The following is a 144,179-nucleotide window of genomic DNA, read 5'->3' on the forward strand; positions in this document are numbered from 1 at the left end:
AGTATAGTTCCTGATTGGCTGGGTGCGTGGCCTAAAAGTGCGAGATTTTGATATGTGTTGGCGGCTGATTTGAAAATTAGGCGCTGTCAGCTGTCATTTTCAAATTTACCGCGCTGTAGGGAAGGACAGTCGGTTAAAATAACGTGGGGACAGACTGAGGTTAAGCCTGAACTCTTAGCCAGCGTTTTAAGGTTATGCGCACCCTTCGTGACTGTCAACAAGAAAGATCTTAACTGAAGCGTTCTTAGATTCGAAACTCATGATTAGAGAAGTCTTGCTCGTGAAAAGATGAAATGTTCTTTTGAAGACGCGGACCAAGGTTCTCTGCGAAACGTAAAGAATTTTGCATTGTCTTCTGATATGACAAAAGCCGAAATGCTTGTTATTATGTCCAAAACATCATATTGTGTCCGAAAAGTGTACCTGCGAGAAACTCATACAATACCATGAGCTCGTGTTTTTTGTCTGTTTGTGGTGACGGTGCCTTTAACGTAAGCGAGACACACCCACAGAGTTTCACATCTAAAAAGGAACGTTCTACTGATATTTATATTGGATATATACTGTTATATCTGTTATTGTATTTGTAATCGTACTTAAATAATAAGAAATAGTTCTCACTGTTAAACTTTCTTCTGTTTCAGGTGAGTACTCCACGTTGTTTAACGAAACGTACAGGTCATGGTGTAGGTAAGTCATTCAGACTGCCATATTGGTTACTTTTAATAATTGTCTGCATTTTATTCCTCGTCCCACATCTGTAGGTTCATTTACTTTTCTTAGATCTCTGCAGCTCTAGCTCAACAATGAATACACTAAGACATATGATCGCTGCTGTGCCAAAACTTTGAATGTGACAATGTCACATCTCTCAGCCACATACTATATGTAATCCATCAGAACAACTTTCATTGAGTTAATTTTCCTTAAGCGCATGAATCATACTCTAGGATTGCGTAAATGTGTCATGTAAACATAAATTCTTACAGTACGATACAGTAAGACGACGGAAAAGTTCCGATGGACTGCATATCCGTATGTGACTGGGAGGCGGGACAAGTATTAAAGGAAATAATATAAAGGAAGTGTGTTCTCATAATCAGTTTTGGCACCGCAGCAATGGTATATTCTTAGAAATGCAGTGGACAAATGAGGTACGATACGAAAGTATGGATTTAGGTAATTACAAATGCTGGGTCGTGATGACCTGCTGCTTTCCGCGAGGACGACCGGGGTTTTATTCCTCCTGGTTTAGAATTTTCACCTTTAAGTCATGTGGTGCCAGGAAGGTCATCTGGGGTTAAAACTCCATTCAGAATCCAAATGAGTCTGGGAGGCTACAGCGACTCTATAAAGAGATAGGATAATTTTTTCTAGTCACCCATAACAGAACAATGCGACCTTTTCACTTCCAATTTTCATGAAATGCGTGCATTGAGCTAAAAGTAAGACTCGTGAAGTAGTTTTTTACACACTTCATTCCATCTTCAGTTGCTTAAAGAACAACTTTGAACACCTTTATGTTAAACTGAAAGTTTCCTTTTGTGAAATTTTGGATTAAAATTACGTTAGCTTAAGCCTATCGTAGCAGGTTTCTATTTTTTATCATGAAAATCCTATCTTATTTATAATCAGTTTTATTCAATTTTCAACTAAATAATGCTTCGCTTTGCCTGGCAAATGTCTGTCTGTTAGGTCATCAGCCCAGAGGCTGGTTGGATCCTCAAATAGCACCATCAAGGGTTATGCGGTTATAAGGAAACCCCAAAAACCAATAGTAGCACCAAAATGAGGCGTACTAGGCAAGATGAGGAGTGGGGTAGTTTGCCATTGCATTCCACACTGGTTCAGAAAGTACTATTGCAGCACGACTGACCCTATGAGCAACACCTTTCATAACACTGAAACGCACTCGTCATGCTCTGAATGTCAGTACTCAACACTACCCATACCCCAGCAGCTTCCATATTGTCACAGCCATGGATGAGACTGGGACTTGGGTGGAAACTACACTTTACTCTGGTCTGTGCCAAGAAATGGATCCAAAATTACTGTATCCATCAAGAAATGACAGCAGGCAGAGCCTGGCAAATACCAGGTATTATTCCTATTGTTCCTCGCGTTCGATATTCAAATGTTCTAGTCATTAATTTTCATGACAAGGAAGCTGCAGTGTGGGAAATGCTTTCATGCAAATTGTGTGCGGGCTTCTCGCACCAAAACAAGGGGAAAAGTGTGATAAACCTACGCCCATAAATGCTTCGTGTTAGTGAAAGAAATTTTACAGGAAATAACGTTTTGAAAATTGTACTTCTAGAGTTGTATAAGAAAAGGGTTTAAATGAGTTCCTTTGAGTGCACTGAATAAAATTTAAGAAAAGTAAGAAAATGGGAGAGTTAACCTTTCAGCACTGGCGCTTAGTCTCAGACCCTGCCACAATTTGTTTGTTAACACTTGGTATGCGAATGTTGGAGGTTGCAAACGTGTTTCCCTGTGTACCTTCCTCTCCCCTTATCTGGTTTGACTTCGCATTCTCGGGTTTCGAGATCAGTTATAGAACCGTAAATACCGTAAATAACGATAATAGCCGTTTGGTATGCAGACTTGTTGCCAGTATTTGTGTTACACATCTAAGTGCATGCATATTACTCTAATATTACGTGTACGCGCATTAGGGTTTTAAGAATAATTTTTCAAATGTTGATTACTTGCTTCTTGATGGGTTTAGTGTGACCTTTAAAGTAAGTGAGTGTATGAATCTGTTACTAAAAGCTATTTAGATTCAAACACTGACGAATCAGACATGAATGAGAATGATAACATGATTCATGTACAGAAAAATATTAAGACTACTGCAAATTTTGTAAAAGGTTTTTATGTCTTAAGTAGAGCCCGGATTATATGTAATATAAAAATGAGAAGTATGTACTGATGTATTGATGAAATGCAGGTAAGGTTTAAAGCGTACACAATGAACGATTACTTAGATCTCGGAAATCTAATTCGACTGGAGTTCGATGGGAATAATAATTGCTATCTGAGGTGGGATAAGTAAATGAATCTGGCACTCAGATGGCGGTGGTGGTAATAGTTAACATTAATCGGGAAAATAACGCAGAGTTCTGATACTTCGAAGAATGAAGGTATCAACATGGTAAAGGGAAAAACGATGAAGAAGGCGTCGCAAAACCTAAAACTGCCCGGAATCTGAATAGGACAAGAGTTGACCAAGAAGGGTCGGGTAAGAAAGATGGCAGTGAGAACCACGGCACAAGTAAGTGATAGCAATGTCAATCCCAGCTAGGGACCCCATGGTCGCTAATCCGCGCTCCGAATATGAGATCCCATTGAGTCGCTCATTTTATTCGCAACATGGATGTATCACCCAGTAACGATCGAGCAAGTGGCTGTCAGTTTGCATTCGGAGGAGAGTGGATTCAAACTCCATTATTGGCAGTCCCATTTTTTAAACCAGGTAAATTCTGGGCTTGTACCGTAATGAAGGACACGGTCGCTCCCTTCCCATTTCTAGCCCGAAGTTGCTATAAAGTCCGCCTCGGTGGTTTAGTGGTTAGTGCGATTAGCTGCCACCCCCGGAGGCACGGGTTGGATTCCCGGTTCTGCCACGAAATTTAAAAAGTGGTACGAGGGCAGGAACGTGGTCCACTCAGCCTCGGGAGGTCAGCTGAGTAGAGGTGGGTTCGATTACAACCTCAGCCGTCCTGGAAGTGGTTTTCCGTGGTTTCCCAACTTCTCCTCCAGGCAAATGCCGGGATGGTACCTTACTTAAGGCGACGTCAGCTTCCTTCCCCCTTTCTTGTATATTTCTTCCATCTCCCACGCAAGGCCCCTGTTCAGCATAGCAGGTGAGGCCGCCTAGGCGAGGTACTGGTCCTCTTTTCCACTTGTATCTCCGATCCAATATCTCATAGTCTAGGAGACTGCCCTTGAGGCGGTGGGGGTGTGATCCTTCGCAGAGTCCGAGGGAAAAATCAACCCTGGAGGGCAAACAGATTAAGAAGAAGAATAAGTTGCTATAATGCCCGCTTGTGTCAGTGGGACGTAAAGCAAATCGTAATCACCAAGGTAATGTACTAGGGCTGGGCCGACAGCTGTATCGGCCTTGGTTCATTCTTAGACTTTAGTAACGGCTAGAGTTTACTTGTTAATTCATTTTAATGGTACGTTTGTTGCTTCATTGTTAACAGAAATGTTGCTGCCTAAGGCTCGTTTAACTATATTCATGGCCGGGTTAGGAGTTAAATTTGAGTGTGTTTTGAAGAAAGTTCTTGCTTTTTCAGTCCGGCCCCATGGCTAAATATTTAGCATACTGGCCTTTGGTTACAGGGGTCCCGGGTTCGATTCCCGGCAGGGTCGGGAATTTTAACCTAATTGGTGAATTTCTCTGGCGCTGGGACTGGGTGTATGTGTCGTCTTCATCAACATTTCATCCACATCAAGACGTGCAAGTCGCCTCCGGGGGTCAAAACAAAAGACCTGCACCGTGCGAGCCGAACTTGTTCTCGGATACTCCCGGCACTAAAAGCAATAAGCCATTTCAGTTCATTTCAATGTTTTATCAACCCTGATGGAACTGGTTTGATTTATATATTGTTATAAACTGAGATCTTTTTGGTCATGCTCTCTTCCTTAATTCATAGGACATAGACAGCAGTTTATTTCATTATTTCGAAACTTAAATTGTGCTGGATGTCAGTCATATCTTGCTTTTATTCGAAGGATTTCATTTTAGAAGTCGTTGGACTGCCTTACGTAAATATAATTAGTTTTTAAATACCTTTTCTCATTAGTATTAACAATGTGCTATTAGTTGTTGTCCAGGTGTAGAGGGCCAAGAATAACGGCCGAGAGGATTCGTAGTCCTGACCACACGGTACCTTGTAATCGGCAGACCTCGGGGCTGAGCAGCGGCCGCTTGGTAAGGCACGGCCCTTCGGGGATGTTGCGTCATAAGGTGAGGTATGGTATGGCAATAATTGTCGATAGTTTACTATTGAGTAACGGGTGAATATAACATTCATTTCGTCGTTTACATTTTTTGTGACGTTGAAACTTAGCCAGAAGAATTCCTACATTAAACAGAAGGGTTAATTAAACACAGTATTCTTGTTTACGAGTAATTCTAGACAATTTTATGGCTAACAATATGTTAGCCAGTTCACTTGATTTATAGCTAGTTCAAAGTCTAGACGTCAGTCTTACATAAAATATATCAGAAAGTTCCGTCTTTTATACCCGGAACAGTAAGCTGTGCGTTTCCGGACGATAAAACTGGCTGCTGTGGAGCGCGTTGATAAGGAACTGCATTACAGCTACCGACTGACGAGATGGAAAGTAGTCGCGTTTTACGACAAATGAAATCTGTCTCAGTGTTACTGAAATCCGCTTTCCAATTCAGACCATCATACATACTTGACTTGTACATTGGTGGGATAAGACTGATTTCTCGTTTTATTCTTAGTTTCAAAATGCTTTAAGAGGAGCTGGAATATCTGATCTCATCAAAGCATTGTCTCATAGAAGTCAAACTTTTCAATACACTTTGTGATTTATTAAAAATCAAACTCGAAGTTACGTGTTAAAATAACGAGACATGCTTCGTTTATAATATATCAGACATATTCAGACGTATTGGCCTCAACAATCAAATTAAAATAAAAGTGCTGGACTAGATATTAAAATGCTGTATAAAGTGGGCTGTAGCATAAAATGTGTTCTTTTAATAGTTATTTTAATGTTATAAGCCTCTTTATGTAGCATTTTAAGTCTAGCCTAATGTCTAGTCTATCAGTTTAATTTTAATGTTAAGAAAAATACGGCTGAAGATGCCTATTACAGTCGAAACATGTCCCATTATTTTAACATGTAAATTCGATTTAATTTTTAATAAATCAAAAAAATATATTGAAAAGGTGGACTTCTATGAGGCAATTCTTTCATGAGCTTATACATAGTTCAGTACGGACCCCAATATCAAATATATAACTTGCAATATCTAATCTCATCAATGTTTTCAATGTGAATTTCTTTTTTACATCTCCTGTTATCTCCACAGATAGCTTTTCAAATATCAGGACGAATTCGAGGTTGGGTGTCGGTCGGAGATTAACGCCATCAGTTTCCCGACATTTTTGTAACCATGGCAACCAGCCAGTTTTCCTCTAGGTATAGTACGTCAATGGCGTCATCTGGTGGCGTTTAATGTGTACCTTTAATCTTCACTAACGAATAATTTTGCGAGATGGAATATAGAGGGGCTCTATAAATCACTTTATTGCTATTTAAATTTCCTTGCGGTGTACAAATTTACAATTTCTGATTTGAAATTCAATTCTCACATTCAGTGAAATGAATTTCCTCTATCCGGTGACTTCTGCATCGCCGCCATACTACCAACATCTCCCATCGCTGCCTGTCATACTACTAAACGCCGCATCTTCGCTCGCCGCGTCATCGTCGCGTCACGAATACGCCACCTTCTGCCAACTTTCTCAAATATTTTCGTATGTTTCCGAAAGCTTTCATACACCCTATATATCTTTCCTCAGTCCAGTGTGTGGGCATCTTGCCGTGCTGCGTGCTGGTCGCGCCTTATTATCATCCTTCACCCGGGACATTTTTATTTGGAGACACTTGCTGAGCAAAGACATTGTGTTATTTGCTGGGACTTAGTTTCCCATTCTCGTAATTTTGTGCATTTGGTGAGAGTGCTATGCTTGATTACCGAGGCCAGTTTTGGAATTGAAGTATCACGATGTCTGACTGTTGAAACGTGAAGGGCAATCTTCTCCGTCAATGTGTTACAGAATCTTTCATTATGTAGTGATAGTTTTCAGAATATTCTGCCTTCTTTACTTTGCTCGGCGAGGTCCCGTTTCCCATCCCTGCCTGTGATCACTCCTTTCCTTCCCCAGTATAGGAGTTTTCTTCTTTAGGTGCTATATATCGTGTGATTGTATTCGGGTATCTCATTTTATCTGAAATGTGTTTATAGTAATCAAAGTTTTGTGGCTGCTTCATGTTACCCATATTTCATACTTTTCTCAAGTTTTAATTGAGATTGTTATTGCTACGCTAATTTATCGGTCCTCTTGCTTGTCGTTTGTAAATTTATTTAAAATACAATTCTTATTGTTATCGATTCTTTTCATATTCTAATTCTGTATCGTTTGAGATTCCACACATTTCCTGAAATCTGCTTATTGGTTCTCCTTATTATTATTGGTTACTTTCTCACTATTCTAAAATATGGTACCAGCTTATAATTTATGAAAAGCTAAGTTTCAAAACATAATATCTCCACTTTTATATTTTTTACAGGAGAACGGGAAACCTTATTACATTTGAACTTCTACAATGATAACTTTGATCAAAAACCCGAATTATAGTATCTGATTCATACATGTAAATACAAGGAAAACAGTAGGTTTTATTCCAATGATATTTACAGAAATCATCTGGATTTATTAACTTTTGAAATTAAAATGTGGATATATTAAGTTTTGAAATACAAGGGTAGGGAGATGTGAAGTTTCGTCACAAAATATTATGTACTCAAGGTGAAAACAATACAATTTATTTAGAAAATAATACATCCTATAACACAAATTATTTTTGTCTCGAAAACACTTTCACAATTTAAAAAACACAGTTTTGGATTTCTGACATTCTTTTATTTGCTGAATTTGCAATGTCTGATGTGGTAGCGCAAACCAAAGCACGAAGGAAGTCGCTGGTTAAATGTGCACGGCTTTTTCAAATTCAAGGCAGCTGCATAGTTCTGACTGTTCATCCTCAATATTAAGGTCCTCTTTCCCGACAGAAACATAAATTAGCTGGCACTACGAAAACAAATTGGATTATTTTCTCGTCATTCCCATAATGATCTTGAAGCAATAACACAAGTAGTTTAGGCATACAGGAGCATTGCAATGAGCAACAGTGCTAAGATAATACTTAACACTGACTTATTTGGTGTTTTTGTCTGAGACTTGCCGCTAGGAGACGTCGCTGAGGTTCACAAACGGCTAGAAATAGTGCTAGGGTTTGGTCCTGAGTTATCTTTTCAAGTACTTTGTAAAATGATGCACGGTTCTTCGCTAGGTCAGCATTTATTACACTTCTGCATCGGAATTTTAATGCCTTGGAATTGGATGTCTTTGCAATTGTGGATCAGTATATTCATATTTCTTACGTTTCTCTTCTTTCCTCCCTACTGAACCCACACATGGACGTTTCCTGTACTCCTCTTTACATTTCCAACTTCTGCTTCTATATTAAATTCTGAACAGATTATAAATCAGCACTATACACAATCAGATTCTTCGTTGACCTACATTCAACTAAGATCGTTGCTGAACTAATGGCAGTGCCCTGTTACAATAATGTGCTCTGGAGTTGCGTGGGGTCTGAAAGGTGCGGTATCGTTAGATGTTTGTTAGGATTGTAAAAATACGCTCCAAATAGTGTTGGGGAAACCTTTCAAGACTGGTAAAATACATTCATGTTTGAAATAAAAATGTTTCGATCCATCTGAGAAATAATAGATTTATTAAGTTTTGATCGCAACAGACATGCACATGAAGATATCAAGTTTTGATTAAAACATCATATTCCGGACATATGATGGAAAATGTTGAGTTTCAGTACAAAATAGTAATAAGGTTTGATGCATCTCAAGAAGCCAAGCATAATTTGACATAAAACAGAATTTTTGAAATTTGAGTTTTGACAGTCAGCTCCTCGTATCTGACTTCTGCCTATTTGAATCTTATTTTACATCACAAAGCATCACATGAAGCTAACCTGAGATACCCCACACTTATAAATGGAAGCCGAGTTTAATTGTACAGCAAATGAACTTCAGTAAGTCATATCTGAGATGTTTTAAAAAGTAACGTCTTGATATATATTTTCCAGTATGACATCAATTCAGAAAGTGTAAGTGACATTGAGGATGCTGATTTCGAAATGTAAACCATCTTATTAGAAAACTACTACTGTGCAGAATAAGACGATACACAACAATATTCTCTGGAACTCTGTACCGGGGAATGCTAGAAAATCTACAATTTTAAAGACGTTCGGATCTACTTGCCGAAATTATTTCCTGAACTATAGAACTACCGGAGTAAGTGATTAATTAGTGTGTGAGTTATTGGCTATAGTTTTAATGCTGAAAATATTTATTAGCAGACAAAGTAGGGCGCCCCATGCTATAAAGAACGAAAAATTAAGCAATTTTCTCAATTGTGGCGGAAGTTGAACCTGGAAATATTTCAGATTGTGATTTTTGGATAGTTCTACCAAACAAAAAATAAAATTTAGAAAATCGCTTCCAGCCTAAATGCAGTTCCGGGAAAACAGCCTAAGATCGCTTGTTTCATTACTCGTTTTCATTTTGATTCAAATCCCAGCCAAATTTACTTATTTAAATAATTATTTCTGTAATGTGTTCCTTGATTCAACACCTTCAGGCTACTTTTAAATATTTTGAAAAATGTCTACACCAAATATAATTAGGCTATCAGGGTTTAAGTGAAACAATCCATTGATTCACATTAGTGCCTGTACTGGTAATAAAAAGCAAACTGCTGGATAACGACCGGATAACACTAACTAAGAAAATAACTACATTTTTTAGGAATATATGAAAAATATAGGCCAATTCTGAAATGTTCCTATATTTCGTTTACCTAAAATTCGTAGCTGATGTCCTAGGATGTTTACAAAATTGAGTTACTTGCCTGAATATGTGTACAAAAATTGATTTAAACTTAATCTCTGCACATTGTGCGCAATTATAATTTATTTCTATCTTAGATTAAACGCTACCAGTCTTATACCTATTCACCTGCTACCCGACTCCTAGTTACAATATATAATAATAATAATAATAATAATAATAATAATAATAATAATAATAATAATAATAATAATAATAATAATAATAATAAAGCATAGTTCATGGTGTGGGTTACTGTGGTCACATCCTACTTCGTGAACCATGGACAACGGCTGAGTACCTTGAAAGAGGACCTGCGAGTCGGAATACCAGTTGGTATAGAATGGGAGTGGGCATCTTGGACATATTCTGAGTCGTGGCCCTCCTTGTGCTCAGGCGGCTAGGACTACACTACCCACCGTTGGTCCCTAACTCGTTAGAGGAGAGATCCTCACTTGGACTATGTGCAAGTAGGGTAGCATCGTGCTTCATGAATTTACCGAGCTCAGAACATTTTAAGCAAACCTCCGACCTTTGGGAGTAATGGAATCCTACTCCCATTTGACAGGCGAGGGACTCTCTGGAAACAACTTGGCGAACGAAATGGAATTCGATGGGGAGCTATCAATATTAATGGGGCTCATGGAAGAAAGAAACTAGAACTGGCTAAGTCAGCAAAGATGATGCATCTGCATGTGCCAGGAGTAAGTGATATTCGGATAAGGGGAGAAAACGAAGAAGAGATAGGAAATTATAAAGTGTACTTTATAGGTGTTATAAAGGGAAGGGCAGAGTACTGGGTATGGTTGTTTGTCAGGAATACTATTGCACGCAACATAGTTTCTTTTAGGTACGTCACTTAGCGAATGATTTGGGTAGATTTTGCAGTTGGAGGAATTACGACGAAAATTGAGTCAGTGTATTCACCATGTGAGGGTGCAGATGAGGATGAAGTTGATAAATTTTATGAAGCATTGAGTGACATCGTAGTCAGGGTCAACAGCAGAGATAGGATAGTGTTAATGGGCGATTTCAATCCGAGAGTTGGGAATAGAACTGAAGGAAACAAAAGGATGATTGGTAAATGTGGGGAAGATATGTAAGCTAATGGGAATGAGAAGCGTTTGCTGGACTTGTGTGCTACTATGGGTTTAGCAGATACGAATACATTAATCAAGCATAAGGATATTCACCGCTACATATGAGATGGTAGGGGTACTAGATCCATAATAAATTATATCTTAACCGACTTCGAATTCAGGAAGTCTGTTTAGGAATGTATGGGTTTTTCTTGGATTTTTCGATGATACAGATCGCTATCTGATCTGTAGTGAACTAAGTATCTCTAGACCTAGGATAGAGAAAGTGAAATCTGCCCGTAAATGAATACCGGTAGAAAATCTCCAGGATGAGGAAATTAGACAGAACTATATGGATATGATTAGTGAGAAGTATTGAACAGTGGACAGTAAGCAGGTTTATGATATAGAGAGACAATGGCTTGCATGCAGGAATGCTGTAGTAGAAACAGCAAGGGATTGCCTAGGAATAACTGTGTGTAAAGATGGAAAAAAACGAGCATCTTGGGGGAATGATGAGGTAAAAGCAGCTTGTAAACGTAAAAAGAAGGCTTATCAGAAATTACTCTAAAGAAAGGCCGATGCAGATAGGGAATTGTACTTAGATGAAAGAAACAGAGCGAAACAAATAGTTGTTGAATCCAAAAAGTAGTGGGAAGAATTTAGTAATACAATACCCTGGAAAGGCTAGGTCAAGCAGCAGGGAAACCTTTCTGGGCAGTAATAAAGAATCGTAGGAAGGGAGAGAAAAAGGAAATGAACAGTGTCTTGTGTAAATCAGGTGAACTCGTAATAGATCCCAGGGTATCACTGGACGGGTAAAGGGAATATATTGAAAATCTTCTCAACGCAAAAGGATATTTTCCCGGTGGTGTCGTGAACAACCAGGCTCATGGGGAGGAGGAAAATGATGTTGGTGAAATTATGCTTGAGGAAGTGGAAAGGATGGTAAATAAACTCCATTGTTATACAGCAGCAGGAATAGATGAAATTATATCTGAAATAGTGAAGTGTAGTGGGAAGGCAGGGATGAAATAGCTTCATAGAGTAGTAAAATTCTCATGGAGTGTTGGTAAGGTACCTTTGAAAAAAAAAGAGAAGTAATTGCACCTATCTATAAGCAAGGGAACTGGAAGGATTGCAACAACTATCGAGGTATCTCATTGACTACTATACCAGGCGAAGTATTCACAGGCATCTTCGAAAGGAGGGTGCGATCAGTGGTTGAGAGGAAGAAAACAAGTGTGTTTTCAGACCACAGAGAGGCTGTCAGGATGTGCTTTTCAGTATGCGCCAGGTAATTGAAAAATGTTACGAGAGGAATAGACAGTTGTGTTTTATGTTTCGTAGATCTGGAGAAAGCATAATGACAGGATAACGAGGGAAAAGATGTTCGCTATACCTGGGTACTATGGAATGAAGTGTAGATTATTAAAACCAATCAACGGCAATTTATGTTGACAATTAGGCTGCAGTGCGAATTGATGGTAGAATGAGAGGGATTCAGTTAGGTGGAAATGTTGTAAGAAGTCTGGCCTATCCTGACGACTTGGCAGATTGTGCTGAAAGCCTACAGTCTAATATCTTGGAACTTGAAAATAGGTTCAATGAGTATAGTGTGGTAATTAGCCTTTCAAAATCTAAATTGATGTCAGTAAGTAAGAAATTCACCAGAATTGAATACCAGATTGGTGGTACAAAGCTGGAACAGGTAGATAATTTTAAGTATTTAGATTGTGTGTTCTCCCAGGATGGTAATATAAAAAGTGAGATTGAATCAAGGTGCAGTAAAGCTAATGCACTGAGCTCTAAGTTGCGATGAACAGTGTTCTGTAAGAACGAAGTCAGCTCCCGGACGAAACTATCTTTACATCGGTCTCCTTTCAGACCAACATTGTTTTACGGGAGCGAAAGCTGGGTAGACTCAGGATAACTTATTCATAAGTTAGAAGTAACAGACATTAAAATAGCTAGAATGACTGCTGGTACAAACAGATGGGAACAATTGCAGGAGGGTATTTGGAATGAAGAGATAAAGGGTATTTTAGGAATGAACACTCTGGATGAAGCTGTATGCATAAACTGGCTTCGGTGGTGGGGTTATGTGAGGTGAATGGAGGAAGAGAAGTAGAGGTAGACGAATACGACGATGGTTAGAATCAGTTTCTAACGATTTAAAGATAGGAGGTATGGAAATAAATGAGGCCGCAGCACTAGTTGCAAATAGAGGATTGTGACGACGTTCAGTAAATTCACAGAGGCTTGCAGACTGAACGCTGAAAGTCATAACAGTCTATAATGATAATGTACGCAATAATAATAATAACAGTAATCAGAGATCATACTGAGTGAGACTTTTATGATACTGACTGTGATATTCCCTAACGCAGAGTAATGGATACCTAACTTCATGGTACTCCATTGTGTACTTTCTGTCACTGCCTCTGCAACGGAATAAAAAATCTATTACAGAAAATTTGTCTGGACGGATGTTGTAGTGTTTACTGAGTTTCGGGATGCACGGCTCGTAGATGTTCTTCAATTCAGAGTCGACCTCATTGGCTTGTTTAACATCCATCTCTAAGCTGACAGTCTGCTCTTCTTACAGATCCAGTAGAAGATAGACAGTGAACTTCTTCATGGACTTGGCAAACAGATTCCCGCATTGCAGAGGCGAAAGTTGTTCTCACTTTGTGGTGGCAAGAGTTCCTTTGGAAATCTCTTACAACAGAATCCAAGCATATGTCCTGCAGATTTGACCTCACCACAGTCTGGATGACGGCAGTGGGTGATCTGTCGGATACTGCTTGAACCGCGAAAGTGTTGGAGGACATTTTCATGGCATTTGTGCATTTAGAGTTTAACAATCCCGTACGTTTGTTCATCCAGAAATTCGCTTTGGGATGTGCTTTGAAATGGCGTATGGCTTTTAGTGCCGGGAGTGTCCGAGGACATGTTCGGCTTGCCAGGTGCATGTCTTTTGGCTTGACATCCGTAGGCGTCCTACGCGTCGTGATGAAAATGAAATGATAATGAAGACGACACATACACCCAGCCCCCCGTGCCAGAGAAATTAACCAATGATTGTTAAAATTCCCGATCCTGCCGCGAATCCAACCCAGGACCCCTGTGGCCAAAGGCCAGCATGCTAACCATTTAGCCATGGAGCCCGACGGGATGTACTTTATAAATACACCATTGAATCCTTTAATCATCCTATTTTCTTAAATAAATTGCATATTTGATATGAACTCGTTATCCCGTCTTCTAAGCCACAAAACATATCCATTATTGTATGATCTTCCTTGTATAGGAGAAAAGGATTTCTCTGTACATACTATCCATAGTAAATTCAATTGTTGTAAAGAAACATGACCTTTTTGACTTCGATACAGCCATCTATGGACTACGGATACACAGACTACCTGCCTCTCCTTCCTAGGCTTACACATTTTTGTTCACATCATAACCAAAGGTTTTTCAACCCCACGCTCCTTTTCAGCAGTTCTTCCGCCGAAATATTCTGCGGTTTAGCAGCTTCTTTCTCTGGATCATTCCTCAACAACGCAATTTTCTTCCTGAAGATGGTCCTCTCCATTATTTTCTCTGATCTTCTGTTACCCGCATGTCTTTTGTGCACCTCCTTCAGCCAGCGGTGGGTGAGATTTCCATTTTTCCTGTAAAATGAGCAATTTGTGCGCCAATCTCTGCGGGTTCATTCTCTTCAGGTGACAATAAAAAGGTTAACCTTCGTTTCTTCATAACTGCGGTGTTCTCTCCGACTCTTGCATACAGTTCTTTGTTTGACCTCAGGTGGAAGACAAAACCGTCGGATTTTTTTTTAAATATTTGGTTTACGTCGCACCGACACAGAAAGCTCTTATGGCGACGATGGGATAGGAAAGGTATAACAATGGGAAGGAAGCGTCCGTGGCCTTAATTAAGGTACAGCGCCACCGTTTGTCTGGTGTGAAAACAGGAAACCACGGAAAACCATCTTCAGGGGTTCAAACCCACTATCTGCCGAATTCAAGCTCACAGCTGCGTGACCGTAAGCGCATGGTCAAATCACTCGGTCATCCCATCTTCTTACACGTTACTGACCTTCTCTTGGATGCTCTAATTTCCATTCCTCTTCATTTTTATATATTTTTCTACATAGTACTACCCTGCTTTAGAAATTACACCATTAAACGTCTGCAGTGCCAATAATTTTTAGATCCAACAACAATAATTTTAATGGCCTCCTTCAGCAGTTTTCCCTAATGATGCAAGGGCAAGTCTGAAGTACTGTATATTTTTATTACTCATACCATTAAGTTGCTTCATTGTGAAAGAAATCCAAGTTATAAAAGCAACGTTAATGTTTTGCTCCATTCTCTTATCTCTTAAACTATGAATCACGACCTAAAGTTAGTCAGTTGCTGCACTTGTTCATTTCCAATATCTAGCAGCTGTGCTTTTAAATGAACAGTATTGGATATTCATTTAGCTTTTATAGTAATTATAAAACTGCGGTAATGAATTCATCTTTTTAATGGAGAAATTATATGTGTGTTTGTGCTTCGATAGTGGTGTTTTAATTGGACCACCAGATGGCGAGGGTGTGAGTTTAAGAGCAATGAATGTAGAAGGTACGGCTTCTAATGATGTAGGACTTGCTTTTCTCATTCCTGTGATGGTACGCGGATCTAGTGTGATGGAGTAAATAGAAACGGTGACAAAAGTTATTTCATGCAACCTACGCGAAGAAATTGCCAGCTATAAATTGAAAATTAACTACCAAAAGCCAGTGTTTTTAGTTTTTGAGTACCTCTTCACAATATGAAGATAAAGTTGGAATTCAAGAGGACAAACTGGGGAAAATATTCATTTATAGGAAGGGGAGTTAGGGATTGGAATAACTTACCAAGGGAGATGTTCAATAAATTTCCAATTTCTTTGAAATCATTTCGGAAAAGGCTAGGAAAGCAACAGATAGGGAATCTGCCACCTGGGCGACTGCCCTAAATGCAGTTCAGTATTGATTGATTGATTGATTGATTGATTGATTGATTGATTGATTGATTGATTGATTGATTGATTGATTGATTGAGCAGTGGCAAACTATGTCTGCTGTAGCTAGAGGGGGTATGGGCGAGGCAAGGTCGGCGAGGATAAGTTGTTGCGTAATCAAGGCAGGGGACGTGGGAGGGAAATGATGAGCTCATAATAGAAGAATCTATTTGTCGATATTAATATTATATCCAAATTCATGAAAAACGATGGTTCATCAGCAGCACTGGGAGTAAAATTAAACAAGTCTTTCTTTCTTTCTTTCTTTCTTTCTTTCTTTCTTTCTTAATCTGTTCACCCTCCAGGGTTGGTTTTTCCCTCGCATTCAGTGAAGGTTCCCAACTCTACCGCCTAAAGGGCAGTGTCCTGGAGTGTGAGACTATCGCTCAGGGGATAACACTGGGGAAGAGGACCAGTACGTCGCCCAGGCGGCCTCATCTGTTATGCTGAACAGGAGCTTTGTTGGGGGGGGGATGGGAAGATTTGAAGGCATAGAAAAGGACGAGCGAAGGAAGTGGCCGTGGCCTTAAGTTAGTTGCCATCCCGGAATTTGCCTGGAGGAGAACTGGGAAACCACGGGAAACCACTTACAGGTTGGCTGAGGTGAGAATCGAACTCTCCTCTACTCAGATAACCTCTCGAAGATGAATGGATCCCGTTCCAGGTCTCGTATTAATTTTCAAGTTTCGTGACTGAGACGGGAATCGAAGCCAGCCCTCTGGCGGTTGGCAGCTAATCACGATAAACACTACACCACAAAAGCGGACAATTGAACAAGTCAGTGAAGTGAAATACCTTGGTTCTGGACGACGGTTGCAGAGTAGGCTTCGCCCTACAGTTAGCCACGGCTCTGCACTTCGACTGACCTATCAAGCAGAGGGCCGGTGGCCACGGCTCTACCTCTATACTCAGAAGACTACCTATCACCCTCAGCTGCGACGTATGTTCTCACTCCATATGAATACTGCGGAGAGGTTCGAAATTGAATCAAGAGTTTTGGCACGCAATCTACCCTATCGGCCAACATTGTGATGGTGAACATATATTGGACCGACGGGACTCGAACCGGCTAACTACGGTGCCAGAGCATATGGATTTGACGCAGCCGGGCTGAATGGCTCAGACTGTTGAGGCACTGGCCTTCAGAGCCCAACTTGGCAGGTTCGATCCTCGCTCAGTCCGGTGTTCATATACATCAGCCTTTTGGTGGTAGATTTACTGACTCGTAAAAGAAATCCTGCCGGAATAAATTCTGGCACCCCGGCATCTGAGAAAACCGTACAAATAGTTAGTGAGACGTAAAAATCGATAATATTATTATTGAGCTTCAAGCATTAACGATCAAGGCCACTTGAAATATCGCTCTGAAAACTGCAATATTCAAGGTAGTCATCTTTCATTAACGTATTATTCGACATTATTTTGTATCAGCCCTTGACCTCAACAGGTAACAAAATACAACATGTTAAATCGCAGCTCCAGTGAAGAAATTCGTGTATGTGCGGCGAAACAGTCCAGAGTTTAATAAATATATTTAGAGATGTTCAAAAGATTGAAGCTTCCAAGTATTTAGGAGAGTGGCCCGATAAGAGGAATAATGAAAACAGGGCGTCGAGACGAAACTAATTAAAATGAAGGCAGCCTACATGAAGACTCTTGAGACATAAGAGAGCACTATCATGGGGAGCTCTAAGACCTGACAGTTGTAAAACCAGAATATTTATATGCTTTAGAAACACTGGGCTTGAGAAATAAAACTTCCGAGCGAGAACTGGAGAAACTAGAACGAAGGATAGGGAGAAAGATCTTGTTTGTTTGAATTTGCTTTGCATCGCACCGAGACAGAGAGGATTGGATAGAAAAGGGGTAGGAGTGGGAAGGAAGTGGCCGTGGCCTTAAGTTACATCCCTAGCTGAAAGATCTTAGGATCCATTAACATGGAAGGAGTATGGAAGCTCAGAGAAAAATAAAGAAGTGCATAAGAAGGTGGGCAAAGTAACGGATGTCGTCAGGAAATGGAGCCCAACTCTCCTCAGTCATGTGTTCCGTATGTCTGACGGCAGACTGACGAAACAGATCGCAACCCAAGTTTGGAGTCTCAAACTTAAACGCAGATGGCACCAAGCAGTGGCTGATGATTTGAGGCTCAGTGGAATAACGGAACAAGATGTCCTAGACAGACACATTTTTAGACAGAAAAATCCATTATTGGACGGTACCTGAAAATGAGGTCAAATCAATGAAACGACTTTCGTGGTCAGAGGAAAGAATAAATTATCATATAGGAGAATGAAGGACATGGGGGCAGGATATGTATACATGGTCCAATGAGGCCGTAACGATTTTAAAATTATATTTAGAGAATATCCACAAACTTTACTATTTCATTAGCTTCAAACGATTATTGTCTTCTCATTGAGACACACAGAAGTGTCAACTTAATACACACAATATTTATTTGTCCAAATACAGTTTCTGAAGGTAACGGATGACTGGAAAATTTCCATAATTCACTCAACCGACAGAACAGGACTAATACATGCAATATGTGCTCTTAACATCACAAATTCATAATCACTGACAAGTTTAGATAATGTAAACAATATTGTACGTATAAGCACATAATTTAAATTGATTTCATAGAATATGAGGATAAAACATGTCATACCTTGTTGAAGATTGTATATTTTTACAGGTATGTTATAGTGGTTTTATTTTACGTTTCGAACTTGTGTGTTCGACAGACAGAAATGATTTTTGGTTTCATTAACTAAGTCAGAGCCTGTCAGAGTACATGCACCGGTGCATTGCGCGGCGCAAGGTGCAAAAGACGAGTTAGTTTCGTTGACTAGAGTGCAGACCCCCACTCCTCGATTTTAAGCAATACCGCGGTCTCTCTCTACGCCTGTCTCGCTCGTTACGCCTATCTCACCCTTCGCCACCTGTTTTGCAGCGCTCTATCATCCGATCACATTTGAGCCGCGCTTAGCCGAGCTTAGCCGAGTCGGCCCGATACAACATACTGATCCAAACAGAGCCGAGTCGGGCCGATGCACGGTGCATAGAATCTCTGAGCCTCGTTTTGCACGCGTGAGATTTTTAGCGTTTTTGAGGACCTGAAGTAAGTCGACACTGGAAAGTATGGTTAAGTTACATACATAAACTTTGTAATAACAACACCACCACCACCACCACCACCACATAGAAATGTATGTAACTTTGTCTGAATGTTGATATATTTTCTGGAAGCGTATCCTTTGCAGGGTTTGCCCACACAAATGTGTATGTCAGGAATTTGTTCCTGGCTTCATGTCACTCATTAAGAAAGTTCGAACCTGTACGACACGTTTGTATAGACTTTTCTTTTTCTCTCAGTCCGAATAATCACCACGGAGCTGCATCACCTAGGGTACTTGCAAAGTGTCCCTATCAAGGGATGCAAACGGTTTGAGATATTTACTTGAAGTAAAGAAATGTATGTAAATTTGTATACAAATTATACCATTTAACTCTATTAAAACTCGACAACTACAGTGCAAGTGAGCCTTTAACAAAATATAAACTCGTCTAGAAAGTCTCATGATATATAATAACATGAATTTGTACATCATCCTGAAATCTGAAGGAAATTTTTAAATATATTTATTTAAATTTAATTGAAACTATCACCACAATAGAGCCCTAAACTACATTTTTGCATGAGTGCGATATTCCACATTATGGCTCCAGACAAATATTTTTTGCTTCCAGATTGTGAATGGTGGCGGAAGACGGCTTCCGTCACTTTGGACACTGAATTTAGGCCATAAAGTGTTATTATAGGCTGTTAACGCACATCATACAGAACTGCTAGTTAGGCCACTATTACGTTGATAGTTCCAATTACAAGTGGGACCATAGGTCCCTTTTACTGTAAATGAGTGCCACTGTAAATTGAGTTTGTCAATTAATATACAAAATCTAAAAATAAAATTAAAACGCATAAAATAACGTAACGAACATTTTCAAACAGAAGATAAATTAAGTTTAGCAGGTGACAATACTTCTTTTAACATTTCAGAATCATAGATTAAAATAGCAAATAATAGAACACAAAATAACGTAAGGTACCTTATAATACTGAGGATGAATCAAGATTAAAACTAAACATCTAAAAAGGACTTACGCACTTTACATGATTAGTTGTTAATATGTGCGCAATTACAATTAAAAATTAACCTACTATTAGGACAAAAGGTGACAGTATAACCTACATCACACAAATATGTAGACCGTAAGTTTTGAAAGATTTCTGTTAGAGAATTTTGACGTCATTTTTTACAACTGGTTTTACCTCTCATACACACAGATAGGTCTTATGGTGACGAAGGGATAGGATGGGTCTAGGAATGGGAAGGAATAGGCCGTGGCCTTAATTAAGGTACAGCCTGGTGTGAGGGTGGGAAACCACGGGAAACCATCTTCAGGGCTGCCGACAGTGTAGTTCGAACCCACTCTCTCCCGAATGCAACCTCACAGCTGCATGCCCATAACCGCATAGCCAACTCGCTCCGTTAGAGTTTTAATATTTTATCTGTGATGTGCTGTTCTTGCCCAGCATGAAACTGTAAAAACTCATACTTTTATTCAAAATTCTCCTCTCAGATCTGAACGCATAAGATGTTCTAGTCCCGGAGAGTGTGTGGTATCTTTGGATAAAGGGTGTTTGTCTTTGGATAAGAAAGTACCAACTATTATATTGTTTCTTGTTTAGTACCTTGTTTTATTATTGTGATGCAAAACGTTGAAAGAAGAAGTGAACCCATTAAATTGCTTTCTGTGTACAATATCTAGGATAATGAAAAATAAAAATTCACAGCCGGTTTCCAGTCATTCGACCGAGTCAGGATGGAATGAATGGAGCCCCATCTAGCGGCGAGGATAGGAATTATGCCTGCTGCCGAAGCCTGCCTGGGGCAATGATTAATACTGACAAATGAAATGAAATTATATTGCAGAGTGTTGCTGGAATGAAAGATGATAGGGAGAACTGGAATACCCAGAGAAAAACCTGTCCCGCCTCCGCTGTGTCCATCATAAATGTCACATAGATTCACCGGTATTTGATCCACGGAACCCAGTGGTGAGAAGCCGGCACGATGCCGCCTGAGCCACGCAAGCTTCTCTAGATTAATACAGTACAATTCCTAAGGAATCCTATACGTTTCTGTGGGACTGAGTACATCTCATCACGTGTCTTATTCGCGAGAAACCTGATAGCAACAACTGGAGAGACACAGATGTGAATTATTAACGAAGCTATTCAGATATTTAATTTGAATTTCGACCACACCACGGATAATCCCCGTGGCCGCAGGGCGATTATGAATCAATTAGGATGAAGCTAAGTGGCATTAAATGAATAGGTCAAGGCCAGGTCGTTGGCCATATGTTACCAGCGTTCACAGACACATGACACTGAGCATTACATGAAATGATTAATGTCACCTTTAAACGTAATATGTAATTACTACAGCTCGCATTTTAGTCTGAATTACTACTTTGTTCTGCAGACAAATATCTTTACGTTTTGTACAAAATACGAACGCTAGGCAGGGATTTTATGGTCCCTCTAACGACTATTTTTCAATGTGCTCTGAGGATTTTAAAGTCTGAAGTGCCCATTTCTACTTGAGCTGTTTTGACATTAATATGTCTTATGGTTTGGGATCATCCGAAAATTTGTGCATCGCGACAAAATGTGTGACGGAAGTGACGTCACATTTGTTGTTACCGTAGACCTTGGTCGCCAAACATACTACGGCTCTGGATGTGTATAAATAGTGTGTGTTGAAATAGATAGCGTACCGTCAGTGACATCACATTAGTCGTTACTGAAGGCCTTGGTCGCCAAAGAAACTACGCCTGTGAATTTGTATTAATAAGGTGTGTTGAAATATGAAGTGAACCGTTTGTAAAGTCAGATTACTTGTTACCGTAAGCCTTGACCGCCAAAAATGCTCCAGCTCTGAATTTGTGACGGACGTGACGTCACATTTATCGTTACCGTAGACCATGGTCGCCAAAAATGCTGCGGCTCTGGATTTGTATAAATAAAGTATGTTGAAATAGAAAGTTTTGCGTTAGTGATGTCACATTAGTTATCGTAGACCTTGGTCACCAAAGATGCTCCGGCTGTGCATTTTAAAAACAGAGTGTGTTGAAATAGATAATGCACCGTCAGTGACGTCTCATTAGTTGTTACCATAGGCCTTGATCGCCAAGGCTGCTGCGATTACAAGTGAAGTTCCACTAACTTTGAGTTGCAATTCTCCTGATATAATACTGAGTTTCATTTATTGACAGATATTTTCGTGACTGTTACATTTTCGCGAAGGGGAACGTTTATTTTATTATTATTTTCCTACAGCCATGATGCCATAAGACTTGAATATCATAGCGTGGAAATGTTCCAAATGCCTTGTAATAGGAAGTTCTAGAAATTAAAACTTAGAGAACAGTAGCAAATGTACCTGTGCTTCGCTACGGTATTCTACAGTGTATACGAATATCGAAGTAAATTACTGTACATTCAGTGAATGAGAATGTCTCTTAGCGTTATCCATAAACAGCAGGGTGAGGTTCCCAAACGTTACCAATGTAAAGTGCGAATTGCGGAGTTGTGATGATAACGGCGGGCTCGCTTACCTCCTGCCATTCGCAGTCGAATACGGATGTTTTCATTATAACGGCAGGCTCCGTTGTAATCTTCTGAGCGATCACGATATATTTTTGGAGTTTTCATTACAATGGCAGGCGCCCTTTCCAACTTCGACAGATTACAGTTGAGGAGTTTTATTATAATAGTAGGCACCTTCCCTACTACCAGTTAAAATTGAGTTGTGCTGTTATCATTATAATGACAGGCCCCTCTTCTTAATGACGGTCACACAAAGTTGGCGAGTTTCCATTATGATAGCATGGCCACTATACCTGACGTCAGTCACCTTGTATATGGGTAAATCTGTTTATAATGGCGGTTACACATGCCTACTCCCAAACACAATCGGTTAGGGGAGTTCTGAACAAAATTTCATGCTCCCTTGACTTCCACACCTCAAACCGAGAAGGAAATTATTAATTACAGTGGTAGTCCCTCCTTACTAACGCTAGTTACAAAGGAGTTGGAGAAGGATCCCATTCGTACTGCCAGTGAAAGTCGATGTTGAGAGTAATGATTACAATAGTAGACGCCCTCCTACCGAGATTCACTGTCGATATAAAAAGATTATAATGGCAAACACACTCTTTCATTATTGTTAAATATCTACTTCAATAAATATGTATACATCGACAGAAGAAGTATATACATGTTTACAATATTGCAAACCTTCATTTACAGATTAGCTGCTGTTAAACATGCATCATATCGACAAACGGATTGTACCATAACGCGCCTCATTTAGCGATCTAAATGTATGGTCTTAAGACATTTTCTCCTGTCTCATCTATTTATGGGTAAAATTGAGTTAGAGGTGTTGAATAGGGAGACATTTTTTTCCCACACTGCATTACTTCTGGGTACTAATGTGACAGCTAAAAACATAGAATTTGGCTCACGTATGGATACTGGGTTGGCCAATGTTCATGTAGAATTAGATGATTATATCTTTAGTGTAAGTGATTCGAACTACGAATTATACGTGTGCAAACAGAAAAATGTAGGTATAATCGGGAAATAGAGACAAATCTAACATATAAGGAATAGATACGACGAAACGTCATAGGACCAAAGTTGTAGATCACTCCAAATTGAAATGAGATTGTGTCATCCGTTTTGTGATAGGAATTGCCGTTTAGCCACGACATACCTCGAAACGAAAGTCTGCAGCGTCATTAAAATTACCTCCATATTTCGATATTGTTCGTGGATACAAAGTGAAAAATTTAAAGAAGTCTTCCATCGGTTACAAGCAAAAACGTACATTTTTTCCTAATTTCCATTTTCTAGCTCGTCTGACAGATTGTGCCGCAATCTTGATATTGGGCGAGGGGAGGGGGGGGGGTGATTTAGGACTTTCAGGAAACTATAGCTAAAAATATGCAGATTTTCATTATTACCCATTAAACGGATAGCTGTACGAAAATTTCGCCGAAATATTCAATGCACAGGCACACGGTCGTTACGATTTTATTTATTTAGATAAATAAGGAATCTGCTCTACGTAAGACATCTTTTGGGCTATGTCGGCTGGTCTTAGCCTGTAATCCGACCGTTCATGATATCTCCCTTATTAATCTCCCCATCGAAGAAATGCACATGAGAAAAAAGTTTTAGAAACGGATTTTCATCAAGGTTGGTCGATTTCCAGTAAGTTTGGTCTTGTATATATTGTGGGAGAGTAAAATCACTATCCCTATAAACCCCCAGTCCAGTCCGGAAATTTGACATGGTGTGGTTCTAAAAACTTACCTTTGGACAGGTGGATGCAATATATTGAACCCATGACCTTTCTGCCCTTAGAATTTTAAGTATTAAAGTATTACAGGTGGGCCCATGTCAATGTTATAAGAAGCTCGAATTTTTATATATCTCAGAGGCGACACGTGGCAAGGGGGTGGCTACCTTCCTTCCCACGCTATGATACGTGACGTCATCAGCACATGTCGAAAGTGGATGGATACAGAAGAAAGTTTATGTTGAATAAATATATTTAAATAAAAGAACTAGTAATGAACGCAGTATAATGAGGGTCCTGTATTTATCTATAAGACAATTGGTCTTTAGTAAGACGGATTTGAGACTGCTAAGCCATTTCTGTGGATTATTTCAGAAGGAGCACGTGTCTATTTTATCCACGCTAAGTCGACAGAAAATAGTGCCTACCAAATGAGGTCATTTAACCAGTTAATTTGGTAAGAATGCATTTTAAATATTCATTAACACTGCCGCTAGCAAGTTATCAAGTACGTGGTTGCAGAAAAATCTCTTTTAAATACATTTCAATTAAGGGGTCTCATACACCGCGAGAGTCGGTTTGCGCATACAGATAAATATTACATTATAGCTTCACTAATATGTAACATCGAATTACAAAAACTGACACACCTATTGTAGACACATAGAGCTTCCATTTCATATATGAATAGGAACAGTATATTAAGTATTACATGAGTTATCTAAAAAACATTTTCGTGACTTTTTGACTTTATAAAGCACAAAAAACACGATTTAACAAAAAAATACTTATCTGAATTGATTGATTCTTTTTCCTGTAAAGAAGATGCTTAAGTCTCAAGGATGAAGCACTATGAATGTTATAATTTATATTGTTTAAAAAAAATAATTTAAACTGTCTCCCAAAAAATTATGTTTTTTGGTCAATTTTACGAGTATCTCTTAATTATTTTAAAGTATAAATTCATGAACGTGCTTCATCTTGTAGAGGTCATTAACAGGGATATTAATGCCAAGTTTCATGCAGTTATCTCAATTAGTTCCGGAGATAATGTGTTTTCCCTCCAAAAAACAAACTTTCGGGAAAATAGCTTGGAAATTTCAACACTTCGTATCGACATAAATTGTGCTCAAAAAGCTCCTGGAGCACATGTTTCACCTTCCAACTCAATGTTTTAGTGTGTTTTTCAAGTCTGAGTCTTCTCCGGGTTCTCCTTGCCTCCTTGGATGCCTTTCGATGCCTCTTCTCTGCAGATTTCACTGGAAGAATATCTTGCTGATTCAGAACAGTTTCTGTTATCTTCTCCGCAGTCACATCCAGTTTCTGTAACATTTTTAATTTGCTAGCATTGCCATCATTGAATGGATTCACAGCATCAAAAGCAGTAATGCTTACGATTTACCCTCTACTGTTTGTGCTTTTTGGCAAATTGTCCACACTTTATTATGGAAGGGTTCGTTGGAGTTTTGCTTAGCAGTTTCTACCAATGTAATGTTGTTAAGGCAGACTTTACAACACAGATTCTCACATCTAGCAGTATATGAACTAGGAAGATATACAATCCTATAACCAACATTATGTATACTATGTACAGTTTCTTCACTTGTCGGTGTACTTCGTTCCGGGCTAACCTTCAAATCAAGCTTCCTGGCAGATGCACTATTTTTAGAAGTTCCAGGTATCTGAAGATCACTGGCTTCATTATCCTTGTTTTTATGTCGATTTCCAAGGAAACGCCTCTTTTCGGACCTCGCCACACTACCTTTCTTTCACATTGTTATTCCGAAATAATATGTAAACACCCACAAATATAACACACCACAATGCTGCTGCTCATCACATGAAATACATAGGAACCGGAATACGTATCAAAACAAAAGAAACTTGCACCTTCCTGTTCATGATTCCTTGACTACACCTGAAGTCTCTCGAACTACAGGCAGCCATTTTAACACACAACAAATCTGCAATTGGTCCGGTGATACGAAAACATTAACCGAGAATTTATACAGAGGACACTGACAGATGATGCCACAGCCACTCCATTGACAGATGTGCACATGGTCTGACGTAATATGCTATATCTCTGCCAAAGTGCCGAATTAGGCTATCAAACTTAACAGACATACTAAGAAAGGTACGGTCTTTTATATAAATGCAAAAAAACGGAAATTTTGATATCTCGCGGTGTATGAGCCCCCTTAAGTCGGAAAAAGTATGCAAATTTCTTGGCGGCAAGAGAGATGCCTGGAGAGAGGTGATAGCTCCTATAAAATAAGAAGGGACGCCATATTGAAACCCCTGCATTTGTATCATTGAAGCGTGAGAGAGAGGGTTGAGCTGTTCAGTAAATTGTTCGTCAAAAAGTAGACTAAGTTCTACAAACCTAGAATTTGCCGATGTGGCTAGGTCTTGAATCCATGTGGAGATAGTTGTTCATAGCTGAAGTAATCTGATAAAAGACGGTCAAGATACCGAAGTAGTTTTTTGTAAAATTTATAATATTTTGTGTAAAGAGAAGTAATTCGTGTGCGGCAATAAATACAATCAGTCGAGTTCGATCAACGAAACACCAAGGGAAGGGAATTTCTTATTTAATGACTCAACCAAAATCGGAAACCCGAAGTGTAACAATGAAGAAATAAATATATAAGGGTTACTGGTGAGCAAAATATGGAAGCTGACGTAAAAGTAAGGTAGGTAAAAATACCACCTTTCCGCCTACTATATCTTGTTTTATGATGTCAAATTTACATGTATTTGTAATGGGTATTTATGACGCAGTTGGTCACCCATATGTTTTGGGTGAATGTCAGAAATATAACGAAAGGTCATTTGTTTTATTTTCTGTTTGGATAATTTTTTAAATTATTGTGAGGGCCGTGTAACATGTGGAAAGTTATTAGTGAGGTTTCAAAGTGATATCACGTCCAAAGTATATCGTCATTTCCGTGAATTTATTGACTATATTTTGTGGTGTCAAATTAAGATGTTTTATTTGAAGGAAAATGTTCTGTTTGAATTTCGAAGGAAGTGGTGAAAGAAACCCCTGGTTACCCATTTTCATACGGGTGGAGGCGCGCTATCGGGTTGAGTAATGTAGATCGGTGAATTTTGTCACGAAGTGCAATGCTATTCTATGTCCGTTTAAACCCTGACTATGTGACAAGAAATAACAGTAAAGTTCGTCAGTCATTTTTTTGAAAACCCAGTTTTAAAATATGAGATCATTTTATGCGAAGTTGTTCATTATTAAAGTATTTGTGCATAATTATGCGTCGTGGATTCTAAGTATTATTATTCCAGTTCTGTTGTCAGCGAGAGTCGTCGAGTTTGAGACAAGAGGTAGGATTTGTCGTACGAGTTGACATAAGATTTGTGAATCAGGTGATTGGAACCCGGGACTTACGTGTGAGCCCGAGGAAGATTTTGTAAATGTTTGAGATGGGAAAGAGCGAGAGAATACACGCAGATATTAATTTGCGACGTGTACAAGTATTGTAGGACATTTAAAACTAAAATCTATATGCATATCTGTTGGGTCAGGAAAATCGTATTTTAATTCTATTTGCGAAGTGAAAGGTTTCATTCTTAGAGGCCAGTTAAGCATGACGAAAGATATGTGTTTCATATCAAAGTTGACAGCCAGGAGGGTCGTTTGTTTTCAATGCCGCCAGCTGATCGAGAGGGGCAGTTAGAATAACGGAAGTGTGTTACGTGATGTAAATGAGATTGCATTTCTTGGCAACGGAGATCATTAATTGCGTGAACTAGTTGGAATTTTCATCCGGGAGTAACGTGTAGGTTATTAGATACTGTGAATTTTTAGATCGTACTGTATATTTGAAACCACGAAGTTACAGTATAATGAGCCAGGTTAGCCAATTTCAGCGTTGTCCAAAATATAGAGTGGTGGTAGTGATGACTGATTTATTTTGAGGGATGCAGAAAACTTTATGGAAATGTTATGATGAGATATGACATCGTCATCGGCTTACATTGTACGGCGAGTTACTTATGCAGATTTTTGTTTTGTGCTTAATTATTAGGGTTATCCAAGTGTTAATAATGGCTAGTATTAGATTAGATTTAAAGTGTGATGTCATGAAACAAGATGTAATACTGGAAATAAATTATGTAAATGGTTTTCCAGCTGCACGGTGACAACAGATGATAAACATCTAACGAATTAAAATTAATTACGTCAGAATTTGAGTAGGGACTTGTGAAAGAAACCATTCGTCCGCGGAGATAGTATTTGTTGTTTATTAAGATTTATTAAATTCGGTGGAAACTGTATTTGTGAAATATCTTTAAACCAAGTGAATAACTTGAAGATGCATTCTGGAAATCTTAGTTGATTTTTCTGGGAATATTCAAATGTTAACGTAATGATTAAGCGGACATATCCGAAGGTAATGGATTTTCCTGCTACAAAATATTGTGAGCGTTGTTGTTGTTGTATTATTTGTCTTTGATTGATTGATTGATTGATTGATTGATTGATTGATTGATTGATTGATTGATTGATTGATTGATTGATTGAGCATCAAATGTGCTGGGGTTAATAAGGTGGAAACTTTGGTCATCAACCGATATAACTTAATTGTGTTTAGCCTCCACTTAGAAACTTGGATGACCTTGGGGTCATCAATCTCAGTGATTTTGATCAGGGCCATATGCCACTGTAGCATCATTTTTCTTGCGGTCATCATCCACAATGACTCTAAAGTAACTTAGAAGTTTAGATGTCGGTCCATGACATAGTCGCAGGTCACCTCGATTCAATTAAGGGTCCATGCCGTACAACAACTGTGTGGCACACACCGATTAGACTGCCTTAATTATACCCAGAATCCAGAGTTCGTGTTACGAGGGCTGGACCATCAAGAATCATTATGATGGTACATGCAGTCTCACATGGAAGCCGAATTTAAGGATCTCCAGACTTTCTTTTATATATTTAATAAATGAGACAACGGTTTCTAGTAAGAATGCCCATCAGGCAGTTAAGTCAAAGGATCAACCAGTATTCTGCTCCTCTGTGTTAAATTATTATTGTGTAAAGTGGACAAGACTGTATCCAAAATATATGGATTTTAAATTATTATTTTCTTCCGTAAATTTTCCAAAATAAAATAAATATTTTGTGAATCGACCTCTCATTTGAGTAGATAGATAGATTAGGATTACTGAACCGTACCTTTCACCTCAGTAAAAGACGAAGAACCCGAAACGACCCAAGAGGCAGATCTCATGAAAATTGCTGATGGGTAAGGAAGGTAGGTATCCTTAATAGTGGCCCAAGGGTTCAATATGATTCTTGGTTGAAATATCTTTACGATTTACACGCACCCGCTTTCGAACGCTAAGTCCGGTGGGACTTGTGCCGAAATTCGTTCCGTTAATGATATCTCCCTTATTAATCCTCGTTTCGAAAGGATGCTAATAAGAAAAACGGTTTAGAAATTGATTTCCATCAAGGCAGATAGATATCCATTAAATTTGGTTGTATATGTTTCGTGAGAGTGCAAAATTTCAGTTGCGGTTCGTATAAACCCACAATCAATTCAGGGATTAAAAAAATTTTGAACCTAAAACCTACCGAAGGGTAGGTGGATTCTAAACATGAATTTTGGTAGAAATATTTCCATTGGTTTTCAATTTATAAGCAGGCAGATAAACAGACAAAACAAATAGGCAGACAGACAACAAAGCAAAAAATATGCATATGGTCATTGTTACATCTGAATCTTATAACGTATGGAAAATTTCGTCAAAATAGTCCATGCACAGACACACGGTCGTTACAATTTTTTTAATATATATTACTAGCTGATGTACCCGTGCTTCGCTACAGAATTCTACATTGTATACATAATTCTAGGTTAGGTAGTGTACACGTTGTGAGAAAGATTGTATTAAATTGCCTAGCTCTTAACGTTACCCTAGAAACGCGACGGGGATTTCACCAAACGTTTTTCCTCATTTGAAGACTGGGTTAGGGAATTTTCATTGTAATGATAGTTCCCCTTACCTACCATCGGTTACAATCAGGTTGGGGAGTCTTCATTATAATGGCAGACACTCAATCTCCATCTGCCTGTTTACATTTTCAGAAAGACTTTCCTAGTGGTTTTCCCAACTGAAATGACCATAGGTCGTTACAATCACTTCAAGACGAATGGCGTGATTAAAGTTAATGCTTTCATATTGAATACTCTACCAAAAGAAATACCACACATTTTCTCACTTTTATCGAACAGTACTACGCTGCCGATCTAACAGTTCAAAGTTCCAGAGCTGGAATGACCAAGCCGCAGACAGCCGTGATCCGCGAACACACTTCGTCTTTTTCCGGCGGTGGAAGTGTGTCGAATAGTGGATAATCCCAGGGAAAAAACTATGCCCTTTTACTAATCTGTTTTTAGGAGTATCCGATGAGTCGGAAAATCTCAATTCAGTACACTGGCGGCGGAAAAATTTATCTTTCTTGGAGGCAAATTTTTCCTCCAAGCCAGAGGAGAAACCCCTATTCGCTGCTAATATGGAATAAAATGAATGTAAAATGTAATAAAAGTGAAGAGGAAGAAAATTTTCCTTAAGAAACGACTAATTTCTGGGTTGAATTTTGAGTTATTCACCGAATTATGGTGTTGTAATTTGGAATAGGCCTAAATTGTAATTCTAGATCAGGCCATACTACTACTACTACTACTACGTGAACCTCTGCCTTAAGTGTGTACACTGCTCATTCAAAACAGCGCTTCAGAATAGTGATCGAATAGCTGGAATACTATGATGAACCAGCGTGTTACGTACCAGTAGTATCAGAAATTGTACTAACCAGGGGAATGACATTCTAAAGAAGAGAGTTTTCTAACTCCCCAGCTATTTCCCGCCATTATCCAGTCAGGCTGTTATATTCGGTACGTGGCAGTAGTCTCATCTCCCGGAGTTGAGTGGCAGCATAACAGACAAAGAACATAACCACAAACAATGGTGAATGTAATGTTATTGTTGATTAATGTTATGCGCTTTCAATACGGCAGGCCTTCACATTTAGTTTTCTTCCGACTCTGAAATACCACTCTTATCATAGTCGGTACAGTAAAACTGAATAAAACATCAATGATCGGAATTTGTATTCTCTGTAACTTTTCTCATGTAATGCTTTTCGATATGACCAATAACATAGGTATTTGAAATTCAATTTCAGGTGCCTTCCCCTGAAGTACAATTTTATCCAGGGTGAAGAAAGTTGTTTATAGTTTAGACGGTAGTTCCTTTTTCCCCGACTCTATATACCGATTTTCATTAAATTCTGTCAACCCATTGTCTCGGGGCTCGGCGCTGATGTGGACTTAGCAACAAAACTAAAAATTCATGAATATCTGTCTTATCAGAGCCGGTAGAGTAAAAATGTATAAGACATAAATGATCAGAAATTTAATTCTATTCTACTGCTCCCACACACAGGAGAACAACTCGACGTTCGTGGAACAGAGAATTAGTAATAATACTTACCTACCTACTTCCTCTTCATGGATTAGTCCAATAGCCTGTTCCAACCTCAGATTTTATTCCATCAAAGGACGACCAATATCCCTTCTTCCTGATGGATGGTATTCCAGGGCAAGTTTTGGGATTCTGTTTTAATCCATCCTCAGAAAGTGGTTTTTCCAGTTTATCCTGTTTTGGAATATTCTTTCATTCACTGAGAATATATTTATTTGTTGTCTTCTCTCATCATTTCCTATTTTATCTTTTAGGGAGTATCCTTTCACTGACGTTATGAATCTCATTTCAGATGATCGCATGTTATTCCTACACAGTCAAACCTCTCTTCTGCGGACACCGTCGGTTCCGAGGAATAATGTCCGTTACGAGAGGTGTCCGCTAAAACAAGTTTGTAAAAATCGGACATTTTAACGCAAAGAACATCCGGCTTAAATATAAGCATACATATCTTTATTTTTATTATTCTAAGTTATTTCTGTGTAATTATTTTATAGAGAGTTATTGTAAGTGATTTTACATCATTTACAAACATTACAGCTTCGTGAAGTAATTCATTGTTACTCACGTTTAACAGACAACTGAAATGCTACGCTATTTCTGTCTCACTAATTAGCGTCTGTACTGTCTTTTCCTTCTCAAGTTGACTACCTGAGCTCGACCTTATCAGCGATAATCCGAGTTATGAATAGAATGATGCAAAAAAGGGAAGAAAATCCCCAGGTAACTTGTGAGTCAACAGTCTCTGGCAGCATTTCTGGGCAATTAGAATTCTCGGAATAGGTCTTTACACCACTAGGTAGAACTGCATTCCGATATATCTCCTCTCCTCTTGCTCGCGAAATAGCACAAACATTCAAAGGTATTTCCTTATTTCTGAAGAATGGTTTTAAAAGAAAGGATGACATGTGGTCCGGCGTAATAAATTGTCCGGCAACGTGTGAAGTGTCCGCTTAAGTCAAGTGGACGGGACAAATCACGCTGTCCGCTCTCCGGAGTTCGAGGACTCCGCTAAAATGAGGCCAATTTAACACTTGTCTTATGTAAAATAAAATCGGTTCCGAGGAAAATTGTCCGTATAGGGAGGTGTCCGCTGAAAAAGGGTGTCCGTTAGGGCAGGTTCGACTGTAGTTAACAACTCAGATACATATTTTTAATTTTGAAATATACAAAGTTCACACCAAAAATTATTATTCTGTTCTACATTTCCAACGGGAATAATCTTGTAACTTCCGGCCCATTCTCTCAATGTACTTAATTGCTAGAAGCAGCTTTCCTCGTATCTGGATCCTTCCACGTTTACGTTTACGATCGTCATTACCACGATGTAACATTTCCTTCTTATTAGTATAAATGTGCTGCATAGTGACTTCCATACAACACATTATGTAATCGGGAGATAGTGGGTTCGAGCCCCACTGTCGGCAGCCCTGAAGATGTTCTTCCGTTGTTTCCCATTTTCACACCAGGCAAATGCGGGGGCTGTACCTTAATTAAGGCCACGGCCGCGTCCTTCCACTTCCTAGGCCTTTCGTATGCCATCGTCGCCATAAGACATATCTGCGTCAGTGCGACGTAAAGTACAGAAATATATATATGAAAACCAACACATCATCTTGAGTGATTTCTCCAGCACTTCGTAATATTACCATCAATTTGAGATGATTAACGTATCTCTCATCATCCCAGGATTTCTTAAACGGCCAAAATTACAGTTCCTTTGAAGACTACTACTTACAAAATACATACCATGTGTATGGATAGGATATTTGTGTTTTCACTAAGAGATGGCGCCAGCGAAGAGTACGCAGTGTATGAATTTGACACATGCATCAGTTTGTTCGTCTGACATTAACCTACCAACACACACAAGTTGAGTCCGCCAAACACTAGCGTCTGTGTTGTATCGTTCAGTGATCATGTCGACGATTGTGCCTGAAAACGAACATTTGAGGCACGCATTGTTTTTCTTATTTAATAAAAAATTAAAGGCTGTAGAAAGACGTCGCTTGCTGGTAGAAAAATATGATGAATACGCTCCATCGATTGGAACATGTGAGACAAAGTTCAGACAATTTAAATGTGGTGATGTCAATGTGAAAGACAGCGCGCTCTGGTAGGCCACAAAAGTGCGAAGTCGAGCAATTGCAATTGAAGCGTTATTGCACAACGCTATCGCCAATAAATGATTAATTTAAATCAGGTATGGGCCAGAAGACATGGCGAAGTGATTTTGTTACACAACAATGCGCCATCTCACCCAGCAAAACGAGTGAAAGACACGTTGAAATCGCTTGGATGGGACATCCTTCCGCACTCACCGTACTGCCCCGACCTGGAGCCATCTGACTACCACCTCTTCGCATCAATGGGGCACGCGCTCGCAGAGCACCACTTCGGCAATTTTGAGGAAATTCGACACTGACTCGATGAATGGTTTGCCGCAAAAGGCAAGCAGTTTCTATGGCATGATATTCATAACTTACCTGAAGGATGGGCGAAGTGTGTAGAAGCAGGTGGCCATTATTTAAAGCAAACAAAATAATCCCTTGAAAATTACATGATTTCTTTACCACAAAAGCCGGCAAAAAAGTATGCCTACACCTGGTAACCTCTGGAAACATTTCCTCCGTAACTGGTGGACTAATATCATTGACCATAGAATGGAAAATGGCTAGGACAGAGAAGGAGACGGTTGTGGCTATATGTACCTGTCATTTGTCTACTGCATCCATGGGGCAACATAAGAAACAGTATTCAGGCTGTCGATGGTGGGGTTCGAACCCGGATTACAATCACCCGGGCCGTACGGCGCAGTGGCGTAGTGGTGCCTTTAGTGCTAAATTACAAAGGAATGCAATTACAATCGTTAAGAAACTCAAAATCTCTACTTGTATGTAATTCCAAGTCAACGAGCAAGCTGTCCGTGTGGTTAGAGGTGTGGAGCTGTGAGCTTACATTCAGTTGATGGAGGATTCGAACCCCACTATCGTTAGCCCTGAAGATGATTTCTGTGGTTTAAATTTTCACACAAAGCAAATGCTGGGGCTGTACCTTAATCAAGACCGAGGTCGATTCCTTCCCACTCCTATTCCTTTCCTGTATCATCGTCGCCATCACATCCATCTATATCGGAGTGACGTAAGGCAATTTGTTGTAGACACTACCCACGAAGAAATAATTGAGCATCAACATGTGATCATAGTGTACGGTAATGGCGTGTGGCCTCCAAAGAGACCTGGTGGAGGTCTTTAGACTTGACGCCATAAAGGTGACCTCAGATAGTGCCCCCGTCCCGAGGCGATGCAGCTCTTTCTTTATGTAGTCGTGTCCATGAAGTGTATTTCTAAAATAAGACTAAAAATCACGTTACTAGTTCGAGGAAGGTTTTATTTTTTAAACTTGGTCTTTCTGAGATATATAATCTTTATATAACGACTGATTTAATACCTACATTATTTAGGCTTACATTGTGTATCATCCGAAGATGTGATTATGTTGCTATAAATAGCTTTAAGCTGGAATCCTGTAATGTAATTTAGCTCTGTAAGGTACATATTATCTCCGAACACAGCCGCTAGGTAAATTAGTCAGGTGCAGTCATCAGGGATTAGGAATTAATTGACTGATTGATCTGCTCTCCCATTATCAATTATAAGGCAGCGCTGCTTCTCAGTATTTGATCTTTGCTAGGGAAGCTCATAGCATCGTTAAAGATGTGAATGATTACTAAATCCAAGGATTTGTTGAGTTCTGAGCTACTTAAAATGTGGATTATATACGTGTTTTATATTCGTAACTTCAATTAAGTATAGTGGCAGTTCACTTACCCAATATTAGAATTTTTTGTTCCACATAGTTCTAGCAGTTATTATATGTGCTTACAGCCTAAAAATCTGCTCGAATAGATGGGGTTTGGAATTTAATGGAAAAAAGGTCAGCAAACCTGTTTGCACTAAATTTTTGAAGTAAATATATACAGGCCGAACCGAAATTTGCGCACTCGGGCGTCGCAGCGCGACTCCTCACCTAGCAGCAATAAAAAAATGTATGTCACAGAAGTTCGTCCTGCGAGTATATCCGGCAGAGGTCTGGACTACATTTACAAAACAAAAAACATACGCCTCAACCCAGGATCATCCCCTCGACCTTCTGCATGCTAAACCAAAACTCTATCCACTGCACCAACTGTACAGCACGACTAAAATGTGCCGACAGAGGTAGTTACCCTACATGTGGTTACAGTGTTGCCAGATTGACACTCTTCAACGTCTTTTTCCTGCCGGATATACTCGCAGGACGAACTTTTGTGAGATACATTTTTTTATTGCTGGCATGTGAGGAGTCGCTCTGCGACGCCCGAGTGCGCGAATTTCAGTTCACCCTTATATCTTGAGCAGGCATAGCAACTACACTAGAACATCATTTATCCGAACTAATTGGGGCTCTAGGTTGTCCGAATTAATGAATGTCCAGAGTAAGTAAAATAACTTACGAAATGAACCCAGGTACAAATTTAAACACACTGTTCAGTAAAAAGAACTAGTACAGTACAGTATTTTATGTTTAAGAAACACAAATGTTATTTAGTATTCAATATATAATGCAATACAGTATTAGGCCCTACAAAATAGACTAACTAGTGTAACTGTTCGCTCTCCTAACTTCACACTTGAGGAGACGAAAGTTAATACCTGGGGACACATGAATATGAATGTAAAATATATGTGGCTTGCCCGCAAATTGCCACACAAATATACAGTAATCAATAATCATACCATGGTTTCCCATTTCTCTACGTAATGTTTGGGCGCCAGCGTTACAGTTTTAAACAAAACTGTAGAGTAAAAATTATATTTACTAGCACAGAGACTTATACTTAAATCACAGGGGTAGGATTTTAAATAGTTAACCATTAAGTATCGCTTGAGAAAAAAAAATTACGCAATATAAAATAAAATGAATTTATTGTACAAAAATGAGATGAATCGGAAAATTTCCTTAAAGCTTGGAGGGATTTTAGAATTTAAGTTACTGAAATTAACTGTTGCTTGCTTTATCTAATTGAAACTCACCAATTACAGCTTCCGTTAAGGTCATCTATCTTTCGTGGTTACTCGTTATCCTCTTCTCGTTGTAGAATTGGCTCCCTAGACATCCTTCCTTACTTCGGTGATATGGTTTGGGCTATTTGGACTAGCACTCCCTAATTGCCTAGTTTTTAAATTAGACTTTGGCCATGTACTTCTGAAAATTGATCACCGTTGATCATAGGAGGAGGTCTTAGTCCAGAATAATTCCTGAATATATCACAAGCCGTAAGCTTGTTTCGTCTCACCCTGATCCGACAACATAACAGCAGCTACGTACTGTCTCGAAGCGACCACTCACTGTCTCAAAAATAATAATGTAGTTGTGGTTCTGGTAGTGTGCGTTAGATCTTATACCCTGGCTCTCCGCACTCTTGGTAGCAGCTCAGTACCAAATCTCATTACAACGAAGCATCTGATTCGTAGATCGCATTATCAGCTCCCTCTCTTCATTCTTCACAAGTAACCAGTAGGCGTGCTGATGATGTAGTTTTCTAGCTTGCTAGCCTCGCGCGCGGGTCGCTGTATACCACCTTTGCTTATGAGTTAAACCCGTGAGTCATCCAACTTTCCCGCTTCAAGAATAACTTTTCCGTGTACACAAGTATGAGATGAAATGACACCAATTCTGTCTCAACGTTGACCATATTTACAATACATAATGAATTCCTATCCTACATAATATAATAATTTAAATAATAAATAAAGTTCAAATATATACAATATGATTCCAAAAATATTATTTACATATGATTGAAGTTGAATTAATATGTCATTATGAATAATTGTGCCGATGGCGGAGAATCTTGATATCGAGTGATATCACGTAATATAATTGTATAATAAATTGGTATGGCTGGAGACGCTTGGGCGGTTACACTAGTGCAGTACACAATTAGAACATGGCGATCAAGGCACACCTTCATAGACCATACTTGATACTCTTACTGGTTTGATGAAACTGTTGATCTTTTGTTGTCTTCCTGTGAAATTATTTTCTTTAATAATTAATTCACGTATATGCCTCAAATGTTCGCAATATGCAGATACGTTTCCATCGTTGTTATCTTCAACGTATTTAATGCCAATGCTTATATACGGTAGTCTTTAATTTCACTAAGTTTTGGCTCAGGGTTAATAATATCATCTGCTTCATTCTGGTCATTTTCATCCGTTTCAGAGCTGTCTGCAGCGACCATACCTTGATCGATCTCCCATTGCGTAGTTTTTTAACATTGCGCTAGTAACTCAGCTTTATACTGTAATTGTACTTGTGTATTATTAAACGGATGTCCGACTTAATTACGTTCTACTGTACTACTAAAAAGTAAAGTCAGCTCCGTACAAGCTGTGAAGGACCTTGGAGTGGTGGAAGGTAGAGGCTTTCACTATCCATAACCTCTGCACTTGGTGGGGTAGAGTGGTTAGCTCTACGTCTGGCAATCCTTTGCTCCCGGAAATTAACCTTGTGCTCATTTTTGGTGTAGGATGAGTGCACCTCAGGAAGTGGAAATCTTATTTCTTAAATTTGTCGACTTTCTGATGGGGACTCGAACCCATGTTCTTCCAGGTGAACCGTGTGAGCCTTTCAGCCCCTGCTGCTGCTGCTACTACTAGCTTTCGACGTCCTCTCTCAGGCCGGGATATTTTTATTTGTGAGAAGAGTTGCGTAGAAAATGGAGGGAAGCGGGCATGACCTTTAAAAGGAACTGTCGCAGCATTTGCCTTAGTGCAGGGGAATGGAAGATCACTGAATATCATTCTCAGGACAGCTGACGGTGGAGACCAGCATCTCTACGTCTCCCGAATTAGGAGGTATAGAGCCACGGCAGAGCTGTGGGCACCCCACCTCTGCTCTGTTGATCGGTCGTGGTACAGAGCTGTCGGACCAAGAACCAGCCGCGGCCACTCCAAGGCTCAAATCTACTCTGTAACCGCCGACCGTAGCTATTAGAGTATGCAATGAATGCTTCACGATATTGCCAGAGGCTACAGGAGATGACATTGCAGGAGACCAGTGCCATTCATCCTCCACATTTTCGTATCGCAGAAATGTTAAAAAAAAAAGTGTATTAAAAAGTAAAATCTTGTGATGTATTCACTTTTGTTATTGTGTAAAGGTACATATAAATTGTAATCAGTATTTGTCTAAGTATCAGCAACCGCCAACTTTAGGGGTACGCGCATCATAACTCCTAGAATTTATGTTACTGTCGGTACAGTACGGAAGAACGGACTGGTCGACACTTCCTAATAACCAAGTTGGTTTGCATTCTAACCTATTATCGCAAAAAATTCCAGAGTCTAATTATAACGTAGTACACGTATCACAGTTATGGCTGTATGGTGCGTCGGAACTATGCCTAGACTTGTTGGGGCTCTTATCCAATAAAGGATCAAAATCTTACGTGATATAGAAATAAGTGTACTGGTCTTAGATGCATTGAAAATTACAATTGAAGTAATGATATTGAACGTCGTATTTTCCATTGGAAAGGAAGAAAAGTGAAAGTAAGGAAGAATTAAAAAAACACAACAAACGTGAAACAAACAAACAAAATTCTAATAAACATCAGATGAGATGGACTTTAAGAGCCCTCTCAAAATTACGGAAGCTGATAGAAAAATATACATTATTCAGGCAAGTTGATGCATTTACGAGCTTCAAAGATTCGTTGTCTTCTAATAAATAAATTTCCTCTGACAAGCTTGTGTGGGACCTGGACGTCACAAGCAATGGTCTCCCCAAGCTTGCTTTCTTTCCTTGTTGGCATGAGTTTGCCTTATGGCTGGGAGTTAACTGTAAATTCGCGTCAATAAAGTTACCGTCACAAAATGTCTGTGGAAGGTGTAACCCTTGAAGACGCCTGTGTTAACTTACTTTCCCTCAGTTGACTTGGAATGAAAGTTGTGAGTTAAAATGTATTCTCATTCATCACTGCTAATGGCTTTTGGACGCCTTTCCCTACACCCTATTATCAGTATGAACAGTGTCGAGCCCTGGTTTTGATATTAGTATTGAGGGAGTATCGGTGGAGTTGGGAACAGTGAGCCATAATTAGCTGACTCAATGCAACATTTGTCCTCTTGACGGTAAATCTCGTCGTTCCTGGAATGTCTGTCGGCTACCTCACCAAACCTCTTAGGAGGAATAATACAGACAATTTACTGAAGAATAGGCTTAATTATAATAGGATTGTGTGCCAGACCTGGAGCCGTCTAAGACGGCCAGGAAACAAGGGAAGAAGGGAATAACGCAACTGCAAGAAAGAAAAAAAAATCGTTACGTTTTCTTTATCGCACAATAATTTATAAACTTATATGCCACCGTAGGATGTTGTGGTTGACGAATTATGATCAATTTATACATCTCATAATATTCAAATAATCGTATCTTTTGTCTTCTACTAAAAAGACATAGAACATCGGCTGAGAACGTCTGTTCAATTAATTGTAATACTGGTGTTTGGTTGAGGTGAGTCACAGTTTCTTGAAAATGTTCAAGGTGGCAGTTTTACTTCCTGGCAACTAACCTCTCCGACACGTATAAGAGCCGGGCTGAGTGGCTCAGACGATAGAGGCGCTGGCCTTAGGATCCCAATTTCCAGGTTCAATCCCGGCTCAGACCGGTGGCCTTTGAAGGTGCTCAAATACGTGTCGGCAGATTTAGTGACACGTAAGAAAACTCCTGAGGGACTAAATTCCGGCTTCTCGGCGTCCCTGAAAACGTAAAAGTAGTTAGTGGGACGTAAAGCCAAAAAAGAAAATAGAAAAAGAAATAAAGAAAAAGGAAAGAAAGAAAGAAAGATGAAGAGGTCTGATGCTTTGAAGAATTAAGAAATGAAAGTGTCACGAATGACGAGAAAATGAATGACTAGCAAACCTAATACTGTCGTCGGGGGAGGGTGAGAGAAAAATTTGACCAAGGGAGGTCTGATATTAAAGGTGGAACTGAGAAGTCTCACAAAAGTACATGGAAGCAATGCAAAAGGGAATCCATCATCATGAAACCAGCCCCTGGATTCGCTTTTAGTCACCTTTAACGACAGGGAGGGTGTACCCGTTGTCCTCACCCACAGGGTTTAATATTATTCCGTTAAAGTGTGAAGTCGATTAATTAAGATTTATTCTCCAGTAGTTCTCCATAGTCTACTGCTGTCAAATAACACTAAGGTGTATTCTCAAGAGATCACATCCGTCCGACAGACGATTCACTATCAACGCAACGTCATATGCCCTAACCTCCTTTGAACAGTATGGAGCGGATTAGGAATTGAATCCATGCTCTTGGCAAGCGATCTCGTGATGTCAAATTGCATACCACCAACTCTCCTAACCTGGCGACCGACAACGGGAATTGGATCGGCTAACCTCGGTGTCAGACCGTATGGACTTGACGCTTTTCCACCAGGCGGGCCTTTATTTATTAATTCACTTCAAATTAAGCACATCCTCGACTCACAAGAAGACGTGACGTCTCAAGAAATGAAAGCGCCACGAAGGACGTGAAAATGAAATACTGGCAAACCTTTAGTGTCTCGGGAGGGGGGGGGGAGTAGTATAATACGTAGTGTAATATATTTCAGTTTGTTGTTTTGAGTTACTGCAGAGTCTATTCAAGTTCTGCTTAGTCCATGATTACATTTCGAGCGATACTAATTCTCTGTTTATTCTTTTTGTTGGCGATTCCCCTGTCCTTTGTTATCACTATTATTTATTCAGAAAATATTGGAGCAAGTTGACTCAGAAGATGATTTGCCTTTTCATTTCTGAAACGGTCCGCCTCTATGGTGTACTGGTTAATGTGATTAGCTGCCACCCCGGAGGTTCAGGTTCGATTCTCTGCTCTGCCACGAAATTTGAAAATTGGTACGAGCTCTGGAACTGGGTCCACTCAGGGTTGGAAGATCAGCTGAGTAGAGTGGTTTCGATTTTCAACTCATGCAACCTCGAAGTGGTTTTCCGTGGTTCCCACTCCTTTTTCAGGCAAATGTCGGGATGGTACCTTCTTTAAGGCCACGGCCACATCCTTCCCTCTTCCCTGCATGTACCCTCTAATCTTCACATCCTCCAAAAGCCCCCTGTTCACCATAGCAGGTGAGGCAGCCGTAGTGAAGTACTGGTTCTTCTTCCCATTTTTTTGCTAGGGGCTTTTCGTCGCACCGACACAGATAGGTATTATGGCGACGATGGGATAGGAACGGCCTAGGAGTTGGAAGGAAGCGGCCGTGGTCTTAATTAAGGTACAGCCCCAGCATTTGCCTGGTGTGAAAATGGGAAACCACGGAAAACCATCTTCAGGGCTGCCGATAGTGGGATTCGAACCTACTATCTCCCGGATGTTTGTGAGCCAATGCGTTTCCCATCTTCCTGAAGTTATTTTGTCAACTAACTTTCCTTGAAGAAATAGCCGAAGCATTTCTTATTTTGGATTCCTCATTATTTGGCCGAAGTTAGACTTTCTGTGTTTATGTAACTGGAATTTCTCTTTCTCTCTCTCTCTCTCTCTCTCTCTCCCCATTCTTCTCAAAATAGCATCATTTCTTACTTGATAAATCCAGGGAACTTTCAAAAGGCAATGGGATATCCACATCTTAAGTGTTTCTATTATTAGTTATTATAAAATCTTTCAGGGTCCGCGTCTCACAGCCGCGCGCCTCTACGCGCACGGCCAACTCGCCCGGTCTTCCCATTTTTATCCCCGACCAAATATCTCACACGCCACAATACTGCCCTTGAGGCGCCGACTGAGAGGGAAAATCAACTTTAGAGGATAAACGGATGAAATAAAAATTAAACACTTTCTAAAATGTCACCAGTAAATTGTCTCGAAGGTAACACAACACATGTAAATGAAATTTTAAAGTCACTCTTGAGAACTGTAATCGTGATGAATGGCAGTTGAACTCTCAAATTAGCCGTTTTTCGTGCTTCAGATATTTGTTCTGTATTCCATGATAAACATAAAATGTAAATCATTGACAGATAATGTGAAATAACGTCCGGATTTCAGTCCGGAGAGTGCAGACACGTAAATGTGTCCCCATAGGAGCTGTAAATCAGAAACAACATTTGAGCAAGCCACAAGGAGACTGTAAACGTAAAACTCTGATCACAAAATGACTTTTATTGCAAGTAGTTAAATGACATAGTCCCTTCGATATTATAGGTCGTTGTGGAGCGTCATCTATATGGAGCAGACTTATAAAAGGAAATTATGCCGTAATGACCCGAACATACGTGGTGTGATCGTACAGCATCGGAGCGAGTGACCGTAATCACTTAAGCATTAAAATAACATAGATGTCGTTCGAAGAAAAATTACACAAGTGCGCACCACAAAAGCTGTAAATTACTGGGGCATAATTACGTACTTCCATGAAAAAAGAAAATATAGGGGTACGATAGCCGATAGACTTAATCAACTCCTTCTCACCAATATCGACACAGGTAGGAATTTTTAAATACAGAGTGGCATATTTGCAGTTTGGATTTCACGTAAATATTGAGATCTTGATGTTATGACGACGATTAAGCAGTCTTCTTCTTACACCGCTTGTATCCACTATTTAATGGTGTCGCAATTTCATTCGGTCAGAGGTTTTATGGAGGAGTTTAGCAACTGTTTTCACTACTGTCTAATATAGTATGTTTGTGAGCCAATGCGTTTCCCATCTTCCTGAAGTTATTTTGTCAACTAACTTTCCTTGAAGAAATAGCCGAAGCATTTCTTATTTTGGATTCCTCATTATTTGGCCGAAGTTAGACTTTCTGTGTTTATGTAACTGGAATTTCTCTTTCTCTCTCTCTCTCTCTCTCTCTCTCTCTCCCCATTCTTCTCAAAATAGCATCATTTCTTACTTGATAAATCCAGGGAACTTTCAAAAGGCAATGGGATATCCACATCTTAAGTGTTTCTATTATTAGTTATTATAAAATCTTTCAGTGTCCGCGTCTCCATGTACAGTAGTAACCTAAGCCAGACAGCTCAGACTTAGCATCTCACGTAGCGCATCCTTAAATTTAAATTCATTTCACGGCAACTTTTAATTTTGTTTATTTGCAGAAAGATTTTTAGCTCTTTCAATTTAACATTTGATTTTCTTTAGCAGAGTCAATATCTAAATTTAATAACTCCTGTATTGACGGCAGTGGCTTTAATGTGTGCATCCGTGTGCAGATTTGTATTGATATATAAGCAGCCACCTACGGCTATAATCAACCTTTTCTTTCATAATCATAGGGATGTTACTTTCATGAGGATATTATTCATGTTTGTATTTATGTAACCTTGCTGGAAGTAAAATGGAAGTAGTTAATTCGCTAAAACAGAAAGATTAAAAATGTGTAGCATAATGAAATTACACTCCTGTTCTTTATGGACAAGACCATGTAGAATAAATATTATACTAATGTGAAAAACAGGGTTCGACGTTTCGATAAACCTACGTCAATGTTCATCAGGACAACTGACCAACGAAACAGCACTGATCGCCAAAATCTCTCTGTGCACTGGACTATTGTTGATCTCTAAGCGAAGCAAAATAATAATAATGGCGTGCAGCCTGTTAAGTGGCCTGGTGCAAGTATTACGAGTTGACGCCTTATAGGCGACCTGCGCGTCTTTGAGAATGGGGCTTTACGTGTAATGAATTCTGGTGATGACGACGCACACCCACCCAGCCGCAAGCCATTGGAATGAATCAATGAACGTTAAAATCTCCTACCGGGTCAGTAATCGAACCCGGGACCCCTGATCCTGAGATCAGAACGCTGACCATTTAGACATGGAGTCTGTCAGCGAAGCATTTTCTTGGAACTCAGGTGCATACCTAGTGAAACATGGATATGATTTCGGGCTGGGAGTATATCTGGAAGTCACCAAATGAATGAAAGAACAACGCCATTTTGGTGGACGGAAAGGCAAGTTTTTCGACGTATTAGACCTATAAAGAGGGACTGTAAACAATGCAATGGCGAATAATTTTAACGGGAAAATATAAATTAAAATTCTGAGCACTGCGAAAGGAGGAAAACGAAATACATTTGACATAAAATACTGCGTCCTAGACCAATAGACGGTCCTATATAATATTTCTTTAATTGCATACTTATGATCGTTGCAACACTATCGTGAATTCGTGATTCCGTCCACCGAAATTGCGTCGTTCTAGCATCCATTGTCTATCATTGCTTTGTTTATGATTTCTTTTTGCGCTCTTCTTGGTAATGCCAAGAATTTATAAGAAGATGATACTAAAGCGTAGTGTTAGAACTCAGTAATGATCTCCCAGCAGTGCACTATAGTAAGTCATATTATAAAAGTAGTGGCGATTAGGAGGGCGAGGGGGGGACTCGTCCCCCACTTTCTGGATAAAACGTTACATTTTTATTCCATTTTAGCCGGTTAAAACTAGGAAATATAGGAATTCTTAAAAAAAAGCAATTTGTACAATCCCTGTTTTCTTATGAGTTCATTATTTCCTTTATTTTATTTTATTTTTATGAAAATTATGAGCGGAAATACGCACAAAATACCGTTCGTCCCGACTAACCCATTTGTGTAGCGCTACAGCAGGTAGTGCGGAAGCTGTGAGAAAGGGTAACAGGGGTGTAGGTTTTTGCTAAGGTCATGGACGCTGAGGTCTGGTTCACCCGCTTGCCGTGCGCATTCTTCAGTCTGGCAGTCTCTTTAGTGTAACAGTTACTTAGTATGTAGTCAGATACTAAATGGTTTTAATTGTATAATCACACTGTACTTCTTTTTAATTGTAATAAATGTGTAATATTGTTCCTTTGGTGAAAGTTTTATGTATAGTCTTAAATCAAAATCTCAAAGAAGCTACGTGGCCTGATCAACAAAGACTGAGAGTAATTTTTTCACAGATCTTTATCACTCCATATCAATGTTTACATGATATCTTTCAAATTAGTCCCCTCCTACTCCAATGCACTTTTTATTGCGTCTTTGCCAGTCCTTGAACACATGCCGCAGACCATTCTTTGTCAGGTCCTTGAGGATCGCCTCACTTTTCTTGAGCACTGCTTCAGAGTTCGCAAATCGAATGCCCCTAAGCTTTGCCTTTAGTGATGGGAATTAAAAAATCACAGCGTGAAAGATCAGGGCTATATGATGGATGTGGTACACAGGTAATGTTAAATCGATCCAGAAACTGCTTGACTTGATTTGCGATATGAGACCATGCATTGTCATGATGAAGTCGCCACCCAGTCCAAGAAAGCTCTGGTCGTTTCTTTGGAATGTTCCTCCTCAGTGTAGCCAAAACTGACGTGTAGTAACAGTAGTGTGAGGGGGAAACTGCATGCTGGTAAATCATTCCATTACTGTCAAAAAATGTGATCACCATCACTTTCCCTGCAGATGGAACAACTTTTGCCTTTTTTGGCGATTTCCATACTGTGCTGGCTGGTTTTCCTTCAGGATCATAATGATGCTTCAGCTTTTCGTAAGTTTTAGTGGCTGTATGGTTTAAACGAGAACAGAATTTGATTGCGCTGTACTGCTCCTCTCGCGTCACCTCCATTGTCAGGTATGCAAGATGCACGTAGCGTCTACAAAATAGAACATTACTACCAACCTACCTATACGAGAGTGCTGCCACCTACGGACATTACAGTATATATAGAAACTCTCCCTTTTCAAATATTTATGTTACAGATAGGGAACTATCACGGAAGCCACAGGGAAAAATCAATCTCAGTCTTTGTTGATCAGCCCTCGTATTATTACCGCACTCAAATTTATAAAATGTCACCCTTTACCTCTCTGTCGAAATTCGCCCAGAGAGCATCAAAAAGCTTTTCTTTTTTCAGTTTTGATTTATATAAACCGCTCGTATGCTATATCCCACAAACCCGGGTACTGTTTGCTGTCTGTATAATTCATTGGCCCCACATTTGTAATTCCAAATCGCCGCTACTGTTATTATATGCTATAATATTAATATTTCTCGAAGAGCCGCATAACAATTTAGAAAAAGGAGATACTGAAGTGCAGTCCTTAGAGTTAACTAATGGTCTCATAAATAACAATCTTTCGTCATCTACGTATATGTCTGACTCGTTGGCTGAATGGTCAGCGTACTGGCCTTCCGTTCAGAGGGTCCCGGGTTCGATTCCCGGCCGGGTCGGCGATTTTAACCTTCATTGGTTAATTCCAATGGCCCGGGGGCTGGGTGTTTGTGCTGTCCCCAACATCCCTGTAACTCACACACCACACACAACACTATCCTCCACCACAATAACACGCAGTTACCTACGCATGGTAGACGCCGCCCACCCTCATCGGAGGGTCTACCTTACAAGGGCTGCACTCGGCTAGAAATAGCCACACGAAATTATTATATCTACGTATATTAATGTACGTCAGTAGCATCATCTATAGCAGAACGCAAGCTCTTATAACGTATTGTTCATCTCCTTATAATTTTTTTCTGTTTATTGAAGCTCTAGCTCTCCTGTGGAAAGAGTAGCTCCTACATGTCGTAAGGGGCTACTAGGAGGGGAAAAGCCAAATAAACTATACTCGCTCTCTCATCTTGTAAGCTGGGCTGAGTGGCTCACACGATTGAGGCGCTGGTTTTCTGACCCGAACTTGGCAGGTTCGATCCTAGCTAAGATACGTCAGCCTCGTGTCGGTAGATTTACTGGCACGCAAATGAACTCCTGCGGGACTAAATTTCATCACCTCGGTGTCCCTCAAAACCGTAGAAGTATTTAGTGGGACGTAAAGCCAGTAACATTATTATTCGTCTTCCAAGTCCAAAAGCATATCCATAATCCTATGTTTACCTACGCATCGGAGAATTGTACTACGTATGTTTTGGCATAAATATGTCTTATTGATGGGGGTTCACACGAACATTAGTGTACGTGACGTGACGGAAGTGTAACCATAGCAACCGTGCAGGCAGTATTGTACGGTATGGATGGGTGGTCAGACAATGTTACCTAGCAAGCGTGAAGGCTATGTCTTATGCCTCGTTGCCATGTGAAATTAGCAGCCGTTGATGGATGGCTATGATTGGGAGACATATTTATAATAATTTGATTTTCGCAAAAGGAAAAGTGGTTTCTTTATATTTTCGTATTTCTATCGGTTCTCTTACGAGGACCATTACTCGTATGTTTCACCTGAGGCAATACTTCGGTGTCTCAACATGACGCCGTGGTTGTGTGCTAATGCCAACTTATGTTGTTGGTTAAGTCGAATGCATCTATCATGTTTATTGATGCGTGGGGATACGGATCTTGAAGTCTGTCCAATATAAACTTCACCATAAGTGCACAGAATCTTGTAGACATAGGGATGTTGTAATTTTAATTTCCGATCTGTAGTTGGTCCAAGAAGTTGCTGTACCTTTGTGCATGTTCCTTGAAACTTACACACTTATTGAACAACCCACGTACTGTATAATAGACCTGTAACAAGAACTGTTTGAACATGTGATTCACATGAGGTAATTCCCACAGAACCAACCGAGTGTCGTATTTAATTAATTGCGGTAGCACAATATCACTGCCGTATTGATCACAGAGAACAGGGTTGTCATTTTGAAATAGAATGATATTTCTTTCTTTGTCAATTAATAGCCTTTAAAGTTGACTATTAAGTAGAAATAGGCAAAGTAACACAAATGTGATACGACGTAAATAATTTTATTCATCAGACCTCTGGGTTGAAGGCCTTTAGGAACAAACGTTTAGGCAATTAAATTGTGCTAATGTGATTACTGCCAGCTACGTGGTGTAGGGGTAAGGATGAGACACGATGTTCGATTCTCGGTCAGGTCGGTATTTTACCTGGACCTGAGGGCTGGTTTGAGATGATGGAGTTGGTGGTGATTATTGGTTCAAGAGGAAGTACAACTGAGCGAACATCAACTAAAATTCAGGGGGAGGGGGTTGGGGCAGGGGGGTCACTGGAAGCGATCCAACACTTCGAAAGATTAAGTTATTAGTCAATGACAAGAACCACGAAGGGCATGAAAATGAGATTCCCTAGGTCTCGAATGCTATAATACCGCCGCGGTCGGAAAGGAACGAGAGGTAACCAAGGCTGTTCGGATAAGAGAGATACACTTAAGAAAATGGAAATTGCAACACCATGAAGGCATTGGTCGTTCGTGTTGATTTTTATAATATGGAACAATGCCATGTACGTATGTAAACGATCAAAGTTTCAGACCCATTGGATTGTTGCTACAATTCTCCCCACGTGATTGGTCGCGGAGGAATCAACTCCAGTATACGGACTCTGGTGTAGCGTATTTGACTTGCTGTCTGTGCAGTGAAGTGTTCCCCGTCAAACATCCCTCGACGACAGAGAAGGGGACGCTATCAACAACTGTCGCCGTTTGAGAGGGCTCGGATAATTGGGCTGTGTGAGGCCGGATTATCGCTAAGGACTGTCGCTGCACGTGTTGGCCGACAGGCATCTACGGTACAACGTGTATGGCAACAGTGGTCAAATGAAGGTACCCACACTCGTAGACCTGGCACAGGCCTAGCCCGACGGACAACTGTGAGAGAGGATCGCCGCATCATTCGGATGGCCCGGATGGAACCCCATGCAACAACAGCGCAATTTCGAAGAGCTGTGGCACCCTATGTTACACAACAAACAGCTGGTAATCGCCTGCGTGCAGCTGGCCTACGAGCCCGTGTCCCTGCAGAAGGTGTTCCATTGACCCCACAACAGCGACGTGTAAGGCTGGCCTGGTGTCGAGAAAAATCGACGTGGGTCGACGAATGGCATAGGGTCGTCTTTAGTGATGAATCGCGCTTCTGTCTTGCCCGCAGTGATCGCCGAAATCGTGTGCGCCGACGTACCGGGGAGAGGGGCCGCCCAGATCTTATTGTCGAGAAGCACACAGGGCCAACACCATGCATTATGGTCTGGGGAGCTATTGGATTTAATGTGAAATCTCAATTAGTGCTTGTTGAGGGCACTATGACTGCTCGACAGTACGTTGATACGATACTCGATCCTGTGGTTGTCCCTATGATGGCGAACATTGTTAATGGGATGTTTCAGCAGGACAATGCCCGGGTGCACACTGCACGCATCTCGAGAGAAGCTCTCCACGACGTCACAACCTTAGAATGGCCCGCCAGATTCCCGGACCTCAGTCCTATTGAGCATGTGTGGGACGTGATGGGTCGATAATTGGCCAACCGTCCTCAGTCACCCACAACTCTGGACCAACTGACCCGTGCAGTGCAGCAAGCATGGGCCACAATTCCTCAGGAAGCGATCCAATGCCTTATTGACTCCATGCCTCGACGAAATCATCAATGTATTTATTGCAGCTCGTAGTGGGCACATCCTGTATTGATTGTTGTTGTCAGAGGGATCTGAAAGTGTAATCATCGCATCACAACCAAACAGTCGTCCTGCATGTTCAATTGCAGCAATGTAGCACCAATCCTTCTGCATGTTGCTATTTCCATTTTCTTCAGTGTATAATTGAAGAGCCTGACATAAATACTTGTTTTAAGAGGAAATACAAGTGGGCAACCATCCGTCATTTCTGTGTATGTATGTACGTGCATCACGAGAAAATGGCTGAAGAGAATCTAATGAAAATCTGTAAATACAGTCGGGGAATGATCCACTACAATCTAGGCTGTAAATAATCTTATTCACGCTAGTGAAATGGTAGTTTAGGAGAAAGCCTTAAATTTAATTCCCAAATATTTATGTTATTAGTGGTCAATACCCATTTGTCCCCCTATGGTCGGCTGTTACGACAGATAATGCGAATGCATTATACCACCCCATTTACAGGAGATGAAGAGAAATATAGTTATGACGGCAGGATGAGTGAGATAAGGATGTTAAATTAACAAACATTGATATGATTTATGAGGAAAAATTCTCTTTATCACTTAACTCTCGAACTTCCTAGGAGTAGTCTACATTATTTTGTGCTCCGTACTCCTGGCATAACTGGTTGTTTTTATCACCAACACATTACTATTTCCTTTGAGTTTCATGCTCCAATCTCATATTTCCACATCACCTCATGCTATTAGAACACATCAGATTACCATTGTTTCAATTGACTTTCATATCATGCTCCATCTCGGAGGCTATGTCCATACCGTGTTGAAATCCTTTGTCCGACTGGCCACTGTTGTTAATGTAGGCCATATGATTACGTGCAGTACAAATAATATGTGCCTTTAATGTGTTAACTGAGTTGCACTTTGTGCTAACTCATGAACTATTGATCAACGCCAACGTCTAATGACCTGTATTTATAGAAATGTATGATGTGTCACGTCAAACGATGTTTAGTGTATCGTCCATCAAGTGTTATCTTGAGTAACATCTTAAAGCTGGTATTACACACAGGTGTTAATTGTTTATACAATTAAGATTTATCGCCAACTTCTGTCATGGTCAGAGTGATTACCTTTTGCAATTCTTTCTCATGACACAACACACTCTGTAATAATATTGAGCACCTGGTCTGGTGGTGGTGGTGATTATTGTTTTAAGAGGAAGTACAAGTGGGCAATCATCAGTCATTTTTGTCTGTATGTACGCGAAACACGAGAAAGTCGCTGAAGAGAATCTAATGAAAATCGGTAAATGAAGTCGGGGAATGAGAAGCTACTATCTAGGATATAAATAATGTTATTCACGCTGAGTGAAATGGTACATTAGGGGAATGCCTAAAATTTAATTCTCAAATATTTATGTTATTAGTGGTCCTATCGATAAATACTGCATAAGGAAAGTTCTAGAAACTAAATTTCTGATCATATGTTTTATACGTTTTACCGCACCGGCTATGATAACAATTATTAATGAATTTGAATTTTTGTCAAGTACATTATCAACGCCGAGCCACGAAAAAATGGTGCACAGAATGTAACGAAAATCGGTATGATATGTTTGGGAATAAGGAACTACAATCTATGCTATAAATAATTTTATTCATCCTGGGTGATGTGGTAGTTTAGGGGAAGGCGCCTAAAATTTAATTTTTAACTACCTATGTTGCTGATCATTTGAAAAGTACTACGTAACAAAAGTTAAACATTTTTCGATCTTATTCAGTTTTACCGTGCCAACCATGATGGGGTGGTGGTGGTGGTGGTGGTGGTGGTGGTGGTGGTGGTGGTGGTGGTGGTGATTTTTGTTTCAAGAGGAAGTACAACTAGGCAACCATCTTCTGTACATCACCAATCAGAGAGGAAAATGGAAGGGGTCCGACACTTCGGAAAATGAAGGAATCGAATAAAGAAGGTTACGAGTTGACCAAGGGAGGTCGGATATGATAGTTGAAAGTGAGGAGCCTGGCACAAATAAGCGGAAGGAATTACACGACTCAGCTAAGGCCTCCATGGTCGCCACCCACGCTTCGCAAGTTCAGAGCCTCGGCTGGGGATCCTTTTAGTCGTCTCTTACGACAGGCTGGGGATACCGTGAGTATCCATCTTACCCACAAAGTGTACACTACTTAATCTAGAATTCTGTATACAATATAAAATCCCGCAGCGAACCACGGGTACATCAGCTAGTTAATACTGAACAGAGAGAAAAAGTGGAAGGGACCCGGCACTTCGAAAACGAAAGTATCGACCACAGAAAGATAGGGGCCACGAAGGGTGTGAAAGATTCCCTATGCCTCGAATACTCTAATACCGTCGGGGTCGGAAAAGGACAAGAGTTGTACAAGGGAGCTCGGATAGGATAGATGAAAGTGAGCAGCGTGGTACAATAAGTGGAAGCATGCCAGGACTAAGCTAAGTGTCCCGTGATCGCCAACGCACGCTCCCAAGTTAAGATCCCCTTTGGCTATTGAGTACCTCCCGCTAGAACAAATCGAGGTGATCATGATACTCCATCTGATTCTGGTAATGTTTCCAGTTCGTTGCAGCCTGCGTCCATAAAATTTAATTAAAGCCATTTTTCCTCTATGTCTTATTACTCATCTTCCACCGCTTTTCCCACACCTCGTTGGGGTCACGGGTGTGAACTCTGTCGCACTTGTGAATTTGTACCCATTTTACAGCTGGGTGCCCTTCCTAATGCCAATCCTGTTCACTATTACGTGTTTCTGTAGTGACTGGTTGTGTAATGTGTTGTGTTTATTGGGATGAACACTAATACTCAGCTCGTGAGTGAGAGGAATTAACGGAACACTATTGAAATCTTTGACATTGCAGAAAATGGATGCCGGGAGGCAAGGCTGAAGATTCAGCGAATAAGTTGTACATAAACATAATAATTCAAATTAGAATAAATAAAATAATCTTTGAAGTTTCTCAGTGATTATATTGAATTGTACGATCATTACGGGGGCATACGATCATTTTGAGATTGGTGCTATGCACGATATTAGTTTTTACGCTGATGACGGAAAATATTCGATAATTTTTAATGTGTTCTCACTGTCTGTTTTTTCTTGTAGGCATGCTTAGTGTAGTCAGGAGGTTGATGGCCCTCATGTCGTACATTCTATGAACAGAAAACTTGTGGAAGTAGGCCTATAATGCCTCCAACTTCAATGATGGTGTTAAAACCTACTGGAGCTTCCCGAAGGAGCGAGTCGAACCCGTTGATTAGCTGGCTGTAGTGTCTTGTGAGCTTTGACTTACGGAAATCCCCCTTCTAAGATAAATTCATGCAGTCACCGCCTGGACCTGGTACCTCGCAGAGTTGCACTGACTGAATTCTGAAGCGTATCTTCATGGTGCATTTTACGGTGAGAAATAAGATATATCTCTTCAAAAAGTGCCTTTCCCAAAAAGTTACGACAATGTTGATAAAATACTATAATTCTGAGAGACTCAGAACGATATTTTGGTAATCCTACCTTGAGTCTCCCTCTTAGCGCAGTAATCAACGTTTGGCTATCATACGTTTTCCTACACTACTCACAAACTCTCTGAATGTGAATCATTTCATTGGATAGTCTCGGTGGTTAAATCAGTGAGTTTCTAACCTGGTGACTGTAGGATAATTCATATTCTGCCTTAATCCAATCCGTAGTGGTCATGGCGTCTGCTGCGTGGAAGCTTTCTCACATTTCCTTCCATTTTCCCATGCAGTTCTTTTCGCAGATCTTTAAATGCATTTGTGCAAGACACAAATATTTCCGAGCAAAATTCTCCTGTCAGCATGTTACACAGTCCAGATGGAGTTAATTTAGGAAGGCATAGCAGTAATCCATGCAATATGTTTTCAAGTTTTCGATATCTTATAGATTCCGGTGGTAGAGGAGATTACTGTGCACAAACATCGTCCATTACCAATAAGGAGAGAAATGGAAAGAAAGAAGAAATGGAAAAGATCCGACCCATCGAAAAATGAAGGTTCTGTCAAAGAAAGGGAAAGGCCACGTAGGGCATGAAAATATAAGACTCTCTAGGCCTCGCAAGCCTAATACTTTCGGGGTGGAAAGGCGATCAGAGTTGACCGATGAAGGTCGGATAGGGAAGGTAAAACCAAGGAGCCTGACAAAACTATGTGGAAAAAGTCCAGAATCAGCCCTGAGTTTCAATCCACGCTTAAAAGATGAAAGCCCCTGGATCACCTTTTACAAAATGTAGGGGATACCGGCGAAATATTCTATCACCACTACTCCGAGGAGGAGAGCGCCGAGAAATTCTGTGTGCGCATGAATAGTTCAGAATTAAATTGTCACCTTCAGTCTTTTGTGATAGCCTATGGAATTCCTAACCGACCAATCCATGCAAAGCGGATTGTAGATGCTGTTATTTTTGCGGTAATATCCTTTACTGGAACTGCTTTTGGCAACGCGAGCAGCGATCAAACATTGTGACTAAATATGGACGTCCTTGAGACGGGGAGAGTAGCCCATAAAAGTCAATATTTGTCTGGCTGAATCGTTTTGAGACTGGGCTATCGGGCTGTTGGTGATACGGAATACACGATGATGCTTCTGAATGGGACTGCCTGATCCTCTTACTGCTTGGTAGGACAGCTTGTGAATTGACTCAAATAACTTTCAATGAAATTTGGCCTAGCTTTGCGAGTGCAATTGTCAAAGATCAGTTCAAAATCATTTGACAAAGTAAATATCTCGAATTAGTTTGTCGCGACTGTGTCAGTTCATCTGTTGCCTGAGCGTTGGTGATCTCTTTCAGGGCAAGGTTAGGGGATTTTATTTTATTTTCTTTATTTAGCGTATGGCCCATACAATCAAACTGAGTTTAGATATAAATTATATACATATTTACATAACAAGAAAACAATGAACAAGAAAAGGCTCCCTACAACTGAATGCCAAGATCACTGATCCACTGTATTGCTTCTGGAGTTGCCATCAGGAAATCCACTTTGCTGCCTGTGTATGCCCGCGTTTCACACTCTCTGACAATATGATGTATGGTTTGTCGTGCAGCTCCACAGTCACACGCGGGTGTCGGCAACATGTTCCATTTAAACAGCATGTCTCTGCATCTGCCATGGCCTGTTCTTATTCTGTTCAGAGCAGACCATGTTTTACTTGGTAGTTGGAATCCACTTGGAAGTTTGGCATTCGAGAACATACTGTGCAGGTGCGTCTCCGTTGCTGCTTCCCACCGTCTTTTCCACTCTGTAGTTGGGTTGTAGCTTCTAGCAACCATGTCTGAGGCGTTACGTAAAGTTGGATGGCGTGAACGTAATCTGTTTTGGTTGATAGTTCGTAGATCTTCGTGTACAGGTAGATCGGGGTTCCTTAAGATTTTATTGAATTCCTTGATAAGAGCGGTGGATCTGCGTAAATCAGATGGCATTATTCCAGATAGAAGCGGGAGCCAATGAGTTGGTGTAGATCGAATTGTGCCAGTTATTATGCGCATAGTGGAATTTAATTCAGTATCAATGAGTTTTGTGTGATGACTGTTCATCCATACTGGAGCACAGTACTCAGCACTTGAATATACCAAGCCTAAAGCTGAAGACCGTAAAACGCTTGCCGAAGAACCCCAGGTAGTTCCACAAAGCTTATGAATGATGTTGTTACGTGTTTTCAGTTTCTGTGCAGAGCTCATGAAACAGATCAGGGAACTGCAGCGATCTCGCTAACTATAAAGTGTCCAATAAACGCGACACAATTATCGAGGCGTAGCTTTGGTTTACACAAAATTATCAAAGGTTTATGGTCAGTGGAGGTAGAAAAATCTCCTCCTAACATATATTGGAAATGTTTGCGGGCAGAATACCTGGCTCGTAGTTCGCTGGTGAATGTCGAGTAGTTTTTTTTTTTTTTTTTTTTTTGTGTTTTAAAATAATGCTAGACGATTTATGATTTTGCATAGTGCAATGCCTACAGTGAAATAGTAGACGTATCTAGCTAAAAGCAATGCTGCAGATCATTTGTCCAGATTATTCTTCTTTGGTCGTTATTTTGTGCCCCGTGCATGACATCGAAAGAATTAGCTCACGTTGTTGCTGAATGAGGTATAATTCACCTGTAAAAGCTTGAACAGCCTCAGGGAGGGCGTAGACAATGATTGCTTGCACCCTATCTGACAATGGACGTATAACGGATTTACATATGAGTTATCCGAGAAAAAGCACTCCTGTATTACCTGAAATCATTTAATAATACTAAGGCTGATATTAAACTGATTGAGGCGATCAAAGAGCATATGAATATGCTTTTGTTCATCTACATTAATGAAAGCAATCAATATATCGTTAATGTAGCAATAGATACAATCAAAATCACGTAATATAGAATCGATATATCTCTGGAAGGATCGTGCTACATTTCGTATGTTAAATGAGAATCCGGTAATTCAGAGTCCGAAGGAGGTAATCACCGCTGTTTCTGGCACGTCATTGAAATGGACTGTAAGTGGTGAAATGCTCTAATAAAATAAATCTTTGATAGTACACTCTTGCCATCCCGTTGGCTATACTGCAAGCTAGATTATGCTGCTGAAGGCCCTGTTTTCACCGCATGGACGGCGAGATCTATTCTTCCTTGCTGCGGTATATGAAGAAGGAACTGTTAGAGGGTGTTAGAGGGCCAAACAAAACCTCATCTCAGTCATCTTCTGAAATTCTAGCTTGGAGTTTATGGGGTATTAACCGTCAAGGTTTTCCTGCAATTGAATGTCCACTTGTGAAAATACAGAGCGTTACAAGGGTCGGAGAAGAAAAAAAAATGTCCGAAGACTTTATGAATTTGTATTATAATGTCAGCGCATTTCTAATCGTGAGGGGTGGTATGTTGTGATTCGATCCCCGAGATTTTAATCAAAATAAATTTTGATGAGAGTTTGGTCGTGCAGTGTACGAAGCCGACCAGAAGGTTAAAGTGATGGAAAATATCAGTTCCAATTGGCGTTGCAACGTCGGTAATTAGTAAGTTCCATCATTAATATCTTCGAATGCTTAAGTCGAGTGGTGAAAGCTGCTCATCACACGTATTTTTCGCCTCCGTAGCGTAACGATTAGCACTATTAGATGCCTTCTCGGATGCCCGGGATCGATTCCTGTTACTGGCAAGAAATTTAAGAATGGCAGGAGGGCTGGTATGTGGTTAAAATAGTACACACAGATCACGTCTTTTGAGGAAACACGTGAGGGGAGCTGCACCAGCTCAAGACGTGGACGCGAGTTTAAATTACTTACTAGACATACTTAAAACTGTCGTCAGAATTTTTTGTTTCCTTGATATTCAGGTACAGGTACGAATTTACGCTTTCAGTTTTGGCTTCAAGAATCAGCCATTCAAGGTCGCCTTGGCTTTAGCAAGGATAGTTTTAACATCGGCAGATCTTTTATAACTTGCTACTATTCACAATATTTTTTCTATCTTTTCTTCTTTCTATTCCTCTTCTTCTTATTCCTATATTATTATTATTATTATTATTATTATTATTATTATTATTATTATTATTATTATTATAATTATTATTATTGTTATTATTATCATTATTCATGGTTATTTCATACTAAGAATGAAATAGTAAGGCAAAACCTATTATCGTATACGAAATTACCTCCTTTATATCTCAAGAATATCGTAGAAAAGTAAATATTTTTGGTAATACTCCTGTTCCGGACCAGCTCCATAATCATTTTGGTAATAGCTCGTCCACTCATATTAGTTGCATTTAGTTCATGGAGAATTCCGCTGAGTGAAGGACTTGATGGGAATAAAACTTCCCTCCGTCGGGATGTAATGTGCTCATAATTTACATTTCTTGAGTAAAGGAGGTCATACGGTGTATTTTCTAGTGATCCCATCCTCTGCATTCGTCACAAACTTTAATAAGAGCTGATACGCTTTGGCGAGCGACAGTCGTTCCACAAATTCCTCCTCTTGCTTCATCTACGAGTGCACAACTACATTATGTAAATCGCAATAGTCTAGGAATGTTCCATTGAATTAATTCCTGACCCAAATAGTTCTTCACGCTATCGTTGACATAATACCCTCTGAATGGGTTAGTTTTTATTGGTCTGTCAAGTATTGATCTTGGCATGATAAGGTCCGATAAGAGTTCTCCAACGCCAGCAGACTTCTTAATAACGTCGGGTTCCTGTATCTATCAACCATTATACTTTAGATAGTTCGAAAGCATATTTGTAGAGTGGTAGGTTCTGATCGAGTGCACCCATTAATGTGTGAAATATTGCACAGGGATGAGAAAAATTAATATAGGAATTAATACTCTATCATCACATATGTCACTTCGATTACATTTCAAATATTTAAAAAATTAAAAATGGAGATATGAATTTTTTAATGGTTAAGTCATGTGAAACATAACTATTTACATGAATTGGCACAGCATTCCATCTCTTGATTGCCCGTGGGATTGAGGGCGGTAGAATACACCCACGATATTCCCAGCCTATCATAAAAGGCAACTAAAAGGGGATCATTGTGTAAGGCAACTATCAACCATCACATGCTAGGCAGGACGTGGAAAGAGGTCCATTCAATGTATGCCGTGCCAAAAAATGGGACACATATTGAACTCTACTAAAAAACTTGACAATATTACCTTTCAAACCGTGTATAACACATTGTGTCTAATTTTTTATTTCATTAACATATTAAAATAGTTCTGGTGTGGATACCCTGGATTTATTTACGGGCCGGCCGCAAGGTGTGTGGTTAGCGCACTTGCCTCATACCCGAAGGCCCCAGGTTCGATTCCTAGCCAAGTCAGGGATTCCTACCTGGATCTGAGGGCTGGTTCGAGGTCCTCTCAACCTACGTCCTTGCTGTTGAGGAGGTTATCAGAAGATGAGATGGCGGTTACGGTCTATAAATCCAACAGTAAAAGCTGTGAGAATTCGTCGTGCTGACCATATGACACCTCGTAATCTGCAGGTCGTCGGGCTGAGCAGCGGCCGTTTGGTATGCCGTGTCCCTTCGGGGCTGTTGGGTCATGGGGTTTTGGTTTTGGTATTTCCCTTATTGCTTGGTGGTGGTTTGTGCTGTACTATAGAAGTGTTGCACCCTGCAACAAATTACTTTTCAACCCCTTCATCGATGTACAATACAGAAAATATAACCAGGAAACTACAAAGTGTACCTTAATAATAATTACCGCCAGCATTTATAGAATCAAATACTGCCATCCAGAATTTAACAATAATATGTGTTCATGTCTCCCCTACATATTATATTGAAATTGTAAGATTCTTAAAGCTGCGATCAAAATGTTCGGTTATGACTGGTTATACAACGAAACACTTACTGAAATTTTTTACCGAACACTGAACTCTTGGGAGCCATACTGGTAATGAAAATACAACCAACGTAAAGAATAGAGCTTTGTCTATGACTTCGCGAAACGAAACCCTTCTGTAACGGTTGGTTTGGGAAATGGAAACGCTTAAATAGAACCGCCCGAGTAAATGGAACTTTAACTGTATCTTTGGACTATAACGTAACATGGTGAGAAGTTATCCGTGAGTGATCACAATGAGGCGAGGAGTTCCGTCTGGAATGCGTCATTCAGAGCGCGCAGCTGTGAGCTTGCATCCGGGAGATAGTGGGTTCGAACCCCACCGTCGGCAGCCCTGCATATAGTTTACCGTGGACTCCCATTTCCAAACCAGGTAAATGCTGGGGCTGTACCCTAATTAAGGCCACAGCCGCTTCCTTTCCATTCCTAGGCCTTTAATATCCGATTGTCACCGTAAGACCTATCTGTATCGGTGTGACGTAAAGCAAATTGCAAAAAGTCTTCACAGGATTTAACACTTTTATACAAAAAAAGGCTAGTCAATGTAATACGAATAATAATGGCTTCAAGTTTCTTATCCAATAAGGCATATTGTTTCAGTCCATCAATGCATAACTCATTCAGTATCCATGGCTAAATCATTAGCATGCTGGCGTTCGGTCCAAAGAGTCCCGGGTTCGATTCCCGGCCGGGTCGTAGATTTTAACCTTAAATTGTTAATTCTCTTGACTCGGGGACTTGATATTTGTGCTGTCTCAATCATCACAACTCACACACAACACTATCCTCCATCAAAATAACACGCAGTTACTTACACATGGCAGATGCCTCTCACCCTCATCGTAGGGTCTGCCTTACAAGGACGGCATCCGGCCAGAAATAGTCACACGAAATTATTATTATCTACTTTCAAGAATATTTTTACAAGTGGGTCTCATTACCATTAGCTCCATATTTCATTGTTGAACGGTGGCTTCCTATCATGCAACATGTTTGACTAGTAACCTCCAATCTTCTGCTTCGTGGCTTATTTTTCCCAGCGTTCTGTCAGTTCTTCCTTCTACATGGCCTGTTCATCACGTTCGTCGTCCGACTCCTTGTCTGAATAGTTAGCCCACTCGCCTTCGGTTTTAGAGGACATTGGGTTCGAGGATTATAAATGCGTATGGCTAATTCCTTTGGCTTGGCGACTGGGTGTTTGTATTATTCTTAAAACCCCTCTGTTTATCTACACACAAACACATCTCCACAGAAACACAGGGTAATGGATACATCCCTCTACATAGGGCTGGCGTCAGGAAGGGTATACGGCCGTAAAAATGGATCAAATTAATGTCAAATGCCAACGTCATGAAATCGACAAAGGAGACCAGTAAGATGATCTATCGTATTGGGTCTCTTCCTCGATATTTTCGTCCTTCATCTTAACCTTGAACTATGGTTTTCTCCAGCCTGTCTTCTTGGTGAAGTACTATATAGAGAAATAAATGAAGGATGCACCGGTAACAGATAGACGATGGAATTTTCGCATCCATTTCACTGAGAATTGATTACTTAGTTCTTTCTTCTATCCGCGAAATCCTTAGCATCCTCGTTAGCTCTGTTTTACCTTCACGATAATCTTAACATCCTCGTATACGACCACATCTCAAAACACCAATTCTTTTCTGATCTTCTGCTACAGTTCTCCAATTTTCTACGCTATAAAGGGAAATTGGAAAACCTGTGGTCTTCAGCATTCTTATATTGGTCCATCTGTCACTTTACGATCATTTCACATGACTTACAGGTTAGATACTGCATGTCTCGTTTAAGGTAGCCTAATTTTCCGCAAAGGGAAGCAACAATTTTATTTCTCTTCAAATCAGAGGATTATTCCGTGAGGATTAAGCAGCATGAGTTTGAACTATAAATTTATTTAATTATAACTTTGAAAAATTAATTTCTAACTTTTGAAAGTATATAAAAGAGACCTACGGGGAATTTCTAATGTGAAATTGCCTTAAAAATAAATCGGTATGCAAGGATTTTTAAGTTAAAAATCTAACCCTATTTTCCTTTAGCTCAACTGACGATAGTGAATTAATATACCGGGAGAGAGGTTTCAAAAATTTCCAACTTGGACGCGGCAACTCCAGCAGTGCTTCTAGACCAATGATACGGCAACTCTAATATGCGAAACACAAAATAGGAAAAATTACTCCATGATTGTCATCAAACTGCTCTCAGGCTCCATGGCTAAATGGTTAATGTGCTGGCCTTTGGTCAGAGGTGTGTCGGGTTCGATTCCCAGCAGGGTCGGAATTTTAACCTGATTGGTCAATTTCGGTGGCATGGGGGTTGGTCTTAAATGTCGTCTTCATCATCATTTCATCCTAATCATGACGCGCGGGTCGCCTACGGGCGTCAAATCAAAAGACCTGCACCTGGTGAGTCGAACATTTCTTCGGACACTCCCGGCCCTAAAAGCCATACGCCATTTCATTTTCATCAAACTTCTCTAAGAAGATATCAACATAAGGAGAGGAAATACACTCTCGAGTTATTTAACTAGAGATTGCTGCCGTAGTGCGCAAATGGCGCTGTGCTCTGTCTAGCGAATGTAAGTGGAGAAATAGTCACGTAGGCACTGAACTTTCTAAATCCACCGTCTCGAGAGTGATTTGGGAAAATAAGTGCCACCCGGATCAACTGTCCTGGTGTACTACACGTTGATGGAAGGGGTCGCCGTCGCTTGCTAGGATCACTGCACAGTGCAGCAGGTAATTCAACGCTGGACTCGTGAGCAGCCATCTCCTCGCCATGGTTTCCACAAGCAAGCGCCCCCTGTTAGCATGGAGTCACGTCACAAGGCGTAGCGACTGAGGACACCGGCATTGGACGCTCGAGGTGTGGAAAACGTCACCTGGACAGATGAGTCGATGTATCATTTAGTACGCCCCGATGATCTTGTACGAGTGCGTTGTCAACCACATGAAGCAATGAATCCCACCTCCAGCGGGGAACAGTTAAGGACGGTAGTGGTGATATCCTCCTATGGGTACTGTTCACATGGGATAGTATGGTAGTCCAGGTGCATCCTTCAATGCCAGTCACCGGTGAACGTTAGAGGAATCATGTTCACCCATTGTTCGCCTCCAGAACCCTGCAGTTTTGGCTGACTTGTTCGATGAGAACACCACGGATGTAAAGAATCTTGCCTTTCCCCCGAGCAGCCCCGATCCCAATCCTTTCGATAACATTTGGGATACTGTCGAGAGGGGTGTGCGTACTCTGTGCACTGCTCCGACCAACCCTCCTGGATTATGGGAGACTGTGCAGCGATTATGAATAACACTGTGGTCCCCCGAATCTTCCGATGAGTTGTAGAGCACTTGCCATGTCTCGTCGCTCCCGTCATCAAGCAGAAATAGGATGCTAATTCAGTTGTCCATGAGTGTTACTTACTCTTCTTATTTTTCATGTGCCATTTCCTCGTAGAACGCTGCGATCAGTAACACGATCTGCCGTTTGTTCATTACCGTTATGAATAGAGAAAGCTTAGTCACCCGAAACCATTGGATCATGTTGCCCATCCTCAATGTTCTACTTTATCTCGGACCACGTTAACCATTAATTTTCCCTTGGAGTAATACTTGTAGGAGGTGGTAATTACTGCCCCGCATCAGATGACCGAAGTATTCTAGCTTTCTTTTCTTGATGGTAGTGAGAATTTCTTATTCTTTGTTCATAAGGTGCGCAAAACTTCTTTATTGGTCATTTTAGCAGTCCAAGTTATCTTGAGCATTCTTCGGTACGTCCACATTTCAGACGCTTGCAATCTCTTTCACATAGTCTCAGTGAGTGTTATATCCTGACGAAGGAAGTGTAACCTATATCAATGCTTCCCTTCTACGCATAGTTATATGTTACACTCTGCCTGCTAAGTTAGACAAGAAAATAACATTATGAACAATTAAACAGTGATAACTGCTTCGTCTCAATCTTCTGTCAGTCTGCATTTATTATATGCGCCGTATTACAAATTCTTAATGTTTCATTAACAGCTAGTAAACAGTTTCTTGTATAAGCTATTAATTCTGAACGAGGGAATGCTCTCTATGCATCGCTGAATCGGGAACCATTTCCATTAATTCAAAGTCTGTGTTTCAGCGAGTGGAAGAAGTTTAATGGCTCGCTCTCTCGTGCCCTATATACAGTGCTATCGCTTTCCGAAATCTTCCATTCCTAGCTCTACATTGAATTATCAATGGTGCTTCCTGCAACCCATCATCTCGTGTTTCCCCCAACCTCTCCACAATTGTGGCTTCTCCCTCTCCAGATTACCTTAATAGTTTCTACCATTGTAAATGCTGCCTTAACAACGCCAAAATCTACCGCATCCACGAACTCTATCTTCAATGCACATTTACGAGTTTAATGATGTATTTCCACAGCCAAGCTTTCTCTCTTTACACTGAACCAATCCCCATGCAAGCTTATATCAATTCTTAAAATCACACCAGTGAACTTACCTTTGTCTTATAAGTAAATTAAAAATAATAAATTTTCCTGTACATTTCAAATTATTGCTTTATTTGTATACTGTGTGTAATTTAAATAAGATAAGATATATTCTAAGCCACGTATGATAAGAAAATGTCACCTACATTTAAAATTAAAATTATCAACACATTATCAATCACTACTGATCTCTATTTAGGGCAGTCGCCCAGGTGGCAGATTCCCTCTCTGTTGTTTTGTAGCTTTCTTAAATGATCGCAAAGAAATTGGAAAATAATAGAACATTTCCCTTGGTATGTTATTCAAATCTCTAACTCCCCTTCCTATAAACGAATATTTGCCCCAATTTGTCCTTTTGAATTACAACTTTATCTTCATATTGTGATCTTTCCTACTTTTAAAGACACCGCTCAAATGTATTCGTCTAGTGTTGTCCTCCCACGCCATCTCTCCACTGACAGCTCGGAACATACCACTTAATCGAGCAGTTCGTCTACTTTCTCCCAAGTCTTCCCAGCCCAAACATTGCAACATTTTTGTAACGCTACTCTTTTGTCGGAAATCACCCAGAACAAATCGAGCTGCTTTTCTTTGGATTTTTCCAGTTCTTGAATCAAGTAATCCTGGTGAGGGTCCCATACACTGGAACCATACTCTAGTTGGGGTCTTAACAGAGACTTATATGCCCTCTCCTTTACATCCTTATTACAACACTAGAAGATCCGCGCTGCTCCGCAGCTTTCGTTATAAACAGGTCAGATAACTCGTCTTGATATGTCTATTGAACTCATATTGTTAGCCCTGCCCTTTACAGCAGTTTAATGAACATTTATTACTGGTACATAATAACTGATTCATTCGTAATGTAGTTAATAACACTTACCGAGCTCGTTAGCTGCAGTCGCTTAAGTGCGGCCAGTATCCAGTATTCAGGAGATAGTATGTTCGAACACCACTGTCGGCAGCTCTGAAGATGATTTTCCGTGGTTTCCCATTTCCTCACCAGGCAAATGCTGGGACTATACCTCATTTAAGTCCACGGCCGCTTCCTTTTCACTCCTAGCCCCTTCCTGTCCTGTCGTTGCCATAAGACCTATCTGTGTCGGTGCGACGTAAATCAATTTGTAAGAAAATTTCCATACAATATTCACTGTTCTTCAACCATTCTGGAGTATATGGATCTAAAATTTCAAACGAATACTGGTTCGGGTAAGTAGACATCCACTTTTCAAGACTTCGCCACTGCGCTTTATAAATGGTCACACAGAAGGCCAGTCGACTTGATGCCTTCCCATCTGTGCATATGCCTACTGTTTTCTCTTAGTAGCATGTGAGTTATTACGAACATTCCTCCGTTATATTTACAAGCTGGGGGAAGGTCAGAGAATCGAATAGTTTATATCAGAGGATAGTATTCTTTCATGATCAGAGGAAACTTATACTCTCTGGCTTGACAGGTAGTAGTCAAACATGGCTGCATGCAATGGCACTACTAATGGTAGTCACATATATCCGAATATTAATGCAAGTTTTAATCGCTTAGACACTCGCTAAGTACAGAATGTATTGCGGGCTAGGGTAAGCCTTCGCCTGCAATTATTGGAGTGGTGATTTAGGGATTCGATTTTAGGAGTGCTCAAAGTCAACTGAACTTAGAGACTTATCAATATTTGATGATTCACGGGCAGGTAATTCCGTAGAGAATAAAAACAAATGAGCAAATCGGTCCAGTAGAACGACCGGACGGATTGAACAAAGCTGTTTTAGTAAAGGTTTTTATTATAGAGATATTAGAAAACGTCAATGCTTTTACGTTTTCAGTAACTCTTCAGGAAGCAGTGGGAAACTAAGTCTCCTCTAGATAGAGGAGATTGGGGTGAGGCATGGTTGGTGAGGGGAAGTTGTTGCGTATTGCAAGCATGACTATTCTTGTTGGCAGATGTGAGGAAGGGTGAGAGTCTGCTGTTAAGAGAATAGCGATGCTCGGCTTATAAAATCCATACGAAAAAATATTGTTGTTTTGGTGCGACCTCACACAAAGGTTTGGAATATTTGGACCAGCAGTACCGTGTAGCATACACAGTAAGTGTGCACGTCAGCAATATATTGATTTTTTGATTTACTGATTGATTGTTATTTAAAGGACGAAAAATAACTTCGATAAAGAGCTCTGGTGTGAAAGTATGTTTGGAAATCTACGTTAATTCGTTGTCTTGCAAGCACAGTTCTGCATGGCCAGTATGCCATACGGTCCTACCGAGAAATGAAGTTATAGAAAACAAGGAGAAGGTAGAGGATGACGATAATCACATTAGTGAGAAAGAACACCACAACACAATGTAGTGTTGTGAGCGAATCTTGAATGAACATAACATTTTTGCGACGAGGGAGATAAGTATTGTCGTGAAGAACTATTAAACTCCTCTCGCAAACAAACAAATAAACAAACGAACATACAAATGAACAAGCATTTCGCAATAACATTTTCATTGAACTGAACGATCAACCTTTTTCGATTCTCCATTAACTCGAATAACCTTCTGGTCCAGTGAGGAAAGCAATGGCAAAGTACCTCACTCCTCATCTTGCCTAGTACGCCTCATTTGGGCTCTGCCATTGGTTTTTGTGGTTTTCCTATAACTGCATAGCATTTGGTGGTTGCTATCTGAGGATCCAACCAGCCTCTGGGCTGATGACCTAACAGACAGACAATAATAATTTTATTTGCTTTACGTCGCACTAACTACTCTTTCACGGTTTTCTGAGACGCCGGGGTGCAGGAATTTAGTCCCACAGGAGTTCTTTTACGTGCCAGTAAATCTACCGACACGGGGCTGACGTATTTGAGCACCTTCGAATAGCACCGAACTGAGCCAGGATCGAACCTGCCAAGTTGGGGTCAGAAGGCCAGCGCCTCAACCGTCTGGACCACTCAGCCCGGCAATCAGGCATTTAATATATAGGCCTATATATTTATTTTACATGGGGGTGATTTTTTCTTTGTGATTATGTACTCGTCAGCTGAAAGGCTAGTAGGATCCTCAACAACTAAAGTGTATGCAATAATTAGAAAACCACAAAAAATGACTTGTCGTGCACTCGTACTTTGCTCAGACCCACATCCACTTCGCACATACGATTATTACGCACAAGTATTTAACGATTACAAACAAGGGATAGAATTTCAAATACAGACGAACCCGTTTAGAACGACATCGCATTTAACGGCGTACTGGATATAACGGCGAAATGAAGCGGTCCCTCTAAATCCGATATAAACACTGTATTAAAACAATCTCTCAGGACGATGTCGCTTATTATGGCGTATCGTTAAACACAGCGCAATTTTAAATCGTATTTTCGGAGAAATATATCGACTAAAACGTCCAATATTGAATTTTTGTTTGTTACGCGTTTGAGGATTGCTCTAAACAATCTAAAGCTTATTTTCAAACTCTTGCGTATTTCAAATCAGCCTGTCAATATCACCGTGAAGATGTCCGACAAGAAATGGAAAGAAAAGTCACAAATATTATTGTGATTAAAAACTGGGGAAACAAACTTCAAGGTTGTGAAGATACTTCTGCAATTTCCACAATTTTGAAGAACACAGAGAACATATCATTTATTAGCCAAGTCCTTGTGCGACATTATTGACCAATTTACATTGTTGATACTGCTTTCCTTACTCATTTTATATTTTGCTGACATTATTTCTATACGTACAGTGTAAACATTAGAAGAAGTCCGGCTCCATGGCTATATGTTTAGCGTGTTGGCCTTTGGTCACAGGGGTCCATTGGTTAAGTTCCCTGGCAAGGGGGCTGGGTGTATGTGTTGTCTTCATCATCATTTCATCCTCATCACGACGCGCAGGTCGCCTACGGGAGTCAAAGGGACCTGCACCTGGCGAGCCCAACACTTCCTGGGATATCTCGGCCCTAAAAGCCATACGACATTTCATTTCATTAGAAGAACATTTCCTCGCAGTACTACTCGACAAATACCGTACTTATTTCACTTATAATTTTTAATTTTTTAACTTTTTTTGTTAATTAACCTTATAATATTGACATTTTATCAACAACAATAAACGTTCTTGTGCGATGATCGCCTACAACGATATTTCTTTACAATTGACTTAACGTCGCACCGACACAGATAGGTCTTATGGCGACGATCGGATAGGAAGGTCCTAGGAGTAGGAAGGAAGCGGCCGTGCCCTTAATTAAGGTGTGAACATGGGAAAACACGGAAAATCATTTTCAGGGATGCTGACAGTGGGGTTCGAACCCACCATCTCCCGGATGCAAACTCACACCTGCGCACCCCTAACCGCATGGCCATCTCTCCCGGTACAACAACCATTAACTGGAGGTACCTTCAGAGTCGTTATAACCTATTTCGATATATTTTCGCGATGATTGTTATAGTCCACCTGAATCTATTGTTTTTTTTTCTATTTTATATGTATTTAATATAATTTGTGTAACTAATTATTCACGGTTCGACGTAAAGAGGCAGTATAGTTCTCTCTCCAAAAGGCTGTCGCATGATCACCCTATGCCAATCTCATAAGAATATGACCTTATGTACATCAACATGGTGTTCATGATTTAGTATTCCGGTAGACATAAACAGGGCTGCCAACCTCACAAGAACACTCCTTGCTAGTGTCTGCAATACTATATCATGCTTGAATTACTCCAGCAGCCACCGTCCGTGCTTAGATTACGGGCTTGTCATTTACGTAGGAGGAAACAGTCCTATCTCCCAGCGTATATGCGTGAGTACACAGACAGTATGCAAATAAGTTGCACACGCCCCTTGCGCCAGAGATAACAGTGACGTTTGTATTCAATGCTGCTGCATTTAGAACAGGACAAAAAGATCGGCCTGTGGCCTTGGGGACCAACCATAAAGTGGTTGTTTTAAAAACACAATGTATTTAGATCTTGTTGTTAATCACAGCTGTTGGAACAAACGAGAACGCTGTTATCATAAGTGGAGATGAAAATTAGAACCAATGATTTGCTTACGTATATTGAAGGAAAGCCTCGTGTCTTACTTCTCATAGTCTCTTGTGCATGCTTATGCTGAGACACATTCTGATATTTATAACACCTCGTATATCGTCACTGTTCCGGCAAAAAGTCATATCTCACAATATTCTTCCTATCCATTATTTTCCTTAAGAATGATCACGCCTCCAAGCCACATATGGATATTTAGTCCATCAGAACAACATTCGTTGCGTTCATTTTCCTATGCTTACGTGTAAAGGAAAATGAACCTTATCGTACCGCACCCAAGAATGTATGTTTGCCTGACTCATTTACACACCCCTGCAGTATAATGCACTTAATGTTCATTTTTCTTTTCACGTTAGCACAGGAAAATGAACACAATGGAAACTGTTCTGATGGTCTGCATATCCATACGTGGCTGTGAGGCGTGATCAGTCTTAAAGTAAATAATGGATAAGAGCATTGTGAGATATGACCTCTTGCCCGAACTACTAGGTTATATTTCTGTTTCTACATCATTACTAAAATTAAACTGTTTATTAACTATATCACCTAATAATAATAATAATAATAATAATAATAATAATAATAATAATAATAATAATAATCATAATAATAATAAATTTGAGCGGACGACTTATAAATTAATTAGATTCGTTTACATTCCACAGTATGGTGCGCATGCAACTCTTGCCTATGAGTACTTAAAATGAAGCCCCATGTTGTAGCAGCTACGAAGCGACCGCTGCTCAGCCCGAAGGACTGCAGATTAAGAGGTGTAGTGTGGTTGCCACGACGAATCCTCTCGGCGGTTATTTTTGTATTTCTGGAGTGGGGTCACCATCTGACTGTCAGATGATTCCTTAATTGCAATCACGTAGGCTGAGTGGACCTCAAAACAGCCCTGAGATCCAAATAAATTTCCTGGTCTGTCTAGGAATCAAACCTGGGTTCGTCGGGTATGAGGCAGGAACGTTATCCCTACACAGTGGGGCCGGCTTCCTAAGCTTGGATGGTGGAAATTGGATTAGAGAAGAAATGTACGAAATGTCACGCAAAAGCACAATTATCAACCATATCCACACAGCCATATTTGCCATCCGGGCTTCATCGTTCTTCATCATATGATAAGGATAATACACTTTCTGTTCCAGTACATCGAACTGCACTGTAAAGTCATTCACTGTCCTTGACTTGAAATTTATGGAACTCTCTTCCATAGAGTGTCGGAACACCCAAACCCGTCACTATTTTCAAAAGTGCTTGCTATGGTAATTGGATGGTAATTGGATCAGTGAATGAATGAATGAATTAATTTATTAATTAACATGATGTGTGCAAGGAGTAGGTTTGAATAACTCATTCTCTCATTTCCTATCTTAATTTATTTAAACCTGTAAATGTTATTAGTTTACCAAGCAGTCACATCATAATCATCATCATCATCATCATCATCATCATCATCAACCAATATTGATATTGATGCTATCACGGCCCGTACTTGTAGACATGGTATAGGCTTTTGGGCTCACGCCGTGTCAAGAAAACGACGCGAAACTAGTTACGTTTCGCAGAGAACTTTGCTGTGCATCCTCAGAAGAAAATGTTGACTATTCTCGAGGAAGTCTCCTACAATATAAGGCGCGGAGAGTTTCACTTTGTCTATGTCTATCATCAGCTAATTCCACCGAAATGACATGGCATACTAATCTCTTGAGTCCAAGTAGTTATTTCTAAGTTCTATCCAGGTGGAATGGTTTGGGGCTGTTTTTTGCCAGTGAACTCCAGAGATCATCTGAATGTCCTTATTACACCGGCCCGGTGGTCTTCCTACTGGCCTCACATGGTCTCTCTGACTCCATCCCTCAACTTTCCTGCGAGCAACATGACCGGCCAACTGCCCCATGGAAGTAGCTGTTCACTCCAGGTCGTCATTAGCCTGTGTGACCAATCTGATGTTGTCAGCCCTCTTCCTATATATACGTGTAAAACCCGCCATTTGCCCCTCTATACATATACATAGGAGCATTATCTTTTCGCATTACTTTATACTCGATTTCGCTGAAAGGAAAAAAATGTTCGCGTTATTTTGCGAAATCGCTTTAATTTTGCATTATCAATTTCCTAAAATTATTCATAAAAGTTTAATTATTGAGATTTGTGAATTATTTATGTGAAAAATAGGTAAATGAAGAGAAACGATACTGATAATAATTCATTATTTCTTATGTAATCTTAATTAGAACTATAATATAGCCCTAAGCAAGATGACATAACAAATTATCCTTTCACCATACATAGCCGTTTGTTTCACCTTATATGGCCATACTACTAAGGGACTTTACTGAAGAGATACCTCTGTCGAAACGATAAATCCTTATTCTGTCGTCTGTTTCTATTCACGCACATGATATTGGGATAAACTTTCAAGAATGTTATTTTCCATTAATTTCGCTGCATTTTCGAACTTACTGCAAAATAAATAAATTTCGCCTTCAATTGGCTTTGCCGATTCAATTCGCTGTAATTCGCGAAAATAAAATCGCTAACTTCTTGACCAGAATCATATTACTCATTAAGATATCTCAAAATCGATTCGAAATATTTCTTGTCGCGCTTATCGATAATGCGAAAAAATCATTCTCTACATATAGGTATGCTCTGTTCCCTTCTTGTAAAGTCGTTCAGTATCCAGGTTTCTCAGCTATGTCGACACGGTCAACACAGATACAATGCACTTATTAAACGCTGTTTTCTTCAGATAACAGGCAAGTTTAATCTGAAGATTGCTGAGTACTTTTCAAATGCTTGCCAGCCTAGCTTGATGCGCTGAAAGATTTCAGGTTTTGTTTCGCCCTTTATATTGACAAGCTGGTCGAGATAGCTGTGTTCACTACCAACTAGTATAATAAGATAATACTCCCTTTAGTATTTTACTGTTCATATTAAATGTAAGGGAAAGGACAGCAATGTCCTAACTTAGCCACAAATAAAAACATATACTTCTGTTGTTGTTTGGATCATCAGTCCATACACTGGTTTGATGCAACTCTTCCTGTCATCCTATTCTGTGGTATCCATTTCATTTCCGCGTATCTGCTACTTCCTACATATACTCTAATATGTTCGTTGTATTCATGCCTTGGTCTACCCATGCCGTTCTTACCGCCTTCACTTCCCTTAACTGCACAAGTCCTGGGTGTCATAAGATATGTCCTATCATTCTCTTTCGCTGGTCAGATTTCGCCAATTCGCTCTCCTCTCACCAATTCGATTCAGTGTCTCATAATTCGTCAATCGATCTAGACATCTCATCTTCAGAATTCTTCTGTAACACAACATTTAACAGTTTCTTTTCACTTTATTTCTGAGCTGGTTATTATCCATATTTCACTTCCATACAGTCCGACTCGTTCGCTGAATGGTTAGCGTACTGGCCTTCGGTTCAGAGGGTCCCGGGTTCGATTCCCGGTCGGGTCGGGGATTTTAACCTTAATTGGTTAATTCCAATGGCCCGGGGGCTGGGTGTTTGTGCTGTCCCCAACATCCCTGCAACTCACACACCACACATAACACTATCCTCCACCACAATAACACGCATTTACTCAAATATGGCAGATGCCGCCCACCCTCATCGGAGGGTCTGCCTTACAAGGGCTGCACCCGGCTAGAAATAGCCACACGACATTAAAACTTCCATACAATGCCACGCTTCACAAGAAATTCTTCAAAAACATCTTTCTAATTCCTATATCAATATTCGAAGTTAGCATATTTCTTTTCTTAACATAGGGCTCCCTTGCTTGTGCTAGTTTGCATTTTATGTCTTCCTTACTTCTACCGTCGCTAGTTATTCTAATACGGAAGTAACCAATTTCAACTACAATCTGTTTTATGTCGCACCGACGCAGATAAGTGCTATGGAGACAATGAAATACGAACGACCTATGAGTGGGATGGAAGCGGCCATGGCCTTAATTAAAGTACAGCCCCAGCAGTGGCGTATTGTGGGATCATGACGTGGGCTCTCACTAGACTTAGGTTACACCTTTTCATTGGTTGGTGTAGTGACCTTCAAGTCCTCAGCGTTTTGTGCTGCAGTCAATAGCCATCGCAAGTAGCCTGTTGTGTTCTAAAGGCTGCTTCACAAGCTACTGCCCAGGCCCCTGATACTGCCAGTGCTCAACCCCTGATCAGTGGAGTTGGTAGCTTAAGGGTACGAACATACCGAAGATGCATCGCAGCTCGCGGTTCCGGTCGAGGTTTACGTCGCGGTCGCGATTTACGTCGCGGTCGATGGAGGCTGAACATAAAGGGGAGGTTTATTTTTCAGTGTTCTGAGATGTGTTTACAGTGAGTGGACGTTATGTTTAGATCTCCGCGTTCATGTTAAAGATAATTTATCCTCTACTGCTGAGCTTTTACAAGTATAGAGTATATATTCAAGTGACAGTGGAGATAGTGATTCATTGTGCATAAACACAAGATGGTGGCTACTTTCAAATCAGTAAACCCGCCAGTGGAATGCTCATCCTATAAATAAAAGAAGGCAGGCGCTGGGTGAATATCACAACTTATTTGAAGAAATGAAACACCACGCGGACAGATTCCATTCATACATGAGAATGTCCCTTGAGACGTTCCAATACATATACAACAATGTGGAATCAAAAATTGATACTGTGAAGTACAACTACCACACGAATACACACGCGGGCTCTGTGAACACCCGGATCAACGGCACAGTAGAACGGGGGGGGGGGTTTATATATCACGTGATCTCAATCCAGACAAGCCAATCAGGAGCAAGCTACATCGATGCCACCCGTTCTACAGCGATGAGAAGACCAACTTTCTTGTCATCGTGCTAGACCTCCTGGTAAATCGCGATGGTGAATGGAAGGGAGCATATTTGACATGAACTGTTCCACTTAAAACTGTGTGTTTGTGTTACCAGGAGGTGACATCGAGGCATCGACCGCGACGTAAACCGCGACTGCGAGCTGCGCTGCATCTTCGGTATGTTGGTATCCTAAAGTTTAGCAATTTCAAGTAGAGCTTCTTAGCTAAATGGTATGCCTTTTGGTCTGATGGTCCCAGTTCAATTTTCAGAATCAAACCCTCATACTGTTAATACCCCTGGCTTAGGGATAGAGTATTTATGACGTCTTCACCAGTCATTTTGTCTTGATTAGGTTACCTCCAAGCCTATACAGATGCCATTCACCATTATTATTATTATTATTATTATTATTATTATTATTATTATTATTATTAATAATAATAATAATAATAATAATAATAATAATAATACTAATATTATTAAATAAAATTGTTGAATTTTACAGCGGTCGTGCCCATCGTTCACTAGTTAATTAGCTTAATCGGGAGATCAGTGAGGGTGTCCGATCCATGATCACGGGTTCGATTCCAACCAACAAAACCACAAAAGAGAACACTTAACCTCAAAGATTGCATTTCTTTTTAGCAAGATCTACGAATGGATCGAAAACTACAGTACTCCTAGAACAGCAGCCCTGCACTGTCTTCCAACAGGGATGTAGAAGTAAACGGAAGTAAAACACCAGCACTCTGTTATCTATATAATTAAGTCAGAAGTATGAGGTGAGGGAGTATATACGATGAGAGTAACGCACGGGCAGTGGCGATCTTACGGACCGAAGCCTAGCACACCTATCCGCCCCGGTCCCCGCTCCTAAACCGATATACAGCAGCAAGTCGCGCGTGTCGAGGGGAGAGAGAGGCGAGTCTGGGCTGCAATATCAGTCTCCGATGCCTTGCTCTCAGAAATACGTGTGACGTTTTTTTTTCCTCAGTGCTTTCAAATATTGTAAATGGAGTAATGTGTCAGATGTTTACATTATAATGTGCTTTAGACTTCCATCATTCTCAATTGAGGTTTGGGCTACACTGATAGCCTTGGTAGCCCTCAGTATACGCCACTGAGCCCCAGCATTCGCCTGGTGTGAAAATGAGAAACTACGGTAAAGTATTTTAAGGACTGCCGACAGTGGGGTTTGAACGCACTATCTCCCGAATACAAGCTCACAGCTGCGCGCCGCTAACCGCACGGCCAACTCGTCCGGTCCCAAGTAGCAATATGCATCTATTTCCTATAAGGATTAATTTCCTGATCTATAATTTCCTGCATTACTTAACATCGATTGGCTGTATTCCATTATTAATTTGGTTTTTGATTTATTTTCTTCTTGTACTCCTCCTTCAAGATTGTCTCCATTCCATTCACCATGTTCTGAAGACCTAGATAAAATAACAATAGCATCGGTAAATCTCAGAGTTCCGATTTTCTTTCCTTTGATTGATATTGCACCGAGCTCGATAGCTGCAGTCGCTTAAGTGCGGCCAGTATCCAGTATTCGGGAGATAGTGGGTTCGAACCCCACTGTCGGCAGCCCTGAAGATGGTTTTCCGTGGTTTCCCATTTTCACACCAGGCAAATGCTGGAGCTCTACCTTTATTATGGCCACGGCCGCTTCCTTCCCACTCCTAGCCCCTTCCTGTCCCATCTTCGCCATAAGACATATCTGTGTCGGTGCGACGCAAAGCAACTAGCAAAAAAAAAAAAAAAAAAAAAAAAGATTGATATTGCCTTCCCAAATTATGCTTTGATTTCCTTTACGGTTGTTGTATACAAACATTGAAAAGGAGAGCGGAAAAACTGCACCCGTCTACACTCCTTTCTGGATTGCGGTTTCTTTTTCATAGTCCTCAGATAATATCATGACGTCAAACTGATTCTTTTATAGATTGTAGATAATTCTCCTTGCTCTGTATCTGATCCCGATCTTTTTCAGGATCTCAGATCGGTTATAATTTTGGAATTAGTAATATCCGCGCTTCGCCCGTGATCTAGTCAGCCTTAATACCAAACTTGCTGCACGGGGCGCTGTTCGCGGGTTATTGATATTTCCATGTCACCTATTCTCGCTGTTAACGAAGTTAGCTATAATAATCCAAGTTTCCTAATATTCCCATTATCACAGCAATTTCTGGAGGCTTTATTATGTAAAGGTATTGCATTGAACTGCTATCTCAGGAAGTAATTGCAATTTTGTGAGAACTGTAATCTTCGTGAGTGTTTCCGTTCTTTATTTCTTGTATGGTAAAAACTTTGAAAAAATAAAACACCGCAATTTATATTTTTCGAAGACTTTCCTATGTACGGGTTTTATACAGCTGATATTAAAGGTGACATTTTATATTTTCTGTTTTGGAACGTTTAATACGCTAATCAAATGATACACCGTGTGGTCGGAAAAACGTCAGCTGGGTATATAAGGGTTAGCGTGTTGGTCATACAGATGAATATCAAATGAAAGAAACTTCATATCGATCCGTATTGCCGCTTGCTTAAATGTTAGTGGTTATTTTTTTTAGTGTATTCAGGTTTCGTAAATTTAGTGTTATTCTTTAAGTTCACATTAAAACGTTTAGCACACATTTTTAACACCACTTGTCGATTTTGAATTGTACAGCTGAGAATGACCTCAACAGAAGGTCGAAACCGGTACCATAAACATAAAATGTTGTAATTTATAGTCATTTCATTTTCGTATTATATTGAATGGCGGGCGATTTCCTTCTTACTGTCCTAATATAGATGAACAATTTGGAAACAAATGCACAGTTCTAGCCCTTCGGGCAAGCAACGCAATGTTGAAAACTCCTAGGGAAATGCGTTATGAACTTTAGGTAAATAAAAAATAATAACGCATGAGAATATTTGCTTTCTGTATTCCTAAATATTACTGCCCTTGTCCGGTCGATTAGATTAGCAGTTTGCGTTTTTCTACCGCTAAAAGAGTCGGTGTAGAGTTTCAATTAATCCCCTATAACTACATTCAATGTGGACATTTTTCAATAAATAAATTTTAAAAAAATGGCTAGAATTGAACGAAGAAGAATGCGAGTAAAGAAAGGAGCGATTTTTGTCTGTTTTTCCGGAACTGCATTTAGTTCGGAAGTGATTTTTGATATTTGCTTTTTTAGTTTGGTAGAGCTATCCAGGACTGACAATTTAAGATCATTCGGAACCTTTAGCCCGTAATCGTTCGTTACAATTGAGGAAATTGCTTAATTTTACCTTTTCGTCTTACGGGGACTCCTTCTTTGTCTACTAAGGAATATTTTCAAAATTAAAAATCGATATCTGGCGATGTTGTCATTTTTTTCAACTCTTGAATTTAGGCAGCCGGATCACTTCGTGGGCGAATTCAAATGAGCTTCAAGAGGCGGAGTTGCTAAAGTGGCAGAAGACCGGCCTTAGAACACCAATCCAATAAAAAACTTCTCCAGGGGAGGAATTTGAACAGGATCGCTCTACGGTGACACTGGCTGAAGCCCAGGATGCGTTTGTGTTTGATGCTGATTTCTCCCCGTGGCTCTCAAGCTGGCCTGAAGTTACGTACAGAATTTGCAGCACTGCCTCGCAAAACTCATTTGAATTCGCCCGCGAAGCGATCTGATTGGCTAAATTCAACAGCTGATAAAATGACTACGGTTTACTTTTCCAAATTAATCATCAGTGTGAGCAACACTCTAACACTCAAATACCCGGTTCACTTTGTTTAGGTCCACTCTGTACATTAGAGCACAACCGGACTCTCCCTGAACTTTAGTCTCTCTCTCTCTTAGTCCAACCCTTCGTAAGGGTGTAGTGGCATCACGCGACAATCCTTTTAGTGATCTTCCTCCAGAAGTCTCTGCTTCGGGCATGGTGACTTGCTTGCTGTAAGCTCATCCTGGTTAAGTTCTTGATCTGCTCCATCCATCGTAACGGCGCACGTCCTCTAGGTCTTCGGCCTTCGACTTTTCCCTCTATGATAAGTATTTCCATTGCCTCCTGTCTTCTGGCAATATGACCAAAATATCCGAGTTGTTTTTGGTTGATAAGGGTCGACAGTCTTGTTCTAATGCCGAGCTGTTGCAGGATCGATTCATTAGTACGGTGTGCTGTCCATGGTATTCGCAGTAATCTCCTATAGCACCACATTTCTAGAGCATCAATCCTGCGGCGATCCGCCGTCTTCATGGTCCAAGTTTCTGCTGCATAGGTCGCGATAGGGAAGATCAGAGTTCGCATGAGGGTGAGCTTTGTCTTGGAAGTGATGGAGGTGTCCTTCCAGATGCGAGTAAGTTTTGCTGTTGAATTTCTGGCAATCGCAATGCGCTTGCGGATCTCAGGTTCACAGTCCCCAGTATTTGTGACAATTGAACTTAAGTAAGTTCCGAGAAATTCCGTGTAGCTCTTTCCCATGATATCGTAACAAAGCAAACAAACAAAGAAACAAATAAACAAACACACACATTTGGATAGGAAAACATTCAACTGAACATACTTTCGAAAATCTATAGCTAATTTGAGATTTTAAAAGTTATGAGACAAGATCTTGAATTATAATCAGCACATACGAGTTTATACAATATGTTCCACAATATGCCAAAAGTAATCGGGAGTTAGATAGTACACTCCTAAACAACACAAAAATGCTTCCACTTCCGAACAGGCATATGGATCTGAGGTTCACTCATCCTAAACAAAAGTGAGCTTCTGGGAGCAAACGGGGCCGCTAATCACTCTATCCCACTTAGTATCGAGGTTACGGATAGTGGAAGGCTTTACTTTCGATGTGTTTAAGATATACTGTTCGTGAAACGGTGAAAGATATTTCATAAAGTTTCATATTATTGTCAAAAGATGAATTTATTCATGATAATAGTAGTACTGTACGTCAGTAATGCTTCATATCTTCAATTCTTCTTAGGAGGAATACATCATTTATATTTTTCAAGAATTCTGTGAAAGCATAGTGTTTGTAGCTGGTAACAATTGATGATTGCTTCCTCAACGAAAAATTATGATACTCCTGCTATACGGTACCCCTCTTCAGATTCCTTCTCTCTAAGACACATGTCTTGTTTGGAAGTTCTTAAAGGAACTGTTGGAAGTCATTTCTTAATGTGTTTGTCGGGAGATCGCCAAGGATAGTCTGGCTTCTAAATGTTGACGTTCACTTCAGTACTGCTACTCGATTCCAAGTACCTAGCACGGGCACCACGAGTAGGAATCACCTTCATCCCCAATTCAAATGGAAAGAGCAAACAACTCCTACTGTTCAGCACTTTCTGGGCATGGAGAGAAAGGCCAGTGGATTTGAGTTTGCCCGAAGTACTTGGATAACTATGAACAGAGTAAGGAGACGTCATGGAATATGCGGGGCAATGTGCAATCACCGGTGGTTTAGTACAACAGACTATCCAGGACTTAGTGACCAAATGCCCTTGATGTTTGTACCGTGGAGGTACAAATAAAAATTTTGCTGCTCCATCCACAGTTCAATGGATTGAGTAATCGCCCTTCAAATTCTAATACGAGGGGTGCAAATAAATTAGTGCCAACGTAGTCCAGATACTCGCAGGAGACCAGGAATTAGGATATGGGAGTGGTCAGGTGGCGCTGTTGTCCATGTGTAGTGTGCATTTGATGGGCATGTTGTTGTGTGGCGTTGAAGTAAAGAGTGGCGATTTCACCGCTCTGAATCATGTTTTCAAAAGGTGATCAGCTATCGTGTACCAAAATCGAGGTTCCCCGTGGCAAAAATGCATCAGAATGTTGTCCAGGATCACGTGAAGCCTGTGGTAAGAATACGTTACCGTATAGGACGGTTGCACGATGGGTCAGGCGTTTCGTGCAGTTCGGATTGAGACTGTGGATTTTCACCCCACAGGTCGGGCGTCGATTGCTCGAGGCCAGATTGACATCGTGACTTGTTTTGTTTCCATGGACCATCGATGGTCTGTTCGGGAATTATTCGTTGAGGTTGGTTTCAGTCGTCAAACGGTGTGGCAGATAGTGACGAAATGTCTGAACATGAGGAAATTTCCCTCCCTATAGATTCCACATCAGCTCACTGACGTGCAGAAATGGCAGCGGAATGTACCGCTGGCATCCACCTGGACAGATATTGCAATTCTGCGCCGTATTGTCGCCATTGATGAGACATGGGTACGATCCCATGAGCCTGAATTAGTCAATCCAATGAATGGCGTCACTCAGATGCATCACGTCCGCAGAAATTTCGAAGGAACCCAGTCGGGTGAAGCTTATGCTGATGGAGGCACACGATTACGAGGGTGTTATTCTTACGCATGCTCTGTCTGAGGAACGAACCGTGAACAGTGGCTACTATTGCCAATTTCTGGATTGAAATCTGCGTCCGGTTGTTACGAAACGACCGCCCTGTCCTGTTGCATGACAACGCACGTTATTGAAGCGGTGGCGGTCTTGGAACAACCTCCACACTCACCAGGCATGAGTCCTTGTGACTCTGAACTGTTTCCGAAGTTAAAAGAACCCCTCGGAGTCCGCCGATTTCCTGACGTGACATCTGTACTCCCTGAAGTTGGTCGCTCCGTCGCTGTCATCAACAGAGTTCGCCTTGTCAACGGTCATTATAACAATATTGTCACTACTTTATTCACAGCCCTCGTAGATTCAATTTTTAATAATGTACTTTCAACATTTTATTTCATGTGCACTACCTTGCACTAAATAAAACAATTTTAAGACAAAACATCAAATAAAGAAATGTTAAATCTGCAGTGAGCTCTTTCATCCTCAATATTTGTCATCACGTTGTGCCGTAATCAAGTGCTTCTAGCGCACAATTATGTGCCAGTGGCGATAAACTCCCAGATATACCGTAATATTCAGGACGTGCTTCATCCATGCACGAAGCATGTCACATCCTTCCTTGTTACTCCATTTCACTTTCGGCTGAAGGGTACTTACCAGTCCCAACTGAGGGGAATGTCTCAGGCCGTCAATACGTCATTCCAGGCTGATGGGTTGTATTGAGCGGAGACGTAGGATAGGGTGCTTGGAGAATATTACCGAATGTCGAGCACAAATTGAACTCATACAAGCAAGAGGGCATTATTCGCCTGAGTGCATTCAGGAGAGATTGTTGAGACTTTTGATAGGGTAAATCATGGGAGATTACTGCCGAAAATGAGGGTTATTGAACAACATGAAAGAGTAGTTGAATGGATGAATACATTTCCAGAAAACAGAGCTCAGGGAATTAGTATACATGAAGCATTATATGATCTTTAAATGATTAAAGGAAGGGTCACGCAAGACAGTATTATTGGACTTTTATGTTTTATTTGTTACGTAAATGATATAAGTAAAAGACTGGTAGCAGAGATAAGACTTTTTTGAATATGATATTATACTCTATATGGTATAAATATGTTAGGGGTTTGTAAGCGACTGCAAAAATATCTCTTTAACAACAACAGCAACAACAACAACAGCAACAGCAACAGAAACAGCAACAACAACAACAACAACAACAACAGCAACAGAAACAGCAACAACAACAACAACAACAACATTGTGTGGCCTCAGGTTCCGGGTGCAGACATTTCAATTTAAACAGTCTGGCTGTCTGCTCGTGAATTTCGACGTTCCGTGTTACTCAAGGCCTACTAGATGGCAGACCGAGTAAATGGAAACTCTCTTGGGCGCCCGTGTCTGAGATTTAATGTCGGGTAAACACCAAATATGTAACCGACATCGTACGACATGGAGTGTCAATTGGACTATTTTCCGCCCTTCAAAAATCCGACTACCGGGCGAGTTGGCCGTGCGGTTAGGAGCGCGGAGCTGTGAGCTCGCATCCGGGAGATAGTGAGTTCGAACTCCACTGTCGGAATCCCTAAAGATGGTTTTCCGTGGTTTCCCCATTTTCACACCAGGCAAATGCTGGGGCTGTAACTTCCTTCCCATTCCTACGCCTTTCCTCCCCCATAGTTCCAAAAGACCTATCTGTGTCGGTGCGACGTAAAGCAACTAGCAGAAAAAGAATGTCTGACTACCTCTGCTTGTTGTTGAACCCGCTATCTTGGGACACGGAAGCTGACACTCGACCACTCTCCCAGTGATCCACAGAAACAATGCAATCTTGCAAGATGATAACAGATGAAGGTAGACAGGATGCAATGTCAGGTTGTAAGTTTTACCAAGCAGAACAGTCCTATTAGTTTTAATTTGATGGGGTGATAGTACCTCGTGGGGATCACTATAAATACCCAGGTGTTAGTATGAGGCAGGTTCCTAATTGTGGTAAATGAAATTGTCATACAGTTTTTAGTGCCGCGAGTGTCCCAGGACAAGTTCTGTTCGCCAGATGGAGGTCTTTTCATTTGACGCCCGTAGGCGACCCGCGCGTAGATGAGGATGAAATGATGAAGTCCCCGTGCCAGCGGAATTGACCAATTATGGTTCAAATTCCCGACCCTACCGGGAATCGAACCTGAGATCCCTGTGACCAAAGGGCAGCACGCTAACCATTTAGCCATGGAGCCGAACTCTTAATTGTGGTGATAACAGTAATGAAATTGTTAAGAAAGTTTAGAATTGTTTTCATATGCTTATGTGAGTATTTAGGAACGCGCGTAAAACTCTGCTAAGACCCCAATTAGAGTACGGTTCTGGTGAATAGTACCTACATCAGGATTACTTTATACGAGAAGTGGAAAAGATACAAATGAAAGTAATACGATTTTTCCTGCGTGATTAGTGTTAAGAAAATGCATCAAACTTTGGGCCTGGAAGACTTAGCAGTAAATAGAGGAGCTGCTCGATTAAGTGGTATGTTACGAGCTGTCAGTGGAGAGATGGCGTGAAATGACAGTAGCAAATGAATATGTTTTAATGGAGTTTAAAAAGTAGGAAATATAATATGAAGATAAATGCGGACAAATATTCGTTTATAGGAAGGGGAATTAAAGATTGGAATAATTTATGCAGGGAAAAGTTAGATAGATACATAATTATTAAAAATACGAAAAACATGACACTGATATACTATTACAGGTGTCCTGTTCATCTCACTTGTCAGGCCTGTAACCACAGGATGTTAGAACTCCGTCTATCGTAGGCTGGTTTTGGTAAACTATAAGTGATACTTTCCATATTTTGCTAATAATAGGTAACTCATAACCTTACCTAAATGCAAAAAATTCAAGCAGAAACTATGTAGATTGATGCTTTCACGTTCTGTATTGATAGTCATTATAATCTTCTGAAATGTTGTCGTGTCAAAGAAAAGAAAGGAAGAGGTGGAGACTTTGCTTCTTATCTTCTCTCGACACTTTTGGTATGAAATGAACTAGCACCTTAAGTGTTACTGGGTTAATTCTTACTTTTCTAAATCTCGTCTGTTCAAGTTCATTGCATTATGTACTTTCCAACTAACCCCGTCCCTCCTACTCGCACACTTTTTTCTTTACTCACTTTTATTTTCGTGTTCATCTTTGTTCTTTGGTCCTTGGCTCTCTCTTAATGTTAGGGGCTGCCTGGCCGAGGCGGTAGAGGCATGCTTGGTTCGCTCGGAAAGATGTGGGTTCTAATCCCCGTCATGAAGTAGTAAAATTTAAGGAACGAGATTTCCACTTCCGGAGGTGCATATGGCCCTGAGGTTCACTCAGCCTACACAAAAATTGACTACCAGGTTAATTCCTGGGGGAAAGGCGGCCGGGCGTTCAGCTAACCACTCTACCCCATCACGTGCCGCGGTTAACAATGGTGGAAGCCTTTAACTTCCACTCCTCCAAGGGCCTCCATGGAATTTATTGTATTTATTTCTTTTATCATATCCCCTCCTCCCTTGCCGTCTCTTTCGCAACACAGAGACCTATTGGGGGCCGATGACCTCCGAGGTTAGGCCCCTTTAAACAACAATCAAGCAGAGACATATTGAACAGGATGGCATCCTCACTATCCACTCGGAAGGCTAGCGCCATCTAGTGTTGAACGAGAGTACTACTTACAATAAACGAACGGTCAAATATTCAAGTCGAGTCAAGTTTAGACCGTTATTGTGAGAGAAGTCTCCCTCCTGGACAGACGTGTTTTCCCTTTTTCCTCTTTGACACGGCAAAATCCCAAAAGTGTCTCGAATCAAATAAACAAACTCATGGCACGACAGCCTTGGTGAGTCTTGGCCCACAAAGCGACCGCTGTCATGCCTGACGGCCTACAGGCAGATCACGAGGTGTCAGTGGATCGAATCGTTCCGGCCTTCATTTTTTACTTTCTAGACCGAAACCGCTACCTCCCCGTCAGTAATCTCCTCAGTTGTAATCACATAGGCTGAGTGGACGTCGAACCAGGGGTCACATACAGGTAAAAGTCTCTGACCTGTCCTCGAATCGATCCCTGGGCCTCCGGGCAGGAGGAAGGCACGCTACCCTTAGACCGCGGAAACAATGAACTATTTGCAACAACGATATATATATATAGCGTTATGAATAATGTTGCAATCCAGCGCGGCACTCCAGGCGGAGTTGACAAGAAACTGCCCTGCAACATTCTCAGGTGTTCATTGGATACCGCAGGGCTCTCACTGGCGGCTTGAGTCTACTGAAGCTGTCATTGGCGCGGCATAAGCCAACAAACATCAAATTGTCATATACCCAAAGATACATGATACCATGAAAGAAATATTAATCCGACCGACGGGGCCATAGAATAGCCTACAGTAATAGGCGAGTGAAAGGGGCCACGGGATCTCTGAACTTGCCAGTATGGGTTGGTGACCATGGGGCTCTTCTCTGTGTTCTGGCGTTGCTTCCATTGCTCCTCACTTTCAGCCATCCTATTAGACATCCCTTGTTCTTTTCTGACCCCGACGGTATTAGAGCATTCGAGGTCTAGTGAGCCTTTTTCTTATTTCAACCCCCTTCACAGCCCTTGTCTTTGTATGTCCGATACCTTCATTTTTCGAAGTGTCAGATTCCATATATTTTTTTCTCTCTGACTAATGTTAATAGAAAATGGTCGCCTAGCTGTACTTCCTCTTAAATCAATAATCACCATCACCACCACATCCGCCGGTCTTTGAATAACATGAGAAATTATATGGGAAATTTATGTACCGGCAAGTAGAGAGTATACTTACAGTATAATACTTTACCCAGCTCTGTAATTATACTTTCGTTTCGCCATTTACGAATGTTGAAAATCAGAAATCACGGAATATCATATTCAAGAGTACCGAAGGTGGGTTCGAGCTTATCACCTATTGAATGAAATATTTGATCTGTATATGTATGTATGTATGTATGTATGTATGTATGTATGTATGTATGTATGTATGTTCAGTTCTCAGCCCGAAGGCTGGTTGGATCCTCAACAGCTCCATCATTAGCTGTCACAGATGGTTTAGGCGTACTACCACGGATCCACAGAGGCAGCTAATAGGGAAGTGAGAAGCGTGATAGTTTGCCGTTGCTTTCCTCATCGAGCCAGAAGTTGCTATTGCACACCAGTCTGCCAATCCCACTGAAATGTATACACCGACCGGCCCTATGAGCAACATTTTCACACCGTTCACAGCAGGGGATAACTGCATAAGTGACTGCATTACTAGCATTGCTTATACCTCAGTCACTTTCATATTGTCAAAGACAATGATAAGACTGAGACATCATAAAAAGTAACAAAATAACTATAGCCCTTACCAAAATACGTAGTGCAAGGTGCCGCCAGCAAAGGGACATACGTGATCTATATAACCAGGACCAAGCAACGAGGTTTCGTGGTAGAAATTAATAGACAAATATAGGAATATATGTCACAATTACTAACGTGATGATTTGTGTGTGCAGTCTATTTGTGTACAAGTAATTTTTTAGAAGTCATTCTGTTGGTGAGAATCTTACTCCATCGGGAGTGCGAGTGCTGGCTACCTTTCATATGCAAATAGGATGTAATGAGGCCAGCAAGAGCGGTGCTTCATCTCGGTTTGAACAGCATTCATCAAAAAGGCCTTGTTCAAAGTGTTTCTTGTCTTTCATATGCTAATTCATTGCCAACTTTCTCTGCTCCAAACAGGGCAAACTATTACTTTCCCACCGAATAACATCTATAGACGTCCCACCACTAACTCTGTCTATACCATGAAAATTGGCCCTCCCTCTGTGGGTGGGCAGGTAGCATATATCCAAGGTATCCTCCGCCAGAAGAAGGAATTAGGGCTTCTTGAGGTGTTGACCCCGTAACCCCTAACTGAGTCTGGCATTGCATCCACTCACTTGTGCGAGATTCCTGACTGACTTCCCATAGTTATTTCTTGTTATCTTCTGGCACCGACGGTAGCAGGTCTAGGATGTCTTTCACTTTCGCGCCCTCTTGTGGATATTTCCTTTGTTTTACACATACATTCCTTCTTCGAAGTGTCGGACCTCTTTCATTTTCTCACTGATTACTGTTAATAGACAATGTTTGCTCAGTTGCACTTCCTCTTATACAAACGTCACCACGACCACAAACACCAAAAAAATAATTAGATGCAATAAAAACTTTCCAGTCTGTCAAACACACAGCAATTACAATATAAATTATAACACTATAAACATACCTGTAAAATACACACTAATATACAAAGAATGACATGTTTCGTTCTACAAGAACATCCTCAGATTGTATCCAATCACTTAAAACATGCTTATATATGTACAGTATTCTTTACGTTGTGTAGTCAATGATAGAGAGTTTAGTGATAACATGAACCATTAATGACAAAAATAAAATAAATATTCAAGTATTAATATAATGAAAAACGTACGTACTTATCCAGACTGCCGATGCTAAGTCCGTTGTCACCAAACACTATTTCAATTTTAACAAAAAAAAAATGAAAACAGCCGTAGGTCACCGAAGGGAGATCCAGTTTACTCTTTACTCTGGTACGGTGAAATGGAACATCGATATTGATGAGCAGGTAACTTAGATGACGACAAATTAGGAAAAGAGTACCTGCACATGGTAGCTCGGCCTATACAGTTATCGTTTTTATTTATTTATTTATTTATTTATTTATTTATTTATTTATTTATTTAATTATTTATTTATTTATTTATTTATTTATTTGTTCGCTGCGGCCGTCGATAATAATAATAATAATAATAATAATAATAATAATAATAATAATAATAATAATAATAGCATAATGCAATGGATGTAATTCTTCTTCTTCTTCTTCTTCTTCTTCTTATTATTATTATTATTAAGTCTCGTTATATTTGACAGTGAACATTGCTGTTTTTTAATCCAGAACTCCTTCATTCCTTCTGAATTAGCCTGCCTGCATTCCTATGTCCAAGAGGCACCCTGTTTTCTTTTAGGTTCTTCGTCTCCATTTAGCCCGTTAGTCACTATCGTTTTTCGGAAGAAATCTGTATCAAAGGCGTCTTGGGCTTGGTTTGTAGCATTTTTAAGTCCTCTTTGGCGCTTCTAAACGAAGGAATACTAGTTTGGATTTTAAATTAAAAAACAGTGAAGATATTTTTGGTCAACCTCTTTCCGTCCATTTTTTTGACGTGTCCATAAAATCGTACCAGTATTTCATAGATTTTGTCTGTAATTTTCTCTATTTTTTATCGAGTTCCTTGCTGGATCTTTTATGGTGGATGCGATACTGTAAATTGATCCCATGGGTCCTCTAACGATTCTGCGCTCTTTAATCTCTAATTCTTCGAGGAGTCATTTTTATGGTATTTAGAGATAGGCTTTCAGCTACATACATATCTACTGGCTTCAGAACCTTGTCATAATGACACATAATAATAATAATAATAATAATAATAATAATAATAATAATAATAATAATAATAATAATAATAATAATAATAATAATAATAATAATAGCACAATGCAATGGATGTAAATAATAATAATAATTATTATTATTATTATTATTCAGAACGTTAGTCTAAATGTTAGGTCACATAAAACAATCATTGTCGTCATTACTAAATTCTACGTTCATAAACTACCTCCGATCTCCCCTCGAATAGAATAGCACTAACTATTCTACATCATCCCTCGAGGACTCCCTGTCGTCGATTCTCCGTCTTGAGAACTTCTGAGATGCAATGAGTGATAACTCAATGTTGAATACCTCCAACGATAAAATTGGAATATTTTTTCATTACACTAGGTCAGGAAAGGTTCTAATATCGATCATCCATGGGAATAGTTTCTCAAATAAAGTAATAGTTTTTCCTGAGTGGGCTTACTAAGTTATAATAATATTACTGTTCATACGTCCCAGTAGCCAAACTTTGACGGGTCTCGGAAACGCCGAGGTACCGGAATTTTTGTCCCACACGAGTTCTTTTATGTGCCAGTAAATCTACGGATACGAAGGCTGGCGTATTTGAGTACCTTCAAAGGACTAAGCCAAGATCGAGCCTGCCAAGTTGAGGTTAGCATGTTAGAAGGCCAGCACCTCAACCGTCCGAGATAGTCAGGCCGGTGAACTTCCAACAGCACAATGCAATGGATGTAAGAGTCTGTACATTTATTTTATTAGGCGTGTACCATCGCGGAAAAAAATAAAAAAATACCCCTCCGAAATATAGCCTAAGTGTTATTAGTCGTTTAACATGGACTTTCCATCTTCTCTCTCGTTTCTCAACCTCTTTGGCAGTACGGACGAGTAAAGGCCGCAGTATTAGCTAAGCGTGAGCTCTAAATCTACTGCTTTGTCTTAAAGTTACATGTTTCAAAAAGTTCGTAATAGCGAGACAAATACTTCGGCAGTGATCACCGTCATTTGCTGATCAAAAAGGAATATGATATTTATTTTCTACTTTTAAACAAAACTCCATATGCGAGAAAACTCTATGCTACTCGTTACGTAAGGCTATAGACTACAATAAAAGACAAATATCGCCACCCCATTCTCTTTGTTTAATGGCTCATCACTGTTGCCAACTTGTCTGGATACATATTGAAATCACGAGATATAACCATATAAAAACTAACCTCAATATAAGTATCAGTAATGGAGGTTCCCGTACCCAAATAAATGCTAATAAAGGACCAATAAATATAATCATAATTAAGTCTGTTTTCATGGTTAATGAGGAATTAAGGAAGTGCACACACACACACACACACACACACACACACACACACACAAAATTTAATGTTATATATTTCTGCTTTATTTTGCTATACGTATTACTATAAGCGTATTCTTTGGCGTTTGATTTTTATAAATGATTCAGCTCTCTTCTTGAAATTTACTATTAATCGTCGGACTGAAGACAAAGTACGCTGTGATAATATACACAAAAATATATTACGTGTAAGTCAATAAGAATACACAAAGGCGAATTCTGCAAACCGTATCAAAGCCGTGAGAAGACAATTATTATTATTATTCTAAGCCGTGAGAAGACAAGGTTAGGTTAAGTTAGACTGATAACGAAATTTCCATTCATTTCAACTGAACTGATCTTTATAGAAGAGACAATGTTGTTTTCCTTTTCGGAAGAGTTCTTACAAATTTTTCTTGCTTCTTAGACATTCTAATCGAATTCTTAATAAGTATCGGACGAAATAAGACCATAATTAATCAAATGCTTCGTTCGTCATTTCACACCAACTACTCCATTAAATAGCTGCCTCTGTGAATCAGTTGTAGAGTGTCGGCCTCCGAATCCCAAGATAGCGGGTTCAAACCCGGAAGACGTAGTCGGATTTTTGAAGGGCGGATAAAAGTCCATTCGACACTCCATGTCGTACGATGTCGGCATGTAAAAGATCTCTGGTGACACATTTGTGTTTACCCGACAAAATTCATTAAATCTCAGCCTTAGACGCCCATGAGAGTTTCGGTTTACTCGGTCTGCCATCTAGCGGGCCTAGAGTAAAACGGAACGTCGAAATTGACGAGAAGACAGCCAGATGGCGTCAAATTGAAATGTCTGCACACGGTAGCTGAGGCCATACGATTATTATTATTATTATTATTATTATTATTATTACTCCATTAAATTATATTCTCCAACATGCCACAAGTCTGCTTACCTGCTGTTACCTAAAGATATTTAAAATCCTTCAGAAGAAGAAAATATGCTTTAATTATACCTGCAAATGTAACACTAGTAATTTTAACATTACGGTAGTGGCAATACGTTCTCGCAAATCACGAAATAAAGCAAGACTTTATGTTACCAACGTGCCAGATTAACAGTAACTATACGAGGTTATATCGGCAAATAGGGACCCTATACTGTATATTTTTTTTTTGTTATTTGCTTTACGTCGCGCCGACACAGATAGTTCTTCTGGCGACGATGAGGCAGGAAGGGGCTGGGGGTGGCAAGGAAGCGGCCGTAGCCTTAATTAAAGTATAGCCCTAGCATTTGCCTGGTGTGAAAATGGGAAACCACGGAAAACCACCTTCAGGCTGCCGACAGTGGGGTTCGAACCCGCGATCCCCCGAATACTGGATACTGGTCGCACTTAAGCGACTACAGCTATCGAGCTAGGTCTAATCTGTATGGTTAGCGACACTGAATATAACCCAACAGTTAGAAAATAACTAAAAAACACTACCTTTAGTGTCAACAGGAAAGAAAGAGTAAGGTTATAACATTAGTGTATAGGCTTACGCGCCAGGGAGTATTTATTGCATGCATGCATACATCTTTATTACAGACCGTTATGCCTTTCAAGCATTCAGTCTGCAAGCTTCTGCTAATTTACTAACCGCCACTTCGATCATCCATTTGTAACTAGCTCTGACGCCTCGTTTAACCTCTTATCTTTAAATCATCAGAAACTAGAAACTAGCAAGTAAAACTATCGTCTCTTTCTACTTCTTTTACCTTTCATGACCGAGTTAATTATTCTCCTAGGTAACCTATCCTCGTGCATAAACCTCTCATGACCCCAACACCGAAGTTGGTTAATGCGTACAGATTTATCATAGAGTATATTAGTTTTTAACTTAGCCTTTATATCCTAATTCCGAGTACCCTCCCGCCATTCTTCCCACCCGTTTGTACTAGCGACCAGTCTCGCTACTTTCATGTCTGTTACTTCTAACGTACGAATAATATATCCTGAACCCACTCAACTTTCACACCCGTAAAGCAAAGTTTCGTCCAGGAGCTGCCCTCCTCCTTACAGAATACTGTTGATAGCTCTCCGTTAACTTTGCTGCACCTTAATTCAATCTCACATACTACACTACCATCCTGGGAGAACACACATCTTAAATAATTGAAATTATCTACCTGTTCCATTAATATTTTCCGAACTTGACATTCCATTCTCTTAAGTTTCTCATCTACAGTACTTATCTTTGGAAAGGCCAATTCTGATGTCATACTTATTCCACCTATTTTCAAGGTCTAACATATTAGACTTCAGTTTTCCAGCACAATCTGTCATTAATAAACATTGGTGTCTATTTTGTTTCTTACTAATACACAGTAAGAAATACTGGGGAGTTCACATTCAAGTGAATGCAGTACGTTTAAGACAGCAAACCGCCCACAACCATTTGCCCCTCTGTAGATTACGTAAGAACTATTATGGAGCTGTTAGCATAGGTAATAACCTGTACTTCGACATGTCAATATCCAAATTTATAAAGTTCCTTATAGATTCACTGCCAAAACACTGAAAATGAACATTACACTGAAGGCTGCCAAGAGGTTACTGCAGGTACTGTATAATTAATTAAGTTGTTAATAAATTAACTTTTAGTTGTTAAGTTCTAAGACTTGTATCAATGTAATTTAATAATTACTTAAATACAGTATATTTAGATTTACTGTAATTGGAGTTTACTACCCTGTTATAAACCGAAAATTAAATTAAATATTGTAAACAGTAGCTACCAATCCCCATGTCCCATTTTTGCTGTTCATATGTAGCAGGGTGAGTGTCTAAAAGAACAGAAGATCTTCTGGAGTTTATGTCTGCCACACTCAAAATTACACGTTGGGAAAATACCACGCTACTATCACCCTCCTGGAGTGCAACGGAATTATGTGGACCCAGTGCAGCCAGGAAACTCCTGCTCGACTATCAGACTACCACATCGGCCGGAAGGGGCCAGCTGACTGCTAAGAGCGGTCAAGTACCGTTCGATACTGCACGAGCCTGTGTACATGACAGTTGGTTCATCATGTCAGCTGCATCAGGTGCTGATGACAAGCCAGATCATCGATCACTGATTGTATACCTGACAGCAACACGACATTAAAACTGTCACTAAATACAATTTGACTGCTCTTTGTGCACGCTAGTTTTTGCATGTGCTTAAAGGGTTAATTCGGTTGAACCTCTCTCCAAGAGAAAATTGGCTTAATTTTATACTAAATTGAGCAAATTCTATGCGGTAGATCCCATCACACGTATATCTGCAGATTAAAATAATCCCTCTATACGATTTGCCGGACCATGTCTGAAGCGAACTCCCATGAACTTTGTGAATATACCAGCACGGTATAATACTCTCTCAGTACTAATATTTTATAGAACAGCTCCATGACTCTTGTTATTGTGCGACCAGATTTTATTAAACAAAATTATTTTAAGAATAATTTGATTACATTTAGTAGATTTACACTTTCGGCTAAGCCAATTGTAAGAGTACTTTATTACAGAGTACACGAATGTACAGGATAAAATACTGCAGTGATAGTCCGATAAATTTGCTTGAATTATATTAACATAACCTCGTCCCTCTCCAAAAGTTAGCGTTCCAATATTGATTGAATACCCACTGAACGACGACTCCCAACTAATAACTTGGGTCCTTAAGCCAGGAATTCCTGCATCTTCCCACATATCCTCCTCTATACAACATCCCCTCAATGATATTTAGGAAATTTCCTTCTCTTGAAGCTCATTTATGTCATTCATCCTCCTGTGGACTTCCTTGGTAATAACTGATTGTCAGAGGCCAAAATTATAATAAACTAATAAATGTCGATAAATTACCTGAAAATATTCAAAAATGACCAAGAAAATACCTTTAACTAATAATGGTACTGAATGTAATTAATATGTATCATCAGCGAGGTCAGTGCAAGTACCTAGGTGTAAACATAGGTAATTATCTTCATTAGGTTAGTCATATTAATTAGGTTGTTAAGAAAGATTATAGATCTCTTTACACGGATATGAGTGTATTAAGGGTTGTGTTGAGGATGCAATGCAAAGGGCGTATACGTCTCTGGTAGGACGCAAGTTAGGGTATGGTTCCAGTGTATGGAACTCACACCAGGACTACTTGATACGAGAAATAAAGAATGAAAGGAAAGCAGCAATATTTAGTCTGCGTGAATTCCGACAAAGGAATAGTGTTACTAAAATGTTGCGAACATTGGGCTGGGGAGACTTAGGAGTAAGGAGAAGAGATGCTCGACCGTGGTACATTCCGAGCTGTCTGTGGAGAGGTAGCGTGGAACATCTTTGCTAGACAAATAAGCTTGAGTGGAGCTTCTACAAATAGGATAGAAGATTCAAGAGGACAAATTTATAGAACGAGGAGTACGTTATCGGAAAATTTATCAAGGGAAATGTTCATAAAATTCGAAGATTTCCGGAAACTTTTAAATTAAGGCTAGGTAAACTATTGATATGCACTAGGGCGGAGAGTTTGCACTATAGGATAGTTCCGTGCCAGTTCTTCCCTAGTCCTAGCAAGAGACAGTTGCGTGCATTCAGTGTAAACAGAACTACGGTCTTTGTTGTGAAGGGTAGTTGAGTGTAAGCTGCGGAACTTGAGAATGTCGTAGTCTGAGCAAAGGGAAAATTTCCAATTCTGCCAAAAATTAGGCAAATCTACTAGATAAACGTTAGGGGTGTTCATCGAAATCGCCCGGATCACCACGATGGGAAGCGGTTGCAAAAATACAGGTCAAAAGATTATGTGATCCTTGAACTGTTAGCGCCAGTTCATGAACATATTATTGACTGTAGTAAGTACATAGGTATACACTGTGTTGCCTACACTCTGTAGAGGTAGACCACGGCTAGGGTATATAAAACAAATCTTTCACGACAAGGGTTGTGATAATTACCTGGACTTGAAGAGACTAGCCACAGATCGGAGTTCATGGAAAGCCGCTATAAAACAATCTTCGGATTGAACACCACAGAAAAAGAAGCCTACATTGTTGGCGCCAGTCCAGGAACTGATTGTGGTATATAAGTGCACACTGTGTTGCCTACACTGTAGGCGCCAGTCCACGAAGTTATGACTGAAGTATGCGAGTGTAGGACAATGACTGAAGTATATGAGTGTAGGCCACGTTGCATACACTGTAGGCGCTAGCCCACTAACTTACTGACTGTAGTAGGTAGTTAAGTTAGAAATGTGTGTGATGCACTAGTTAAAAGATGACATTGGCCTATCTTAAAATACTGGCTCTCGTAATTACTAACTGTTAACATTGTCTTCCAAATTTAAGAAACTGAAGAATATATGAATATATTGTTACTAGCAAAAGAAAATAAGAAACTGATCACCATGAGAGTTTCAAGTCACTTTTAGCAATATGATTCGCTGAAATGGTAATTCCCGTTTTTGACTGAAACTGCGTTTGGAGGTGTCCGATTATGAAATAAACCAAATATTTAAAAGTAAATGAAAATACCCACTTCTGGAAGAAACAGGACACTGGTTCATACCGAGCATTAAAAATACTCCAAGGATCGATCCTTAGCTCAATTTAGGTACAGGTGGAGCATGACCGTCATACATGACCTCACTCTTTCCCTCTTACCAAAGGTGAAGGCTAATATTCCAACTGCTAAATAAATTCTTCATTATGAAGAATGCTTGTTGAGCACTGGATAATATTTCTTCCTTACATTGTTCGTTCACAAGAAATCTTGGGAATCTCAATTTCAATTATCCCAAATATATGTTAACAACTAGAATTATATTTGTTTAATACAAAGGGTGATAGTTATAAGCCTTTAAATTGTTAATCATTTATAATTTTATAGAGGAAGCTAAAGTAAATTTGAAACTGAATTTAATAATCTGTGGTTCTGGAAGAACGTCGTACGTTTGCGAAAACATCGTTGGCATAGATGAGGTGACTTTATTGGCACCCCTACTATCCATTATTCACTACTTTGGACGTTGTTGGCTATGAATGAAAACCAAACTACCGGATGGGGAATTTTGAAGAGAATTCGGTGTTCGTAATTTCTAAACAAGACCAACATTTTTTTCTATAAAAGTAAGCTGGAGACAACTGACTCGCTCCTCAGCAAGAATGGAATACAGAGAGTTGGTATGAGTCAAGATTGCATTGATGTTCGGTGTCGTTTATTGAACTCAGAAAATAAATATTTGTTCCGATTGAGCCGGGATATATACCGAGCAAGTAGCCTCGTGGTCTGGGTCACAAAGGTATGACCTTGCATTCGGGAGACAGTGGGTTCAAATCCCACTCCTGTCTTTTTCCTACCCCATCGTCGCCACTATACCTATCTGTGTCGGTGAGACGTGAATCAAGTTGAAAAAAATAAGAGAAAGGGTACAGGCTCCACACATGGCACCAGTCAGAGAGGTGCGAAGAAATTGGACGTAACTGAGCATGAAGAGTGAGTGCAGTGCAGGAACTGAATTGAAAAAAACAGACGCAGAGACAATAATTGCTCTAAGTAATCTCCCACAGTTACTCGATAACGCAGAGTAGATTGCACGCGTTTGCTATTATTGGTCCAAACGTTACAGTAGTCATTAAAATGGTAAACGTTTGTATGGATCGAGCTATATAATCTGTAAATCCATTAATATATTCGAATATATTATGAATGAAAAATGATATTATTAGTAAAACAAATAAACATTTTTTTCAGTCTGATTGTATCTGTGACCAATTATTCTTTTAACATGAAACCATAATTTTGATACAACAGTAATAACATTCGCATGCATTTGAACAGTATACAGTATTTGACAAGTTGTGCTGTTAAATAATAATTTTATGATATAAATATCTAGGAAATTATGTCATGATTTATTCACTTTACAAGCAATCCATTCAACATTTTGGAGAGTTGTGTTTATTCCCGATAAGGGAACATGCAATGGGAGTTGATTAAACATTATCAATGATATAAATGATTGATGTCCGACTCGTTGGCTGAACGGTCAGCGTACTGGCCTTCGGTTCAGAGTGTCCCGGGTTCGATTCCCGGCCGGGTCGGGGATTTTAATCGTCTCTGATTGGATACAAGCTCTACATTCAAAAGAAAAGAGGGTTCGAACCCCACCTTTGGGTATCCTGAGAATGGTTTTCTGTGGTTTCTGGTGTTCATTTCCAGGCAAATACCCTACGATTTGAAAGTTGGACCTCTCTATGACTAATACATTCCATTTCCAGATACATTTAAAGAATAACTATTCAACTACTTATCGAGCAGAGCGAGTTAATGAACCCTTCATTCGAACGTAGGAAGTCAATCACGTTGTGGCACTGTTTGCGTTACATCTGATGATGCGGTTCTTACTGCAGTTCGCTATTACACTTACGAGAAACCTGTAAGTTAGCACTTCGAGGTCTGAAAATCATGTTGCTGTTGATAACCCCACACACCAGGTTTCATAACATAATATTGACTCCTTATGAAGAAACTTCCACACAGGAGAACAATGAGAATTTTATATTTTTTGCAGTGTGAAGAAAACCAATGTATCCACTCTTGAATGCCGGGTGTTTATCCGTCTCGAAATCCAAATACAATTTTCCTGAATCATTTACGACACCGAGGGATTTCAACTTGGAAGTAGGATTTTGTATGGAACTGAGATATTTGGAAGAAAAGTATTTCTAGCAGTTTCATGACGGAAACGAAAGAAACTGAATTAAATTGCCTCCAGCGACCACTTATTTCTGAATAGCCAGAATTCCCTATAGGTGATGCCTGGCCAAGGTGGTAAAGTCGTGCTGTACTAGTCCGGAAGGACGTGGGTTCGATTCCCCGTCAGGAAGTCGAAACATAAAGAAACGGGATTTCAACATTCAGAGGTCCACATGGCCATGAGGTTCACTCAGCCTACACCATAAATGAGTACCAGGTTAATTCCTTGGGGCAAAGACGGCCGGGCGTAGAGCTAACCTCTCTACCCCATCAAGTGCCGAGGTTACGGACAGTGGAAATTTTACCTTCCACCATTCCAAGGATCTTCATGGCCTGTGCGGAATTAACTTTGCTTTTTCACAATTCCGTATGAAATACTTGTTGGCCATTGATAGTGATTAAACATTTTAGGTGTTACCTGTCCGTAATAATGTTTATTAAAATGAAACCAATCCTATAGGATCGAGTTATCAAATTACCTTTTATAACCCGTAAATTAAGTGATATTTTCGGATTAAAATTAAATGTCTTCACCTTCCGAGCAATATGAGTTACAGCACACAAGAGTCTCTAAAAACACACGGAAAACTCGTAAGTCCAGTAACAAGCACGCACGCCGAGGTAGTTGGCAGTGCGATTAGTATCGCGTAGCTGTAGACTTGCATTCAGAAGATGGTGGGTTTGAATCTCACCGCCGGCTGCCCTGAAGATGTGGCTTCCCATTTACGTATCAGGCCAATGCTGGGGTTGCATCGCTGAAAACGTTAGATATGTTAATATTACATTAAACTACTAGTAAAACAATATTAAATTTTGCTAGGTAGCAATAAATGCATGTTTCTAAGGTAATTTGCCACGGCATTATTAATAAACATGTTCACAGATATTTCATAATGTTATTACAAAAAACATATTTTTGTTCCTCCAGTAAAAATTCGTGAAATCGAACATATCAGATTTTCATTCTTATTTAATTTTTTGTTTGAGATAGAGGTAACGTCTGTGATTAGAACAATTATTTGTTGTTCATCGGCTGTCATATTGGAAGATAACCAGCTTGCTTATATCATTTCGTCTACGCTGACGGTGACCACTTTGTGAGAACTATGTCCCGTCTCTTAGAGCTCATTTGCTTCCACAATCCATATCCTCGGCACTTGATGGAATAGAGCGATTACCTCTACGTCCGGCCACCTTTGGCCCCACTAATTAACCTGGTATTGTGATTGCACGTGCATCTTCGGAATTGGAAATCTCTTTTCTTAAATTTATCGATTTTCTGGCGGGGATCGAACCGATGTCCTTTCAAGTAAACCAATCACATTTTTACTTTCTCGGCCAGGAAGCCCCTTGTTGAATGAACACGTAGTAGTGATAACTTTGAAAATAAATCTTTCACTCATATGATGATGTGTTAAAAGATTGAAATTTTAGACAATGTAATAACAATATCCTCTCATTTCAAGCTAATGCTGCGTTTCTCGCTTCGCATATACGCTGGCCCTGGAAGGGAAAGGAAGGAAAGGTGGGAGAGAGAGTCGATGTTAAAGAAAACACCAATCCCTACACAGGGGAGAAGTGAGCAAGTTATGTCGGCGGTGGTAGTAGCGAACATAAGTTGATGACACAAAAATATCAACAATTTTTCCCCACCTCGAAGTAGGATGTGTTCCCAGTTAGTCCATTGGTATATCCTATATCATGCTTCTAATCGTGATAGTACCGGGCGAGTTGGCCGTGCGCGTAGAGGCGTGCGGCTGTGAGCTTGCATCCGGGAGATAGTAGGTTCGAATCGGCAGCCCTGAAAATGGTTTTCCGTGGTTTCCCATTTTCACACCAGGCAAATGCTGGGGCTGTACCTTAATTAAGGCCACGGCTGCTTCATTCCAACTCCTAGGACTCTCCTCTCCCATCGTCGCCATAAGACCTATCTGTGTCGGTGCGACGTAAAGCCACTAGCAAAAAAATATCATGATAGCCAACTGCTGTAGTCACCGGCTTTCCATTAAAGCGATCTCGGTTCGAATCCCGATCAACATATGCGGTATAATTCAAGTGAAATATCATGTCCATGTGGTTTGGATTCTATGTAACGGTGGAGGTACTATGGCTATGATTTCAGTGTCGACAGTGAGGTAACATTACAAAGTTGTTTTCTTTTGGCCACTCAATAATAGTCGCTAGTTTACGAACAACAAGTGATGGACACTGTCAGACGTATACAGAAGAGGAGAGGCGTACCAACTCATCCAATAAAATGCACAGTGAAAGGATGTAGAAATGTTCTCATAAAATGTCTCAGTGGGAGACGAGTGGTAACTAGATATGAGCTGCGTAATAAAGGAAACCTCTTTGAGTTTCAAGTGCTAGTGTTTCATCAGCAGAGATGCTCTGTGCCTGTCAGTGAGGTAGTCTCGTGGGATGCGCCACCCACTATGATGCCACGTATCTGAACTGGAAACTTTCACTGCTGTTGATACACTTTGTGTGGGTATGAGTACTCAAAGTCAAAACTAGAAGCTTACAACAAATGTTCAATAGTCTAGTAAACGTTGGCAGTTGGTATTAATTGATGTTTTATCCGCTTAATCCCTCAAACAATCAATAATCAATATCTCCAAATCAGTGTCCACAAAATAATAGTTTACCAAGGGAGATGTTCGATAAATTTCCAAATTCTTTGAAAACATTTAAGAAAATACACTGACTGACAGAGCAAATGCAACACCAAGAAGGAGTGGTCAGAACTTTATGCCAATTGCAGGGTAGACTGACGTCACTGAGGTATGCTCATGATGTGAAATGCGCTGCTGTGCTGCGCACGTAGCGAACGATAAATGGGACACGGCGTTGGCGAATGGCCCACTTCGTACCATGATTTCTCAGCCGACAGTAATTGTAGAACGTGTTGTCGTGTGCCACAGGACACGTGTATAGCTAAGAATGCCAGGCCGCCGTCAACGGAGGCATTTCCAGCAGACAGACGACTTTACGAGGGGTATGGTGATCGGGCTGAGAAGGGCAGGTTGGTCGCTTCGTCAAATCGCAGCCGATACCCATAGGGATGTGTCCACGGTGCAGCGCCTGTGGCGAAGATGGTTGGCGCAGGGACATGTGACACGTGCGAGGGGTCCAGGCGCAGCCCGAGTGACGTCAGCACGCGAGGATCGGCGCATCCGCCGCCAAGCGGTGGCAGCCCCGCACGCCACGTCAACCGCCATTCTTCAGCATGTGCAAGACACCCTGGCTGTTCCAATATCGACCAGAACAATTTCCCGTCGATTGATTGAAGGAGGCCTGCACTCCCGGCGTCCGCTCAGAAGACTACCATTGACTCCACAGCATAGACGTGCACGCCTGGCATGGTGCCGGGCTAGAGCGACTTGGATGAGGGAATGGCGGAACGTCGTGTTCTCCGATGAGTCACGCTTCTGTTCTGTCAGTGATAGTCACCGCAGACGAGTGTGGCGTCGGCGTGGAGAAAGGTCAAATCCGGCAGTAACTGTGGAGCGCCCTACCGCTAGACAACGCGGCATCATGGTTTGGGGCGCTATTGCGTATGATTCCACGTCACCTCTAGTGCGTATTCAAGGCACGTTAAATGCCCACCGCTACGTGCAGCATGTGCTGCGGCCGGTGGCACTCCCGTACCTTCAGGGGCTGCCCAATGCTCTGTTTCAGCAGGATAATGCCCGCCCACACACTGCTCGCATCTCCCAACAGGCTCTACGAGGTGCACAGATGCTTCCGTGGCCAGCGTACTCTCCGGATCTCTCACCAATCGAACCCGTGTGGGATCTCATTGGACGCCGTTTGCAAACTCTGCCCCAGCCTCGTACGGACGACCAACTGTGGCAAATGGTTGACAGAGAATGGAGAACCATCCCTCAGGACACCATCCGCACTCTTATTGACTCTGTACCTCGACGTGTTTCTGCGTGCATCGCCGCTCGCGGTGGTCCTACATTCTACTGAGTCGACGCCGTGCGCATTGCGTAACCTGCATATCGGTTTGAAATAAACATCAATTATTCATCCGTGCCGTCTCTGTTTTTTCCCCAACTTTCATCCCTTTCGAAACACTCCTCCTTGGTGTTGCATTGTCACTGTCAGTCAGTGTACTAGGTAAACAAGAAACAGAGAGTCAGCCACTTGGGGGACTTCCCTAAATGCAGAACAGTGGTGACTGAATTATGATGGAGCCCAACGTGTTTTATGCGTCATCAGGCCGTAGACTGCTATATTACTGTTCTTACCACCTACAATGTCCGACTCGTTGGCTGAATGGTGAGCGTACTGGCCTTCGGTTCAGAGGGTCCCGGGTTCGATTCCCAACCGGGTCGGGGAATTTAACCTTCATTGGTTAATTCCAGTGGCCCGGGGGCTGGGTGTTCGTGCTGTCCCCAACATCCCTGCAACTCACACACCACACATAACACTATCCTCCACCACAATAACACGCAGTTACCTACACATAACAGATACCGCCCACCCTCATCGGAGGGTCCGCCTTACAAAGACTGCACTCAGCTAGAAATAGCCGCCCGAAATTAGTGTTACTACTTATAATTTATTAAAAAACTAACTGAACAATCCGTAGTTGTCAGATGTTTATCATCGTCCCTCTTCTTCTCGCCAAATTTCGCCAAATCGTTCCTTGCTTACCAATTCGAATCTGTAACTCTTCATTCGTAATTCGATATATACATATCGTTATCAGCATTCTTCTTTTCCCTTTATTTCAAATGAGGTGTTTTCCATGTTACTCTTCCATTAGGTACAATGCTCTATATGAAAAATCGTTAAAAACATATTTTAAGTTAATATATTACTTTTCGGAGTGAGCAGATTTCTTTTCAGAAATGCCCTCCTTACTTGTGCCATCGTTAGTTATTTTACTACCCAAGTAACAATATTCGTCGACTTCTTTCCAGACTCCATATCCTAATCTGATATTTCTTGCTTCACGTGACTCTGTTCGACTGCACTTTATTATTTTAGTTATGGATTTAAACATTTTCAATTTGTTCTATGTACTATTAAGCAATTTCTCCAAATCTTCTAAAAAAATAATTTAGGCCTACATCATGTTTAAGAAACCTACAAGAATAACACTTGTTCCTACTATCTGTAGTTAACTAGCCTCTCTCCTTCCATACGATTAAGAATTAAGTTCTTTATATACATAGGTATTGCATAGCGGATATAATAAGAATAGCACAGTAACATATTATGATTCGTGATTATCAAGCCAGTATTTTTAGAATGTTGAGTGTGTTTTCCATTAATTCCATTCACCAACTATCAGCAGTTTGTTCATGATGGGACACAGCTGCCTCTGTGGATCCGTGCTAGAGTGTCGGCCTCCGGATCCCAAGATATCGGGTTCAAACCCGGCAGACGTAGTCGGATTTTTGAAGGGCGGAAAAAATCCATTCGACACTCCATGTCGTACGATGTCGGCACGTAAAAGATCTCTGGTCACACATTCGGTGTTTACCCGACAAAATTCATTAAATCTCAGCCATAGACGCACAAGAGAGTTCCGGTTTACTCGGTCTGCCATCTAGTAGGCCTGGAGTAAAGTTGAAATTGACGAGCAGACAGCCAGATGGCGTCAAATTGAAATGTCTGCACACGGTAGCTGAGGCCATTCGATTATTATTATTATTATTATTATTATTATTATTATTATTATTATTATTATTATTATTATTATTATTATTATTATTATTATTATGCTGTATATAGCATCATTTCATAAATTACTGATTACATTATACAGGGGCTTAAGAAACCCGAGAGCTTAAAATTTAGCCCAAATTCTAGGTCATTCTAATATCTACTGTTATTTCAAATGCCAGAACGGTTCGTCACTTATTATTGCCTTGAACGTAGTGCTCAGAATACCTAGAAACTCTGAAGCATATACTTCATATTTAACTCCGGAGATATGTGAAAGCTGTGTGTACATGTAAATATCCCAATGTCAATATTTTCTTGTAGCAGAGTAAATAGCCGTTGCAAACTGTCCAATGGAAGATCGATCGTGTGAGTGAAGGCAGCAGACGACAACTGCATTTTTATTTTTCCCCATCATGACTACACATTATTGTTCACGTTGATTCACCACCCATGCTGTTGGTACAAGTGATTTAAGAGATGGCACCCAGTGTCTGGGATTGGGGTTCAGGTTCGTACAAGAAACTTGTATCTGTTAATTGGGCATCCTGTGAGTAGAGATCATATCAGTGGCGGTTCGTGATATTTTATTCTAGCAGAGCTGTACAGCCATCACTTCCCCATTCCCAATCGGTCCAGTGTTAACTGACTATCACCACAATATTTTCAGATGAATAATAATAATAATAATAATAATATTGGACATGGAAATAGTGATTCGTACATATACAAACTAAAAATTATACGTAACTTCGAGTGTTCCTGTAACATCAGCCCTCATTTCATAGATCATATAATTTTTGAGTGCAGTGAAGTGAAAAATATTAGGCAATTCTTGATAAATAGCGTTAATAGAGATGATAATTGGCCAATGCAGAAATCTGTGCTATTAAAAATTATTTAAAGGAATTTTCCAAATTTGTTAATGCTCTGGAGATTAAAGCTCTGAGGAAAAAGGAAGACTGATATTGATTGATATTGATGAGATTAACAGTCATCTAGAAATTTAATTATTCAAATGTAATTTAAGTTTGTGCATTTGTAAGAACATGTATTGTAAGTGCGTGTAGTACTACTCATGTAATGGAGCATGCAGAGAGTAGATACAGTAAATCAAAATAAAAGTAAATAATAATATTTTTATTATTTACAAATAATCTTCTCTCAGTTAAAGGTTACCCCAAAGGACAAAGCATAATGAAGCAAATGAAATAATTTTAGTTCATCGTAATTTTCTTTATTATATTATTCTCATTATGTCGTTATACTATAACAGTTATAATACGTAACAATTATTTCTCCGTTATGAAATGAAACGTCGTAAGTGTAACAAACACATAGTTCATAGTTCTGGAACCACCGGGCGAGTTGGCCGTGCGTGTAGAGGCGCGCGGCTGTGAGCATGCATCCGGGAAATAGTAGGTTCGAATCCCACTATCGGCAGCCCTGAAAATGGTTTTCCGTGGTTTACCATTTTCACACCAGGCAAATGCTGGGGCTGTACCTTAATTAAGACCACGGCCGCTTCCTTCCAACTCCTAGGCCTTTCCTATCCCATCGTCACCATAAGACCTATCTGTGTCGGGGCGACGTAAAGCCCCTAGCAAAAAAAAGTTCTGGAACCTCTAAATTAAACTGCTTCCAATAATTCACAATGAATCCAGGAATTGTCCCTCGAGCTCCTATCATTCATCCTATCACTTCAATGTCCATCAGTCCAAATTTATCTTTATAATAAATTATGTTTGATTCATAGATAAGCTTATTTTCCCTATCAACGTCTTCTGGCTGGTCTATGGAGATTTCAAAATGAACTGTGGGGTCTATCTATATCCCACACCATCTGATTCCTTGTAGGCTATGCTGTAAATTCTCCTACTGCTGCCGTTATCGGCAAGTCCGGATACCTCTTCGGCGAAATTATCGTTTTTCTTTGTGGGGAATTTGCTATAAAAGACCAAATCTTGTTACGCCTGGAATTCTGCAGCATCTATCCTTGAGGTAAACATCCCAAAACATGAGGAATTGTTTCTCTCTTCGGCAATGCCGACAGAGGTTTTCGTTCTGGGGACTGCCACGTAAGAGATCGAACAGCGCACACATAAGCAGTTATTTTTATCGTCTCACGCGATTCACTGACTGTTGAACCGGTATGATCTCTAACTCGTTTTTTCCGGGTATAATAATAATAATAATAATAATAATAATAATAATAATAATAATAATAATAATAATGATGATGATGATGATGATGACGATCGCTAAATATAAATCTGATTGTTGCACTACAACAGTAATACATTTATGAACTACACTATAATGGCAGTTACACACTCACATTGACAGGCTAACAACTACTGCAATCACGACAAACACGGCACTGAACTTTTCAACTGATCGCAAATAACAGTAATTACATTCGCGAAAACAAATAAACAGCGCACGCCCAAATTTCTCTCATCTTGCACAAATATCATGGTTAAATTCTAAATCTTTATATTAGCTTATTGCCGGCCACGCGGTGTGGGAGTAGCGTGCCTGCCTCTTCCCCGGAGGCCCCGGGTTCAATTCCCGGCCAGGTCGGGGATTTTTACCTGTATCTGAGGACTGGTTTGAGGACTACTCAGCCTACGTGATGACATTTGAGGATCTATCTGACGGTGAGATGGCGGCCCCGATCAAGGGAGCCAAGAATAACGGCAGAGAAGATTCGTCATGCTAACCAGACGACACCTCATCATCTGCAGAACTTTGGGCTGAGCAGCGGTCGCTTTGTAGGCCATGGCCCTTCAGGGCTGTTCGCCATGGGTTTTGGCTCTTTATATTAGCTTATTTGTAGAACTGAATTAAGTTGTGAGTATAATGGAATTCAATTTTTGTAAATGTTTTGGAATTAATCTCTAACAGCAGTTAATTTAAGACGTGCAGGAAAAGCCTGGGTACATTATAAAATAGTTGCCGATGTTGCTCTGGGCTCTGTCGGACAGCTCTTACAACCGTCTGCACTCTTCCTTCCCCTGACAAGCCCACATCGCCTTTACAGGCCGCTCCCGCAACCCGCTCACTTGATAACTCGGGAAACCTACTGAGGGCTCTCCTGCCACAGCCCGATCGCCTGAAGAACAAAGAGAAAGCATCGTGCTTGTTGGACAGCAGCAACGATCTGAATGCCTATGCCATATCTTTGAAAAATAGAAAAGTGAAATGTTTACAGCCAAAATAACAAGAATAACATTGTATAACCGACTTCGCTAAAATTTTCCGTCTCTTTCAGTAATCAGTTACAGATTTAATTATGTTAAGTGTTTTTGAAATGGCGGTAGGACGGCGCCCAATAACCCTTCATGCATGGACCGCCACTGGTACAGGTATTAACAATCGTTATGTCGATTATAACGTTGCGTATTATAGTACGTAGATGTACGTGACGACCAGTAATTCGCGACGTATTATCGTATCATTATGTTAATCAGCTTTGTCAGGGACAATTTTCAATCGATTCCACCAATTAATGTTTTGTCAACAAAGACTTGAAAGTAGATAACCTGTGTTATACTGTATGCGATGAAACAAGCGACAATGAAATATTATTTAATCGCGAAGGTGCAGTACGAATTCAAAATATGTACCATAAACCGCCACACTCTGTTCATAATATTTCTGAAGATTATTGAACACGTTGATTAAGAAAGGTTGCTTTAAGGACACTGAAAAGGACGTTATCTTCTCGCGTATTTGAGAAATATTTGTAGGTGCGTCACCTCTCTTCAATATGCCTCAAATGAAGGCATCTGGAGCCTTGACTCGTTGGCTGAACGGTCAGCGTACTGGTCTTCCGTTCAGAGGGTCCCGGGTTCGATTCCCGGCCGAGTCGGGGATTTTAACCTTAATTAGTTAATTCCTACGGTACGGGGGCTGGGTGTATGTGTTGTCTTCATCATCATTTCATCCTCATCACGACGCGCAGGTCGCATACGGGGGTCAAATAGAAAGACCTGCAGCTGGCGAGCCGAACCCGTCCTGAGATATCCCGGCGCAAAAAGCCATACGGCATTTCATTTCATCTGGAGCCTTGAGATCCGATTCGGAAAGGGTATGGGGAATTATAAGATCTCGCAAGTGTGATTGCTGAAGGGTGACTCATCCGCGGTGAGTGCTGTAGCTCCTTCTTGATGCATCCATTGTCCGAATCGTTGTCTGAATGGTCAGCGCACTGGCCTTCGGTTCAGAAGGTCCCGGGTTCGATTCCCGGCCGATTAGGGGATTTTAACCTTCATTGGTTAATTCCAATGGCTCAGGGCTGTGTTTTGTGTCTTCCCCAACATCCCTGCAACTCACACACCACACCCACAACACTATCCTCCTCCACAATAACACGCAGTTACCTACGCATGGCAGAAGACGCCCACCCTCATCGGCGGGTCTGCCTTACAAAGGCTGCGATCGGCTAGAAATAGCCACACGAAATTTAAAAAAATGGATCCATTGCCGTTCAAGAAGTAACTTTCTGGCGAGACAAAAACTGTACAAATCCCGCATGAATGGGTTAATAACGAGGTCTCTATCGGCTACCTGGTTCAGTGATTTTTAAAATTATCTGCAGCATCCGCAACGAAATAATTCCACGGATGATTTTCACGTTGAAATGTAGTTGTTCTTCGGCATTTAAAGTTCTAAGAAACATTTTTGGTAGTTGAGAAATAATTGCTGTTCAAGGTATATTTCTTTTGTGAGTGGTTGAACACAGCACGACCTCACATACGTTTTTGTCAAATACTGGATAGCCAACGCTAGGAATGAGAAATGAGAGGACCGCCGCCTTAAATAAGGTACAACCTCACCACTTTGCTGAAAATGGGAACTATGGATGACAATCTTTATCTCTGCCGATAGCTGGGCTCACGATTGTAAAATAACAGCTGCACGCGCAGACAAATCTCTCGGTGTGCTCAAAACGATAGGGGGATGGTCCAGACCTCTTTAATGTTCCATTTACTTTTAATGTCTACAGTCATTGCAACATATTTACGTCCTTTCTTCTCTGTGTTTAACAAGGCATTGTTTATGTTTGGCACAACTATGACTTATCACGGGTTTCATGTCAAGTATGACGTCGTCAGTCGGTCAAGTGGCTCAGAGTGGCTTATTAGAAATTCCCTGTCACAATTGTGGGTGTTTTACCAAGCAAGTGGCCGCATTTTTTAGCCACGTAGCTATCAGTTTAAATTACGGAGATAGTGGGTTCGAACCCCAGTGTCGGCAGCCCTGAGGATGGTTTTCAGTGGTTTTCCCTTTTTACACCAGGTTTATCTATCTCGGTGCGATGTAAGCCAAATTGCAAAATAAATAAATAAATAAATAAATAAATAAATAAATAAATAAATAAATAAATAAATAAAGAATAATGGGGCTTGTGGTGTTCGTTTTCAGCGTTGGTTCATTCTTGTATGAGAACAATGGAAATATGTATATGAATTTTAAAATGGTCGCTGCTTATGATCATTAATTTCTTCTTATTATTATTAATGGTTGCTGGGAATGAACCTTAAATTAATGCCACGGTCGCTTCCTTCCTGTCACATAATCCCCAAAATGCGCATCTGAGTCAGCGCGACGTGAAGAAAATTGAAAAGCATCCTATGCAATATTGCGAAGCTATAGTTTTCAGTATACCTGGTTTGAAAATGAGAAATCACGAAAAATCATTTTCAGAGTTGCCGACTTTGGGGTTCGAAACCGCTATCCCGTGAATGCAAGCTGACAGCTACGTGACCGAAACCGCGCAGCCATTCGCTCGGTTCTGAGTGGGCCGAGAACATATATGAAGGTAGATATAGGTCCAGTACGAGGCTTGTTTGCGGACCTCCCTTGAGTGAGGCGGTAGAATACATCCCCGATATCTCCAGCCTTTCTTAAGAGGCGACTAAAGCGGGGAGCAAAGTCTCTCAACTTCGGAGCCTTAAGATGATGACCACGGTTCCACAATCTTAGCCTGGATATATCTATTTGATCTCCCTTGGCCAAGACTTGCTCTCTTCCGAGCCCGACAGTGTTAGGTTTGGGAGGCCAAGGGTGTCTTTCATTGTCATGTCCTTCGCGGCGCGTGTTTGTTTCTCGCCGATACCTTTATTTTCTTAAATATATGGGACCTATTTCATTCTCCGTCTAATTAGTGTTAATAGAGAGTCATTGGCTATTTCTCTTCCTATTAAAGCAGTAATCACTACTACCAATTGTTCATAAAAATCAGGTAGGTAGTCACTGCTGGTGACCCTGTGATAAAATTGAGACATTAGCACATGTCGCCGGACACTGCCCGTTTAGCTTGTACCGGGTGAGCAAAACAAAATTGGACCAGAAATTGTTCAAATTAAGAGTGATGCGGGATTGGCCCTTGTTAAAGAACATCACAAAAGATGCTGAAAATCCCCGCCGGTGACATCGATGCAGCGCTGAGCTCGATTTATGAAACTGTGAGACACATGTAGCAACTCCCCCTGTGGGATAGCAGCAATAGTGTTTTCAATGTTCTGCTGTAGCTCTTCCAATGTCTGAGAATTATTGGAGTACAGCTAACCCTTTAATATTTCCCCACAAGTAAAAATTCACAGGAAGAGAGATCACGCGATCGAGATGGTCAGTTGATTGACTTTCAGGGATACAGATGCAGGCCTTTTATGATAAGGTTTCGACACGACCTTCTCTGAATTCCCACATGCAGAGATGAGTGTTGTTCAGACTTCGTTGGCAGTGTTTTTCTAATGTTCGATTTTTTTATACTTACGGTTTTTATTCACCCCAGAGCCCGAGAAGGAAGCGGGCGTGGTCTCAATTAAGGTACAGCCCCAGCTTGGACACCACGTAAAATATCTTCAGGGCTGCCGTCAGTGGCAGGTCCTACCAAAACACTTCCAGTCCCAATTCGCACCGGTTGTCAACGAGTCGTGCTTCACATAAAACTCGACATTGAGCATGCGCTATTTCATCGTGAGCACCACTTTGTGTTGCATTCAGCTGGTGACTAAACACGTGTGTTTCTGTCACTCACCCCCAGCTACGTACTCGGTGGATGTGGAAGATGTGCACGCGCCATCATGCGACACCAGCCATTTGGTCCATCGAAATAACGCTTTGCTGCATTTCCTATGATTGCCAGATCTCCTGTTCATACAAGGATCTTTTCCATTATGACGGCTGGGAGTTTGATGAGGAAGTTCATCGCTGGCTTCAGGTGGAATTTCAAAAATAACAGATATTGAACCTATTTATAGTGAAAGTATAGCGCTTAACTTGGGAGGAAAAAGTACGGCTCGAATTAATTTCTTTTACAGGTTTCTTTACGTTGCACCGACACAGGTACCTCTTATGACGACGACCTAATTAAGGCCACGCCCACTTCTTTCCCACTCGTGTACCTTTCCTGTCCCATAAGACGTATCTGTGTTGGTGTGACAGAAAGGAGAACTGTAAAAACAAACCAAGAAAACGTGAACATCGAGAAACAGATCGCCCGCTGACCAACGTCTTCATATGCCAGGAAATATAACAGGTGAAATGTGTTAAAGTTTACGAAATTCTCCTTCGACTGGGGGTGTTAAATTCCACCGTTTTGTTCCTTCAGGCAAGCAACTCAATGTTGAAAACGTCCTAGGAATATGAGCTATGAATGTTAGGTAAATAAAATATAATGAATTATGAGAATATGTTCTTTATTACTTCCTAAACACTGCAATGAACAAATGAAAATCCATAGCATGTTTCCAGTCATTTGGCCGGGTCAGGAATGGAATGATTGAAGACCCCATCTAGCGGCGAGGACAGGAATTTTGCCGGCTGCCGAAGTCTGTCGCACTCCTCTGGGGCAATGATTAATGAATTACAGATGAAATGATATTGGTGAGTGTTTTGGGAATGAAAGATGACAGGGAAAACCGGAGTACCCGGATAAAATCCTGTCCCGAGTCCGCTTTGTCCAACACAACTCTCACATGGACGGATCGGAATTTGAACCACGGAACCCAGCGTTGAGAGGCCGGTGTATTACCACCTGAGCCACGGAGGCTCCCCCCAAATATTACAATACATTTCTTAATCATCGTTATCTGATGGATTATATGAGTAGTTTGTCCGACTCGTTGGCTTAACGGTCAGCGTACTGGCCTTCGGTTCAGAGGGTCCCGGGTTCGATTCCCGGCCGGGTCGGGGATTTTAACCTTAATTGGTTAATGCCAATGGCACGGGGGCTGGGTGTATGTGTTGTCTTCATCATCATTTCATCCTCATCACGACGCGCAGGTCGCCTACGGGAGTCAAATAGAAAGACCTGCACCTGGCTAGCCGAACCCATCCTGGGATATCCCGTCACTAAAAGCCATACGACATTTCATTAGTAGTTCGCCTTCTTCCACCACTACGAGCGCTAATGTGAATCAGTGCAAAGTGTCACTTAAGCCCTTTTAATAAAATTCGGTGTGGGCGTTTTTCAAAAATTAAAAAAGCGGTGAGGTATTGAATCAAGGAACACATTAGAGAAAGAATGATATAAATAATTTGGCTAGGATTTGAATAAGAAAGAAGACCAGTAAAGAAATAAGGCATTTCTGGCTGTTTTCCCGGAGATGCATTTCGTCCGGAAGTGATATTTGAAATTTGTTTTTTAGTTTGACAGAGTTATTCAAGACTCACGATTTGAAACCTGTCCTGGCCCTCTAGCCCTTCACTTCCGGTACAGTTGAGAAAATTGCTTAATTTTGCGTTTTTCGTAGTATGGAGACTCCTACATTGTCTGTTACGAAATGTATTCAACATGAAAGTAGACTGATGTTAAGCACTGCCTATCGTAAGTGGTGACTGAGTGAAGACTAGTGTTTCCCAACTTTAAAGCATGGATTGGCGACCACCGCGCCTCCAGCTGAGTCTTGCACTGCTCGTTCTTACTTGTGCCCGCATTCTTTCTTTCATCTTCCCTACCCGCCGTCCATTTGTCAACTCTTCTTCTTTTCTGACTGAGATGATATTCAGTTTCCGAAATTTAGAGTGTCTTTGCGTCCCTCACTTTTCTTATACCGATATATTCTTCCATTTCTAAGTGTCGCTTCTTATCCATTTTTCTTTTTGAGTAGTTTTATTACAAAATATTTACCTAGTTATACAACCTCTAAGGGTATACGGAACGGTTAAAATGGTCAAAAATATCATCCTTTTTATATTTTATGAATCTCTGGAGTCTGCTCTTTAAAATGATGTATAATACATTATAGTTTAACAGTTAAAAGTTGCAACAATGTTAATTTAAACTTGCGCTAACAATGAGAAAATCATACGTGTGGAAAGTTTTAACTGCAGTTTTCTCAATTTCCAATTTTTCAAATGTATGCTCCTTTTACAAGGTGACTATTTATCACAGAGCTGTGTAATTTTCATCATTAATTTGTCTCATATTGGTTAACATTTTAACGAAGGGATTTCCTGATTTATATAAAACTGTTCGATATTTGGCTGTTTTTTAAGGAAAAAGTTATTCTATTTATTGACTTAAAAATGTGTCTGAGTCCCCTTAAATCCAATTACAAAAACGCTTCGTCAGTATATCAAATAAGGTTTGAATAAAATGTGACATAAATTTCTTTTTCATAACATTATTAGATCCTGAGAAAAAGGAACATGAATTAAACAAATTTAACATTGGTAAGATAGGCGGGTCCGTATCCCCTTTTTAATACACTAATCACCAGCACCACCATAAGAGCGATCCTCACAGTTAGATTTCCTGTGATGCCTTGCTGTCATGAATATTGTGACAAGATTAAATTGGATATGTTTGTGTGGCGCCCTCTAATTATTATTCAAAAGCCTCATTAGTGTGTTGGGAGCCAATTTGGACTTCCGACAGCGCGTGGCCGAACAGTAAATTTCCAGAATTGATAGTAATGCAGGTTAATTGCCAGGTATGTTTGAGCTGATTAAGGGAGCTTATTTGTGACCATACGTGTCCATAAGTATTCCTTTACTCTGTGAGCACGTATTATAGCATCCCGTTGAGTACCCGGAATATAGCGCTCGCTATAACAGTGATTGTGCTCAAATCCCGGCGTTATTATCATGTATAGATATTTTATTCCCTTCGTTCTATCCACAACAGAACCTAATTCACGTATAATTGCAAGTAACTGCACAGGCCAAAATTTAAGAACACATTCGAATACCACGAAATGTCACATTGAACCCAACCATTTCCCACTGAGTTATTGAAATTATTTCCCACAAACATTGATGTAATTGCATTTCTCGAAGTATTTCATCGAGTCTTTATAATATGAACCATTTTAGAGAGGTAAAACGTACTTTGTGCTGTAAGTCGTTATAAATATCGCATATTATTTGGTCTTCACTTTGTGACTATTAGACGAGTTTCAAAAATAAACAGTGTTACCAATGTTGCTGGGGTTTTTTTTGCGCTTCATTTAGCGGCGTTAGACATCACTGAAAGAATTAAGCACTATTTTGTAATTATTGCAAGTTTTGGTCTTCGCTTTCTGGCATACGACGTGCCTAAATATGTAAATACAGTGTTGTAAATATTGGAGATTGTTGGCTTTTTACTTTCTTGCATTAGACGAGCCTATACATAAACACTGTACCAAACTTGCGAACTTATTTCCTACTATGTCCCTACAGACCACTCGAAATATCTGGACAGTCAGCGACAAAGTTCCTGCTCCACAGAATAATGTACGTAAATGTACAGAATATACAGAAACAAAAATTGGAAAATTATAACAATAGTTAGAAAACAGATATTTAAGTACAAGTATGCGGAATTATTGCCTGACTCAGCTAGATACGGTGAATAACTCCTTCAGTAATACACATTACAAGTTGCGTTATTATCTACGAAAAGTTTACGACTCTCCCTTTGGACTACCGCTCATCACTGCGTTTTGTGTTTGAGATCCTCCTTCACAAGCCAGTATACATTTCGGTTTATTTATTAACAACCTCCTGTATTTATAGGTCGCCACTGAGAATAAGGTAAAACATACCACACTCTTTTTGTCAGGAAAGTAGTAAAACTGTGTGAATACCTGGGAGAGATTATAACATACAACTTGGACGAGAAACCTTCATGCATGAAAGAACTAATAAAATGATAAAACCTCAAAAATGAACGTGAACTACATAGGCCTACAATAAAAAAGTATATCGATTAAAACAAAATTAAAACATTACAAGACGACGGATCAACCAGAGGTGGCATACGGAAGTGAAACTCTTTTGAAGTCACTCAGGAAGAGAGAATTGACAAAATCCTAAAAGTAGGGAGAAGAATAGCTAAAACCAAAACCAAACCCCATGGCACAACAGCCCCGAAGGGCCTTGAACTACCAAGCGACCGCTGGTCAGTCCGAAGGCCTGCAGATTATGAGGTGTCGTGTGGTCAGTATGATGAATCCTCTGGGCTGTTATTCTTGGCTCTCTAGACCGGGGACACCATCTCACCGTCAGATAGCTCCTCAATTCTAATCACGTAGGCTGAGTGGACCTCGCACCAGCCCCCATATCCAGGTAAAATTCCCCGACATGGCCGGGAATCGAACCCGGGGCCTTCGGATAAGAGGCATGCATGATACCCTGCACCGTGAGGCCGGCGAGAAGAACAGCTAGAATATACAAAAGTATTAAATAACAGAAAAATGGACAATGGTGGATAGTGCCAAATGAACTGGTGTACAGTGTACTGGAGCCTATCACAGATCCTATACAGGAGAAGAGGATCTCCTTTTCTTTTTTGGTCACATTATCATGACACCAGGAACCACATTACCAAGAAGAAATATAGAGAAACTCTGGAATCTGGAAAAACAAGTAGGATGGATTAAGGAAATTAGAGAGAATATGGAAAAACTAGACATAAATCCGGACCATTTTCAAAACAAAACAGATTATTTAAAGAAACTGAAAAGATAAAAGTAAGATTTGAACCTAAATAGACAAACGACATGGGCTAATTTGGAAAGGAGGAAGGGCAGTAAAGATCAAAACGAATAAGTTGTTACGTCCCACTAACTACATATTTACGGTTTTCGGAGACGCTGAGGTGCCTGAATTTTGTCCAGTAGGAGATCTTTTACGTGCCAGTAAATCTACTGACACGAGGCTCAATTATTTGAGCACCTTCAAATATCACCGGACTGAGCCAGGATCGAACCTGCCAAGGTGCGGTCAGAAGGGCTGTGCCTCAACCATCTCAGCCAATCAGCTCGGCAAACATATCGAAGAAGATAACCAGAAAGTGATTGGTTGAAGTAGTCCTACGAAGCTGTATAAGAAGAAGAGAAAGGAGGAAAACAGGCAATGTAGTTAAACAAATATTTTCCTGAGAATAAAGGGGTTTCTTAGTATCAGGATTGACCCCCGGCAATCGTCGGCAGGGAGCTGTCTTTTAATTGGCATTTCCTCCAGATATCAGCTATCAACAGTAACGGAGATGCCGACTTATCGTAGTGATTACTGTTTTTCCTTATTTATATAGTAATAATCAAATACATCTACGAAGTACTCCATTTTACACTGACTGAATAACAATAAAAAAATTTAACAGTAAGAAAATAAACACGAAAATTTAACAAAGAAGGGACTCAATGTTAACAAATTGTTTGGAAAATAAATAACAAGGAGAAACACATAGGCTATATAATAATATTCATGTCATAGTAATGTTCCGGTCAGGTTGTAAACAGAGAGGTTACTCCTTTAGTATACGTTTCATTTTGTTTTGCATTTATTTATTTAGCGTATGATTAGAGACACAGCGTCTATTGTGAAATCGACACTATATATACGCATGCCCATATTATTTATATGGTCTATAGCCTCTGCAGCACTGACATTGTATTTTCTAGTCCGGCATTCTTTGATGATGTGATTTACTGTCCGTTATGTAGCGCCACGGTCACACTGAGGCGTTGCGATTCTGTTCCACTTGTAGTGGAAGGCTGTACAATTCCCATGGTTTGTTTGGATCCTGTTCAGTGCGGACCATAGTTTACGAGGGAGGTTGAAACCAGGTGGCGGCGTCTTCTTCACAGAAGTCATTGACGGGCAGTATTTATCGTTGGATCCCTTCTGCCATTCACCGAAAGTTTGGTAGTTGCTGTTCCACAAGTTCCTGGCATCTCTAGTTGGTGATTTTCCCGAGCGCAGATGATTAATGTTCGCATAGTCGATGTCATTTTGTATCGGGAGCTCTGAGTTATTCGCTGTTTTACTGAATTCTCTTAGGAGAACATCTTTACATCTGAGAACAACAAGTTGTGGGAGGCGATAGAATATGGAGTGTTTTTTTTTGTTATTTGCTTTACGTCGCGCCGACACATAGTTCTTACGGCGACGATGGGACAGGAAAGGGCTAGGAGTGGGAAGGAACCGGCCGTGGTCTTAATTAAGGTACAGCCCCAGCATTTTCCTGGTGTGAACATGGGAAACCACGGAAAACCATTTTCAGGGCTGCCGACAGTAGGGATCGAACCTACTATCTCCCGAATACTGGATACTGGCCGCACTTAAGCGACTGCAGCTATCGAGATCGGTAATATGGAGTGTTGCTAGAATGTTAGGCGCACATGTGGAGTGTGGAACAGTGGTCTATTTCGGATCCTACATGGATGTGACGGGGAATGAAGTAACAAAGAAGTGCATTTAAGTGTACAATTAACAATTTTGTTCAGAAAGCTGAGGTATGTGTACTGTAGACTTTTACTCAGGTCCAGGATGTTGAAATAAGACTTAATTTGGTTGGTGCTATACTTTCTCAGGTCGGGGTAAGGACTTTAACTCTCCGGTGGCCCCCAGGATGAAAGTAACGCGAGTGGTTGCGCATTGAGAAAAATGCTCACGGTATGATATGACGTGTTTATATAAAAAAATACCCACCGATTTCAAGCGTAAAAGTATTAAATTAAATGACCATAAGAATATATCTCAAATGGTTATAAAGAACACTAAAAATTACAAATAAAATTACAAATAGTAATAAATCTCAAATGGTTATAACTATATCTGAAAAAAAAATCCCAACTTTCTAAAATAGTGTGTGCATCTTTCGCAATGACCTTTACAGAAGGAGGATGAATCACTACATTTTCAGCACAAGTGAGTGAGCGTGGATTTCTTCTAGGTGTATATCTGACCCACTTTGTCAACTTATCTTTCCCTATAACATGAAATTCTCATTTACTTCCAACATATGTTGTTGGCCAGCTACAGATTGTTCCCCAGGTACGGTTCCATCAGCACGTTCTTCTAGCTCGGAGTGTTCAGTATCCGTATTATGTTCACTGTACTCACTTTCACAGTCCGTGTCACTGTTTTCACCCTCGAGTTGATCACTATGAATTTCATGAAACCAAGCTAAAATGTCACGACCTGAAGCCATCATCACTCATTAATTGTGCAACATAGTAATACAGTAAGTTGCAAAGAACTGTTTCAACTATGAAACGACGTATAACAATAGCGAAAATATAACACACACAGAAATTAGCGCCGAAATGACTGGTCGCGCGTGAAGCAGAATGCTCACCCTTGGCGGTAGCTGAAAATTCCTACCTCCCTGTCCCTTCTCAAGGTCACAGATGTGCGTTTCAATGCATCTATCCTCCTCCCAAAACTGCAGTGCGAAGGTACACCAGGGCTCAAGTTCGACACTACTTGCTGTTTAAAAGAGTAGATGATTTTCAATGACAGTGAGCATTTTGCTCATGTAGAGACCACTGTGGCGGGTTAACAATGTAGGCCTACACAAAGAATGAGAAAACACAGTTAAGAACAGACGTATAATTTAAGAGGTTTAAATAATGAATTTCTGTAAATTTGAACGAAAGTCCAAGAGACCTCATGTCACAGGATCTAACTTGATTTATATGAAAAGAGAAATTTAGTTAGCTATTATGAATTAATCCAAGATATTTGAACTGAATAACAGCCTTCAGTGGAGTCCCGTTTTTTATACCTGTGGGTAAGCTGACGTCCATTTTGGCAGAGGGATATTTTAACCTGTTTTGCTGCATTAATTTTCAGTTTCGAGCTAGTTCCAGTAGAAGCACTTATCCAAAGCATTTTGAATGCTTTCGCAATCACTAGAGTTCACTATTAGCTACAGTACCCATAGCTGATGGGACAATCATATAGAATGTGCGAAGTTATCCAACTCCCGAGCTATTTTCCGCCAATGTTCAGGTAGGCTGTTACACTCGGGACACAGCAGTAATCCCATCTATCGGAGATGAGTGGCAGCAGAAGAGATAAATCACATCTTGACATGGTCAATGTAATGTTATTGTAGATCGGTTTTATGATCTTTCGATACTGTAGGCCTTAACATTTATTTTTCTTCCCACTCTGGGATATTGGAGCATCTAATGCACTCCTTCCTTACTCCACGACTCCCTCTTATTGTTCAAGCGATCGTTCCTTCACAGTTTTTCCTCATTTTGTATAAGGTAACTGGTTCTGGATGGGGTGCCCACCCCCAGACAGTAAGGACAACTGCCCTTGCACTCTGCTACTCTGCTGCTGAATATGCTAGTCCCGTGTGGTATAAATCAGCTCATGCAAAGAAAGTCGACATTGCCTTGAATGAAACCTGCAGGCTAATTACAGGCTGTTTAAAACCAACACCAACACAGAAGTTGTATTCACTTGCAGGTATAGCTCCACCTGATATCAGACGTGAGGTGTCCGCTAATATCGAGAGACAAAAGGATTGCAGCAGCTTAGCCCATCCCCTTCATGAACATCAGCCACCACCAGCTCGACTGAAATCCAGGAAGAGTTTTCTACAGTCTTCTGCTCCACTTGATTCTGACCCAAAAAAGGCCAGGTTTAAGCTATGGAAACAAAGGTACCCAGATCATCCGGAACGTGTTGAAATTGAAGAGAAGTTGTCACCTGGTCACGATGAGGGATGGTGTATATGGAAGTCATTAAACAGACTGCGGACCGGCGTTGCAAGATCTAAGGACAATCTTGTGAAATGGGGCATCGTGCATGGTGGGGACTCATTATGCGAATGTGGAGAGGAACAGACTTCTACGCACCTCTTGCACTGTCGTCTATGCCCAGATTCATGTACAGGGTTGGAGTTGGCACTGGATGGAAACAATGCCATCAATGCAGCCAAATACTGGTCACAATTTGTGTATGTAATGTATATATAGTGTAGATATTTTCATGTAATACTTCCTTTCTCCTTTTTTTTTATTTTTTTACAATTAATTTGTTCATATGTATTTCATTTTGAGTGATTAAAATTCTTCATATTTGTATTATTTAATTTTTTTAATTGTATTTGAATTTATTCCTTATATATTGGTACCTCTGACACGAATAAATAATAATAAATCTACATATTTTTATTTATCGATACGGACAAATGAGCTCGCAGTTTTACACCTGAAGACAATCATGACAAAACCACCGCTATTTAACACGGTTAAACAGTATTTCCATGTTAGCAATGTTTGGTGTTGATATGGAATAAGCAACAAAAGTCTCAATTCATGAATATCTCTGTTATCATAGCCAGTGCAGCGAAAATGTATAAGACATAAATGATCGGAAATTGTATGCTATATCTTTGTGTAGTATTTATCGATAGAAGCATTACTAACATATTTATTTGACTATTAAATCTTAGGCCGTGCACTAAACTACCATTTCACTGAGCGTGAATAAAATTATTTATAGCATGGATTGTAGGCCTTCGTTCCCCGACTGTACGTGCCAATTGTCATTAATTCACTTCAGGCATTTTGTCGTGATTCCCGTACATATATATGTACAGACTGAAAAAAGTGCATTTTCTTGCTACTGTGGACACGTCCGATACAAAAATGCCATTATTATCTAATTTCTGAACAATGTACAGACAAAACTTTTATTTTATGTATTTAGATGTACCTCCGTACAGAATATGTATTAATTAAAAGTGTATACATTTATATTCTTTGGCGTTGCTTTCAGTTCCTTCATATTCCTTCTTCAAATCTTTATCATTTATTCCATGCACCGAACAATAGCTAATTTTTTGTAAATTATTAGGTTTATCGACCTGATGAATCAGTTGCTTTACCACATCTTAATTGGAAAACTTAAGTTGAACAATAATTTAGTTTGTGGCTCATAATTTCTAAACAGTATAACACAGCTAAGCTCTAGATATAAATACGCATTAAGCCACACCTGGAAAGTTTGGCAGTTTGTTACACAGCATGTCAGAAGCATGTCCCAGGACACGCATAAATCACTCGGCTCACTTCTACAAAAAGCCAATACAGTCCATGTGGAGTTGAATGAAATCACATTTCTCCAGGTAGGACCGTCTGTTATACATAGCTTCCTCAACCACTCCATTTCGTCTAAAGCAAGCTAGTTTGGAACTTTAAGTAGTTTCTGTCCGTACTGTCACGGAATGGAGGAGTCTGTTACTTTTTTCCTGCAGGGGATAGGAACGTGCTGGTCATCATATTGTTCGTCAACCGTTCCAGAACTCTTAACTTGGAGAATGCGTTGGCGAACACGGGGCCATTACCTGTGTCCTGGCTCCTCACTTTCACGTATCCTATCCTACGTTGGTCAACTTTTAATCTTTACCCACCCTGACGGTATCAGGTTTGCGAATTCTAGGGCCCGAGCTCGATAGCTGCAATCGCTTAAGCGCGGCCAATATCCAGTATTCGGGACTCAGTAGGTTCGCTCCCCACTGTGTGCAGCCCTCAAAATGGTTTTCCGTGGTTTCCCATTTTCGCACCAGGCCTATGCTGGGGCTGTACCTTAATTAACGCCACGGCCGCTTCCTTCCAACTTATTGTCCCATCGTCGTCTTAAGACCTGTCTGTGTCCGTGTGACGTAAAGCAACTTGTAAAAGGAAAATTTAAAATCCTACGGGTCTTATACTTCCACGCGCCCTTCGTGGCTTTTGCCTTTCTTTACACGATACCTTCATTTTTCCAAGTTTATTACCACCTTCCATATATCCCTCTGACTAATGTTAATAAAGGATCGTTGGCCAGTTGTACATCCTCTTAAAATAATGATCACCACCACCAACTGTTGTCGCCCAGTTTAGGGACCTTCTCTATTAATGTCACCCAATTTACGCCCCCCCCCCACCGCTCTCCCAAACTGCTTCCCTACGAATTTAAGAGGTGGAGAAGAGCCGAAATTTTGTCCTTCAGGAGTTCTTTTAATATACTGCTAAATCTATCGACACGAAGCAAACTTATTTGAGCACTTCAAATACCGACGCAGTGAGCTGGGACCGAACCCACTATTGGGGTCATAAGGGCGGCGCTTTGTTGTCTGTGACAATCAGCACGACGGAACTTCTCCCTCTGTATCCCGAAGGATGGCTGGTACCCCAAAATTTCAAATGGCATTACCATATTAATGACAGAGTAATACGACTGTTAAATGGCATTCGGCGAACAATCCCAAGATGAGTTGTTAATTTCTTGAACCAAAGAGGACCAAAATATGTTTCTTTAAGTTTAGTTATTTTAGCAAATAAGGGACCATGAACCATTTAATTGGTAGTTAATAGATATTCCTCCTTGGGGTGAGTGCCACTTTCTCAATTTCATTTTGATTCAGTAACTTATTGGCTAGCTACACGAGACTTTGTCCCACATTATTTAGAACTGTCTCTTAATCTTGTGTATTAGACATACAGTGAAGCCTCCGTGGCTCAGGCTGCAGTGGACTGGCCTCTCACCGCTGGGTTCCGTGGTTCAAATCGCGGTCACTCCATGTGAAAATTGTGCTGGACGAAGCGGAGGCGGGACAGTTTTCCTTCGGGTACTCCGGTTTTCCCTGTCATCTTTCATTCCAGCAACACTCCACTATCATTTCATTTCATCTGTCAGCCATTAAACATTTCCCCAGAGGAGTGCTTCAGGTCTAACAACGGAAAATCATTCTCGTGACAGTTGACGGTGAGGACCAACGCCTCTCCGTATCCGGAATGTTGAGGCGTAGAGCAACGGTAGAGCCGCGGCCATTCCTCCTCTACTCGGTTGGTTGGTAAGAGTGCAGAGCTGTTGGACCAGCCGAAGGCCACTCTGCAACCGCCTACCTCATATAACTCTCCAGCCACTTCATGCCAATATTCAGGAAGGCTTTCCTACTCGGGTAGATAACTGCCTCAGCTCATGCAGCAAGCAACAGTAATGCCATCTACCGGAGAAGAGACTAAGCATATCATAACCAACAATAGTCAATGTAATGTTCATGGTCAACTTTATGAGCATTATATCGTCTGCTTACTTCTAAAACCTCGTATGTCCCGATGCACTTCCTACGCATTACTTTCCTTAAGGCTGGCCACGCCTCCCGGCCACATATGGAGTTGCAGTCCATCAGAACAATTTTCATTGTGAACAATTTCCTATGGTGGTGTGTAAAGGAAAATGGACCTTCCATACTGTACAGTAGGGATGTTGTTTTAATCACGTACTTACGCACTCCTACAGCGTAATGCATTTAAGGTTCAATTTCCTTTACACTTTAGCACAGGAAAATGAACGCAATGAAAATCGTTCTGATGGGCTGCATATCAATATGTGGCTGGGAGGCGTGACCGGTCTTAAGGAAAATAATGGGTAGAAAAAGCATTGCGAGATACGAGGTTTTAGAAGTAAGCCGTCGATATAGTGTATTGTTCGCCTTCACATTTAGTTTTCGTTCGACTGTGTGATATTGGAGTATCCAATGTAAAGGGAGTCTTCCCCTTATTGCACGACTCTGTCTTGTCTTATTCTTTAAACCATCGCTCTTTCACGATATTTTCTCATTTTAACAGTCATCTTCACGATTTTCCTAGTCGATGTGAGCTGATGATCACGCGGCTCTTTACCTTAAGACAATCACGGCTACAACCACCATCATCTCCATCGAGCCTAGAATTTTCATGTCTAGTAATAATAATAATAATTCCGTGTGGCTATTTCTAGCCGAGTGCAGGCCTTGTAAGGCAAACCCTCCGATGAGGGTGGGTGGCATCTGCCATTTGTAGATAACTGCGTGTTATTGTGGCGGAGGATAGTGTTATGTGTGGTGTGAGTTGCAGGGATGTTGGGGACAGCACAAACAGCCAGCCCCCGGGCCATTGGAATTAACCAGTGGAGGTTAAAATCCCCGACCCGCCCGGGAATCGAACCCGGGACCCTCTGAACCGATGGTCAGTACGCTGACTATTCAGCCAACGAGTCGGACATGTCTAGTCATAAATCATGGGGAAATGTATTCTCCATTAACGTTTGTTAGGTAGTACTTATCGAAAGGACCACTAATAACATTTTTTTTTTTTTTTTGTTATTTGCTTTACGTCGCACCGACACGGATAGATCTTTTGGCGACGATGAGGGAGGAAGGGGCTAGGAGTGGGAAGGAAGCGGCCGTGGCCTTAATTAAATTACAGCCCCAGCATTTGCCTGGTGTGAAAATGGGAAACCACGGAAAACCATCTTCAGGGCTGCCGACAGTGGGGTTCGAACCCACGATCTCCCGAATACTGGATACTGGCCGCACTTAAGCGACTGCAACTATCGAGCTCGGTCACTAATAACATATACTTGGTCGTGGTTTAACGCCGTACTAACATATCGAAGAATTTCGGCGATGACTGAGACTAGTAAGGTAACAGCCGTGCATTATATAATATACAGCCCTAGAATTTGCCTGGTGTGAAAATGCGAAACCACGAAAATCCACCTTGAAAGCTGCCGACGGTGGGATACTAACCGTCCTTCTCCCGAATGCAAGCTCACAGCTACGCGATCCTAAGCGCACTGACAACTCGCTCAGTTAATTTTTTGTTGACAAATTTTGGCAACTACCGTATAGGAAAGGCCTAGGAGTGGGAAGAAAGTGGCCTTAAGGTACATCACCAACATTTGCTCAGATAGGGGAAACCACGGAAAACCATTTTGAGGGATGGCGACAGTGGGGTTCGAATCCACTATCTCCCGAATGCAAGCTCACAACTGCATGCCTCTAACCGCACGGCCAAATTCGACCGGTGAATTAAATTTTAGATTTCTCCCTAAATTATCATTTCACCCAGCGTAAATGAAATTATTTATAGCCTAGAATACAGTGCCATTATCCCTGATATTACAAACCAATTTGTATTAAATTCTTCTGTTCAGCTTTTTCCTCATGAGACTGAGATAGACAGACAGACAAAGACAGGTATGATGGAAAATTAAAAAATGCATTATCTTCCATTCTTGTTGAATTCTGAACAATACAGGATGTCCTTGGGAAGGTAAGGGTGTATTCCGCCGGAATACAGGCCCGAACCTCCGCAGAGGTGTGGCTGAGCCGGCGTTTACGTGCAGTAGGTTGGCCAGTTCATTTCCGTTCCTCCATTCCCTTACCCCCCACCAACAGCGCATGGCAACCCATCCAAATCTTGACCACGCCCAATGTTGCTTAACTTCGGAGATCTCACGAGATCCGGTGTTTCAAACATGGCTACGGCGGTTGGCATGTCCTTGGGAACGGTTCCAGTATTTATAGACGAGGCAGCACGCTACAAACGAAGGGAAGAGGTCCTTAAAACATAATTCACAAACCCAGAATCTTCGGAGTATGGACCGCTAACCGGCGGTCGTATCCAACACTAAACAGAACTACGTTCCTACCTAAAATATTTTCGTAAACCTACAACCGTGTTGTGTCATGGGGCAACGGGCCTTCCATCTGGGATTCAGGCTCCCACATTTCAGAGCGATCGCGGTGAGGGTGGCGGACGCGATGGCGGTGGCGATCAAGACTCTTTCACACCAAACAATGCTGTGGTAGTTATCAGTTTGAAACATTGTGTCAGGACAACATCTGGAAGAAGCGTTACTTTAGGCGGTACTTGATGGTGAGGAGGACATTTCTTACGCCACTCTCTATAAAAGTGAAAAAACTGCATCTATTGTAAAGGTCGTATGCATTCTACATAATTATTTGCGCTGAACAAGCCTTGGGGCGAGGCTCGAGCATGTACTAGAATCTGCAGAAGCATTAGTAGAGGCTCATGGAAACCTACAACTACAAGGAAGGACAACCAATTTATCTACTCAGAAACGTGATAGATTTGTTATATAATTCAACATGTAAAAGACTGTATTTATATTCCATTTATCGTAGTCTTCCTTTACCAAAATGACGGAGACATATTTACAAGAGCAATATTTTAATATTAAGAAGTTTTGTCAGTTTCAGAATATAAATATGAAGAAAAAACTATTGCAGTGTTTAAGTAACTTACTTTACGTAATTAACTCGTGTAATTGTTCCGGTAAAGTGATTTTGTATATAACTATGCACTACATATTACATACTGAGAATTTGTGAACTCGCGCCGTTTATTCCTAGTGATCTGCCTATTTGTTCCCAGACTTCATTCTTCTTTCTTATATTTTTATAATCAGTATGCGACAAATCAAACTGCTCTGTCATTTGCATTGCACTCATGGTTCATGGCAACACATAGTGACGCAGGCAGCGGGCAAAGTCAGCAAACAGCATCTGATCGCTACCGCGGAGTGGAACACTGCCTATCTGAAAGCGTCCATAAGTTCAGCAGGAAATAAGTTATTTCACCGCCACCGCCATCGCCACCACGATCGCTCTGGTGTGCGTGAGCTTTTAGGCGACGCCTAAAGGTAATCGCCCACTGCAGGGAACCGCGCCGCGCCGCACAGTGTGTCGAATCCCATATCTAGGTGGAAAAAATTCACTGTCGCCAATCAAAGCGCAACCTGGCTCATTCGATAGTAAACAAACCAGATGTTGACCTTCAGTCTTTCTTTTCGCTTTCTGGTACGTAGGATGGAGGGGGCAGGTGCTGAAACATCTTCCTTGCAGTTATCAACTCAGTTGATAGGAGGTGTCGGAGAGAACCGAACGTTGTGTTTCTAGTAAGTTCAACAAGGTGTTGTATTCTGTGGTTCATGGAATAGTGAAAAGAGGTATGTGTTCTCATTTTAAGCATAATACAAGCGTTCTGCAGTAAACAAGTTATTTACAGTGCGTTGTAAAAGGAAGCAGTTGTAGAAAATTAGATTGTTTTTACGATTTGCTCGAAAAAAACTTTATGAGTGCCTCATAGTGCCACTTTACTTTAAACGTCATTCGATGGGAAATTTAATGTAGATTCAGGATCTGTAGTGGTTTTGTTGCGCACGAATGTGCATGATAGTTTATTTTCTTATTTTCAGTGACTATGTGGGCGTTACCGCGAGAAGAATATTTCAACGCGTGGCGGTCCTGTCTTAAAAAGGGGCATTTAGAAATCATATTTCAATATGTTATGGATAAATTAGAGCCTACAAATCTTACTGACACTCAATTTCTGGAGTTAAGAAATAAAATTAAGTTGATATCCCGTAATATCAACAAAAATGGGAGAGTTCAGGAAGAAGAGAACAACGATTCCGAGAAAAATTCGGTGATTAGGGAAATGTGACGGATTTCATCGTGTTAAGTGAACAAGACGACATTGATCCAGCGTATGATCCAAAAACAAGTTGTGTACCTAACAAAGCCGGCCGTCACCCTAAGGAATTTAAGGACTCTTCCATAAAGACGAAGAAGCAAAATGTTTGTGATATTACCGAATCGCGTAATTTGGAGGAAGTCGCGTTTGCTGCTGAAGATTCTTTTCGATCAAGCGGGAAAAGATGAAGGCTTAATTAAACGATATCGTGTATTACTAGCTGCTCTTTCTTCTGGCTCTGAAATAAATGTGAATAAATTCAAAGAATTTCGTGCGCAAACTGCGGCTTTGTATGTCAAACTATATCCATGGAATTATATGCCCATAACTGTGCATACCATATTAGTACACATTACTCAAGTAATTAAACATTTTCTTGTGCCAATAAGAACTTTATCTGAAGAAGCTCAAGAAGCTAGAAATAAAGATTGTCGGAGGTTTCGTGAACTTCATACTCGAAAATGTAGCAGCTTAAGATGTTGTTGATTACATCAAATCCCTTAATAAACAAGTACCGAACAATGCCACGTAAAACTCCTGGTAATCTACCTATGGAAGCTATTGAGTTACTTACTGACTCCCAAGATCGTTTCACATCAAATGAAGAAGACCAGTATAGCAACGACTACGATTCTCTGGACTCTACAGACGAATCAGGGGACGATTGAACATTGGACATGTTGTTATTATGAACAGGATGAGATTGATGAGACAATTACTTGCAAATACTGTGATATGATCCTTTCACGTTTTTTATGAAATGTTTCTGAGTGTAATCTTAACCTTTTTTATATGGAAATATAATATATATAATATTGTTTTCGTGTGTAAGGTGAGTTTTACTAAAACTACGTATTTAAAATACGTTTTCAATCTGGAAGAATTTACATACAATGCCTTCGTCTATTCCCTCAAATAAGGTGTAACAAGAATACTGGACTGAAATTCTCATTGTTATTCATATTTTATCCAGTTTTAAATAGTATGTTTACCACTGTTATAAACTATAATATACACATACAAATCGTATTTTTACTCCCGTAAATGGACGATTCTTTTGTTGCTTTCGGTCATTTTTTAAACCTCCCCTTGCCCCTCACCCCTATATATTTACCCCCGAACATCGTACACGTTAGACGATGCCAGATATGAATTCAGCGACCTCGAAAACGGTATAGTGCCAACTTTTAATAGGATCCCAGGATTATTAACGACGTTATTAATTTTTTCCACCTAGATCGGGGATTCGGCACACTGTGCGCCGCGCGGAACAAGCTTGTGGAACATTCCACGGGCCGTTTCCCGAGACTTCGCCCATACAGCACACCTCACCGCGCCGCCTCTCTCCAGTTGGGGAAGTGCAGCTCACACAGAAATATGAGTTCCAGTTCCGAGGAGGACTTATTATTTGCGGTTGCGATATTTGCAAATGAGGAAGAAGAAAAACGCGAAAGAAAAGTTTGGGTTCACAACATTTATGAGAAAAGGGAAACGTACGGAGAGTTTCACCATTTAATTCCTGATCTAATAAAGGACCGAAGTAAATTTTCCCACTGCTTTCGTATGTCCCAAGAAAAATTCTATGAACTATTGGACCTAGTTAAGCCGTGTGTACCGAGTTCGATAGCTGCAGTCGCTTAAGTGCGGCCAGTATCTAGTGTTCGGGAGATAGTAGGTTCGAACCCCATTGTCAGCAGCCCTGAAAATGGTTTTCCGTGGTTTGCCATTTTCACACCAGGCAAATTCTGGGGCTGTACCGTAATTAAGGCCACAGCCGCTTCCTTCCCACTCCTAGTCCTTTCCTCTCCCATCGTCGCCATAGGACCTATCTGTGTCGATGCGACGTGAAGCAACTAGCAAATAAAAAAGCCGTGTGTAGAGCGAGAAAATATCACCTTTCGCCGAGAAAGGCGTACAGTGCACAATACCACCAACCGCGCGAAGGTACGAGCGTGCTGGCACTAGTCGAGGACTCACGAAGACTGCCGAAACGCCCCGAAACCACATTCCTTCCGTTATTCCTTCCTTCTACCCTCGCCCATACAAGCGCGCCGAAAGGAAAAAGTTCCGTTCCAGAAACCTGAGGACTTCTGGTGCGGAAATTCAACAAGCTTGTTCCGCGCGGCGCGGCGCGGCTCCCTGCAGTGGGCGTTAAGCCATTTAAAAAGAAGCATACGACGGAAATTTCTTCTCGGCTGCGCTGGGCTGCGCGGCGCGGTGTAGTGGGCGATTACCTTAACACGGGCCTTCCCTAAGCGATGGATTGGTCGGTGAGGGCCAGCACCTTCGTTATGCCCATTCGACCTTAACCCTTTAGACTTCCCGCTTTGTGGACATTTATTTGCTGTCCCCGCAAAATGGTGCGGATACACCATGAAATCATGTACAGTGCCTATGATACAATCCGGCAACTGTGAGGTGTTTTCCAACAAATGTGTGATTCCATGCGACGTAGGCTGGAAGGCTGTATTGCTATGGATGCCAGTTACATGGAGCCACATGTTATGAAGGGTAGGTCGAAGACATAGTAACCATTGATAGTAGTGGTAGCGAACCATAACACCAGAGATATTGGGCTTGCGACCAATGTTTATAGGAATTTTTTCCTTCCTTTGTTGCGTACTGTCTCTTCTAGAAATAGGCCTATAGAAAAACACCGAGCTCGATAGCTGCAGTCACTTAAGTGCGTCCAGTATCCAGTATTCTGGAGATAGTGAATTAAGATCCCACTGTCGGCAGCCCTGAAGATGGTTTCAGTGGTTTCCCATTTTCACACGAGGCAAATGCTGGGGCTGTACTTTAATTAAGGCCACGGCTGCTTACTTCCCACTCCAAGATCTTCCCTGTACCATCGTTGCCACAAAACCTATCTGTGTCGGTGCGACGTAAAACAACTCGTAAAATAAAAAATTGGAACCTTTTTAGGGTCACTCTGTATGGACGTGCTCAAGCGGCAGCCAGTCCAATGGAAACCCTTTTGGGCATTTCCTGGGAGCAATGAGTGATTCAGGCCGGGGTCCTCCCATATGGCCTGAGGGCCGTGCACCTAGAGGATGATGTCTTCAATACCATTTTTTTGCTTTTTTTTACATATAAAACAACTGCTCGTATCAGTAAAGATTACAATAAATTAATATTCGCTATCCAGTTTATGAAGGGGCTGCCTGGCCGAGGTGGTAAAAGCGTGCTCGGATCGCCCGGAAGGACGTGGGTTCGATTCTCCGTCAGGAAGTCGAAAAATTTACGAAATTAGATTTACAATTCCGCAGGAGCACATGGCCCTGAGGTTCTCTCATCCTACACTAAAATGAGTACCAGGTTAATTCCTGGGGGCAAAGGCGTCCGGGCGTAGAGCTAACCACTCGACCCCACCAAGGGCCGTATTACGGATAGTGGAAGCCTTTACCTTCCATCCCTCTAGGAGCCTTCACGGCCTGTACGGAGATGACTTTGCTTTTTTACTCAGTTTATGATCGTCTGCGAGTGAGAGAAAAGAATAGTGTATTCTTCTGATTAAGCGCAGGGTAGCAGCACTGAACGAGAATGCTTTCGCCTCTGTACGTTGGTTAAGTAGTTAACTATTTCTCTTTAACTGGTGTATTCAACTCCTGACACTCTCTACACAGTATCCATTCCCCCTCACGTGCTCTAAATTTTCTCCCTTTCCTCGTTTCTTTCAACTTCACAGCCTAACCATCGCTTTTATGTTAATGCACTGGAAAGATGGTTACATTTCCACCGAATCACACGCGCATCCTAACTGCGTTCTCAGTGATCGATTCTCGAACTGATTCGATTATTAATTCATCTGGTGGAAAGCGGCAGGTTCTATTATTAGCACCTGCTTCGGTTGTTCTCGCCGCTTGCGCAAATCACAGCGAATGGTCGTTTTACTCATTTAGAATACACAGACTTCGAACTGAAAACATATTAACAGAATGTCTTCATATTTCTGATTCCTTACTCTCTTTTGTAATACAAAAAGTAGGCCTGTGACATCACTTACTCATCATACATGTTGCTACTTTACCAATTTGTACCTGAGTTTGTGATAAACTTAGTAAAAGTAAGTAGATACGATGATAATTGGTTCAAACTCGGTACATGCAGTCAGATTCCTGAAAGGTGTAAAGGAAGTTCTCTCCACATTTCACGTGGTACGATGCCCTCATGTAAAGGGACTCTAGTGGCTAATTTGGTGTTTACCCAACAAAAATCCATCTAGCAGAGGACTGGTTTATACTGCCATCTGCTAGAGTACCGTGGATAGTGGAAATTGACTCGTGGTAGTTTAAGGGGGCACTAAATATACAGTAGCTAATTCCATATGATGATGATATTATTATTAATTCTAGCAAGTTGGCCATGCAGTAAGAGACGTGAAACTGTGAGCTTGCTTTCGTGAGATAGTGAGTTCGAACCCAACCGTCGGCAGCCTTCAACATTTTTCCGTGGGTTCCCATTTTCATACTAGGCAAATGCAGGGGCTGTACCTTAATTAAGAAGCCGAACGCTCTGTTCCCACACCTAGCCCTTTACTTTGTCATCATCGCCATTACACCTATCTGATTCTGTATGACGTATGGCAACTCGTAAAAAATATAAATAAAAACAGCATGCGCGGTTTTGCATGCCGCATCAGACGGCGTGAAGTCGAGCAAGGACATATTGAGGCGCAAGCTGCTTCCTGGCCTTCATTCCAGCCACAGAACGGATACCAGGCATGTACTGTAAACATAATGGGATGTACCGTAACATACCCTGGGTGTGCAACGTTATTGTATGACTGGCGAACACACAACTAGGAAGGGATTTTAAAGTTGTATTGTTTTGTTTTGACATGTAACTGGTTGCGCTCAGTTTAGCGTTTTTTCTCACGGATGGGAATGGGAAGGATTTGGAAAGGAAGTCGGCCGTGGCCTATCACAAAGGTATCTATCCGGTATTTGACTGGTGTTGAACATGGGACACCATGAAAATAACTTTCAGGTTGGGCGAGGTAGGACTCGAACCTACGCCTTCCCGAATGCACGCTACTACGGTCGCGCTGGAGCTCTGCGGAGATTAATGCGTGTAAAACAAGACATAAATAATAGCGTTGCTCCCATCTCACAACGATCAGCTCTGAACATTTGCTTTTCTAGAAGGAACTCTTCCGGTGTTTTGTGTTATGTTTATTTCTCAACTCATAGAGTAGTATGAACTGTACACTAAAACCAGTAACAATTATAGCTTTCGTTATGTTCCTTTCAAAGCTAAGTACTTATTTTATTCCTTTTAAACACATCAACCCTTGGCTGTCCTGTCATGTGTTCGTCTGTCATACACACTTTGCAAACCCATCACATGTGTACGAGGTGCTTACATGCCTGGTATCCATTCTGTGGCTGAACTCCCTCCCAGGAAACTGCTTGCGCCTCAGTATGTCCTTGCCCGACTTCATGCCGTCTGATGCGGCATGCAAAACAGCGCATGCTGTTCTTACTTATATCTCAAAAAGTAATTGTCCGATTTTGAAAATACTCACATATTTGTACTTGTACGCAGATGATCTTTTAAATCAGCTGTATGAATTTGTGCCGTCTTATTTAAAAATATGGAGTTAGTATCAATATCTCGGTTATTAATCACCCCATGAGACTAAGTAGCACGTTATTTTATAGGACCCTGCGTACCATTTACGAATACGAAAACAGAATGCTGATATCTTTAATGGTTTAGAAGTTATGTCCGTGTAACATGTTAGGTGAATAACCCTGTATAAGTTCACATCCTTTCAGCAACCATGCTTCTGGTGTAGTGGTTGTTAATGGCACTAAAGGTTGAGAAAGAAGATACAAACGATCATGGAATGGAGAACGACTAAATACAAGATCACACTTAGGATGTTCTACAAAGTTATTGAAAGACATAATTATACAAGATACTGAAAGTATTGAAGAACCTGAAAGAAAATTTAACTCAATACCTTAATGTGATATTTCGTAAGTGTTAATAAATCACACTTGTCAGAATTGACTAATTTCTTTTGGAAACTATTTTCTTCAGCAAACAATCAGCCAGCAGTGTTGAACTAGGGAAATGACATTGTGAAAATTTTTTCTTGTTACTACTGGAATTTTTATTCTTTTTCTTCCTGAATTTGTGTTCATTCGTGTTGGTTTTCCTAACAGAATTTATTTTGATTTTGAGTTCTTCGAACACGTGAGAATAATTTTTTTAAGGAAAAAATTGCAATTCAGTAGATCTTTTGACTTTATTTTTAGTTAAAATGACATAAACACGTCTGAACTGCGCAAGTCAAGGTATTCCACTAACTAATACCTTGTATTGCCGACCGATTTTCAAACTAAGTAATGGATCAAACTGTTTACAACCCCGACATTATTAGTTTAGCTCTAAGAAAAGTGGAAAGAAGAATATGAATGTTTCACAACTACATTCATGCATGCGCATTCAAATAAAAACCAGTTACCAAACTTTGTGTTGTCGTATAAACTAAGATGCTTTTTTCCAGTTTTGAGGCTGCTTTTTGTCCTATTTACATTTCCACTTATGACTACCTAGAATTCAATTCTTTTGCAGCCTGTATAGAAGCCATTATCTTGAAATCGTTTCTTAATTTATAGCAGTAATGAGAGTATTCATTGTCGAAAAGGTAACGATATATTGATTTTAATTTAAACATTATTTTTGTTTCAGGTACGTACATACTGACAACGATTTCCCTCACAGTGAGTATGTTACTTGTCACTGACTCCGATATTTCGTTAATACCTTACGTACGCTTGTGTACAAAAATTCACCGAAAGGACAAGATATAGTAATGAACTGAACTGACATGCGACCTCATTCATTCACGTGGTATTTTTTTTTTTACGTCGCATCGACACAGATAGGTCTTATGGCGACGATGGGACGGGTGAGGGCTATAAGTGGGAAGGAAGCGGCCGTGGCCTAAATTAAGGTACAGCCCCAGCATTTGCCTGGTTTGAAAATGGGAAACTACGGAAAACCATCCTCAGGGCTGCCGACGGTGAGGTTCGAACCCACTATCTCCCGAATACTGGATACTGGCCGCACTAAGCGACTGCAGCTATTGAGCTCGGTACGTGTTTCATTGTTTGCCTTGGTAAAAAGATGGAGATCCCTCAGTGATAAAGAAAATCCTTCGCTTGCTCATCCCAGATTGTCCGGTAAAGAAGAATCACCAGTATTTCATTACTCCACATGCAAGAATTTTAGCTGAGATCAAATTCGCATCTTCAAAACGCAGTCAAAATTAAACGCGCAATATAGGAATGTTCTTGTTATGAGACATTTCAACGGTTGGCAGGAGGAAGTGATGGTCTTAGCAAAGAGATCTTTTATAACGATACAAACCATTCAGCGATTTGTATGGGCTGTGTTGCTGCAGTCTGGTCTCCCCGTTAACTACTGGGATTATACTTCAAACACAGACATGGTCGCTTTGCTTGAATACCTACCCGCGTTAGTGCCACGTTAAATCACTAGTCAAAGCCGGATCTGTGGGTCAAGTGACTACAGTATACAAACACGGTAAAACCTGTAAAAATTAACCAACTTTAGTTCGGTTCAACATACAGATGCGGTCATGTAAAGGACAATATGTTTTCCATTGATCTATGAAAACTTTGACTGTGTGCAGTACAGTTTACTATACCTAGTGAAATTTTCCTGTTTTTAATATTCCCTTCACGTCGCCCCGATGCAGATAGGTCTTACGGTGTCGATGGGACAGGAAAGGAGTAGGAGTGGAAAGGAGGCGGCCGTGGCCTTAATTCATGTATAACCACAACTTTTGCCTCGTGCGAAAATGGGAAACCACGGCAAATCATCTTCATGGTTGCCGATAACGGGGTTCGAACACATTTTCTCCAGAATGCATGCCCACAGCAGCACGACCCTAACCAGACGGCCAACTCGCTCGGTGTACATATTATTACATAGTTACTATATTATTATTATTATTATTATTATTATTATTATTATTATTATTATTATTAATATTATTATTATGACGTATCAGTATATGCACCGTATAAATATCAAAATGGTAAGGGCGTATTCTGCCCGAAGGCGGGACGGAACATCCGCAGAGGTGTGCTTGAGCCGGAGTTTACTTACGGTAGGGTGGCCAGTTCCTTTCCGCTCCTCCATTCCCTTACCCCACCCCCCTCCCCCAGAACAGCGCGTGAAAACCTATCCAAATCTTGACACCGCGCAATGTTGCTTAACTTCGGAGATCTCACGGGATACGGTGATTCAACACGGCTACGGCCGTTGGCGTGTTAATATCACGCAGTATTTTATTACAATTATGCATTGTCATCTATACAAAATCGCCACAATGCGCCTATATCTTTTACACTTTTTAATGACTACTTTAGATTTAAGATTCCCACTTCTACTCAGTATGTCTGTGTAAAATTCAAACAATCCTTTAGCTTGCATTGTAGTATTTCATTAACTGGCTGTCAATTTCCAGGGCCCTGCTGTGTATTGAAATCGGACCATCTAACATTTAACTAACTAGAGTACTGTAGAATATTTAGTCCACACAATTGTTGTTGTTGTTGTTTGTCCAAATCTTGTCCCGTTTCCCTACGGGGTCGGGTATGAGGTGACATGAATCTGTCGTGGCGGGCTTTTATGAACGGATGCCCTTTCTGACGTCAACCTCATCAGAAGAGTTAATGAGATGAAATGATAATAATAATGTGATTTGCTTTACGTCCCACTAACTACTTTTTCGGTCTTCGGAGACGCCGAGGTGCCGGAATTTAGTCACGCGGGAGTTCTTTTACGTGCCAGTAAATCTACCGACACGAGGCTGACATATTTGAGCACCTTCAAATACCACCGGACTGAGCCAGGATCGAACCTGCCAAGTTGGGATCAGAAGGCCAGTGCCTTAACCATCCGAGCCACTCAGCCCAGCGAGATGAAATGAATGACGTGTTATATGATAGTAGAGAGAGGGTGAAACCCGGTGCCGGCACATAGCCTACTCCTATCGAATAGCGCTAAGGGATCTGCTCGAGGCTTAACGTCGCCATCCGACGGACGAATCCCCATTAAGAGTGTCATATACCCTCACCCCATATGAGCACTGCGGGGAGGTTTGGAACTTAATCAAGGCTTTTGGCACGCAATCTAGTGTTTAGAAATTGTATACCACCACCTCATCTACCCCGCCGGCCAATATTTGGATGGTGAATTTTTTTTCGACCAACGAGACTCGAACCGGCTAACTTCGGTGTCAGACCGTTTAGACATGAGCTCCTTGAAAGATATTAATAAATAACAATACCTATTTTTAGGCATGAAGACGGTTGGGAATATGCAGCACAATTATAGACTGCAAGTTACCCTTGGTGCAATTACGAGCAATTTCCTTACAGTACTACATAGAATTTTCAAAAACTAGTATTACAGTGCTCAAATTCCACAGGTGAAAAATATATAAAGTACGGCATAAAAGGAGTATGTATTTCATACGAATCGGTCTCGAAAGCCAAGAATAACGACCGAGAGGATTCGTCGTGCTGACCACATGACACGTCGTAATCTGCAGGCCTTCGGGCTGAGCAGCGGTCGGTTGGTAGGCCAAGGCACTTCTAGGGCTGTGGTGCAATGGGGTTTAGTTTTTGTTTATTTCATACGAATGCGGGATCTACCAGACAAATGGAAATATACAGACGAGAGTGGGGAGCGGGAGATGCTGTATAATGCCGAGTAGGTTTACCAGACATAATATTCTTGTGCTACAGAGTCCGCTAGATTGCCCATATCACGGTCAAGTAAAACATATGGTCAACTTATGGAGTGAAAGGTTAAAAACAAATTATTATACTTTACGTTTTCACTTAAATTATATTTCATGTTAATTTTAAATTATATTAAACTAATTTTTAATTTTAAGTAGTTATAATGTTCTGTTTACACAGGTGTTCAATTATATGGTTTGGCATAGTAGCAGGCTTCATAGCCTGAGCCCCGCCATGTACAGAAAGACATTAATAAATAAATAAATTAATTAAATTCATTTACGAATGCAAATGACCGAGGGAGTTGGCCGTGCAGTTAGGGACGCACAGTTGTGAGCTTGCATTCGGGAGAAAGTAGGTTCGAACCCCACTGTCGGAAGGCCTGAAGATGGTTTGCCGTGGTTTCCCATTTTCAAAAGACGCAAATGCTGTGGATATACCTTAATTAAGGCGGCGGACACTTCCTTCCCACTCCTAGCCTTTTCCTCTCCTCGTCGCCATAATGCTTATCTGTGTCGGTGCGAGGTAAAGCAAATGGCAATACAAACAAAACAGCCAAATTTAAATTTAGCTATTCTATAACAATGTGATAAATCTGAACAAGTGTTCATTTTACAGCGGTGGTCAACTTCGTACGTTTTACGGTAGTATAGTCTAGCGTCGATTATTTTTTCGCAATTGATCCACATTACTCTGGCATTCGAGAAACTATTGACTATTTTTTTCGATGAGATAGTGAAGGGCAAAATGAAATTCCAGTTATCAGTGAAAAACGCGTGTGTCTCCTTCCAAAACAAGACAGTATTAGGAGAAGAGCTCTTCCATTGATCCAAGCGATATTTTCCCAGTGAGTTAATCTCCGTGGAGGAAGAATTACGTGTTCACTCTCGCTTACAAGATGAAGGAGCTTATTTCGTTACTTAATTCTAGGCGTTCATGTTTGTAAGCTTCTTAAGTCTTAATACAACTGTATCTGATTGGGGAAGCAGGCCACAGAGCTTTGAACTTTCCAAGAATTCATTCATTTTTCCCTATTTGTAGCATTTGTAAACGACGAAAAGAAAGGGCGTGCCTTGTGTTTGGGGATTAACTTCAGCTACGCGTATATTGTTAGTGTTTTCCCTCAGGAGCTCACAATTTGTAAGGCATGGCCCACGTCTTTATCGTGTATAACGTAGATGTCCCTGACATCTCCTCTTAACCCAAAAACTGCTGGACGTTGTAATTGTCAAGTGCATCAGTTATTCTTCTCCGGTACAATGGATAGTAGAAAGCTCTATCTGTACCTGTTCAAGGCGTGTGCCGCTTTTATGACATGTCGGCGGATGTAGAGTCAGTCTCGGCCCACAAGTGGCCACAACTGGACCGTGGTTCGACAGCTCTGCACTCCGACCGGCCAACTGGGTAGAGGAGGACTGGCCAGCCTCGGTTCTACCGCTGGTCTACACCTCTGCGTTCGTGAGACGAAGAGGGGCTGGTCCAAAAAGGTCGGTTGTCCTCAGAATGCTTTCCCGTGGTTTTCCATTATCCTGCACTAAGGCGAATGCCTGGACAGTTCCTAGTATAGGCCACGGCCACCAACCCTCTCACCTTCTCCACACATCCCCTTCTCCGGTACAAATCTCATGGCCTGAAAGACGGCGCCACCGTTTAGGAGGCCCGCCTGCCCCTTCAGGGGAGGAATGAAAGCATATAGTAGTATTCTATGGCAAAACCCAGGACAGATAACTGGGGCGATGATGTGGAGGATATCAGTGGCGGCGGGTGGCAGAATGGTTGGTGGTCACAATAATAATAATAATAATAATAATAATAATAATAATAATAATAAATAGACCGGGCGAGTTGGCCGTGCGCGTAGAGGCGCGCGGCCGTGAGCTTGCATCCGGGAGATAGTAGGTTCGAATCCCACTATCGGCAGCCCTGAAGATGGTTTTCCGTGGTTTCCCATTTTCACACCAGGCAAATGCTGGGGCTGTACCTTAATTAAGGCCACGGCCGTTTCCTTCCAACTCCTAGGCCTTTCCCATCCCATCGTCGCCATAAGACCTATCTGTGTCGGTGCGACGTAAAGCCCGTAGCAAAAAAAAAATATATATAATAAATAGAGGACCAGTACTGCTCGTTATAAATAGGACAGACAACTCGTCTTGATATATCTGTCGTGGTCATGCCATCTGTTTGGTAAAAGTCTATGCATATATTCGCTTTTTTGTTCTGCAGTTCTGGATGTAAAGGTTGGTATTTTGTCGTAGAAAGCCATGGTATTTCTAATCGCACTTCTTCTGTCTCGTGAACTCATAGGTTAGTCTCGAAGGGGCGTTATTTTCCAGGTATAGAACTTTTTGAAGATACATTGCCTTCACTCTTTCTAGTGTAAAGGTTATCCTTCCATAGGTGTTCCCAGATATTATCTAAGGCGTATTCCATGATGGCGTCCCGGTTCTACTTGGCCCTTTTATTCTCAGCAGCATGTAAGTTATTAGAAACGCTCTGCCATCTGTTAAGTATTTTTGGCAGCTGGGAAAGGTTAGAAAATCACAGTATCTAGCAGGGAATAGTATTCTTTCGTTATCAGAGGAAGTGTATAATCTCCGACTTGACAGATACTAATCAAAAGTGCTGCATGCAATCACATTAGTAAGGATGAAAATCACTTATCTCAGAATATTATTGAAATTGTTAGTCGCTTAGCAACATGCTAAGTATATAATGTATTGCGGGTTAGGGTAAGCCTTCGCCTGCAGTTATTGAAGTGGACATTTAATGATTTGTTTTTATGATTACTCATCGTTGGATGAACTTAGAGGCCAATCAATGTCTCATGATTCACAGACAGGTAATTCCGAAGAGAATAAAGTGAAAAGCAAATCGGTCCAGTAGAACGGACGGGCGGATTTGCCAAAACCGTTCCTAGTCTACTCTTTTAATTTATAGATAATATTATTAACAATATAATCCAATCAAGGCCGATGACATAAATAGGCCGCTTAAAGAAAACAATAACCATCATAAGTCAAACAACATAATTAAAGATACTCTAATGGGCAAAATAGTCTCAAGTGAAATTCAAGGCAGATTATCTCAAGGGAATTTACAATGAATACTCTTATGACAGGGGAATGGATTGTCCTCGATTCATTTTAACTGTGTCTTGGGAAAGGTAATGCGAATATCGTAAGAAAAGCTAAAAGAAAGACAAATCCACCACGAGATGAGGCTAAGGTCGAAATTTAAAGAGGTACTTGTAAACTGTTTGGCCGACGCTGATACTATTGATACCCTTTCTGATAACATGTACCGTACAAGCAGCACTTATGCAGGTAATCATTTTGAAAGAAACTGCAGGGAAAGTTGGACTTGGGATATATTTTGAAAATACAACCTTTTTTTGTAAAATTGGAAATTGACATGCAGTGTTAATAGCGGATTCTGCGAAAAACATCAGGGTGGTAAAGTACAAGTACATTGAGGATGTAATACGAATTACTGGTCTAGACCAAGGAGCAAATCAATCAATAGCGAGGAAATCAGAACAAGCTTACCAACTGACGAAGGATACAAATAATAATAAGAGTATCTCCATCAAAACTAAAATCAAGCACTGTTGTTCTTGTTGTTGTTTGAGTCATCAGTCCATAGACTGGTTTGATGCAGCCCTCCATGTCACCCTATCCTGTGCTAACCTTTTCATTTCTATGTAACTATTGCATCCTACATCTGCTCTAATCTGCTTGTCATATTCATACCTTGGTCTACCCCTACCGTTCTTACCGCCTACACTTCCTTCAAAAACCAACTGAACAAGTCCTGGGTGTCTTAAGATGTGTCCTATCATTCTATATCTTCTTCTCATCAAATTTAGCCAAATCGATCTCCTCTCACCAATTCGATTCAGTACCTCTTCATTCGTGATTCGATCTATCCACCTCACCTTCAGCATTCTTCTGTAACACCACATTTCAAAAACTTCTATTCTCTTTCTGAGCTAGATGTCGTCCATGTTTCACTTCCATACAATGCCACGCTCCATACGAAAGTCTTCAAAAACATCTTTCCAATTCCGAAATCAATGTTTGAAGTGAGCAAATTTCTTTTCCTAAGAAAGCTCTTCCTTGCTTGTGCTAGTCTGCATTTTAAGGTCCTCCTTACTTCTGCCATCGTTAGTTATTTTACTACCCAAGTAACAACATTCATCTACGTCCTATAAGACTTCATTTCTTAATCTAATATTTCCTACATCACCTGTCTTCGTTCGACTGCACTCCATTACTTTTGTTTTGGACTTATTTATTTTCATCTTGTAATCCTTACAAAAGACTTCATCCATACCATTCAGCAACTTCTCGATCTTCTGCAGTCTCAGATAAAATAACAATATCATCGGCAAATCTCAAGGTTTTGATTTCCTCTCCTTGGACTGTGATTCCCTTTTCAAATTTCTCTTTGATTTCCTTTACTGCCTGTTCTATGTAAACATTGAAAAGGAGAGGGGCACACTGCAGGCTTGCCTCACTCCTTTCTGGACAGATGCTCCTTTTTCAAAGCCCTCGATTCTTATCACTGCAGACTGATTTTTATACAGATTGTAGATAAGTCTTTGTTCTCTGTACCTGATCCCTATCATCTTCAGAATCATAAATAGCTTGGTCCAATGAACATTATCGAATGCCTTTTCTAGATCTACGAATGCCATATACGTGGGCTTGTCCTTCTTGATTCGATCCTCTAAGATCAGACGTGAAGTCAGGATTGCTTCACGTGTTCCTACATTTCTTCTGAAGCCAAATTGATCTTCTCCCAACTCAGCTTCAACTTGTTTCTCCATTCTTCTGTAAATAATACGTGTTAAAATTTTGCAGGCATGAGATACTAAACTAATGGTGCGGTAGTTTTCACACCTGTCAGCACCGGCTTTCTTGGGAATAGGTATAACAACATTCTACCGAAAATCAGATGGGACTTCTCCTGTCTCATACATCTACAACACGGTAATTCAATCAGAATGTCTCTATGCTGCAGAGTGCTACAGAAAAAATAAAATAGACAGAGAAAAAAGAAAGAAAAATTCTAAGAAAAATCTGGGACCCATCAAAGACTGAAAATGGGGAGTTCAGACAGATGAAGAATTAAGATGTCTACAAAACTGAAGAAAATGAAAGAATATCGGATACAATGAGGATGGCTAATGCCAGAGTCACGAACTAATCATGTTAACAAGAGTAAGAATGACAATAAATTGATGACAATTACAGAGTGAGATATAAGAGATGCGAATAACAGTACATAGAAAACAGGGCAGAACTAATTTTAGGATGGTGGTGTGGTGATATTGTTTTAAGAAGAAGTACTACTAGACAACCATCCTCTATATTTTAGGAGACTGATACACAATTTCAAGGGTTTCCGAGAAAAAGAAACGAAGGAACGGGATAAAAACTGAAGAGGAGAGAGGAACTGAATGCAGTGGGTTATTTTAATTTTTATGTTTCTTTTTCAAGTATTTTAGAAAAGAACATTTTCGACATACTTCTTCTTCTTCTCCTTAATCCTTTTTCAGTATGGTTGGTTCTTGCCACGGACTCAGCGAGGGATCCAACCTCCACTACCTCAAGTACATTTTCTTGGATCGTGAGGCTGTGGGTTGAGGGTAAAACTGGGGAAGAGGACCAGTACCTCTCCCATGCGGCCTCACCTGCTTTGCTGAAAAGGGGCCTTGTTGGGGTATGGGAAGATTGGAATGGGTAGCAAGAAAGCAGAAAGGAACCGGCCGTGGCCTTAAATTCGGTACCATCCCGGAATTTGCCTGGAGGAGAAGTGGGAAACCACGGACAAGCACTTCGAAAATAGCTGAGGCGGGAATCGAAGCCCCCTCTACACAGTTGACTCCCGAGGCTGAGTGGACCCTGTTCCATTCCTCGTACCACGTTTAAAATTTCGTGGAAGAGCCGGAAATCGAACTCCTGCTTCTGGGGTTGGCAGATAGTCACACTTACCACTACACCATAGATAATGTTAGACTTACTGAGGAGGATAACAGTTATAGATTAACTGAGTCGAAACCGTAAAGAAATGGATTCCATTTTAATGAACCTATAATACGTACTAAATTTAAAATTAAATTAGATTTAATACATTTTAATTTAAAATTATTGTCTGAATGTACCAGGTGTACTTTTATGATGGTCTGATTAACATGTACGATCACAGAAATCCGTGCCTCATCAATCAACTTCAGCATTTTGTTGTTTGTAAGTAATGTTTAATTTTGGTATGGGACTACATGAATGCTTCACTTTCGGTTTATCATCATATTATGATAACGTAAAAAACGGACTCCTGAGAAGTGATCGTAGCGAATTTATAATGTAGAATACGCTAGAACGAACAAGTAGCTTTGCGATTTCGTTCGCATGGCTGTCAGCTTGCATTCGGGTGATAGTGGCTTGGAACTCCGCTGTTGGCGGCCCTGAAGATGGTTTCTTGTGGTGTCCCATTTTCACACCAGGCAAACTCTGGGATTGCACCTTCTCCGGTAATCGACCTCTCTTGGGCAACTCTTGTACTTTTCTAATCCCGATGTTGCACATATCACGAAACGTAAACTGTCGTTCGTTTCACGCCCTTGTTGGCCCTTCCCTTATTTTTTCCTATGCGTTTTATTTTCGAAATCTCGGACCTCTTCCTTCTTCTCTTCTGATTAAGGAGAGGACAGTCCAACCGTACTTCCTATTAGGACAAACCACACTACCACCACGGAAAAAGAACTAAAACTTTACTCCGTGCTTTGAATGGTTCCACATATACAACGTAATCCAATATTTTCATTAGAATTTAAGGAGGTACCTTTTTTGTACGATCTATTTTTATTTGGCCACCTTACTTTTCATATTGCACATGGATTAATTTATTTTCAAGCAACTTGTGAATTCTTGCAGTACTTCAAAGAACTTTTCTCCCGTTCTGTATCTTCTAATCTGTTCCTCTCACAGTTCATTCAAAGAAATTGTCTTTAAGAATCACAGCTGTATCAAAGGTAGTTACAATAGTCTGTCTTTGATTCCTTACTCGTCCCCAGGAAACGATCTTTTATCTAATTGAAAGGAATTTAGCTGTTTACTGGATGGATTTTGTCTCTCGCGAACGTTTGAACTTGTGCTACTGTTTCATCATGCACCGTTGTAATATACTGCTTCGTCCTCTTCGGTACTCTTGCGCCATACGTAAGAGAGAATTTTATTTGCCTGTTTTAAGTGAATTTAATTTAATATATTTATTATATGAAATTTCTATTTCGGAGTATTTCCCGACATATCCTCGTAATAAATAAATCAGTTGCAATAGGGCCATTTGCATACATACACATATACATACTTACTGTACGTATATAAATATCCTTGTTGCGCTTGCAATAACCGCTATGTGATAACGTTGTGGGAGAATACTGACGCGCAGCACATATGAACCGATGTTGAAACGGGACTTCTGACGTGTTTTAAAATTTGATAGGAAAAGGGAAAAATCCACAATTCTGGCTCTCCAGGCACGAAACTCAATGTCTAAGACATCCTAAAGATATGAGCTAATAATTTTCGGCAAATAAAATATAATAAAATATGAAAACAGGCAAGAAGTGGACTGATGAAAGAAAGGAGGCTCACAGCAAGCGAATGCGGGAATACTGGCAAAGAATTAAAACTCAAGGATGCAAACGGTTGAAATAACGTAGTCCACAGCCGGCCGAAACATAATAATAATAATAATAATAATAATAATAATAATAATAATAATAATAATAATAATAATAATAATAACGAGCTCGATAGCTGCAGTCGCTTAAGTGAGGCCAGTATCCAGTAATCGGGAGGTAGTGGGTTCGAACCCCACTGTCGGCAGCCCTGAAGATGGTTTTCCGTGGTTTCCCATTTTCATACCAGGCAAATGCTGAGGTTGTACCTTAATTAAGGCCACGGCCGCTACCTTCCCATTCCTAGGCGTTTCCTATCCCATAGCCGCCATAAAACATATCTGTGTCGGTGCGACGTAAAGCAAAATAGCAAATAATAATAATAATAATAATAATAATAATAATAATAATAATAATAATAATAATAAAGTATGAAAACATAAATTCTTTATTTATTTATAAAAATTAGAATCCTTTTCTCAATCATCGTTATCCGGTCGATTTGTTTAACAGTTTACCATTTTCTACCAATACGAGCGCTAATATGAGTCAGTGCAGAG

The sequence above is a fragment of the Anabrus simplex genome, chromosome 7, assembly GCF_040414725.1.
Source record: "Anabrus simplex isolate iqAnaSimp1 chromosome 7, ASM4041472v1, whole genome shotgun sequence".
NCBI classification, from domain to species: domain Eukaryota; kingdom Metazoa; phylum Arthropoda; class Insecta; order Orthoptera; family Tettigoniidae; genus Anabrus; species Anabrus simplex.